Source organism: Salvelinus alpinus, chromosome 36 (assembly GCF_045679555.1).
Source record: "Salvelinus alpinus chromosome 36, SLU_Salpinus.1, whole genome shotgun sequence".
Lineage (NCBI taxonomy): Eukaryota > Metazoa > Chordata > Actinopteri > Salmoniformes > Salmonidae > Salvelinus > Salvelinus alpinus.
Window position 1 is genome coordinate 9434616 of NC_092121.1, and position 144179 is coordinate 9578794.

Here is a 144179-nt window from a genome sequence, read left to right on the forward strand (position 1 = left end):
AGATGATAACAACAGAGTAGCAGCGGTGTAAAGGGGGGGCAATGCAAATAGTCTGGGTAGCCATTTGATTAGATGTTCAGGAGTCTTATGACTTGGGGGTAGAAGCTGTTTAGAAGCCTCTTGGACCTAGATTTGGTGCTCCGGTACCGCTTTCCATGTGGTAGCAGAGAGAACGGTCTATGACTAGGGTGGCTGGAGTCTTTGACAAATTTTAGGGCCTTCCTGGTATAGAGGTCCTGGATGGCAGGAAGCTTGGCCCCAGCGATATACTGGGCCGACCTTGCGGTCGGAGGCCGAGCAGTTGCCATACCAGGCAGTGATGCAACCAGTGAGGATGCTGTCGATGGTGCAGCTGTAGAACCTTTTGAGAATCTGAGGACCCATGCCAAGTCTTTTCAGTCTCCTGAGGTGGAATAGGTTTTGTTGTGCCCTCTTCATGACTGTCTTGGTGTGCTTGGACCATGTTAGTTTGTTGGGGATGTGGACACCAAGGAACTTGAAGCGCTCAACCTGCTCCCCTACAGCCCCGTCGATGCAAATGTGGGCGTGCTCGGGTCCTCTTTTTCCTGTAGTTCACAATCATCTCCTTTGTCTTGATCACGTTGAGGGAGAAGTGGTTGTCCTGGCACCACACGGCCAGCTCTCTGACCTCCTCCCTATAGGCTGTCTCGTCGTTGTCGGTGATCAGGCCTACCACTGTTGTGTCATCGCCAAACTTAATGATGGTGTTGGAGTTGTGCCTGGCTGTGCAGTCGTCAGTGAAGAGGGAGTACAGGAGGGGACTGAGCGTGGCAGATGTGTTATTACCTACCCTTACCACCTGGGGACGGCCCGTCACGAAGTCCAGGATCCAGTTGCAGAGGGAGATGTTTAGTCTCAGGGTCCTTAGCTTATTGATGAGCTTTGAGGGCACTATGTTGTTGAATGCTGAGCTGTAGTCAATGAATAGCATTCTCACATAGGTGTTCCTTTTGTCCCGGTGGGAAAGAGCAGTGTGGAGTGCAATAGAGATTGCATCATCTGTGGATCTGTTAGGGAGGTATGCAAATTGGAGTCGTTCTAGGGTTTCTGGGATAATATTGTTGATGTGAGCCATGGCCAGCCTTTCAAAGCACTTCTTGGCTACAGACGTGAGTGCTACGGGTCGGTAGTCATTTAGGCAGGTTACCTTAGTGTTCTTGGGCACAGGGACTATGGTGGTCTGCTTAAAACATGTTGGTATTACAGACTCGGACAGGGAGAGGTTGAAAATGTCAGTGAAGACACTTGCCAGTTGGTCAGCGCATGCTCGCAGTACACGTCCTGGTAATCCGTCTGGCCCTGCGGCCTTGTAAATGTTGACCTGTTTAAAGGTCTTACTCATATCGGCTGTGGAGAGTGTGATCACACAGTCTTCCAGAACAGCTGGTGCTTTCATGCATGTTTCAGTGTTATTTGCCTCGAAGCGAGCATAGAAGTAGTTTAGCTCGTCTGGTAAGCTCGTGTCACTTGGCTGTGCTTCCCTTTGTAGTCTGTAATGGGTTGCAAGCCCTACCACATCCGATGAGTGTCAGAGCCGGTGTAGTGCGATCTTAGTCCTGTACTGACCCTTTGGCTGTTTGATGGTTCATCGGAGGGCATAGCGGGATTTCTTATAAGCTTCCAGGTTAGAGTCCCGCTCCTTGAAAGCGGCAGCTCTACCCTTTAGCTCAGTGCGGATGTTGCCTGTAATGGCTTCTGGTTGGGGTATGTACGTACGGTCACTGTGGGGACGACATCATCGATGCACTTGTTGATGAAGCCAATGACTGATGTGCTGTACTCCTCAATGCCATTGGAGGAATCCCAGAACATATTCCAGTCTGTGCTAGCAAAACAGTCCTGTAGCTTAGCATTTGCTTCATCTGACCACCTTTTTATTGATCGAGTCACTGGTGCTTCCTGCTTTAATTTTTGCTTATAAGTAGGAATCAGGAGGATAGAATTATGGTCAGATTTGCCCATGTGTACATGTCTCTGTGTGTGGAGTAAAGGTGGTCCAGAGTTTTTTCCCTCTGGTTGCACATTTAACATGCTAATAGAAATTTGGTAAGACGGATTTAACTTTTCCTGCATTAAAGTCCCCGGCCACTAGGAGCGCCGCCTCTGGGTGAGCGTTTTCCTGTTCGCTTATGGCGGAATACAGCTCATTCAGTGCAGTCTTAGTGCCAGCATCAGTCTGTGCTGGTATGTAGACAGCTACTGTACGGAAAATACAGATGAAAACTCTCTAGGTACATAGTGTGGACTACAGCTTATCATGAGATACTCTACCTCAGGCGAGCAAAATCTCGAGACTTCCTTAGATATTGTACACCAGCTGTTATTTACAAAAATACAAAGTCCGCTGCCCCTTGTCTTACCAGAAGCCCCTCTTCTATCCTGCCGATACAGCGTATAACCAGCCAGCTGTATGTTGATACATACATCGTCGTTCAGCCATGACTCCGTGAAACATAAGATATTACAGTTTTAAATGTCCCGTTGGTAGTTTAATCTTCTGCGTAGGTCATCAATTTTATTTTCCAAAGATTGCACGTTTGCCAGCAGAATGGAAGGAAGTGGGGGTTTATTCGATCGCCTACGAATTCTCAGAAGGCAGCCCGCCTTCTGGCCCCTTTTTCTCCGCCTTCTCTTCACGCAATGGAAAAAAAGGATTCTGCCAGTCCGTGGTGAATAAAAGGATTCTGCCAGTCCGTGGTGAATAATCGCAGTTCTGATGTCCATAAGTTATTTTCGGTCATAAGAGACGGTAGCAGCAACATTAAATACAAAATAAGTTACAAACAACGCAAAGAAACAACCAAAAATACACAATTGGTTATGAATTCGTAAATCGTCCGCCTTGTTCTCCGGCACCATCTTGTACCAAGATATTAGCACAATACTTAGGTGTTGATACGTCATGTATTGCGATTTTCACGGTTCTATATGTATTGCAATTCGATACTGTGATTTTATTGCAATTTGTTGTTCCAAACATATTGTTCACCATATGTCTGCTGTAGAGGAACAAGCGAGAGCCATGAGAAAACAATTTTTGATATCAGATATGGAAATAAAAGTGCTGAAAATGGCCCCCTATTTAAAAATAATATGCAGAACAAGCTATGAAGGACAAATACTGGTGTTTTGATGCATGTACAGCCAACTAGCACAAAAATAATACTGTGAAATTGTCAAAACGATACCATATACAGTATATATCGTCCCAAAAATAATATCCCGATATGTAACTGTCTATTTTTTCCCCCCCATCACTAGTGCACAGCAGCCTTTCTAATGGCATCTTGATAAAAGGCATTCATCAATGGGTTTAATCAGATGCGTATCTACACTAAATAGAAATCAGGAGGCTATGGGACCTAAGCTATGAGTCTGAGCTCTCTGAAATATATATCTTATACCATGTGTGGTTTGATCTAACATGAAAAATGAAGCCCCACCCCCCTCTCAGAAGTGTGAAATGCTGTAAACTATATTATGTTATTTACCTCATTTGTCATCGTCATCTCATAACATTCTGTATCTATATGTGTGGAAGCTGATCTTAAGCGGAGATGGTGAATTACTGGGAATTAAAGGAGGTCTATTCCAATTTCATATAATAAAGAGAAACAAAACAGACTATGCATGCACTGCTCCACATTCGGAATCCCCTCCACCCCGGCCTCTTCAGGGCTTCGAGAATGTCTCAGAGTATTCAATTAAAAACCAATAGTCATTAAAAATGTAGCCACCTTGAGAATGTTGAGTAGTGAACTGCTTTGGATTCACTGGGTGTTTCAGTGTACACCCAGGGCTGCAGATAACACTTGAATTGTCTACATTTGAAATTAAGATTTAGAGGTGCCATAAAACAAAACAATTCTGTGTGAATATTACGCTGAGGAAAATTGAGGAGAGAGATCAAAATGCTGGAGACACTGCCAAAGAAACAACGACACAATTGCCTTCAAACAGCTGCATATGGGTCAATGCTGACAACTGAAAGGACTGAAAGGGCAACATGAATCTAGTGAAAGTACATTATATAATTGTTGTGGTGAGTTGAGAAATATTATATTCCCTTGGTAAAGGTTCCATTTTGATAAACATTCCACCTAGCATAATCGTCTATTTTCATAAAACTGTATTGTTTTTTTACAGTAAAACCACTTAAAAGTGGCAAGATTGGAAGAAATTATGTTGTGTTTTTAATATTGCTGGAGTCAAATTTACCTTGCAATAATGCATCATATGATAAATGTGCATACTTAAAAACAGGTATACTTGTACTTGACTGCTTAGTACGCAAAACAATAGCGAAGCTGTCCATCTTTGTAAATCATTTAAACAGGTTATTAATGAATCAATAATGAACTATATAGAAGCTTTGCAGGTAACTGAATGTCTGATATTAATTGCTGTGAATAGTCCATGATATTTCAATGTATCAACTAAAGCATTAATAATGCCTTGGAGCAATTTGCATTTAATGAGGTGCTGCATCATAAACCAGAAAGACACTCAACGGCACAAACTAATAAAGTTATTCATATTAATCAGGTATTACAGATATCTCCAAGAGTTTAAACAATACCAAAGGGCATACTACTTTGGTGTAATTTACATACATATGTCAAGAGGTATTTGAAATACATTACAGTTAATGAACTCATCAACCAAATTTATTCAACTATTTAGGTCCTGTCATAGTAACTAATTAATTTCTCCTTACTGCGATGGAACTGACATTGATGGCATCTCATGGTAACTGTGTTTTCATAATTGCACAGGCTCTCACCCTGCAAAGCAAATAGAGGCAGCAGTTAACCAAGATAAGAGGAAGCGGAGGCCTGTTACGATGATAAACTAGGAGACACACAAGGTTGCAAACCCAGCTCTAATGCACAATGTGAGCATTATGGAAATGGTCACAATATGTTCTGTAACAAGGAAATGGGCCTATGTGTACAATGATCCATTGAATAAATAGTAGCCTTGAAATATAACTAGTAGCCCCGAAATATAAGCAAGTCAAAATAATGTGTGGAGCGAGGCTTGGTAATAGGGGTATTTCTCTTAGTCCAAATCAAGATGATGAGGGGTGTCATTACCAGCAGACAGTGCACCGAGGTGCACACACCTCGATAACTGGGTAACTAATGGGCCTAGACATCTGCATGGTGATCCACAGCAAATGGGGGCAAGACATTATTGCCCAGGAATACCGTGTGCAAGTCAAATACAGAATGTTAACCATTCAAATACAGAATGTTAACCATTCAAATACAGATTGTTAATCATTCTCATTTTCATGGTAACAGCATTGAAGAACATACTGTAAGTGCCTAGGGGATTGTAATTGCATAACACCACACCAGGCAACCTGGTGGGCTGCACCGAAATGGAAAATATTTTATTCTCCATCCAAGCTGCAACCATTTACATACAGTATACCTGTACTTGTGAGAATGTACAGTCTACCGCATGTCAACAGAAATTAATTTAGTTAAAAGAAAACAAAATGACTTCATGTTTTGCCACCACTTAGCTCCTAAAGGGAAATAGATTATATTCCGGTACTGTCAGTAGTTAACATGTTCATTTGCCGAATCCCCTGGAATTTAACATTCTCTCTCCTTTTGCGCTGAAGATGTATGGTCTGCAGTGAAACAACCTTGTATGTGCATTTTTGTGGGAAGAAGCACATTATTTAAAAAGAAAACGGGACAGGCTAACCATCTGAGAGGGAGAGAGAGACAGCCTGCTCTCCTCTCCATCCTCTCTCCTCTCCTCCCCTCTCCTCCTTTCCTCTTTCGCTCTCCTCTCCTCTTCTCCCTTTCTTAGTCAGCCCCTCCTCGGTGGGTCCACACAGCAACAGCAGAGAGAGACTGGCCAAACCCATGGCTGATTCACAAACCTCAGTTTAATTACTCGGTGAACGATAGAGCTCTATACACCAGAGAGTTTAGGGCTGACACTGACACTGACACTCGTTTTCCTTCATCACAAGTACAGTTCAACAAAGATTTGTGTTTTTGCAAATTGCGCATCAATTGTGGTGAAGCAGATTCATTCAAATATTACTATCCCTGACACCAAAACACCAGCCACAATTAGAATAAAAGTACTCAGTACCATGGCTCAGAATAACCACAACAAATAAATAATGGGGAATTACATTTTACCCACTCTTAACCTACTGTATATTGATGAAGGTAATCCCAGTCCCTGCTCAGTAGACCAGGTAATAGTGCTGTAAATAAGGCTAGTATATGTACTAACCTGTGCTGAGAGGCTTATACAAACCAATGTACATGACAGAGGGCAGCCAATTAAAAAGAAGCCCATGCATTCCACAGCAAAGTCCTCAAGAGTTTTGCTTTCAGCTATCATCCAGTCTGGTGTGAAAAACACCATGCTCCAACCAACTGAGCTATTGGAATCATGTCTAAATGTATTTTTGTGTGAATTATTTGGAAACCCAGAATACCAGGTTTCATAGAATACAGACCATAGTCATTGAGTTTGGTCTGTTGTTAAGATAGACAAGTAGCCTCAGTTCTATCAGCAATACAGCACAGCACTCTAGTGGTCACAAGGAGAATGTGTGTGTGTGTGTGTGTGTGTGTGTGTGTGTGTGTGTGTGTGTGTGTGTGTGTGTGTGTGTGTGTGTGTGTGTGTGTGTGTGTGTGTGTGTGTGTGTGTGTGTGTGTGTGTGTGTGTGTGAGAGATTTATTCTATTGCTGTGTTTTTAAATACTGTGACGTGAAGGTACAATCCATTTCCACCCCATACATTTCCATGAATTAATCTTTGACGTTAGACTCCAGATGTTAGGACAGCAATTTCAATTAAACATATTGTTAAGCACCATATTACATTTTGAATCTGTGTTTTACAGATAATAGTAAATGAATCACACATCACATAATATTCAGGCAGGTGTCATTCAAAGATATGCAAAGAAAGAACACATAATATCCATTCATACAGTATCGAAGAGACTTGATGAGGCTATACATAGAAGAAACACAGTTGAATACATTTGAAATGCAGTGTAGTGATGGGAGGGAAGGAAGTGACTTCTGCAATTAGGAGATAATTACTCACAGTTAAGATGACATTTTGACACTACAAGCTTTCATCTGCATATGAGTGTGTGTGTGTGTGTAAGAGAGAGAGAGAGAGAGAGAGAGCCCTGTGTGTCCCTGAGCTCTACTGTATGTGTGGGTAGAAGGGTGTTTGTAATCTCAATCTCTATGTAATCTGTGAGGTAGGTGACCCATCAAGGCTTCTATTAACCCGAACAGAGCTCATTTTGCACCATGCCAAAACAAGGATGCCATGACCCCTCCATAGCCTTTGCTTATTGAATGAAAGAGTTACATCAGAGGGCCAAGTCACTTTTCTTAGTTACTGGGACAACTATTAGGTTTAAGGCTGTGCTTATTTAGCCAGCAGCCTGCATTAAAGTGAGAAAGATTATTGTGCACTAGGGCACTAGCCAAATGATGAGGTGACAACCAGGTTTTAGCAATAGGGTGCTTTTCAGGTTCTCTATTAATATAATGGCAACAAACAACTTCCAGTTAATGTGAACATTTGATATGTATTGTTTACCATCAATATACAGAACTTCATTAAATTGACGGGGAGGAGAGAAAGGACCTCATGATGTACTTAGATTGCACCAACAAAAATGTCTGCCGGAAGAACTTCAACGCTGGCTGACGGCTGAATTAATACTAGCAAAAAGTAACTTGCATTAGTGAGCAGTCCATGTTATGCAGTAGGCCTATCAAAACATGTCAGCTAAATAAAGGAAATAGAACTCTGTTAAATATTTCATGACTTTTTATGAGTGCAGTAAAATGAATAGCCAACTCCTCTCTTCAATTAAATGATTCCTGACTCTGTCAGTAGGCCTAGTACAGTACATTATTGAATGTGAATAGCTGCTAAAAATGTCCAGCTATAGCAATTAAGAAAGACAATCACACTTTAATTACCCTGGTCTTAAGTATCCTCGCTATTAAAATGGAGTCATTCAATGGATTTAATACGTCAATCATGGCTATATAATCCCTGTCTCATTAGAAACCAGCTTTAAAATAAAATGAATATGAGAAAATGCAGTTGAGAATGGGAACAAAAGAGGGCTAGGTATGTGCTGAAATGTAGGAGTTAACACTGGGGATGAAATGTACTTTTAATTAAATCCTGCCAGAGTCAGACAATCACGCTTATCTCCCCTATGTGGGGGCGCATAAAGAGACAAAACTCCATACACAGTTTTACAAGAACATAAAACAGATATTAAAATGGTAGTGCTTTACCTCCAGAGGTATTCATGAACAATGCATGAGCTTGTTCTTTCTTTTTAATTTGCATGATCGGCCACTCCCATGCTTTTCTCTCGCTGTCTTTCTGGCACAAAACTAAAATCTATAATGTCCTAATTGGAAAGGTTATGTACAGTGTCTGTGCAGTATGCAATGATTAATCATTTTTTTTCAGCAAGTCTACTGCATGAGGGCATGAATACAAATGGCTTTGCATTTTGTTAGAATAAACATTTGGACTTAAAGGTAGACTCAGCGATATGACATAGACGAAGAAAGTAAACAGCAAAGTGGATTAATTTCCGCAACAACTAAGAATGTTGAAACGCGAGGCTCAACTTCTCCGTTGTTTTTGTCCCGTGGCTACCACGCTGTAACAGCGTGAAGCAAACCCGTGCACAATCAGATACTGTGTGTGACCGTACGAGAGCAAAGTCATACGTCTCATCATCTGTGGCGCTGTTCATGGCAACCCCATTTCGCCGAGTCTACCTTTAAAAAGCCTGTAATGTCAGTTTCACTGCATCTGCTTCATTTGCCATTCAGTACCATTCATTCAGTGTTACATATGAATCAGCCTGGACTCATAGATTAGACGTAACATGGTAAATAAGGTGACAGCTGCTCCTTCAGTCAGGAAGAGATGAGTGAAGTAAATGTGGATCCAGACTCTCAAATTATTAGGATATGTTAGGTTTGGTTACATAAGACAAAAGGTTACTTAAGGCAAAAACGAAAGGAGGTTGGTTGGTTGGTTGGTCGGGGTTGATGGGTGGGCGTATAACACGAACGTCTAGCAACCCAAAGGTTTCGTATTTAAATCTCATCACGGACAATTTTAGATAGTTAGCAACTTTCTACTTTTTAGCTACTTTGCAACTACTTAGCATGTTAGCTAACCCTCCCCCTAACTCTAACCCTAACCTTAACCCTTTTAGCTAACCCTAACCTTAACACTTTTAGCTAACGCTAAGCCTTTAACCTAACTTCTAACCTTAACCCTAACTCCTAGCCCAGCAAACGTTAGCGTTAGCCATCTAGTTAATGTTAGCAACAATAACTCTCGGTCAATTGTATACTCCCTCTCGGTCAATTGAGGTCACCAGGCTGCTCATTATTACACACACCTGTCACCATCGTTACGCGCACCAACGCCTCATCAGACTCACCTGGACTCCATCACCTGCCTGATTACCTTCCCTATATATGTCACTCTTTGGTTCTTTCCCTAGGTGTTATTGTTCCAGTGTTCATGTCTGTACGCTACCTGTGTTTCTGCTTTTGTTCTATGTTCATTTAGTTATTAAATACACTCCCTGAACTTGCTTCCTGACTCCCAGCGTACACGTTACAAATATGAAATGTAACATACAGTATCATATTCCAAATGAAGTGTGTCGGATTTATATACAGAATAATATGAAATGCTGTGAGAGGGGGTTGTGTGAATCTACATCACACCTTGGATTGGAGATTCAAACAAAGCAGGGCTAGACTCACAGCAGACTAAACATCTTAATTGTTGAGGGGATTTAAAAAAATGTCACTGTCATGTAGCAACAGCTAATCATTAATATGCATCAACAGCAAGCAGAGCTACTACGCCCCCAATATTTGCCACATCCATATGGTCTACAAGGTGACAGCTGCTCCTTCAGTCAGGAAGAGATGAGTGAAGAGAGGGGCCTGCCTATGTTAGTCAAATGAAAGGGAACGTAGCCCTGGTGACAAAAATGCAAGCTTTGCAATTTTTTTCAGGTGGATGCGATACAGCGAGACTCCCCTGAAGTCTGCCAGTACAGCGCCAGAATGATGCACAAAGAGTCATCTCTGTGAACATGACACAAAATGTCAAATAGACCAGGCTCAGCGGAATTGTTATGCGCTCTCCTGAGGGACGCTCAGACTGAGGACGAAGATAACATGAAAGGAGAGTTCTTCGTGGAGGTTTCACCTTATCAAGCACCCCTCAGTCGAGTGTCCTTGAGTCCCGCTACCTGGGGTTTCACATTCAGATAGCAGGCCTTTGCAGAAAAAAACACCTTGTTGTTTGAAAGGGAAAGGGTCCAACTCTGATGTAAATAAATGAAAACATAGGGTACAAAGGTGTATGGTGTGAGATTATCAGCATGGCTACCAAATTCTCCAAGTAGAAATATTTCATCAAAGTTCACTAAGAATAAGAAATCAGAAAGGTCACACACAGACAGGGTTGGTTGTTAGCCTACAATTTCCATTTCAGGTTTATCTTTCTTTTTGTCTGTTTAAGACAGTCTTAGAAAGTTAGCTGGATAACTTTATATGCTATGTTGTCATATTTGATGACAGACCTTGACAAAAGGGATGGTTCCCTCCCTTGTGTTCTGTAGCCTACACAACTGCACGAATGTGCAAGGTGCACAAGACCTAGATTAAACACTATATATGCAAACATATGTGGACACCCTTTCAAATTAGTGGATTCAACTTTTTCAGCCACACCCATTGATGACAGGTGTATAAGCAATCTCCATAGACAAACATTGGCTGTAGAATGTCCTTACTGAAGTGCTCAGTGACTTTCAACGTGGCACCGTCATAGGATGCCACCTTTCCAACAAGTCAGCTCATCACATTTCTGCCTTGCTAGAGCTGCCCTTGTCAAGAACAAGCTCACAGAACTGGAGCGGGACCACCGAGTATGCGCGTAAAAATGATATGTCCTCGGTGGCAACACTGACGACCGAGTTCCAAACTGCCTCTGGAAGCAAGATCAGCACAAGAGCTGTTCGTGAAATGGGTTTCCATGGCAGAGCAGCCGCACACAAGCCCAAGATCAACATGCGCAATGCCAAGTATCTGGAATAATGAATCATGATTCATCATCTGGCAGTCTGATGGACGAATCTTGTTTTGTCGGATGGCAGGAGAATGCTACCTGCTCCAATCCATAGTGCCAAATGTAAAGTTGGATGGAGAAGGAATAATGGTCTTGGGCTGTTTTTCATGGTTCAGGCTGTGCTGCTGGATACTCCTAATATCCATCCAAGTCCGACGCATTCTGAAAACTGAATGCAAGTAGGTCTATGTCCGGCTTATTTTATGAAACATTTATAACAATGGCCACATCACAACGGTACAAAAGATTTTGATATCAACTCAATGAATCAAATCAGACTCACCTAAATTAAAAACTCAGTTTTAGTTTCTTCTCCTTTATTTTGCAGTGAGGTAGGCCTAGGATGCGGTCCAAACACTTAAAAGACACACCCTCGTCCACTTAACCTCCCTCGCCTTAAGCTCTTGGGGGAATCCCTGTCGCCATCGTGAAGGGCGGTCCAAATTATTAGCCAAACAAGGGAAGGTTGCAACGTAAGTGTCACGGCCGTTGAATGAGAACCAAAGCGCAAAGAACCAAAGCGAAAGAGAACCAAAGCGCAGCGTGGCGAGCGTACATATTCCTTGTAACGGCTGTTGGAAGGAGAAGGAGAAGAGGACCAAGGTGCAGCGTGGTAAGTATTCATAATACTTTTAATAAATACGAACACTTGAACAAAACAACAAAACGACAAACGAACAGTTCTGCAAGGTGCAATACACAAAACAGAAAACAACTACCCACAAACACAGGTGGGAACAGGCTACCTAAGTATGGTTCTCAATCAGAGACAACGATTGACAGCTGCCTCTGATTGGGAACCATACCAGGCCAAACATCTAGAAATACAAAACATAGAACAAAACATAGAATGCCCACCCCAACTCACGCCCTGACCAAACCAAAATAGAGACATAGACAAGGAACCGCAAAACCTGAACCTATAGTGGAGGGTCTGGGTGGGCATTTCACCGCGGTGGCGGCTCTGGTGCGGGACGTAGACCCCGCTCCACCTCTGGCTTGGCCCACTTAGGTGGCGCCTCAAGAGCGGGGACCCTCGCCAACGACCCCGGACTGGGGACCCTAGCAGCGGGCCCCAGACAGGAGGGCAACTCTGGCAGCTCCGGACAGGAGGGCGACTCTGGCAGCTCCGGACAGGAGGGCGACTCTGGTAGCTCCGGACAGGAGGGAGACTCTGGCTGCTCCGGACAGGAGGGAGACTCTGGCTGCTCCGGACAGGAGGGAGACTCTGGCTGCTCCGGACAGGAGGGAGATTCTGGCTGCTCCGGACAGGAGGGAGACTCTGGCTGCTCCGGACTAGAGAGCGTCGCTGGAGGCTCCGGACTAGAGGGCGTCGCTGGAGGCTCCGGACTAGAGGGTGACACTGGAGGCTCCGGACTGAAAGGCGTCGCTGGAGGCTCCGGACTAGAGGGCGAAGCTGGAGGCTCCGGACTAGAGGGTGACGCTGGAGGCTCCGGACTAGAGGGCGACGCTGGAGGCTCCGGACTAGAGAGTGTCGCTAGAGGCTCCGGACTGAAGGGCGTCGCTGGAGTGGAGAGACACACAGGAGGCTTCGTGCCATGGATCATCACTGGAGGCTTCTTGCCATGGATCATCACTGGAGGCTTCTTGCCATGGATCATCACTGGAGGCTTCTTGCCATGGATCATCACTGGAGGCTTCGTGCCATGGATCATCACTGGAGGCTTCGTGCCATGGATCATCACTGGAGGCTTCGTGCCATGGATCATCACTGGAGGCTTCGTGCCATGGATCATCACTGGAGGCTTCGTGCCATGGATCATCACTGGAGGCTTCGTGCCATGGATCATCACTGGAGGCTTCGTGCCATGGATCATCACTGGAGGCTTCGTGCCATGGATCATCACTGGAGGCTTCGTGCCATGGATCATCACTGGAGGCTTCGTGCCATGGATCATCACTGGAGGCTTCGTGCCATGGATCATCACTGGAGGCTTCGTGCCATGGATCATCACTGGAGGCTTCGTGCCATAGATCATCACTGGAGGCTTCGTGCCATGGATCATCACTGGAGGCTTCTTGCCATGCATCATCACTGGAGGCTTCTTGTCATGGATCATGACTGGAGTGAGGAGACGTATGGGCAGTCTTGTACGTGGAGCTGCCACAGGGCTCACCAGGCTGGGGAGACATACAGGAGGCCTGGTTCTGGCAGCAGGCACAGGACTCACCAGGCTGGGGAGACATACAGGAGGCTTTGTCCTTGGCAGAGGCACCGGATACACTGGGCCGTGTAGGCGCACTGGAGGTCTCGAGCTTAGAGCCTGCACAACCCGTCCTGGCTGGATGGTTATCTTCGCCCTGCAAATGCGGGGCGCTGGCACAGAACGCACTGGGCTATGCAGACGTACCGGAGACACTGTGCGTAGAGCCGGCGCAGGATATACTCGGCCGAGGAGGCTCAATGGAGGTCTGGAGAGCAGGGCTGGCACAACCCGTCCTGGCTGGATGGTTATCTTCGCCCTGCAAATGCGGGGCGCTGGCACAGAACGCACTGGGCTATGCAGACGTACCGGAGACACTGTGCGTAGAGCCGGCGCAGGATATACTCGGCCGAGGAGGCTCAATGGAGGTCTGGAGAGCAGGGCTGGCACAACCTGTCCTGGCTGGATGCTCACCCTAGCCCGGCAGATGCGGGGAGCTGGGATGTAACACACCGGGCTGTGAACGCGCACTGGAGACACCGTGCGCTCCACCGCGTAACAAGGTGCCTGACCAGGATGACGCTCGCCACGGTAAGCACGAGGAGTTGGCTCAGGTCTCCAACCTGACTCAGCCAATCTCCTCGTGTGCCCCGCCTCTCGGGCTTCCTGCTAACCGTGTACGTCTCGCTGACTCCATTCTCCGGTATCCCTCTTCGCACTACTCAATTGAATCCCAGGCGGGCTCTGGTACTCTCCCTGGGTCGACCGACCACCTCTTTACCTCCTCCCAGGTTGTCTCATACTCCTGGCCACGCTGCTTGGTCCATTGGTGGTGGGAAGTTCTGTCACGGCCGTCGAATGAAGAGGACCAAAGCGCAGCGTGGTCAGCGTACATATTCCTTTTATTTAGAAATGACGCCGACAAAAACAATATACAATACAAAACAACCGTGACGCTTAAGGGCTATGTGCCATTTGAAAATCATTCCTTCCTCCATCCCCCTTGCCCTGCAAGTGTATACTCGTCAGACGTCATGATACGTCATCAGAAGTGTCCACTTAATTTGAGAGCTGAGGGAATAGGGTGTCTTTTAAGTGTTTGGACCACACCCTAGGCTACTTTTCCTTTCCCCACCACAAGAGGAGCATTCGAGATTACCTTCTAAACATTGTGGCAGAGTGTAGTGCGGCCTAAACCGAAAACAATATGCTATGCTGGTTTAATATAGATATGCCTACTTTAACACACAAAATTAACTATTTTTCAAACTTTCAGTGGGAAAACAGGTAAACCCACAGTTGCACCTGCTTCTCTATAGTATTTCCCACCCTTTGAATTCAGGTAATTATCATTGTTTCCACTCCTTGTACTCTGTGTCATTTGCCAAAGAGACTGGCCTTTCAGTAATTTCAACTTTCAATATGCAGTTTGACAATGTGGAAACAGACTGATACCCAGACTAGAGTTCATACTCCGAAGATGGAATATGCCATTGCCATACCTTTAGTTTAGACACATCCAAAATCAGTTTTTATCACAATCATGATTGTGTTCACAAATGTAAAAACCAATGCACACAGGCTCAATATGGTTGATCGCAGATCTGCCCTTAGAAGCGACAGGACCTGCCGCGTCATTTCATTTTTCAGTGGCAGTGCGCATGTGCGAAATTTCGAGAGGGACGCTTGAGAAACTGAAACTGCAGACGATATCTATGCTTATAATTAACAGCCTTCAGTAAAGGTTAGATTGAAGTTCACGGCAAACGGATCCCAACGGGCACACGGTGTGAAATATTTCACCACTATTTAGAAAATCTATAGGTATCTGACTTTTTTTTTTACGAACAACGGTAGCTGTAGCAGAATCCTGTCGATGTTTTAGTGCGGCCTCGGCATATCCTAGGTCTGCTTGCCGATATGAAATGCCACAGCAGCGGGGCGAAACTTTGGCTCTTCAGCCTGCATTAGCTTAATAGAAGGTTATCTAACCCAAAACATGTCTGAGATTCTGGTTGTTGTAATAGAGAGCTTGGTCAAAATTGTCGAATTAAAGCTTGGTCAAAATGTTCTTGCACTTTCATTGTGCTGTGTTTTGACTTCATGCTAGCGATATGTGCTTGAGAATACTCTTTGAAAATGATGTTTATTTTGTAATAGAATAATCATGTGGCGAAATGTTTACTTTTCTCAATGTGTTGCTTACATGTCTTTTTTTTTGTTTCAGGACAGAAAGAAAACCATGTCAACTCAGCCTCTCATCAGATCAAAGCAGACCGAGAAATCAATCAATGGAATATCCACACAGGTTGTTTGCACAGAATTCAGTAACTACATATTTATAGTTCTCACACAGTATGGAAAGATTGGCTCTTTAGTATCAATCACACCTGACTCCAGATCAGGTGATATCAGCACTGCCATGTTCACCACCAAAGTGTTGCTGGGAAAAGAAGAGGTAAGCAGCTAGACACCACTGGAATTTTTCATAATATTAGTAGCATTATATTACTGTAATTGACTACTATGAGTATGTATGTGGCTGGCTACACTGTTCCTCACACACGGTTTTGTTTTATTTCTCTCTGCAGGCTTTGACACACGTCTGTGCCAAAAACTTGGCAACATTTGTGTCACAAGAGGCAGGCAACAGGCCTGTTCTACTGGGGTTGGCACTCAAGGACAGTTCCATAGAAGCAATAAAGGCCATGAAAGATGTAATCAAAAGTTGTCAAGTCTGGTAACTACTGGTACAGGGGACGAGCAACAGAATAGCCTACCTGGAAAGACAATTTAAGAAAAGGCTTCATACACTTAACACATTTTTCCCTCAATGTTTTTCCATCCTTTAAAAATGTATTTTGTTATCTGTTGTTACTTCTAAGCATGATGTGGTAATAAATGGGAAGTTTATGCTTTATAAATGCCTATGGAATTTTGGGGATTGAGTGGGAGCCAATGGCCACAAACTGATTCTGTTTGAGACAACCATCTCGATTTTAAAGCCACACTCTGAATACTGTTAGTGCACAACTAACACAAATATAAATAAAGGAGCAAATGCATCTCATTCCCATGAAATTCACATGCAAAATAGCATTTGATTGATTGCTATGATATAAAAGTTTGGGGTCACTTAGAAATGTCCTTGTTTTTGAAAGAAGAAAAAAGGTGTTCATTAAAATAACATAAAATTGATCAGAAATACAGTATAGACATTGTTAATGTTGTAAATTACTATTGTAGCTGGAAACGGCAGATTTTTTATGGCGTACAGAGGCCTGTTATCAGCCACCATCACTCCTGTGTTCCAATGGCATGTTGTGTTAGCTAATCCAAGTTTATCCTTTTAAAAGGATAATTGATCATTAGAAAACCGTTTTGCAATTATGTTAGCACAGCTGAAAACTGTTGTGCTTATCAAACACGCAATAAAGCTGACCTTTAGATTAGTTGAGTATCTGGAGCATCAGCATTTGTGGGTTTGATTACAGGCTCAAAATGGCCAGAAACAAATAACTTTCTTCTGAAACTCATCAGTCTATTCTTGTTCTGAGAAATGAAGGCTATTCCATGTGAGAAATTGCCAAGAAACTGCAGATCTGCTACAACGCTGTGTACTACTCCCTTCACAGAACAGCGCAAACTGGCTCTAACCAGAATAGAAAGAGGAGTGGGAGGTGCACAACTGAGCAAGAGGACAAGTACATTAGAGTGTCTAGTTTGAGAAACACACTCTAATGTGTCATTGTGGGAAGCTCAGTTAAGAATAAATTATTTTTCACAATGACAGCCAAACCCGGGCTACGCAGGGCCAATTGTGCGCCACCCTATGGGACTCCCAATCACGGCTGGATGTGATGCAACCTGGATTCGAACCAGCCGTGATTGTGAGTCCCATAGGGTGGCGCACAATTGGCCCAGCGTAGCCTGGGTTTGGCTGTCATTGTAAAACATAATTTATTCCTAACTGACGTGCCTAATTAAATAAAGATTAAATTTAAAAAACACTATTTTTCTTTACAGTGCCTTTGGAAAGTATTCAGACCCCTTGACTTTTTCCACATTTTGTTAGGTTACAGCCTTATTCTAAAATGGATTAAATAAATACAAATCCTCAGCGATCTACACACAATACCCCATAATGACAAATCAAAAACAGTTTAGAAATGCAAGTGTTGCCTCTTGCACTGAGATGTGGTGCCTTAGACCCCTGTACCACTCGGGAGGCTCATTTACACTGATGTCCCCAATTCTGATATTTTGCCCAATTATTGGCAAAATAACAATAATTGTTGCAAAGATCAGAATTGGGCTGACTGAACACAACCTAGCTGTAAGGAGTTCACACTGGACTTGATTCTACAATGAAGGCTAATGCAACACTAGAATAAACACTATGCACATAATAAATAAATATATAACAAAAATATCAACACAACATTCAACAATTTCAAAGATTTTACTGAATTACAGTTCATAGAAGGAAATCAGTCAATTGAAAGAAATTCATTAGGCCCTAATCTATGGATTTCACATGACTGGGCAGGGATGCAGCCATGGGCCCACCCACTTGGGAGCCTGGCCCAGACAATAAAAATGAGTTTTTCCCCACAAAAGGCTTTAATGCAGACATAAATAGTCATCAGCAACTCCCCCACCCCTCAGACGATCCTGCAGGTGAAGAAGCTGAATGTGAAGGTCCTGGGCTGGCATGGTTACACGTGGTCTGCGGTTGTGAGCCCGGTTGGACATACTGCCAAATTCTCTAAAATTACGTTGGAGGCAGCTTATAGTAGAGAAATTAACATTCAATTCTCTGGCAACATCTCTGGTGGACATTCCTGCTGTCAACATGGCAATTGCACACTCCCTCAACTTGAGACATCTGTTGCATTGTGTTGTGTGCACATTTTAAAGAGGCCTTTGATTGTCCTCAGCACAAGGTGCACCTGTGTAATTATCATATTGTTCAATCAGCTTCTTGATTTGTCACACTTTGGCAAAGAAGGAATGCTCAATAACAGGGTTGTGCCCAAAATTTAAGAGAAATAAGCTTTTTGTGGGTAGGGAGCATTTCTGGGATTTCTTTTTTCAGCTCCTTAAACATGGTACCAACACTTTACATGTTGTGTTTATATATTTTTTCAGTGTAAAGTGTTGTTTCTTGAGCTGAAATATAAAAAAATCCCTGAGAATTCTGTATGTCCAACTGGCCTCAAAACCACAGACCACGTGTAACCACATAGTTCTCACTTATTACATACACACACGACTAGATGGAAATGCAAAGCGTGTATATGCCACTAGGTCTGTGGTTATGTCACATGTCCATGTTCTCACTGAATGTTTACCTGGGGTGTATTCATTAGTCTGGCAACGGAAACCGTTTACCGTTTAAGAACCAAACGGAAGCAAACAGAGCGAACGGAACGAAACTGGGAGGGACCTATCTGAATTTGTCCAATTGAAACTTGTTTTCGTTTGCAAAACCTTTTCCTTTGGCTTAAAACGGTTTCTGTTGCGACGAAACGTTTTGAAACAGAAACAGCGCAATGAATAAATCCCTGATGTTGCAGTTTATTGAGAAGGGACAACAGTCCAAAGAGGATATATTCGGTATAATCTGTGTCGCTTTTATTAGAACATTAATTAAAACATAGGCCCATATCCTCCTTTATTCGAATAACCTACACTGACTGAGTCACCGGCTCTGTGGACGTCGAACTCGCATTACACCTGTCTTCACAACAAGGAAGTATTGAATCCTTCGTTCGTACCTTTTGAAAGGAAGCCATTTCTCATAGCAAGCTCACTGGTAATGGTATTCGATAACATCGGCTAAATCGTCTTTATTTCTATTAATTGTTCCAGTCCAAATTTATTTTTGAGAAACGGCACGATTTTCACCAACCCCGTTCCATTTGAAGTCTATTTCGCTCAATGTGGATATACCAGTAACGTTAGGTCAAGGCCATCGAGTGTACAGACCGCTAAGGTAAACCTCAGTATTTTACCTATGTAGCCTACATATAACTAAGTAATTACAAATATTTGTTTGGACAAAATGTGTGTAGGCTATGACTTGCCCATGCAACAGGTTTCTCAGACAGATTATTAAGGCTGTGGATGTTTTTTTCTTGATAATTCACATAGGCCCATCACAGGGATCATCAACTACTGTAGATTCAGCCGCGGGACGATTTTTTTCTTGAGCGGGTGGTCATGGGCGGGTGTTGTGCCTAAAATCTCCCCTCTGCCAGAACACCGGAACATAATTACAAATCATTTGTAGATAGCAAATTGACCGCAAGAAGACTAAAACATAATCATTTCAACCCTTGCCCACATTTGTATACGATTCAATATATATCTCTATTATGCGTGGGAATATTTTGGAACAGAGTTCCCAAATTAAAATCACATGGAGCTTATCTACAAGTGTTTTCATGGTATTTTAAACTGTAGTTGTGATCTTATAGTTTTTGTTTTGTTATTAAGAAGTTCGCAGCTCATAGAACCTGTGCTTTTTCATAAACCAGCAGCCCTGATTCAGTCATGCAAATGTTAAGGAAATGTAAAATGTTTTCCTATATGTATGTAGCCTAGACAGTGGTGTAAAAATACGTTTAAAGTACAATTTAAGTAGTGTTTTGGGGGGTACCTTCTGGTTTGTTTAATAGAAGAAATTTGAAATTATTTATACTTTTACTCAAGTAGTATTTTACTGGGTGACTTTTACTTGAGTCATTTTCTATTGAGGTATATTTACTTTAACTCAAGTATGATAATCACATACTTTTCCCACAACTTTTCCTAGACCAGGGTTCCCCAACTGGTGACCTGCTGGCCAAATTATTTATTTTCTTTCCTTAATGCTTTTGAGCCAATCAGTTGTGTTGTGACAAGGTAGGGGTGGTATACAGAAGATAGCCCTATTTGGTAAAAGACCAAGTCCATATTATGGCAAGAACAGCTCCAATAAGCAAAGAGAAACGACAGTCCATCATTACTTTAAGACATGAAGGTCAGTCAATCTGGAAAATCTAAAAAAATGTCTTCAAGTGCTGTCGCAAAAACCATAAAGCGATATGATGAAACTGGCTCTCATGAGGACCACCACAGGAAAGGAAGACCGAGTTACATCTGCTGCAGAGGATAAGTTCATTAGTTACCAGCCTCAGAAATTGCAGCCCAAATAAATGCTTCCCAGAGTTCAAGTAACAGACACATCTCAACATCAACTGTTCAGAGGAGGCTGCGTGAATCAGGCCTCTGTGGTCGAATTCCTGCAAGGAAAGCACTACTAATGGACACCAATAATAAGAAAAGACTTGCTTGGCCAAGTAACACGAGCAATGGACATTAGACCGTTGGAAATCTGTCCTTTGGTCTGATAAGTCCAAATTTGAGATTTTTGGTTCCAACCGCCGTGTCTTTGTGAGACGCAGAGTAGGTGAACGAATAATTTCCACATGTGTAGTTCCCACCGTGAAGCATGGAGGAGGTGGTGTGAGGGTGCTTTGCTGGTGACACTGTCTGTGATTTATTTAGAATTTAAGGCACACTTAACCAGCATGGCTACCACAGCATTGTGCAGTGGTACGCCATGCCATCTGGTTTTGGCTTAGTAGGACTATCATCTGTTTTTCAACAGGACAATGACCCAACACACCTCCAGGCTGTGTAAGGGCTATTTGACCAAGAAGGACAGTGATGGAGTGCTGCATCAGATGACCTGGCCTCCTCAAGCACCTGACCTCAACCCAATTGAGATGGTTTGGGATGAGTTGGACCTCAGAGTGAATGAAAAGCAGCCAACAAGTGCTCAGCATATGTGGGAACTCCTTTAGGACTGTTGGAAAAGCATTCCAGGTGAAGCTGTTTGAGAGAATGCAAAGAGTGTGCAAAGTTGTCATCAAGGCAAAGGGTGGCTATTTGAAGAATCTCAAATATAAAATATATTTTTATTTGTTTAACACTTTTTTTTGGTTACTACATGATTCCATATGTGTTATTTCATAGTTTTATTGTCTTCACAATATATATATATATATACACAGACATACAGTACATTCGGAAAGTATTCAGACCCCTTGACCTTTTCCAAAAAAAATTATGTTACAGCCTTATTCTAAAATGTATTAGTTTTTTTTTCTCATCAATCTACACAATATACCCCATAATGACAAAGCATTAGAAAACACATTTACATAAGTATTCAGACTGTTTTCTCAGTGCTTTGTTTAAGCAGTTTTGGCAGCAATTACAGCAAGTCTTCTTGGGTATGACACTACAAGCTTAGCACACCTGTATTTGGGGAGTTACACCCATTCTTCTCTGCAAATGCTCTCAAGCTCTGTCAGGTTGGATGGGGATTGTCGCTGCACAGCTATTTTCAGGTCTCTCCAGAGATGTTAGATTGGGTTCAAGTCCGGGCTCTGGCTGGGCCACTCAAGGACATTCAAAGACTTGTCCCGAAGCCACTCCTGTGTTGTATTGGCTGTGTACTTAGGGTTGTTGTCTTGTTGGAAGGTAAACCTTTACCCCAGCCTGAGGTGCTGAGCGCTCTGGAGCAGGTTTTCATCAAGGATCTCACTGTAATTTGCTCTGTTCATCTTTCCCTCGATCCTGGTGCCAGGTTTCCTCCAGAAGTGACGCTTGGCATTCAGGCCAAAGAGTTCAATCTCGGTTTCATCAAACCAGAGAAACTTGTTTCTCATGGTATGAGAGTCTTTAGGTCCCTTTTGGCAAACTCCAAGCGGGCTGTCATGTGCCTTTTTACTGAGGAGTGGCTTCCGTCTGGCTACTCTACCATAAAGGCCTGATTGGTGGAGTGCTGCAGAGATGGTTGTCCTTCTGGAAGGTTCTCCCATCTCCACGGAGGAACTCTGGAGCTCTGTCAGAGTGACCATTGGGTTCTTGGTCACCTCCCTGAGCAAGACCTTTCTCCCCTGATTGCTCAGTTTGGCCGGCGGCCAGCTCTTCTTCTATTTAAGAATGATGGAGGCCACTGCGTTCTTAGGGACCTTCAATGCTGCAGAGCTATTTTGGTACCCTTCCCCAGATCTATGCCTCAACACATCCTGTCTCGGTACTCTACGGAACATTCCTTCGACCTCATGGGTTGGTTTTTGCTCTGACATGCACTGTCAACTGTGGAACCTTATATAGATAGGTGTGTGCCTTTTTCCCAAATCATGTCCAATCAATTGAATTTACCACAGGTTGACTCCAGTCAAGTTGTAGAAACATTTCAAGGATGATCAATGGAATCAGGATGCACTTGAGTTAAATTTCTAGTCTCATAGGAAAGAATAGTGAATACTCACTTAAATAAGGTAATTCAGTTTTACATTTTTAATACATTTGCAAACATAAAAAAAATACGTTTTCGCTTTGTCCTTGTTGTCCTTATTGGGTTTTGTGTGTAGATTGATGATTTATTTATTTGAATCCATTTTAGAATACGGCTGTAACGTAACAATATGTGGAAGAAGGAGAGGTTCTGAATAATTTCTCTGTGTGTGTGTGTATATTTAGTTAGTTAGTTATATATATGTTATTTATTTTTTGGGACATAAGACTATAAAAACACCCCGCAAATCAGATCCAAGTGATATACAGTTGAAGTCGGAAGTTTACATACACCTTAGCCAACTACATTTAAACTCAGTTTTTCACAATTCCTGACATTTAATCTAAGTGAAAATTCCCTGTCGTAGGTCAGTTAGGATCACCACTTTATTTTAAGAATGTGAAATGTCAGAATAATAGTAGAGAGAATGATTTTATTTTATTTCAGCTTTAATTTCTTTCATCACATTCTCAGTGGGTCAGAAGTTTACATACACTCAATTGGTATTTGGTAGCATTGCCGTTAAATTGTTTAACTTGGGTCAAACGTTTCAGGTAGCCTTCCACAAGCTTCCCACAATGACTTGGGTGAATTTGGGCTCATTCCTCCTGACAGAACTGGTGTAACTGAGTCAGGTTTGTAGGCCTCCTTGCTCGCACACACTTTTTCAGTTCTGCCAACAAATTATCTGTAGGATTGAGGTCAGGGCTTTGTGATGGCCACTCCAATACCTTGGCTTTGTTGTCCTTAAGCCATTTTGCCACCACTTTGGAAGTATGCTTGGGGTCATTGTCCATTTGGAAGACCCATTTGTGACCAAGCTTTAACTTCCTGACTGATGTCTTGAGATGTTGCTTCAATATATCCACATACTTTTCCCTGCCTCATGATGCCATCTATTTTGTGAAGTGCACCAGTCCCTCCTGCAGCAAAGTACCCCACAACATGATGCTGCCACCCCCGTGCTTCACGGTTGGGATGGTGTTCTTCAGATGGTGTTCTTGCAAGCATCCCCCTTTTTCCTCCAAAACATAACGATGGTCATTATGGCCAAACAGTTATATTTTTGTTTCATCAGACCAGAGGACATTTCTCCAAAAAGTACTATCTTTGTCCCCATGTGCAGTTGCAAACCGTAGTCTGGCTTTTTTATGGTGGTTTTGGAGCAGTGGCTTCTTCCTTGCTGAGCGGCCTTTCAGGTTATGTCAATATAGGACTCGTTTTACTGTGGATATAGATACTTTTGTACCCGTTTCCTCCAGCATCTTCACATGGTCCATTGCTATTGTTCTGGGATTGATTTGCACTTTTCGCACCAACGTACGTTCATCTCTCGGAGACAGAACGCTTCTCCTTCCTGAGCGGTATGACGGCTGCGTGGTCCCATGGTGTTTATACTTGCATACTATTGCTTGTATAGATGAACGTGGTTCTTTCAGGCATTTGGAAATTGCTCCCAAGGATGAACCAGACTTGTGGAGGTCTACAATATTTTTTCTGAGGTTGTGGCTGATTTCTTTTGATTTTCCCATGATGTCAAGCAAAAAAGCACTGAGTTTGAAGGTAGGCCTTGAAATACATCCACAGGTACACCTCCAATTGACTCAGGCTACTTTGCATAATTTATCAGAAGCTTCTAAAGCCATGACATCAGGCACAGTCAACTTAGTGTATGTAAACTTCTGACCCACCGGAATTGTGTTACTCTGAATTATAAGTGAAATAATCTGTCTGTAAACAATTGTTGTACAAATTACTTGTGTCATGGACAAAGTAGATGTACTAACCAACTTGCCAAAACTATAGTTTGTTAACAAGAAATTTGTGGAGTGGTTGAAAAACGAGTTTTAATGACTCCAACATAAGTGTATGTAAACTTCTGACTTCAACTGTATGTGATCATTTTCAAATGTTAGCAAGGTTTGAAATGATTTATGTTTTAATCAAGTATTGTGTCTGTTTGGGCTTCTTGTGGTCAATTTGAAGTCTAGAAATGATTTGTCATTATATTCCGGCCCGCTGACTATCCACTCAAGAAAAAAACTGCCCGCTAGTTGTCGATCCCTGGCCTAAAGCTCTTTTACCCAAACAACACTTTTTATTGTTTCAGATGAACAGCTCAGCAGAGGAGATGGCGATGGACTTGGAAGTCCCCCAAAATGAGTCTCTGATACGTTTCGCATCTCCAGTTTTTAACAAGTCAGACATATCCAACATGACAATAATTCAAACGGGGAATGGGACTATTGTGGCACACGATATCTTCTTGAATACGACCGCTGCTCAAGCTCTGTCGGGGATCTTCGTCTGGTCAGCGCTGCTCCTCACTTGCCATCAGGTAGGTTACATTATATCAGTTGTCTGCCTCTGTACTTGTTTTGATGTGAATCTAGAAAACAAAAAGCATGGCTCTAGGCGTTGTCAGTAGCACTCAGCTTTGCAAACAAATGCAAATATGTAATGGGAGCTAGGAAGGTGTTGTGGGTTGTCTACACCCTTACCAGAGGGCAAAGGCCAGACAATACATTTAGTTTTTTGTTTTTCAATACATTTGATCCAGTATCTGTTGTTGACCAGACCTACTTTCTCCATCATCGAGAGGCACGACTGAGTGTGATAGTTAATTGGCTCCTATCTGTAAAGTGACGGTCTGTTCATAGTGTGTCATTGTTTCTTAATTGTTACCGTTGACCGTGACTACCACTGATAACGACACAATGCAAACAGAGCCGTCATCGATCAAATGGCTGGGCAGAGCAGTTGTATAACTTTAGCCAAGCATAATAAGGGCTAACCATGATTATATTCACATTCAGTATAGGCTTACTGAAGTGTGTTTTTTCTTCAGTTATTGCTATTTACTCGTGTCTCTTGCTGTAATCCTACAGTAGAGACAATGGTGATCCTTATCATCAGACTGGGGTTTCATCAACTCCAGAGAGGGTGTACATTTGAATGGCATGCATTATCAGCAGAGATGTGCAGGTGTTGTCGAGGTCACATTTCCAGCGTCGCAATAAAAGGAGAGGATCACGTTTCGCGAAGGGCAATCAGCAGAGGCCCCATGTGTTTTATGCTGCTCAGCATTGGGGAGTGAGAGCCGTCTCTTCTCATATTGTGCTGATGAACCGATAAACCTGAGCGCTGCTGAGAATGGGTCCATCCAACCTTTAGCGGCTGTATAGACAGGAAGCCCCCAGGGAGTCCCACTGTGTTGGCTTTGGTTGGAGATTTAGATGATCATGATATTTCGAGATAGGAATATGATGGTGTTATTGTCCCCAGGGTTTATGTGCTGACCTTTTCTATACGCTGGTTGCAACATTTCTGATACGTTTCACATTATCATCAGCTCGTACTTTATTACTGAAAATACATCGAGCAGAAGTAGGCATACCTCTGGTATAGCAAGAAAACCTTTTTTTACTAGATTTAACATGTCTTTATAAAATTGAAATTGCTCAGAAAAGGAGTTATACCATTTTTTAAATTAGATTCGTTTTTTTCACTACACACAAAAAAAAAATGTAAATTTGTCATTCTATGGCGTCTCCCGTTCCGTCCATCTGTTTAGTTCTGGAGTACTTTGTTTTCCCATCCACTCCCCATCGAAGCAGGCCAGACATTAACATATGTGGCCCGTGAGATAGTTGCAGGGTTGCATGAGGCAAGCATGCAGGGAGATTAAAAACAGCCTCCCCGACAGGATTGGTTTTATTTAGTATTCTGGTGTATCATCAGATTTTCCTCCATAAGACTGTCTCTGGAGAATTCTCCTCCTCTCCCAATCTGCATACTAACACTGTATGCTGGCCGATGCTGACCTTAGATGTCCCAGTCTGCTCACTGTGGTCCAAAGCACCAGGTGTTACAGTGCTATGGAGTGTTACTGATGTTCTCTGACACACTACACTGTTCAGACCTCCCACTTCCCGGGGCAGCTTGTCAGGGAGAGAGGAGGGTCATAATATCACACTATAGTCAGTGTGATGTGTGGTCTTCTCATTCTGTCTGGGTGTTCTGTATAGAACTGTCGTGCTCAGTGCGCGCCCCTCTCACTTTCTCACGGACACTGCTGGGTATGAACGCGAGACACTCCACACACTTTCTCATTCCAACATGGACGTTTGGTGTGTCACAGCTGTCAGTGCCAGGGGCGGGCTGGGGAGTGTTATGAGGTGGAGTTATACGCCTTTCACAGACCAACTGAAATTAGCTGGGGGATGGACTTGGGCTACTGCTCAACTAAGACAGAAGGGTATTGAGTCTGAGTCAGGCTAGAGCAGAGTCATTACCCAGGGCACAGCTCTGTCTGTCTGCCTGTCAGCTCAGCATTATGGAGCCTGGAGGACCACAGTCTTTCCACCAGCCATTCAGGGGAAATGGAGGACATCAGTCTGCAGCCTGCTTCACTTCACTTCTCAGGAGAGCCACATGCATCACGCCCTGGCACTGGCCAGCCTCTAATGTGCCACCTCTAATGGCCATTTAATCATGTTGCATGAGTCTGTGTGAGTTGGACCAGAAGTCAAGAAATGCCAGGGTGCACCACTTGAAATGGATCAAACTGCAATACTCAACTCTGACCATTGCTGGTGTACTGTACACGATGGATCACTAGGTTATGAGCTTTTAGTTTCCTTTGGCATTTGCCCCTGAAAATATGTAGTTGATTATGTGCTTCACAAACGTAATTATGTAATGGATGCTCTGAACTTTCCTTCACCCCATGGCCTTGACTCCAATTCTGAAAAATGTTGGTTCCTAGAATTGGGAATCATGCCACACCATCTAGCATTCACATTCCGCATTATGTTTTAAAATTATTCAGTGAAGTTGAAGAGTTCAATCAAATTCAACAGTCCGAGACACAAGTTTTGAAGCAGTGCACCCCTCTCTTCTTTCTGTTCTCCCTCCCAAGTGTAAAAACGTCTGTGTAACACATCTCTAGGAGAGTTGATCCTATAACTCAGACATTCACTTTTCAGTCAAGCTTTTGTCTTGATCAGCAGAAATTCATCCCGCTCACCTTGCTACCCCAATTATGCAGTGTTATCTTTCTGGGTTTTCATTTTTACCCTCCTTTATCTTTTTTCTTACCTTTCGACCCCAAATCTACAGACACTGTCCTTTTTTATATGTATTTTAGTCAATGCTGTAATGCTGTCCTTCTAAAGCACGTTGGGCCCTGTGTGATAGCCAAATCGTGCCTGGAGAGGGTTCCAAGGAAGTGCCGTTTATTCATAAGAACCCATCTCTTTGAAGCACTGGCCCCCTAATACTGCTCGTCAGGTTCAGCTCAATTATTCATCGTGGTTGGTCTAGGGGCTGAAACTGGGATTTGAATACCTCCAATGCATTTTTGCCTAGTAAGTAATCTTGTTTATTTTAATAACTATTTTTGTTTTGATTCTGTGTTTTCCAGATCTACACACACCTGAGGTCCTACACAGTCCCTAACGAGCAGCGCTACATCATTCGCATTCTTTTCATCGTGCCAATCTATGCGTTCGACTCCTGGCTCAGCCTGCTCTTCATCAGCAACGACCAGTACTATGTCTACTTTGACTCCGTCCGAGACTGTTATGAAGGTACGGTAAACAAACCACCCCACCCGTCTCCTCCCATTCGCTGTTGCCTCATATCTCAGCCGGCGCCCCGACGGCGGTTTACTCTATAAGCACCTGTACCAGGCGGCAGTAGTCCGACACCGGGCAGGTTCTGTCTGGCCAGTAATGACATTTAGACTGACGGTAGACCTATTATGAGTTCTGAAAAAACATTTGATGGCTATAAGGATTGAAGCTAAAAACGGACTGGCCCAACCTGTTTTTCCTCACCTGTCAGTTCTTCCCTATGGGCAGAGATGCCCTATTGTTCATGTTGTTCTGTTTCCAGGGCGTGTAGACTTTCAGACCTGTCTTTTTTCCTCTTAGGCTTTGTGGTTTTTGTATTCTATTCTTTGCAAAAGGGGGAAAAGGGATGTACTTTAGTTGAGATCATTCTAATCCAAACTAGTTAAGAGTTGTTTTTTACTTCAAACACAAAGGAAATGTTCATCTTACTCATAGCTATTCTTCACATTAAATTATTAATGTCTCATAAATTGTACTCTCAAAACCTTTTCTTTAATAGTCCTTATGTACCGAAGCAATGAGAAAAGACTGTAGTACTTTAACAATGGCAGAGGTGAATCGCATGCAGAATTGTTTAAGTGTAATTTGATATATGGACAAAACTATTAGTATTTCACATACATTATTGACCAGATTAATTTAGTGTTTGAGACAAGTTTATGATTGGTGGTGGAGATTGCTCTTTAAAAACTGCATCTGAAAGCAGGTTAACTATTGCATTGAGTCAGCATGGCAGGGGTAAAGCACTGTGTGAAACTCTGTGCCCCTGATACTTGAGTGTAACCTGCATTCGCTTTTTTTTTTAAACCCCTCCTGAAATAGCATCCAAGGCTTAGGAAGGATTTGGAGGACAGAGAACCATCCTAAACCTCTTAGCGGTGGGGAGAAAACATTGATTGGTGAAAAATACAATTATTGTAAAGCGAAACCCTCTCACAAAAGTATAATTTCAGTTTCCACAGCTTCTAAATTAGGATGTAAGATCTCTACAGTGCTATCATCACAATCTGTCCCACAATATTACCTGCAGCACAGAATGCTCACAGATTGACACGTTATCTTTAAAGTCCATGTTTATAATGAATGATTTATATAGACAGAACATGAATATTTACTGAGATTAGCTGGAAACGGTAGCCTTTACACTCGTACCTGTATACGGGTTGAAATGGCAGATTTGGGCACCAATAAACGGCTAAATTGGAAGGCATTGGCTGTACAGTAACATGCTATACATGCACTTCAGTGCTGCATGGGTTCTGACTGACATCCGTGCTGAACTTGAGCACCGCGCGTGGCAAGATGTCTCTCCCATCCCTCCCCCTAATTGGATGACTTAAGCAATTTTTGTTGTCTGAGTGAGGGAAGTGCTGTAAATTAAGAGAACTCTTATGTATTTTGAAAGATGAGAAGTTGAGGATTATAATAAATACCTTCTTTGATGTCGTACAAGCCAGCCACACACCTGTGAGTCCAAATGTGCACTTCACATTTCCATATCATAAAACTCATGTCATATACAGTGTCAACGTTTATGATCCCTATGTTGGCTGTACAGTTACAAGGTGACATGGCGTCATACCCTGGGTTGTTTTGGACAGAACGAGCCTATGTTTGTCTACTGTGAAGAAACCCCCCTGTGGCACACGCACCTGAATGCAGTCAGGACTCCTTTCTATGTGCACCAAAATGATGATCTGTTTCCCTGTATTGCATTGTGAACGCCTGAAACTGTAAGATCGTATTTTATAACTTAGCCAGTCATGTTGGCAATAGAACAAGCTTTCAAATGATGCCCACCTGACCCAGATTGTGATTTGTAATGGTCTGTTTTTGAATTGCGTACACGACTTCAGTAATTGAGTGATGGCAGGGTTGTGTTCCAAACAAAACAACTAAAAGTATGCTTGCTCTAATTCCTCAACGGAACAGCTAGGAGAGCGAAAAGCACCTTACAGTGGAAGACTCCTCTTTGAGTCATAAAAATGCAGTGAAATGACTTGTGCACACTTTGGAGAGGTGTGTAGCCACTTGGACCTCTCACTCAAACCCTTGTCATTTTTTTGCTTATTATGTTGCGCCTACACTACATTTTCCAGGAATATTCTCATCGTGTTACTGAATATATCAAGAGTATTTTCAGATTTCGTAATCAACAGATGCGGTGAAAAGTACAGTAAATGTAAAATGCCCATAAAATCAACAGTGTAATGTTTTGGATTCAGTGTTGTCAGGTGAACTGTTGTGTCCTCACCTTTTTGGTGTAATAATTTCCCCTTTATCTCTAAACAGTTCCCTTTCAGTTGCTACCATGGTTATGCATTTCATATTTCTTCTGAAAGAAATGTAGCCCTATCCATGTAGGCTAATTCCCACCAGTGTAGAGAGTTAATGGTGAAACAGCCACACCCGTGTGTGATATTACAACATCATTGAACGCGCGGTAGAGCACAATATCTACTTCAAACATGTTTTACCATGCTGCACGACGCTCCTCAGCTCAGCAACAAAAACAATAACCGTGGTGGTTGGGGCGGCCAGTGGTCCTGTTTCCTCCTACTACGGATTCCATCTTCAAACGGACTGACCCGTGACGTCGAATTGTTGTTTTTGAAAATGACCCCCACTTGCAAAACCTAGTATCAGTGTTGTAAACAACATTCCATCATAATGTACAGGAATGTATGTGGGTGACTTTGTCCCTTCTCTCCATGACAGCATTTGTGATTTACAACTTCCTGAGCCTGTCCTTTGAGTACCTCGGGGGAGAGAGTGCCATCATGTCCGAGATCCGAGGGAAGTCCATTGAGTGAGTGCTCCCAGTCCCATCCCCCATACCATGGTCTCATACTACACGCTATACAAGTAGCTTTCAAAAAACCCACCCAGAAGGTTGGGGATTTTCAGTTTGTCTTGCAGTCACCCAGGGTCTGGCTGTAATTTCCTTGAATTAACGTCTTGATCTGGTTTTAAGGAAGTCAGACTACAAGGATAATGCTGTTTTGTATTTTGGACACTAGAATGATGTCTTTTAAATCTCGTACACATTCAAAGGATACATTTGTGACCAGATATTTTCTATCATTCCCAGGTCGAGCTGTATGTATGGTACCTGCTGCTTAGGTGGAACAAGCTACTCTATTGGCTTTTTAAGATTCTGTAAACAGGTGAGTTTCCATCTCCCTCCCCGCTTGGGGGATGAAAGCACTCTGGAAATAGAAAATAGTGATTTGTTATTTTAATGTCCTCTCGTTAAACTTTTTTAATCAAGATCGCTTTTCTATTGTGAAATGACAGCCATTATAATTGGCTGTCCACTTTTTAGAGGATAAGGTTGACTGGTTAAAACAAAAAATGAAAGCAAAAAATGAAAGCAAAAAATGAAAGCAATCTGAGAACAGGTGAAAGCAGCTTTGTAATAAGCACAGAGAAATAACATGAGCTGTCAGCTTGAGACTGTCCCCATAGTGTCTTGGGGATGCAGTCTGTGCTCTGAGTCTTACGCTGATGGCAATTGGATCTGAAAGGTATGTCCTCAGAACAGTGAATAGACGTCCAGAAAAGAGAGCTGATTAACACTCGGCATGTTCTGGCTGGACTCCCATGTTGGCTGGTTTCAAAGCACAACCTTGCTGTTCTCTTCCCTCCGGTAGCAGAGTTGAAAGGGATAGAAATATATCTGCTCTGGCTCTGTGAGACGACAAGTTGGAGGGAATGGGATCAATAACTGCATTTAGAGATTACTCCGGGTTTCAAGAGGAGCATCTCTAATCCAAAAGCACCGGCCTGTCCTAAAGTTGCTATATCATTTCACATTTAAAGGTCTGCAGGTAGCCCCAGTAAGGAAAACTACTGACCCTTGAAATTCAATAACATGTCCCTTAGTGTACTTTAACATTACTTCAGACAGTACATTGTTTTGGCCTAATGTCAATATATGCATATTTTCAAGATTTTTAACATAGTATATCATACATTGCAAATTGATAGGCACACAATTTCCACAAAATGTTCATTCGTTTCATAGATGACTCAGTGTTTGAAGACGTACAGTTGGCTACCTTTCAAACCCAATAACCAGCATGTAGTAGTTGTCACCTGCATTGTTCCTTGTTTTGTGTCTGTGTTCAATGCATGTCCCATCCTGTATTGATGTCATGCAGGCCACTCTTCAGTTCTGTGTTGTCAAACCCATCATGGCCGTCATCACCATCCTCCTGCAGGCCTTTGGCAAATATCATGATGGAGATTTTAAGTGAGCACAACCTTTCATTCCATTTCACCCACTCAACTTCCCCTTCGCCATGCTCGCACTCCTCATTGTGTGTTTTTGCTTTTTACATTTCACATGAAAGTATTAGACATTGATATTTACAATACGAGTATTGAGTAATACATACATTTGGATGGAAATTCAGAAAGTGAATGTACATAGATCCCCACTAACATGTCTGTGTTGATCCTGTTCCCTTCTGCAGTGTGAATGGAGGATACCTCTACATCACCATCATCTACAACATCTCTGTCAGCCTGGCCCTGTACGCTCTCTTCCTCTTCTTCTTCGCTACCAGTGACCTGCTGAGGCCTTATGAACCCGTGCTCAAATTCCTCACCATCAAATCTGTCATCTTCCTGTCCTTCTGGCAGGGTGCGTTGGTCCCTTACCTTGACTTAATATCAACAGTTTCAAACCCTGATGGGGTTGGAAAAGTCTACAAAATACATTGTAATTGATACATTAGACTGGAGTAGCACATGAAGGTGTTGTCTTTTGTTGTTTAGGTATGGTGCTGGCCATCCTGGAGCGCTGTGGGGTCATCCCTAACGCTCTGTTTATCGACGGCCAGGAGGTGGGGGCCGGCACAGTGGCAGCAGGCTGGCAGAACTTCATCACCTGCATCGAGATGTTCTTCGCTGCTATCGCCCTGCGCTACGCCTTCACCTGCACTGTGTACCAGGAGAAGAAGAACGAACTACCAGGGACACACGGTAACTGCACTTCTACATGTCCATATCTCCATGTGTAACTCTGTGTTGTTGTATGTGTCGAACTGCTTTGCTTTATCTTGGCCAGGTCGCAATTGTAAATGAGAACTTGTTCTCAACTTGCCTACCTGGTTAAATAAAGGTGAAATAAATAAATAAAAAGAGAGGGGAGGTACAGTTGAAGTCGGAAGTTTACATGCACTTAGGTTTCAACCACTCCACAAATTTCTTGTTAACAAACTATAGTTTTGGCAAAAGTCGGTTAGGACATCTACTTTGTGCATGACACAAGTAATTTTTCCAACAATTGTTTACAGACAGATTATTTCATTTATAATTCACTGTATCACAATTCCAGTGGGTCAGAAGTTTACATACCCTAAGTTGACTGTGCCTTTAAACAGCTTGGGAAATTCCAGAAAATGATGTCATGGCTTTAGAAGCTTCTGATAGGCTAATTGACATAATTTGAGTCAATTGGAGGTGTACCTGTGGATGTATTTCAAGGCCTACCTTCAAACTCAGTGCCTCTTTGCATGACATCATGGGAAAATCAAAAGAAATCAGCCAAGACATCAGGAAAAAAATGTGTAGACCTCCACAAGTCTGGTTCTCCCGGGTGGCGCAGTGGTCTAGGGCACTGCATCGCAGTGCTAGCTGCGCCACCAGAGTCTCTGGGTTCACGCCCAGGCTGGGCTGGGTTCGCAGGCTGGGCTGGGTTCGCGCCCAGGCTCTGTCGCAGCCGGCCGCAACCGGGAGATCCGTGGGGCGACGCACAATTGGCATAGCGTCGTCCGGGTTAGGGAGGGTTTGGCCGGTAGGGAGGGAATTTCCCTTAAGTGTTCAATTTGGGTTGTGATATAGTGACCCCACACACTTTAAAACCCTTTACGCTCCTTTGAGACCCCTTTTTCAAAGTCACCGAGCCATGGTAGACAAAATAATGGGATGTTAATTTATAAATTATCTCAGGAACCACACCTGTGTGGAAGCAACTGCTTTCAATATGCTTTGTATCCCTCATTTACTCAAGTGATTCCTTTATTTTGGAAGTTACCTGTAGGTGACAATGCAATTTTCAGTCCCATTCCCTGGCTGTAGACAGGGAATGGGAAACACATCAGAGAGAGATGGCCAGAGGGAACAGTGTGAACCAGGCAGGCCTGAGGTCAGCAGAGGAACGGTCTTCAGGGTGTTCATCATTACTCACGGCTCACAGGAAAGTTACTAGCCCAGCACCACTATAGAAAGAGCATTTCATAGCCTCGCTACGCTTAATCGCAGGAACTAGCGGAACCACTCTGACGTCAATACCTTTCACATGAGCAGAAGACAAATGGAGACCGAGGGAAAAGCCTTCTGCGGCGATACCAATCATCTCAGCTTGTTCCCTCCTGCAACAGCTCCTGCTGAGGCCTTGGGCTATAGCAGACAGACGTGCAGAAAGAAACGGAATCGCTAAATGCTGATTAAGTGTGAAATGTTTCCATGTCCATTTCATTTGACCGGTAGAAGTGTTTTCTTCATCTTGCCGAGTGATCAAAATGAATTGAGGATTTCTCCCATGTTCGGCATTCATGCTCGTGCACAAAATGTATTATTCATTTGCTCTAGTTGATATTCATTTAAAACTAATGATAACATAGCTGCGGAAAGTTAAGCAGCAAATTAGATTTTTATTGTGGTCTAAACGTGTAAATTAAATGCAGCTGAAGCCAGGCTATTCACTGAGTAGTTTCCAAAAGTATGGTTTTGAAAGTAAATTTTCCCTCTCAAAGGGATGCATGGTGTTGGGGCTACATTTTTTATATGCCCCACGGAATTGTTCTTTCTTACCAAAGCACCAATTCAAAGGTCATAATTCAGTGCTATAGTATGTAACTGGACTGCATAAACATTACCTGAACCAGAAGGATTCCCATTAAGACTAGTTTAGCCTTTTGATATAGCTGCTGAGAGTTGTAGAGTCACAGCCCCATCCAACCCTCACTGGGCTGGGAAGTGTCAGAAGGTCATCCATTTGTGAAGGTGTTTTCAGTGTCTGTGGAGGTTTGGGAGGCTTATATACCTCCAGGCTGTCCTCCTCCAACCCTGACTGAGGCCAGCCCTTGTTGCAAAACAGGCCAGCTGTGATGGAAAAGCTCAGGAGAGCATGCCTAACCACGACTCTGACCCTGAAGCACAGCGGAACCCTCCGCCGGGCCGCCTTCCCTCCAGAGACCTGGCCTAGACTGCACTGTCGCTGACCCTGAGACAGAAGGCTGCGTTGGTTCTGTCTGTACCGGACCGCTCCCGGGACGATGGATGAGACCCTGGTATTATAGGGTCAAGTATCAGCCTGGCCCACAGCTGGAGGAGCTCAGTCGGGGAAGTGACTGGGAAGGTAGACAGAGGAGAGGAAGCACCTTCCTCACTCCCACTGAATTGCTGCAGACTCCCTGTCATCTCTCTCTGCTCTCATCCATCAACACTGATAATAGAGGAACACTAACAAGAGGTCCTCATGTGGTGGAACACTGGGCACAAGGACTGAGCACAGGCTTAAAACGAATGAATTTGTGTTAGTGAGATTCGTATCAACTGTGATTCTGGACTAGGGAGTTTTTCCTAATGAGTCTGTTAGCACCTTGTCTTCAAAAATGGATTAATTTAGTTGTCATAAGCGTAAATACTCTTGAATTTCTCACGTTGTATCTTGTATTTTCTGCGGTTTGATATTCAGATCAAAGTTATGTCCGATAAACAAGTTAAATGACCATGTCAAAATGTGTCTGTGTTCTTCTAGACAACATCGCCCCCATGCAGAGCATCTCCAGTGGTCTGAAGGAGACGATGAACCCTGGGGACATGGTCCAGGATGCCATCCACAACTTCTCCCCAGCCTACCAGCAGTACACCCAGCAGTCCACCCAGGAGGTGGTACAGCCCAGCCAGAACAACGGCAAGGCAGGCACAGGCGGCAGCAGCAAGAGCTCCAAGAAATCTGACAAAGTCCTGCTGATTATCTCTGATGACGAATTCTAAAGGAGTCGCCCACCACCACGAGTATCCATGTCTTTGTTTCCTCACCACACCCAGGACAACACTGGCACCGCATATCTCACTGTCAGACCTGGCCGTGTGGTTCCTTTTCATCTTCTTTCGTTTCATTTTTTAAGATGAACTCTTTACTTTAGTCCTGGTTTTAAAGTAACTGTCCAGTGTTTCCAGATTTCTATGAAATATGATCTATATATAATTAATTACAACATTTGTGAAAGTTTTCCTTCCAAAATTTTTTTAAGTATGCAGTTTTTCTGTGTTGGAATGGTGTCGGCGTACCCCAACAATAGAATGGTGAGGTAAAAATATTAATGCGAGTAGATAGCTGATTGGCCAGCTGAGGAGGATGACATCATCCTCTATGAGGAAATGGCAAGCATGTTTTAAGCGGTCTGTTTGAAATACAAGTTTGAGGTGAGGTTTTTGAAGTGTTTTTCTCCAATTGATGCTTTCACCAGAACATTATTTGGGTACGAGTTAACAGATTATGAACTTTTAAAAGTGAGATTTTCACTGGACAGTTAATTGAATGAATAATTCTTGCAGGGAAGATCAAGAAGGGGACAGAATGAAGATTTTAATGACCTAATGAGTTGATTTTTGTTTCTGCCTTGCTAGTCATGATACGATGGGAAAATAGCCTGTCTGCTGAACCGTTTCAGACAAGGCAGGTAGTGATGCAATTTTTATTTTGGTAATTTCCCTGATCCTGATTCGGTCTCTATCGTAGCAGTGACTGAGCTCTTCTCTGGCCGCTGAAGTATGTTCTCCGCTCTCTCTGATTCATGTGAGTTTCAAATAGGAGCTGATTAATGTACGACTTCAGGAGGGAACCCGGGAATCGTGCCCGTCGTGGCTGGCTCTGACACTTCAAGGACCATCTCTTGCATTTGCGTGCGTGTTTGAAGTATTTGCTCAGCAGTCCTCTGTTGGGTCTCCCGACAAACTGAATAATTTTTTTCAAAGACACAACTGACTTTGGAGCAGGAACTTCAAACTCTAGACTTTGGCGCTTTGAAATCCTTTGTATCTGACATGCCACAGACAAATTGGAGGATAAGGCCGACTCCCACCAACTTGGAGGGTTGTGGTATTCTCATTCATTTTCTCAGCATGGATTAGAGTGTATAATTCAGCAGAGCTCAACAATGTTAACCCTAAAAAAACATTTGCAGTATTGTAAATAGTTTGAGTAGAACCTTTTTATCGTTTCTGAGGTTCGTATTATTGTTCCTTTCAACTCACTGAAGATAACATTAGTACAGCAATTGTTTGATTGGTTTAAATGTTGAATTATGTAGTGTAATTTGGTCTCAATGTTCTAAATGTTAAGACATGTCTGCTGTTATGTTTAGCTTAATGACAAAGTTTGATAAATTGCTATATTGTAAATAAGCTATGTAGTATTAACAATGTGTTTTTCAGTGATTTCTGCAGATCAGTTTGATATTTCATGATATTTAAGTTGGTTTCATGTCATTGTATAATATATTTTGTTTCTGTTTGTGACAAATTGTGATAGAGGGACACCATCTACCCTATCATTTTGAACTGCATTTAAGTCAGGGAAATTAAGTGCAGTGTAATCACTTTTTCCATACCTTCATGTGCCAATTATTGCTGCCTTACTGGGAAAGCAGAAACAGATGTAGAGCTGGGTATAATGTGATCACTGAGATGTAGTGTAACTATAGTGTCTATTACTGAATCCTGGTTTATTTGGTTGCTTGTCACATTTTGCACTCATGTAAAATAAACGATTAAAGAGATGTTTCGGAACTTTGGCCACTACGTAAGTATTTTTTTAAACCCCCCGTTTTGGGCTGGATGTGTCGATGTGTAGTTCATATATGCAAGAAAAAAAGGAATGTCTGCAACTCGGGTCAATCTGACGAAGATCCAACTCTGATTGAAACGTTGTCTTTATTGTGCATCTGATTAAATCACCATGGGAGCATACCAGAGTTGCGCACATTCCTTTTGTCTTGTTCTTCTGTCCTGCACCTGATAAGTTGGATGTGCATATATTTTTTTCTTCTATAGTTTATATACAGTTGAAGTCGGAAGTTGACACACTTAGGTTGGAGTCATTACAACTCGTTTTTCAACCACTCCACAAATTTCTTGTTAACAAACTAGTTTTTGCAAGTTGGTTAGAACATCTACTTTGTGCATGACACAAGTAATTTTTCCAACAATTGTTTACAGACCGATTATTTCACTTATAATTCACTGTATCACAATTCCAGTGGGTCAGAAATGTACATACACTAAGTTGACTGCCTTTTAACAGCTTAGACAATTCCAGAAAATTATGTCATGGCTTTAGAAGCTTCTGATAGGCTAATTGACCTCATTTGAGTCAATTGGAGGGGTACCTATGGATGTATTTCAAGGCCTACCTTCAAACTCAGTGCCTCTTTGCTTGACATCATAGGAAAATCAAAAGAAATCAGCCAAGACCTCAGAAATAAAATTGTAGACCTCCACAAGTCTGGTTCATCCTTGGGAGCAATTTCCGAACGCCTGAAGGTACCACGTTCATCTGTACAAACAATAATACGCAAGTATAAACACTATCGGATCATGCAGCCGTCATACCGCTCAGGAAGGAGACGCGTTCTGTCTCCAAGAGATGAACGAACTTTGGTGCGAAAAGTACAAATCAATCCCAGAACAACAGCAAAGGACCTTGTGAAGATGCTGGAGGAAACAATTACAAAAGTATCTATATCCACAGTAAAACGAGTCCTATATTGACATAACCTGAATGGCCGCTCAGCAAAGAAGAAGCCACTGCTCCAAAACCGCCATAAAAAGACCCAGACTACAGTTTGCAACTGCACATGGGGACAAAGATCGTACTTTTTGGAGAAATGTCCTCTGGTCTGATGAAACAAAAATGGCCATAATTGCCATAAAGACCATCGTTATGTTTTGGAGGAAAAGGGGGGAGGCTTGCAAGCTGAAGAACACCATCCCAACCATGAAGCACGGGGGTGGCAGCATCATGTTATGGGGGTGCTTTGCTGCAGGAGGGACTGGTGCACTTCACTTCCGCTAACTAGCTAGCCATTTCACATCGGTTACACTTAGGGTTGTTGTCCTGATGGAAGGAGAACCTTTGCCCCAGTCTGAGGTCCTGAGTGCTTTTCCCGAGTCTGAGGTCCGGAACAGGTTTTCATCAAGGATCGCTCTGTACTTTGCACAATTCAGCTTTCCCTCGATCTTAACTGGTATCTCAGTCCCTGCCACTGAAAAACATCTCCACAGCATGGTGCTGCCACCACCATGCTTCACCGTAGGGATGGTGCCAGGTTTCCTCCAGATGTGATGCTTGGCATTCATGCCAAAGAGTTCAATCTTAGTTTCATCAGACCAGAGAATTTTGTTTTTCATGGTCTGAGAGTCCTTTAGGTGGCTTTTGGCAAACACTAAGCGGGCTGTCATGTGCCTTTTACTGAGGAGTAGGTCCATCTGGCCACTCTACCATAAAGGCCTGATTGGTACCATTCCCCAGATCTTTGCCTCAAAACAATCCTGTTCCAACAATTCCTTCGACCTCATGGCTTGGTTTTTGCTCTGACATGTGGGACCTTGAATAGACAGGTGTGTGCCTTTCCAAATCATATCTAATCAATTGAATTTACCACAGGTGGACTCCAATCAAGTTGTAGAAACATCTCAAGGATGATCAATGGAAACAGGATGCACCTGAGCTCAATTTCAAGTCTCATAGCAAAGGGTCTGAATACTCACGTAAATTATGTATTTCAGTTTTTCGTTTTTTTTTATACATTTGCAAACATTTCAACACAACTTTTTCGCTTTGTCATTACGGGGTATTTTGAGTAGATTGATGTTTTTAAAAAAAATCCATTTTAGAATAAGGCTGTAATGTAACAAAATGTGGAAAAGGTCAGAGGTCTGAATACTTTCCAAATGCACTGTTTTTGTTGAGTATGAGCAGAATTACTGTCTTACCTTAATTAGGTAACACCTCCAAAAAAAAGGTAATGTGGTTTGGTAAGAAGAATGACCCTCTCCCCACAGCTGTGATTACAACCTCTGAGGGTTTAAAGCTTAAGGTAGTCACCTCATACAAGTACTTGGGAGAATGGCTAGACGGTACACTGTCCTTCTCTCAGCACCTCACTGTAGACTAAAGGGTGATTTCTAATTTATCCATTAAATTTAAATTTTAAAATCAGGAAATCTAATCTAATAGTATGGTCCTTTGGGGGAAGGATTGTTGACATTTATTTGACATTTGTATCTAAAAGCGTAATTGAGAAATAATACCAACTCCATAAAGCAAATATGTGTCATATGAAGCTTTACTGCTTACTCTGAAATATGGGTAGTATTTAGATTTTTCTTACATTATTTTATTAATATTGAAAAATAGAAATATGAATATAGAAAACATGCAAATATTTCTATAAATCGTTGAGCATAATATACTTTATGGGCATATCAATTTTCCAGAGTGAGATCTCTGCTAGTTTTAAAGTTATGGCCCTTTTTCTACAGAGAAATTGGTACAGTAGGCAATGTAACCAATCACAGCCCTCCTCACAGCCCTCCTGTATCATTGCACATCCTGAAAATCACCAACAGAAGGTGACCATTTTTTGTCCATTTTCACATTCACTCAGTTGGTAACGCTTACAACACTTACTGAAATTGAGCGAAACGTGTTGAATATTTGTAACCAGGATTTGACAGTGACTTCTACATTGGACACTGATATTATTGACATTTTGTGAAATTACAATGAAAAAATTCTAAAAAACTAAAATCCTGTGTGTAGCACCTTTAAAGGAGGCCTGGGTAAGGCCAAATTGCTATTAATATGCCAACATTGATTCAATATTTCTCTATTACGCTTTGATACAAAAATCAATATTTGTCAACAATCCTTCCCACACAGGACCTTTCTATGGATTAAAGTTAGTGAAAATCCCCCCAAATCTGGGCCTTTTTTGTCCTGGTTTCATGAGGAATCACCCTATAGTGTTTGAAATCATTCAAGGAGTTAAACAGACCCAAAAAATGAGAAAAAAAGCTTTATTTAAAAGTACAAAAACAGACGTCTATTTACAAGAATAATTTACCTCCTTGTTTTCAATCGAAACAGAAACAAAAAGTATTGTATTTGTACAGGAGGGTATTTCATTAAATGCAAAGAGTAAATAAATGAATGTAAATAAAATAATTTAGATGTTGAAAATACAATTCAGGGAAAATCAATCAAATAAATATTGAAGTTCAAATAAAATACAAACTAGTAGCAGAGTAATGAAAGGTCACGAATGGTACGGTTTCTCTTCAAAGTGCTGCCTCATTATTATTTTATTTACACTCACCATCAGCTAGAAAGCGGTATAATAGAACTATCATCATGCCTCATTAACTACCACAAACTAGACAAATTAGCATATAATCTAGTGTCGTTGTGGCTGTGCATTAAAACTTGAGATCCCATTCATTGTGAAAGTCCACACGATAACTTTTTTTTTTTTTATAGTTAACATACAATTGTGTGATACAAGGTGGAAGATGGTGAGTGAAAGTATAACATCCATTGTATTACAACTGTTATTCTTTCACCCGCCACCACCTTGTTTACTCATTTGAATGTTGACGTATACAAAGTACTAATTTGGAGCAGCATACTTTATATGTCATGGAACTGTTTTACAAATGTATAAGTACATCTGCTGAACATAGGACATTTAACATGTATGCTCTGTGTGCATTTATGGCAAATAGCTTGTAGTACTGACAGAGCAAATATAGGAAAGATGTGTAGGCCTACACAAAACATACTGTAGATATAATCAGGTGAAGAATATACAATCATTTAACCGCGGCAGCCTAAAAGGCAACATATAGCAAAACGTACAAGATAAACATTTAAAAGTGCCCACTTGGTTTCTGAACCATCTATCCAATTTCCTTACCGTTGCATTATAATGGCTCATATCAGAAAAGATGCAATCAACCATGGCAGAAATACATCTTATCTACATTGCCCTCTAGTTGCTAGCAGTTTCATTCATTACAGTGCCCTGTGCATATGAATTTGCCGTAGTCAATGTTCAATCCAACTCTAGGAGCAAAGTTATTTTTCTTTCTAGATCGAGGGTACTGAGGGATAACACAGCCACCTGCTGTGCAGGAAGAGCATAACTACTAGTGCTTCCATACTCCATCTTCAGCTGGGAGAGCTATGTGTAGATGTGTATGAACCTTTAGTGAGTTTCAATACAACTAGGGAGGAAAATGCAGCTTGGAGTACATAGAAATTCATCTACTTTGTTAGATGTTTATTTTGACACAAAAGTATATGTTTTGCACTCAAATTTGAGTCAGACAGTATGGTGGCTTTGTTTAGAACAGAATTGAATGAAATTTAAAGCAATAACTAACGGATAAAAGTCTTATAAATTGATATGCAATCGGACTACAAAAGTCTCCAAAACAATTTGATCAAAAAGAATGTGCTTATTCACAGCATTTATAAAGACTACCAGCAGAGGTCAGTGTAAAGCTCAGAAAAGGGTGCTAAATAATTAAAGTGTTTTCACTTCAACTGTAATTTCATAACTTGCATTCTGCTGTATATTCTCCTCCAAATTGTAATACTTGTATCGGTTTCATAGCTGTCACAAAAGCATCAACTCAAACTTCAAAAGTCTTGGAGTTTAGCAATGTGATACAAACGTAACTTCCTTATAATAGCATGTGGGCATATGGCAATTAGCTACCAAAGTAAGCCTTTCCTATCAAAATATACCCAATCCACCTACTCTAAAACAATCGTGACTGTAAACACAGACAGCCTAATTTGCAGACTAGCCGAGGGTAGTTTGCAGGTAATAATTATGAACTGACCTTAAAAGACACAAATACAGCTATGAAGTCAGCAGAATAGATTCCTTATGATTTAATTGATCCTATAGATCATAATTGAACTATCCTGCTGAGATAGGCCAGAAAATAAGAATAATTTTACGTCAGGGGACGATTTCAAGATCACACCACTCCCAGGTATTTAATATCCCTATAATAAAGCAACAATTATAGAAAAATACACACATATATAAAGACATGGGAATTAAAGTGTAATAACAAATATACCAAATGAAAACACAAGATGAGAATGATAAGAGCACAGCAATGGCCCTGCCTGAAATAGCAGAGGGTCATGCAGCAGCAAAGTCCCTCTTAGTGCTCTTTACAGCTAAGAAACAGGGGAAGAGGAAAAGTCATGTCCACTGGGGTAAGAGAAAACCTTGACAAGAGCCAACTCTAGACTTCACTCGTGACTAACTTTGATAAGTGCTGAAATGCAAAAACTATAGATTCTAGATAATTATCTAGAACTGAAACTTATACCCTTCATAAAAGCATACTCAACCTGTGCTTGTTTAAGGGTAACATTTGAAGCTAACGTGCCATTGGATTTGGTCATGACACCATTCCTAGAGTTTTTTTTCTTGAGTTTCATGCCGGGATTCCTCTTACCCAAGAGTCTGTATCGAAAGCATTTATGTTCAATGTCTACTGTTTCAGAGAGTTACCAACACCGGCAGCAGCACTTTCAGACGACCCAACAGTAGGAATGATTTCTAAGAGGACGGAGTTCTCAATGCAAAGTGACAGGAGGCAGTTGAGAGCTTCAATTGTCCTTCTCTGGCATTGAAACAAATAGAGGCTCTAGCTTAAGTCTGTAATATACAGGAATCCATTGAATTGCATTTCATTTGTCAAGGCAGCTCCCATTATCACTACATCCAATATGGATTACCTACCATGAAATATGGCATAGCATGGAGAGGAAAGCTCAGAGGCAAAAGATCATAGGTAAGTGCTTGTCTTATTATCATAAAATAAATATGCCACCCGTGGCAATAGTTATAAACTAGCTGCAACTTTAGCAATTCTGGGATAGACCACAAACTATGATCAGCATCATACAATCTCCCATTGCTAAAGTAATACCAGAATGGACTGCGGTATTTCCCAAAAAGATGCTTCAGGTATCCTATGATTTTAGATGTAAATTTGCAGCTATATGATTTAACATTTGCGAACCAAGTGATTTTGGTACTTTTACACCGTGACCTAACAGTTTCATAGTAAGTGCCGTTCAATGATCTGTCATTTGTCTGATGTAGCCTAATTTGTATTTTACTTGTACTGTAGATTTAGTTCCTCACAGCTGTAAGGAGGATAACCCATGATTATGTTTGTATTCTTTTATGTAGGCTATGCTATAATGCTATATACCTGCAAGTCTAATCTACAGTCTAAACCAGATAAAAGTTTTCCAATGTCAAAAGGGCCAGGTTCATCCAGCTAAACATGCTTGGTCAGTTATCAATTTTTTTTTTTTACGGTTTTCAAGCTGCCCTTGAAATTGGAAATATTAAAGCTTAAAATATTGAACATACTGTATAAGAGTGACAAAAAAATGGAATATTACTGAGAGATCAATCCGAGATCAGTTTAAGGCAAAAGCTTCAATGCCTCAATTTTCATTACGACATTAGTATATGCTTTCATATAAAGAAGAAAGAAGGCTTTTAGGCTTAGATCAGCATTTTTTTGTTTGTTATTTTAAATATTTATAATGTATTAATACGGTAATTATTACAATAATATATTACTTTATACTCTGTAAATGCAAGATACCACAGGCATCAGAGCTGTCTCAGACCAGTGCTGCCATCGCGATGTATAATATCAAGTATCCACTCACACTGTAGTATGAGCTAATCTCTGCCATCAGTCAAGGAGAGAGGGTCAGAGAGGCCCAATGCCCTGCCGGTGCTGGGGAGGGTGTAGCACAGTGCACAGACAATGTAGATTATGTACAGTATGCGAGAGAAAGAGAAAGAGAGTAGAGAATGAATGCAGCATCATGTTGTTATCATCACACAGAGCTAGTGGCCACCCCACCCCCTTCCCTCAGTCTAATTACTGAGCTTCCTCTCAGCATGGGTCAGGTGCCATTGGTTTCAGGCTGGATCGGATCGGAACCGGTAAGGACCAGGCAGGACGGGGAGACAAGAGCTCAGTCCTGTCACAACTAGGAGGGAGCTGAGAAGGAGGTTGGGCTGGAGTTGTGGTTGTTTGTAGACTTGATGATGGTGATGACGCTGGTGGTGGCCACCTTGCCTGGTGAGAGAGGCCCGCAGGTGACAGTCCGGGTGAAGCACTGCAGGGCCTCATACTTGGCTCGCAGGGCGTCCAGCTCCAGCCTCATGCTGGCGTTCTCCCGGGCCAGCTTGTCTACCTCGTGCTGCAGATCCTGCTTCTGCCTCTCCAGCTCCTCCTTCTGGGTGACCCGCTTGATGCGGCAGCTGGCGGCATAGCCGCGGTTCTTCAGGGTCCTCCGCCGCTGCTTCAGCCGCACCACGTCCTCCTTGGTCAGCCCGCGCAGGTGTGTGTTGAGCTCGCGAACCGACATGGCCACCAGCTTGTCATCACAGAGGGCCGGAGCATTCTCACCCACCTCCTTCTTAACCTGCAACAGAGACAGCCATTGATGAGATTCTGGACCTTTCCTGAACTCATCATTCACATTAAAAGATACAGTGTACGAATACAAAATTACCTTTAAAGTCTTGTTTCCTTTAAACTGAGTCGTCATACCCTGCATGCATAAACTGGCCAGAATCCCACAGACGTCACACTGCAAAACAAAGGGGAAATTGTGATTGGAATAAAATAAAATAAATGTATTCAAATATATTTGTATGCATAATGTAGTGTATTCGTTGTGAAATTAAAGTGTTATGAGTGTAGCCAAGTTCAGATAAAGCCATCCTAAGAAGCCACTCCCCTTTCCTAAGAAATATATTGAAGAGATCCCACAACAACATTCCTGAGTTAGTTACGTCATCTGTAACCAGCTCAGTAGATTTTCTAGTAACAGAGACTGCCAGCAGAGGTCAGCATCACACTGAAAGATGACAATGAATACACAGACTGTTGGGCAAACCTGTTTACTTGCTGCTGTAGGGAGGGCCCTCACAATGTAGTTCACTAGACCGTAGCAAGACCGCAAGAATAGAAACAGGTCAGCTCTCACCACACGGCTTGTCTGAGCCCTCTGCTTAGAAACTGGGCATGGCCTATTTTGATCAAAATTGCTTTTAGAAAAAGACCTATCTGAACACTACAGTGAAACGCATGCCTTTGTGACTACTGCCATGGCCAAAGAGAGAGAGAGAGAGAGAGAAAGAGAGAGAGAGAGAGAGCTGCTGTGTGCCTGACTGAATAAAGGCCCACATTCTCCCAGGGCTCCATTTCAGCACCCTGACTTGCTCCCTCTGCGATGGCTGCCATGGAAACGCCCTGAAAATGGGTTTGGGAGTATAGTCACATGGTCAGCCAAAGGGTAAACAAGTCTCACTCATAACCCTGTCATACACATGGTAGACATTACAAGGGCAGGTCAGTTTGAAGAACTTTAAGTGAGGATCACCAATAGTTTAGGGAGTGTGTACAATAACAGTCTCATAAACTCTGAACATTGGCTCCTATTTTTCACTTCCCTCAGACCTGATGCATAGTCTCTTTTAAGATACAGTACTATTCAACCTAACATGGCCTACATTGACCCGTATGAGTCTCCTCTTTATAACACAGAACAAATGCCTATGTCAACAGTAAAACTACCCAACAGTAAAACTACCCAACAAACACAAGCTTACATTTATGGTCATACTGAACTTTACAGTCCTGTAGATATGTGGGGAATTCCTGAAGATCGTGTGTCACAGAGGAATAGTTTCCCTTACAGTCATGGGTTTATTTTTGTAGTGAGACAATGTACTATTTGGTTTAGGACTTGTCTGCTTGTCTGGCTCGTATTACACTGGGCTTTCCTGAGCTGCTACATGCCCTTATTTAACGCTGCTGGATATATTTAGCTCACTGTGCTGCTGACGCAAAATTCTGCCAGCTAAACAATTTAGGTGAACATGTGATACCTCATTAAGAGGCCAAATATTCCATCCGGCGCTTTGAGCTGCACTTTCTCGAACAAGATACAACAACCCAAAGGGTGAGGTTTTAATGACTATTCCTTTAGGGAAGTTCATCTCATGCCCCTGGAAATAAATATAGATCGCTGATCACAGCAGTTTCTGACAGCTGTTGCTGGGTTGACCTTGTGTTGAAGAGCTGAAGTGGTTGCACTGTATCTACAATAGAAACACTGTTCTTGCATCGAAAGTCTTAGTCAGAGCTCCTAAGTGGAAAGGGGCAGAATGCCAAATGATTGGTCTGATGATAATGGAAAGTTCACTGGCTTTGGCACTGAAGCAGAACAGATCACTAATAAGTTCTTAGTCAGCCATCTGTTTTGCCTTTTGTAAAACCACACCGGAGGTACAGCCTATGCCTGGCCGCATGTTTCTGTAATGAAGGGATACATGAATGTGGAGAGAGGACACACACAATCCTAACTTGGAAAATGAACCAATAGATTCTTCTGTTTTGTGTGGATTTAAGAACCACATGACAACATGTTTGGTGAACCATCACATCTGATACTTGTTTTGGCCATCCCCTTTGAACCTTATTTGAAATTCACTTGGGTTTTCTACTTAACTAAAGGAAACAGAGTAGAGAAAAGCATACAGCATTGCCTTATTTTGGCACATGTATGCAACTTTGAATCCAGCACTACACGACCAGCCAAAAATGTAAGACAACGTTCCAGCAAGTTGGCTGAAAGAGCCTGTTTTGAACCGTTGCATCAGGGGGGAGACCCTGGGTAATATTCCGTGAGACTTGAATATCATGAAATGGGATGGAAAAAGGCCTCCCTCTCCATACACGGGGTGCTCAAGCGTCACAGCTCAGAGGCCACGTTGTTACCTTTAAATTCCTTCTGCATGTGCTCCTCTCTGTTTTTGCAAATGGCACTATGTCGAGCTCTTAAGGTCCCACTTTGCAGCTTTCCTTCTTCCAGAGAGGAAAAGAGAAGTAATGTCCGAAGACCAAATCCCTGTTTTGATGATCTTTCAGGACGAGCAACGGGCACATTTTACAATTCAGTACCGCTTTTGACTGTGCACATTTGACGGTCCTCCAGAAAACTATTTCCCTTTTCACCTTTTTGAGTGCTTCAACTCGTGTCGGAGAAGACCTCAAAGTAAAGCCATAGAAGGTGGCTGAAGTGTGGATAACACAACCACATTCCTGACTGAGCACAAACACAAAGGAAAGAGGCCCCAAGTTTCAATTGGGAGGATAAATATATTCAGAATACATCCTGTGTAATGCACCCATCTCTGAGAGAAGGGCTTAGTCTACTCAGATGAAAAGACGTCGCTGTAAAATCTTATAAATGTCTGGAATTCAGATGCGTCTCATATCTAAGTCTAACAACAGACAGAATGAATCAAGTGTTGACAACTAACAGGGATACAGAGTAGGACTATCCCTAATTTGCATCCTGTAGCACAAACTCCAAAAAGTTCTGGGACACTAAATTCAATGGAGAATAAGAACACCTCCTCCCAGTTGCCCACTGCACTGAGGCTAGGAAACACCGTCACCACTGATAAATCCACGATAATTGAGAATTTCAATAAGCATTTTTCTATGGCTGGCCATGCTTTCCACCTGGCTACCCTTACCCCAGCCAACAGCCCTGCACCCCCCACAGCAACTTGCCCAAACCTCCCCCATTTCTCCTTCACCCAAATCCAGATAGCTGATGTTCTGAAAGAGTTGCAAAACCTGGACCCCTACAAATCAGCTGGGCTAGACAATCTGGACACCCTCTTTCCAAAATTATCCACCGCAATTGTTGCAACCCCTATTACTAGCCTGTTCAACCTCTCTTTCGTATCGTCTGAGATCCACAAAGATCGGAAAGCTGCCGCGGTCATTCCCCTCTTCAAAAGGGGGAGACACTCTAGACCCAAACTGCTACAGACCTATATCTATCCCACCCTGCCTTTCTAAGGTCTTTGAAAGCCAAGTTAACAAACAGATCACCAACCATTTCAAATCCCAATCTGGGAATCCCGAATCTCCGCTATGCAATCTGGTTTCCGAGCGGGTCATGGGTGCACCTCGGCCACGCTCAAGGTCCTAAACGATAACATAACCACCATCGATAAAAGACAATACTGTGCAGCCGTATTCATCGACCTGGCTAAGGCTTTCGACTCTGTCAATCACCACATTCTTATCGCCAGACTCAACAGCCTTGGTTTCTCAAATGACTGCCTCGCCTGGTTCACCAACTACTTCTCAGACAGAGGTCAGTGTGTCAAAATCACAGGGCCTGTTGTCCGGACCTCTGGCAGTCTATGGGGGTGCCACAGGGTTCAATTCTCGGGCCAACTCTTTTCTCTGTATATATCAATGATGTCGCTCTTGCTGCTGGTGATTTTCTGATCCACCTCTACGCAGACGACACCATTCTGTATACTTCTGGCCCTTCTTTGGACACTGTTAACTAACCTCCAGACGAGCTTCAATGCCATACAACTCTCCTTCCGTGGCTTCCAACTGCTCTTAAATGCAAGTAAAACTATATGTATGCTCTTCAACCGATCGCTGCCCGCACCTGCCCGCCCGTCCAGCATCACTACTCTGGATGGTTCAGACTTAGAATATGTGGACAATTACAAATACCTAGGTGTCTGGTTAGACTGTAAACTCTCCTTCCAGACTCACATTAAGCATCTCCAATCCAAAATTAAATCTAGAATCGGCTTCCTATTTTGCAACAAAGCATTCTTCACTCATGCTGCCAAACATACCCTCATAAAACTGACCATCCTACCAATCCTTGACTTCGGCAATGTCATTTACAAAATAGCCTCCAACTCTCTACTCAACAAATTGGATGCAGTCTATCACAGTGCCATCCGTTTTGTCACCAAAGCCCCATATACTACCCACCACTGCGACCTGTATGCTCTCTTTGGCTGGCCCTCGCTTCATATTCGTCACCAAACCCACTGGCTCCAGGTCATCTCTAAGTCTTTGCTAGGTCAAGCCCTGCCATATTTCAGCTCACTGGTCACCGTAGCAGCACGCATTCCAGCAGGTATATTTCACTGGTCACCCCCAAAGCCTATTCCTCCTTTGGCCGCCTTTCCTTCCAGTTCTCTGCTGCCAATGACTGGAAAAAAATTGCTAAAATCCCTGAAGCCTCATATCTCCCTCACTAACTTTAAACATCAACTGTCAGAGCAACTCACAGAGCATTGTACCTGTACATAGACCATCCAACTACCTCATCCCCATATTGTTATTTATTCTTTTGCTCCTTTGCACCCCAGTATCTCTACTTGCACATTCATCTTCTGCACATCTATCACTCCAGTGTTTAATTGCTAAATTGTAATTACTTCGCCACCATGGCCTATTTATTGCCTTACCTCCCTAATCTTACCTCATTTGCACACACTGTATATAGATGTTTTCTATTGTGTTATTGACTGTATGTTTGTTTATTCCATGTGTAACTCTGTGTTGTTGTTTGTGTCGCACTGCTTTGCTTTATCTTGGCCAGGTCGCAGTTGTAAATGAGAACTTGTTCTCAACTGGCCTACCTGATTAAATAAAGGTGAAATAATAGAAATAATACAAATAAATAACTTAGTTAGACAACACTTAAGTTTCCCTGATGAGAGAGGGAGCATTTACATACAAAGTGGTGGCTAAACAGATGGAAAATATAAACTATTTTCTGGCCACAGGAAAGGCCTGATGATTTCAGCACCATATTTCATCAGCTCACGTAGTCCAGATCATGAGGAAATTACTCATCGTATCAAAGCACACAAGTCCAACTGACAACATTACAGTAGGCTACGGATGCAGCCCAACTGCTAATAATCACTGTTCTCTGCCCAATTGAACTCGGTTGCAAAAAGTGAACATAAACTTTGTCATAGTTTGTTGTTTAGTCATTCAGTGTAATTGACATTAATGACTTACTCAAAGCTTGAGCCAAGAACTAGGGCTATAGCTTTGCTAAAATACTTGAGAATGAGTTTTACTATGGTGCATATTAAATCAGCACCACAGTATCAGCCCAGGCAGTAACCATTAATAATGGACAAATAACTGCCTTTTAAGCACTGATCGTGACCTGGCTAGATAAACAAACTAATAAGCTGCAGGCCTGTTATGGTATTAGTCCAGAGACAATGTGTGAAACGTGACTCCATTTAGTTTTTGTCATTCAGACATCAGCTCAAATTCAAATCTGTGTGCTTGGTTTATGACAGGTACTGCTCTGAGGCCTGACGTTTCGCTAAAAATAAACAGCACATCAAAGAGCTGAGTGCTCAGGTCCTAGTGATAGATGAAGTGTTGGCTTGTCTTGGCTGCTTTTTTTCCTTCTCTTTTCTATTAGTTTTGGAGTTTGGGTTCGGTGGAAAACAGACGCGCTAAGTTACTCTGAGAGCAGAGAGAGCTTGATGGAGCTCCCCCCTGTTCAGAATGTCTCCTCTGTTTTCTCAGGGAGTTGGGGAGGAGAGCCTTCTCCAGACTATGCTGTGGTGGTGCACTCTGCTCTGCACTCCAGCGCAGCACATTTGGAGGGATGTTATGTAAAGGAAATGGAGAGCATAGCCGAGCCATGAGTCATGCTGTTTACTGGTAAGAACTAGGACGACCGGCAGGGAATCACACCGTCCCATACTAACGTTTTCTGGAAAATCACGTTGTTTCGCAGGGCAGAAGGAAAAGTGCAGGAAACAGCTGGCATAACCGCCGGAACTTTTTTGCAGAAAAGGGAGGAGAGGTAGATATCTGAGTGAAGTGACTTTCCAGCTGGGGACATAGGGATTCAAAAGAATGCCAAGTACGCACACAGCAAGGACAAAATCTGTCCAGTTATTACCTAACTAAAGCCATTCCATAGTACACATTGAATAACAATGAAGATCAATGAGAAAACAAATTACTATTACATTTTCCAACTTCAAATAACAAAGGAGTTCAGTACTTGTTAAACAAGAGACTTGAGATTACATCAGCAGGAGAAAAACGACAGTCATTAATCCAATCCCAGCTCTCCATTAAGTTGTTAATATTCTTATTCAGTCTGCATACCCAAGTTCTCAGATGTAAAAGTGAGAAAGTTTCAGACATTTCTCCTTGTTTACCACCTAATACCATAATTACAAAAACAAGGCACTTTACTCGAGACGATCCCTCCACACAGTGTGGCGAGAGCATTGGTCTGAGATCCAGGGAGTCATTCAGAGAAGCAGGAATGGGCTGGGTGCAGATCCTGGTGGTTGGTACAACACAGGCACCTAAGGGGCACTTGTGGAGAGATGCCAATGTATATCTCTCCATGTTTCAGTGTAAACTTGTTAAGAGGACTGTTAATCTGTACATGTAATACAGTACTGTAAATATTTGTCATCTGTCATGTCTGTGTAATTCTTATGACATGGTCTTTGCCTCTAGAAATAAATGATTAGAACACATAGTAAGGAAATGAAGTTACACGTTTCACAGTTAAAAAGGAAGTTTACACATAAAAATATCTGACTTGGGTTTCCTTTTGAGTCATACCTTTTCACTAACCACAGTAATTTCACTTTCACAACACACTGCAAAACCCACAATGAGTACAGGGGGTGGAAGAGAACCCTCAATACTATGAAAACTGTGGGCAACATTAACCATTATGAGTATGTATACATCATATTGTCATGCTGAAATGTTGGGTATGGAAGTGAGAGAGCAGAAGATGATAAACCCTCTCTCTCCTCCAGACATCACATTGGGAACCAAGCCACATGTTAACCTCATGACAGAGCATAGATATGATGCACTTGGTGTGGGAGGTCACCACCACCACCACATATACCTCATCAACAGTGACTCAGGACATAGGCAGCCTCTTAGACGAGGTTTCAAGACCCTCATACACTGTGGAAAGTTTTGGATGAGAACGGACTCCTCTCATATTTTCCATATAAATCACAATGACAGTAAAGGTCAAATGTCCAAGAATATGATCCCAGTCTGGAGACATGCAGTCAGCACCAAAATATGAAATTGATAAGGATTTATCTTTGTTTATTCTATAAAGCTGGGCCACGGGACAGAGGCAGAGACAACAGTCAGCGTAGCAACAAGCTTTTTGTGTGTGTGTGTCATCTAAAAATGATTGCTTTGACAGCAGGCCCATAGATTCAATTTCATATTGGCCTGTGACACTGTGGCTTCCAAACGAGATTCTGCTGAACCACTGACTATGGCACTCTCTCTACTGTCAAACCAGGGTATAGGATAAAGAACGAAATCACTGATACAGCACTAACAATGTGTCTTTGGGAATGTCTACAGTAGTATTCAATAGGACACAGCACCACACTAGACACTAGCCTTCAGAAAGTATTCATACCCCTTGACTTATTCCACAAATATTGTTGTCTTACAGCCCGAGTTCAAAATGGATTAGATTTTTCTCAACCATTTACACACAATAGCCCACAATGGCATGGTGAAAACATGTTTAGACATTTTTGCTAATTAATTGAAAATTAAATATCTCATATACATACAGTACCAGTCAAAAGTTGGGACACACCTACTCATTCAAGGGTTTTTATTCCTTGAATGAGTAGGTGTGTCCCAACTTTTGACTGGCACTAAGTATTCACACCCCTGAGTAAATACTTTGTCAAATCACCTTAGGCAGCGATTACAGCTGTGTCTTTCTGGGTAAGTCTCTAAAGCCTTGTTCACACTGCAGGCTTTAAGGCTCAAATCAGTTGTGTTCAGACAGAAGTCATTTGCTGACATGGCTACGCTTGTTGTCATACTCCCGACGGGTGTGTGCATGGTGGTGTAGGCTGATTGATGGTGGCGCTCGTGCTTCCCATCACTCTGAAGTTATGTAGTAAGCTAAGGTGAAAATGCCTGCCATGGATGTTTCCCAGTTGCTTGAATGTTAAAAATCAGTGTAAGAACACTTAAATCCTCAAAGGATAGGATGACCCATCTTTCAAAAGAAGTCCTTTTTGGCTATCCATGGCAGTCAACTAGCTAGCTAGGTAGCTGTTTAGCACATTCACTAATTCGTTTGTAAACAATTAACAAGCTAATTAGCTACCACGTGTTCTTGTCAAACTGTCAACAGAGTAGCTCGCAAGCAACATGATATGACCATTCAGACAAGTCACACGGCCACCAATCAGATTTGTATCGGACTTCAAACCAGCTACGAAGGTGGCTTGAAATATCCGACTCCATGTGGAGTTCAGACTGCAGGAAAAATAACAGATTTGAATCAGATATGCAAATAAATAGGATTTGAGACTTCAAACTGCCAATGTGAACACGGCTTAAGAGCTTTCCACACTTGAATTGTGCAACATTTTCCCATTATTATTTTCAAAATTATTCAAGCTCTGTCAATTTGGTTGTTGATCATTGCTAGATAACCATTTTCAGGTCTTGCCATAGATTTTCAAGTAGATTCAAGTCAAACTGTAACTCTGCCACTCAGGAACATTCACTGTCTTCTTGGTAAGCAACTCCAGTGTAGATTTGGCCCTGTGTTTTAGCGGCGTTAGGAAGGACATCTGTATCTTTGTAGTGACTGGGTATATTGATACACCATCAAACGTGTATTTAATAACTTCGCTATGCTCAAAGTTATTTTCAACATCTACTTTTTTATTTTTTACCCATCTACAAATAGGTGCCCTACAAATTGGAAAACCTCCCTGGTCTTGTATGTGTGGGTTGTAGCGATTAAGTAGCCATTCAAAAATCATGTTAAACACTATAGAGTACCGCAGCATGAGTCATAATATCCATAAAGGCTAACGGTCAAACAGGGAAATGGTTCCAATCCTTTTTCCACCATACATTTTTCCCATTGGGGATTTTAGAAACACTTAAAATAAGGGCTGTGTTTCATTTAGGCTTGCCCTGGCGTGACATTTTAATAACCATGTAAATCTCTCTAGGACATATTTACCCACCAAAAATGAAATGGTAATTCCAGTCTCAGCATGACAATGACCCCGTGCACAAAGCGAGGGCCATACAGAAATGGTTTGTTGAGATCAGTGTGGAATAACTTGACTGGCCTGCACAGAGCCCTGACCTCAACCCCACCGAACACCTTTGGGATGAATTGAAATGCTGACTGCGAGCCAGGCCTAATCGCCCAACATCAGTTCCCCACCTCACGAATGCTCTTGTGGCTGTATTTAAGCAAGCCTTCCCAGAAGAGTGGAGACGGTTATAGCAGCAAAAGGGGGACCAACTCCATATTAATGCCCATGATTTTGGAATGAGATGTTCGAAGAGCAAATGTCCACATACTTTTGGTCATGTAGTGTATTTAGGCATGCCATAACAAGACAATTCAGCTTTTCATTTTTTACTTAACTTGTAAACATTTTTTTTTTAAATAATACAATGTACCCCTTTTACCAAAGAGTACCATCTGTCTTTGCTATTCTGTCTACCAAAATATACTATTGCTTACCTTAGCAGCGCAAACATAATTCCACTTTGACATTAAGGGGCATTGTGTAGTAGACCAGTGAAATCTCAATTAAATTCATTTTAAATTCAGGATGTAACAACAAAATGTGGAAAAAGTCAAGGGTGTGAATACTTTCTGAAGGCACTGTACATTGCAGATTCCATATAATTAACTGAACATAAATCTAACTTCTACAATATATACTACATTTAAGGAAAATAAACACTGCCATACTTGCTGATAATTACAGTAGCCCACACACTTAAGGGCCTTGATATAGGAAAACAAGCAAATTGTATTATTACTCATGTCTGAATCAGGGGCAACGTTTTATAACTCGGCTCCGTCTTCATTATTTTTATCCGCTTTACTATCCTCCTGGTGGTCTATCCCCACACTTTGACTCAGAATTCTAAAACCCAAACCACGTGTTGTTTCCTTCAGTCGTAAATATAAAAGTAGGCTACCGTACGCTATGTGGACAACGATATGGATACAGTAATAGATCTCTGAAAATATTACACATTTTCAAGTTATTAAGAGGCAGAAGTAAAACATTATCATTCAAAATATTACGATGGTTAAATAGATGGAATAAAAAATAAAAACAATTCAGAAAAACACGATTTGTTAAATTGTTACATTTTAACAACTTCAAGAGTGAATAAAGTTAATTTCTGGCGTTACGCTACTCCAACACGTGTCCATACAGCAGAAAAATATTTGTAATGTTTGTAATATTTGTAAATAACCATAAAAGTTTTAACTGAAGTTTAAACTGTTTAAAAGTGTTAAGATGGGCCTAAATAAAATGTACCAAGTACATTGATAACATGTAAATTAAATGTTTGGATAAACCTGATCTTACTTGTTGATACATGCGTAAAATCGAATCTGTCACCGTGATAGGATCAGCAATTTTAGAGAGGAATGTCAAAACATCTCCCAGAAAAGCGCTCGTACCCTCACCTTATGAAAGCGGATATTCTCCGTCGGGAAAGCGTAAAGCTTGTGAAGTTTCCGTCCTATACGGGTTGAAGTTACTTGTCGCAATTCTGAAAGGCGTCCAGCAGTCGAACAGAAATGTATCCCCGTACTAAATTAACTACAAAACAACAACAATGTATCAACATTCCACTCCGTGCTTCCGCAAGCATTCTCGTCACCAATTTCTCGTGACCGCCCCCTCCATTCATGAAAATAACTTTCTGCTGACGTGAACGAGGCGGGAAACTAGGGGAAGCTGGAAATAGACGGGAGACGCAGTTTGCGAATACTTCAGGGAAAATTTGCGAGATAATGTGTAGATTAAATCATTATTATACTAATGATGGCTATCCAACTATAAATAGGCTGTTAATACTTCACAAACAATGTCAGCACATGTTTTAGCTTTTTATATGCCGATTCAGTAATTCCATGCGCACCTGATTGCACAATGTTCGTTTTTCTGGTGACAAAATAACTATTAGAGAATCCCTATCCCATATACTTTCCCATAATTTTACATTAGAGAATTATCATTTTTTGAGGTAATCTGACCCTAAAATTACTGCCTCACTGGTTAATAGAAGAAACAGCGCCATCTGTCTACCAATGTCCTGTCCTTTCAACATTTCTTTTGAGTTTTGGATTTATTATAGGCTGCATAATGTTGAAGGCTCTGAGCCCAACTATAAGCTTGCTTATTCCGCCTTCTTACTAACCACTTACGTTACTGCCCCAAGACCATTCTCATGCAAGACAATATATAGTCGGAGAAGGGTGACAGACATTCTCTTAGGTGAAATGCTTTAGAAAAAAACATGACACATCTCCAAAAATAAACTAGTAGTATCCCCCAACTAAGGACTCCCACAACGTGCTTCTCAGTTGTTCTTGTTGTAAGTCTACAAGAACAAGTCTGGTCATACACTGCATTTTTTTTTTTTAAACAGACAGATCAAATATTCTTCCAAAAATGATTTACTAATTTTAATACTGCATGTTTAAAATGTGTATGTACATGATACACATTAACAGCCTAACTCTAGGGCTCATCTCATTGAACATCCTCAAACTGAGCACAGAGTTGATAAGCAATGCTGACACACCTCAAGGCTGTCAAAAGACCATTTAGTGGCAAAAGATCAGAATTGGGCTGCCTGTGTAAACGCAACCATAGACTGCGCTGCAGAAGTTTGAGATTGGAAAAGGTCAAATTTAAATGGAAGGGTTGTAAATTACTAAATTATATTCATATAATAATCAACTTGCTCCTTACAATATGCCTTAATACATTGGTTCAAATCAGGATGTCTTTAGTGAGGACCTCTCCATTACACTGTAAACAATAAGAAAAAAGATTCCCACTAATTTCCTAGCAAAGGAACTGACTAACTCCCATGGAGTTCACCCACTGTAGCTGGGCCTAGAGCCAGGAGGTTGGTGTATGGTTGTATTTCTGTGGAAGACCATTGCCATGGGTGATTCAACACATGAGCGTTTTCCTCAGTAGAGGCATATGGACTAAATTGTACATTGATGTGCTGGGATCTCTCATGCAGAGTACATTTAAAGTTGATAGCAAATGCAGCTTATGAGATGAGTAATTACTCAAGTTTGTGTTATCGGTGGTTCTCATTCTAAAGCAATGCCCAAACCTGCTTTATTAGAGCACATCTTGTCAACAGAATTAACATCAGGTTATGTTCGCAATAGTTTATATGCGTCTGTAATCCCCCCCTAAGCATTCTTGTAATTAAAAATATAATTGAATGTGCACTGTGGCATGGGATTGTTTGGCTTGGTGTATAGTTGGGCTGTCGGCAATTCATTATTTTATTGATCATGTGGTCGATTTATTAGAAAAATGTGTCCCCTATGTTCCACTCCAGCAGTGTCGAAGCCTTTACCTGAGGCAGGACTTGTCTGTTCATGTCTTTGTTTTGACTAAATCAATATTACACAGTAGTGTACTGGGATATGAAACAATAAAGATCAGAGGAGGTGTTCGCTTTTATGCCCACGATATCCCACCGATGATGTAGGATGCTGAGCTCGGATAAAATGATCTGAGACAAAGAGCCCCCCGACTGTTTACAGAAGGTTGGAAAATGAACCTCCAGTACCCCAACAGACTGTTGATGATTAACATATAAATGATGACTTCACTAACTTCTTCAGTCTAGTTATTAGCAGGGTTGGGGAGTAACTGTTTACATGTAAACTGATTACAAAAAAAGAACTAATCAGTTACGTTATCAGCAATTTTATTTTGTTGAAAAACTAGATGATTACTTCTTAAATTACTTTTAAATTCAGAAAGGATGTTTTCTCAATGACATTCAATTCCTCTTTGTCGTCTTCTAATGCCTCTTAAAGAGAAGGTAATCCAAACATAACTGAAAGTCATCAGATTAGGTTACTGAGTTTGGGTAATACAAAAGTTAGGTTACTGATTACAATTTTGGACAGGTAACTAGTAACTAACAGATTACATTTAGAAAGTAACCTACTCAACCCTGGGTACTAAGTAAAACAAATTAAAAGGTTTGCGATTGTCACAGCAATATGACTACAACATTGACTTTCGCTTCCTGAGGTGCATACAAAATGGGAGATTCTGTTTTAGGTGGATTTCTCCTTAAAAACATTGACTCATAGTTGCCCATGAGTTGTTTCTGAAGAAACAGACTACTCACAAACTGTTTTTTCAGGTTTGTGGACTTCCCATGTGACACAGGATTTACATTTGGAACATGACTAACCATTCCACTGATTTATCCAAAATATGTTTAATATGAAAAACACTTTATGTAACACACTGTCAGGTTACAGGGCTATGGAAACATGTGGTGAAGCAGTGTCACTTGGTGTTAGTAGTCTGCTATGAAAGACTGGTATTCAGCAATATTGTCTCTGAATAAGATGTAGGCTAGTTTGTTGCTATTAGAGAAAGTGTCAAACATGTCTGATGTAATAGCATGGAGAATACTGTAACAGTGTCGAAAGTAGGATAAATGGCTCATCTTATGGTTTGGGAATAGTACGGCTATGTTATGCACTGTAATGATGTCATCAGATAAATGGAATGTGTATCATGAAAGGAGAGCACAATTGACATGCCGTTTTTCATAAGTAGTAACTGTAACCAGATACAAGAACTAAAGCATTTTCACTAACAAGGCTTGATTACAAGCACATGTTTTTTTTTCAATGTGTGCTTGGTGTGCCTTTCTAGGTGACAGTTCTGTTTTCTTTTGTCTGGCACGAGCATTAATGTATGTTTCCATGCCTGAAATCATTGTGAGGATTATTGGAAACCTTATTCCTTTTCCAAAGCTTTTAGGCAAATAGTGCCACCCATAACAACACCCACTGCCAGACATTATTACACTTGGCCTAGGCCTACTTGTGAAACTGGAGAAATTACATTATAGGATAAATACAATTACAATGGGAACATTAGTCATACATTATTTTCATGAAAAATATCTAAATACATTTTTATTAATAACAAAATGCAGATGTTTCTATCCTTAATAGCCTATAGTCTAATCTTCATTTAGTTTGTGATCTGCACAGCACGAGCACATTTTTTATGTTCTTCAACGCTCACCCTTTCACGGGCGGGACTTCCGTTCGAGACGCGGGAACTTCCGTTCGGGAAAACAATATGGAAGTGAGAACGAGTCTATTTCTTTTTGATATTCAATAGTTTGCAATTGCAACAGTCAGTCACAAGTTCCATGCATATTGGAAACGAACTAACACTTAGTTGTTCATCTTACTAGCTTTTTTTCCCGATGTAATTGCTTGTAGCTAGCTACTAGCTAGCTCACGTACCTGTAAACGTAGGTAGCCGCTTTCTATAATGCTTCACAATAACATTATATAGCTAACGTTAGCTAGTAGCTACTACTTAGCCCTGTCAGTTTGACAAATGCCAAATGTTTTAGGCACTTTTCGAGGATAAATCCGTTATCGTGATGTGAAAATGCTTTACAAATAGGCTGCCTCGATAATTATTTACCGACCAGTTTCCAGGTAGTTATGCTAACTAGCTATCTGTGTGTCTCATGTTGAAATCTCTGCACCCACACAGTACATGATCGGGCAGTGAGTGTACATGATGAATCGTCCCAAGCCTACAACGATTAGGCGGCCTAGTGCTGTGAAACCCTCCGGTATGTACAGTGTCTAGCTATGTGCACCCACTTTATCTAACTTTTGTCAAACATACAATAATATTACAAGTGTTTCTCTTCCAAATGTTGCCAATAGGTCACCCTCCTCCAGGAGATTTCATAGCATTGGGGTCAAAGAGTGGCGGAGAGTCCAAAGCACCTGCAGTTCTCCTTAAGCCAGTGTCCACCTTACCCACTGATCGTAAACGAGAGACTTCCTCGTCACTTCCATCCTCCTCTGGCCTGTCCGGCCTAGTGAAGCGCCCCAAGATCTCCTCTACCCCTCCTGTCAGCGCCCTAGGACGACTGGCTGATGTGGCAGCAGTGGACAAAAGGGCTATATCGCCTTCGATCAAGGAGCCCTCAGTGGTGCCCATAGAAGGTAGGAAACAGTATCAATTCAAATATTTTTTCAGAGGAATAGGTAGTGGTGAATCCTGATTCTGTGGTGTGCTGTGTGTGACTGTGCATATTACTAACACAATGGTTCTCTTGCAGTCCCCCCAGCAGTGCTCCTGGATGAGATTGAGAATGCAGAGCAGGATGGAAATGATGATCGCATTGAAGGGTTGCTTTGTGGAGCTGTCAAACAACTGAAGATGAACCGGGCCAAACCTGACATAACACTATACCTCAGCCTCATGTTTCTGGCCAAGATTAAGCCCAATCTCTTTGCCACTGAAGGAATTATTGAGGTGAGATTTGAAACCCAACATTTTACAATCAGTTCCATACAATTGTTATATACAGATTTGTTCATGAATTTTTCTATCTGTGCGTGGACAGGCCTTGTGCAGTCTCCTTCGCCGGGATGCCTCCATCAACTTCAAAGCAAAGGGCAACAGTCTGGTGTCTGTGCTAGCCTGCAACCTGCTGATGGCAGCCTATGAGGAGGATGAGAACTGGCCAGAGATCTTTGTCAAAGTGAGAACCACTCATCATTCCTGTTGGATTTCTGTTTGTATTCTAGCTGCGTTGTTACCACTGTTGTGCGCTCTTTAACACGGTCATGTTCTTTTCAGGTGTACATTGAGGACTCTTTGGGGGAGCGAATTTGGGTAGACAGTTCCCATTGTAAGAATTTTGTGGACAATATCCAGACTGCCTTCAGTACCAAAATGCCCCCAAAGAGTATGCTGCTGCAGTTGCAGCCTGACACTGGCCGCTCCGGTGGAGATATCAGTGCAGGTATAGTACTGTATGTATGTACCTACCGGTTTGTTCAGGTGTGAATCCAGGGACATTGGATTTGACTCTTAATCATTACTACGTCATTTAACATTTGGCGGTAGCCTAGCGGTTAAGAGCGTTGGGACAGTAACCGAAAGATCGCTGGTTCGAATCCCCAAGCCGACTAGGTGAAAGTCTGTCTGTGCCCTTGAGCAAGGCACTTAACCTTAATTGCTCTTCTGAGTCGCTCTGGCTATGAGCGTCTGCTAAATGACTAAAATGTCAACTTTCCAGGGAGCAGTCCTCACCCCTCCACCCCAGATGAGGATGACAGCCAGACTGAATTGCTAATTGCTGAGGAGAAACTTAGCCCTGAAGATGATGGACAAGTTATGCCAAGGTATTTAGGCATAGGCTACTACATATACTCTAGCAGTAATATATTGAATGCCTGTCTGTATTGTCTGTCTGCTTCTACTTAGACCGATCAGTTTATTGGACAGTTTGTGTTCATTCACTCTTCATCTCATCGTAGGTACGAGGAGCTGTCTGAGAGTGTGGAGGACTATGTTCTAGATGTCCTGAAGGACCAGTTGAACCGCAGGCAGCCCATGGACAATGTGTCCCGTAACCTGCTGCGTCTGCTCACTGCCACCTGTGGCTACAAGGAGGTGCGGCTTATGGCTGTGCAGAGGCTGGAGATGTGGCTGCAGAATCCAAAGGTGAGAGGAGGAGTAACACTCAGCTACCCACATCACCTTCACTAGTTAACAGGAATCATCATTTCATTGGCAATCATGGTCTAAAGTGGACATTAGAGCCATCTCCTTCCAGCCTCAAATCCAGCATGTAAATGCATCTGTTTGCATGAAATTAAATCTGATAGTGAACTAGTGTTCTGTTCTGTATAATGAAGCCTTTTGTCTCTGCAGCTGACCCGTCCAGCTCAGGACCTTCTCATGTCTCTCTGTATGAACTGCAACTCCCATGGAGCGGACGACATGGAGGTGACCTCCAACCTCATCAAGATCCGCCTGAAACCTAAAGTCATCCTCAATCACTACATGCTCTGTGTCAGGTCTGCAGGTCCTCTCTTATGGCCATATGATTGTTTAGTTTGGATAGTCCCCTACAGATGGTTTATAGATGTTCAACTAAGTACCCAGGGGCCTCAACCATAAATCCTTACCCTAACCCTATCTTCATGTCCTCATCCTGGTTCAACCCAAACCTCAACCCTAACAAGTTGTTGCATATCAACATAGTTGATGTGTTCAATGTAGTTAGTTTGAACATCCTACAGAGGACCATTTATATTTCAAAAAGTCTTGGTGCAGAACGCTTTATTCATACACTTAACTGTGCTGTCTGGCCTTTGTTAACCAGGGAGCTACTGAATGCACACAAAGACAACCTGGGAACTATGGTGAAGCTGGTGATCTTTAACGAGTTGTCCAATGCCAGGAACCCCAACAACATGCAAGTCCTTCACACACTGCTCCAGCACAGCCCAGAGCAGGCCCCTAAGGTGAGGGAGTATTCCATGCTGACAAGACAGCTGGGGGAAATAAAAAATGTGTTACTGTGGGGAAAGTAAATATATGTGGCTCACGGTGCTCGAAATTAAGGCTTGTCCGTGGCAAATAATAAAAATAAATAAAAAATGAATGTCGGACAACCAGAATATAGATTTTAGTTGTCCGAATGGACAAGTAAAAAAATCACTATCAAACAATTGACATACTGAGTAAATTGCCTATTTCAATCAATATGTTATATTTACACAAAGCAAGAGAACACTGTAGACAGGGCTAACGCCTCGATCACACCAACAGCGTCATTGTGCAAAATGGTACGCTGCAGCATCTGGATATGTGTGCAACAAAAGTTAAACATTCACCTTCTGCTACCATTTCTGTTAAGCCCTCTACGCATACACTTTGTTGCATATGTTCGATAAATCCAACGTATGCACCACACAGAACACACCGCAACTGCCCCTACAACGCAATGCTGCAAGGCAAACGCAGCGGTCCATTGGAAAGGAATGTACTTCTGGTGTACCAAAATGCAATGACGCTGTCGGTGTGATCGAGGTGTAAGAGTCTGACTAAAGCAGCACAAAATATCCAGTCAGAATATATATATTCTCTCTCTCGAATGTCGGATGATCTGGGCCAATAGCCAAAGTCTATTTATATACAGGACACTCCGGTGTCTTATTGTTATAGAAGCCCACATTTTCATTTGATATTAATATGACTTGGCCTATTAAGCCACTCTCAGTTTAATGCATGCTAGATTTCTCCTGCTGTGCTATTTCATGATCTCAAAGTTTAAGTTGCTTTTAAATAACTCCAAAACAGGGGAGGCCTAAGGTAATAATGAGAGAGAAACAATAGCAAGATATAAAGATCAAATGAGAAATTTGAACAAACCTTACAGTTGAGCAAAGAGTTATAAGACAGAAATGATGCATGCATGTGAGGTTGAAAACTAACTTGAAATATCATAAAGCATTAAGTCCAATTAAAGATTGAAGACTGTTTTCCAAACTATTCTAATAAACTATTTAAATGTCCTAAAGTTGCAGATTTTAAATGGGAATAATAATAAAAGCCGGAGTCTTTGCTATTCTCAAACACAGATTTATTTTAGGCCACAGGGTGAAATTGAGCAAACAATACCAAGATCATGAGTCAAAAGAGAACTTACACTACAGCTGATGAAAGCTTCTGAAAGAAAGGATGCAGTGTGTGCAACCTACCTACAATGAATATGGTAGCCTAGGCCTAATAAGAGAGGAAGATGAGGGAATATATGCGAATCAGTTTGTAATCATTTAGTTCTGAGGTAAGCAGAGTTGCTCTGGAGCCCATGATGATCACATGAGCCCATCACATGGCGCAACAAGAGCACAGCCAGCATGGCTCGTTGCCTGTGTGTCACTCGCTCCATCTGCCCGCTCACAGACACACAGATGGCCAGATAGGCCTAGGCCTCTACACATTTCTTTCGTGCCACAGCTCCACCTGAGTGGAATAGGCTATTCGAAAAAGATTTGTCTCCCTAAATATCTTTTGTCTTATGTCACGATTTTGCTCGTCCCTCCTGTAGCATGCGATCCAAATGCTTAGCAGTCTTCAAACCAGTATTGACCGTGCTACACACGGCTGTACCTGTCCTCTAATACAGGACTAGTGAAGGCCCAGTACACTACATTCTGATTTTTCACAGGGTGCTGCAGCATCCTCAGCACCGTTTACTTGCCGTTGTAATGCCCTTTTGGCCCATGGTGTTACAGACCTTTTTTTGGGGGGGGGGGGGGCATGTTGACAAGTGACTTCAGCTTTCGGACAATTAAAACATTTAACGTCAAGCCCGGGTTCAGAAATGGACCTGTATAAGCTTTATTGGCTTTGGATGGAAGTACACGTTTTTATTTTTCTCTGATTGATCGCACTTTTACTTTATTTTGAATAACTGAAACACAAGAAGGAGATGTTGTTTGGAAACCGCTTAAAGCTGTCCTCTCCCTTCTGATCCTGTACTTAGTTCCTGGCCATGGTGTTCCAGGACCTGCTGACCAATAAGGATGATTACCTGCGTGCCTCTCGAGCGTTGCTGAGAGAGATCATCAAACAGACCAAGCACGAGATCAACTTCCAGTCCTTCTGCCTGGGTCTGATGCAGGAAAGGAAGGAGGCCACCTACGTCGACATGGAGTTCAAAGTGAAGTCACGATCTTTATATTACTCCCACCTTGTCTCAGTCTCCTGTACCATTAAATAACTCACCCCCTACCTAGTTATATGCCCTTCTGTGCCTCTTCATGAATAACTTATATGTGTTCCCTGTGGATTTGAGCTCATGCTCTCTGTCTGTTTTCCACAGGAACGCTTTGTGATCCAGGTCACAGACCTGCTCACGTGCTCCATGATGCTGGGCATCACAGCTCAGGTCAAAGAGGCTGGCGTTGCATGGGACAAAGGAGAGAAGAAGAGTAAGTTCTTGTAGTTCTCTGGTTGTTGTCGATGTGGGCATTTTGAACATCCCTTTTGTCTGTTTCAGATCTGGATGGTCTGAGATCCTTTCAGAATAATATCGCTGCCATTCAGAGGGATGCTGTGTGGTGGCTTCACTCTGTTGTTCCCACTATTGCCAAAGTGCCATCCAAGGACTATATACACTGGTATGTGTTTGGGAGTTTTCGTGCCACTTTGATTGTTCAAAAAGATAAACATAGGGGGAGCTAATAAACATCCTACAGTAGTTACTTAAGATTATTTTCATTACATGGGTAGAATAATTTACTTGTGTTTCTTTTCCACAGTCTTCACAAGGTGCTTTTCACAGAGCAACCAGAAACCTACTACAAGTGGGATAACTGGCCGCCTGAGAGCGACAGAAAGTGAGCATCTCTTCCCAACCTTTGTTTTCGATTTGTTTTATTCATGTCTGTCTGTCCCTTCTGTCTCTTCCTGCTCCGTTGACATCACTTAAATGTTTTGCCTCCGCCAGTTTCTTCCTGCGGCTGTGCTCTGAAGTGCCTCTGCTGGAGGACACTCTGATGCGCATCCTGGTCATCGGACTGTCCCGTGACCTGCCTCTGGGCCCGGCCGACGCCATGGAGCTGGCGGACCACCTGGTGAAGAGGGCGGCCGGGGTCCAGTCCGATGGTACAACATCTGCAACAGCAATGGGTAAGTGGAGTTTACTTACAGTAGTTAACATTTTCATGAAAAGAGATGACGTTGAGGGAACTTTTTTTATTTGGCTTCACATCAAGAGGGATATTTCGCTTGTTTCCTGGTTTTGCTTTTGTAGATCTGGATGTGTTGAGAGTGGAGCGGATCCAGCTGATTGACGCAGTGCTGAACCTGTGCACCTACCACCACCCAGAGAACATTCAGCTGCCTGCTGGGTACGCTGCTCTCTCTTAGTTTAATTAATCAACTTGCCAGCCTGCTTTGAGTCGATGTTCATGTCGTTTTCTGTAAATAACACGTTTGATATTTTTCAAGCTATACTCCTCCGAACCTGGCGATAGCCACACTTTACTGGAAAGCGTGGCTCCTACTACTTGTGGTGGCCGCTTTCAATCCACAGAAAATAGGTATGAGTCTCAATCATGTTTCCCTACAAGTCATCAGTGTATGTATTAGAACCTTAGCCACAGGTTTTATCTCTTTGTTACAATCAACCATGTATTTCTCTCCAGGCTTGGCTGCCTGGGATGGCTATCCCACACTGAAAATGCTCATGGAGATGGTTATGACAAAGTAAGTCACAAGTATGAAACGTTTATCAGTTTAAACCCAACACATACCAGACTAACTACTCAACAAACCTTATCTTTCTCTTCCCCCTTTTTCCTGCTTGGCAGTAACTACTCCTACCCTCCATGCACGGTGGCCGATGAGGAGACCAAGACCGAGATGATCAACAGAGAGCTGCAGGTGTCCCAGAGAGAGAAGCAGGAGATCCTGGCCTTCGAGAGCCACCTGGCAGCTGCCTCCACTAAGCAGACCATCACAGAGAGCAACAGCCTGCTGCTGTCTCAGCTCACCAGTCTGGACCCACAGTAAGACTCCTGCTTCATACCTGCACCTTGTAGACTACTTTTAGGGACTGTTCCTAGACGCAGATTGTCAAAATGCATACTAAATGGAGAATCTACATTGAATGGGCTTTTTTAGGCCATGACTAGGCTTAATCTGGGTCTGGGAAACCGACCCATTTTGTTCATTTGTTTCTTTTTTCTAGGGGGCCCCCTCGCAAACCCCCACCCGCAGTCCAGGAGCAGGTGAAGAGCCTTAACCAGTCCCTTCGCCTGGGTCACCTCCTCTGTCGCTCTCGCAACCCTGACTTCCTGCTCAACATCATCCAGAGACAGGTAAACAAGAGCACATCCTCTCTCGCCAATAGAAAGTATTCTCTCTGGAAGGAACTCTACAACTGTGTTCTATGTTTTCCCCAGGCCTCCTCTCAGTCAATGCCCTGGCTGGCTGACCTGGTGCAGTCCAGTGAGGGGTCCTTGGATGTGCTGCCCGTGCAGTGCCTGTGTGAATTCCTGCTTCACGATGCTGCAGATGACAACTTGCCCATCGAGGATGACGAGGAAGGAGAGAGCAAAGAGCAGAGAGCCAAGAAAAGACAAGTATGCTGCCGTTTCTCAACAGCGATCATATTTTTGTTTGTTTTGAATGGCTTTTGTGGCTAGAGAAATCACTGACTCCAGCATCTCAAAGGATACGCTTGTCACGTTTTATTTCATCCACACAAACCAACAAATGCCATTTTTTTCTGTTGTCTCTCTCGCTACACCAGAGGCAACAAAAGCAGAGGCAGCTCCTTGGACGGCTGCAGGATCTGCTGTTGGGTCCTAAAGCTGACGAACAGACCACGTGTGAGGTGTTGGACTACTTCCTGCGCCGCCTCAGCTCTTCTCAAGTGGCATCAAGAGTCCTGGCTATGAAGGTGCATTATAAGAGACAGGACACACACTAATATGACTGTTTCATTGATTTACTGAGATGTATTCATCTACTTTGGCTGTTCTGCCGTTGTTCAGGGTCTGTCTCTGGTGCTGACTGAGGGGGGTCTGAAGGATGGAGAGGAGAGGGACCAGCCCATGGAGGAGGACTCCAGAGATGCTGAGCTCCTGCCAGGGTACCAGTGGCTCCTGCAGGACCTCCCCAAGCTTCCCCTGTTCGACAGCGTCCGGGGCATGACCTCCACCGCTCTGCAGCAGGTCAGTGGGGAACTGGTCTAGATCGTTCGTACCAATGTGAACTGTATTTGGCCTCATTGTCAGGTTGTAGATGACACAGAGTTATTTTCCGCTGAAGGGATGTGGTAAGAATGTGTGTTGTGTTTCTGTTCTTCCCCAGGCCATCCACATGGAGACAGACCCACAGACCATCAGCGCCTACCTCATCTACCTGTCCCAGCATGCACCAGTGGAGGAGCAGGCGTCTCACAATGACCTCGCTCTGGTAGCCCTGACACCTCTTTTCCTCAGTCATACCTCCTATTATATACCTGGGCTGTGTGTTCAGTCGAGCACCCCGTAGCAAAACGTTTTGCACTGAGAACTAAAGTCTGTGTTCTTATTGAACAAGTTCAGGTAGTTTCAAAACGTTTTCTTCCCCACTGAACACGACCCTGTATTGCCTTAATAGTTAGATACTGAGATGGGTTTGATTTGTGGTCCTCTAGGATGTGGCCCGTCTGATTGTCGAGCGCTCCACCATCATGAACAGCCTGTTCTCCAAGTACTCCTGCCGGCCCGAGTCAGACGCTGTGCTCTCGGCCCTCATCTCCATCTTCTCCAGCTACATCAGGAGGATGAGGAAGACCAAAGAGGGAGAGGACCTCTACAGCTGGGTGAGGTTTGGATCTTTACTGGGAGGGGGTGGGGGCTAACCTTACGTTTTCTACATCTAAATGGAACGTGGTTTCAGACTGATGGTTGCATATTGGTAGACCCTTAGCGATCATTTCAACTAGAGGTGCTTGCTGTCAATACAGTTGTCACTGAAATTACATTACTCCTTTGACCTTTGACTATTGAACTCTATAGTCAGAATCTCAGGACCAGGTGTTTCTGCGTTGGACCACAGGGGAGACGGCCACCATGCACATCCTGGTGGTCCATGCCATGGTCATTCTCCTGACACTCGGGCCACCCAAAGGTATGTATCTCTGAATACCACACTTGTTGTTACAAACATGGCCTGTCTACTGTACCTCAGTGTCTGTTTTCAGTGTATAGTATGATTCATGTGTCTCTGTTCTCAGAGGAGAGTGATTTCTTCAACCTCCTGGACATCTGGTTCCCCGACAAGAAACCCCTCCCCACCGCCTTCCTGGTGGACACCTCCGAGGAGGCCCTGCTGCTACCTGATTGGTTGAAGCTGAGGATGATCCGGTCAGAGGTCGCACGATTGGTGGATGCAGGTACGAGTCCAAACGCATTTTAAATACATGTAGGGAGAAGTGTACATGGTGTAGGCCTAACAGAGTAAAATACGACCGTATATAAAAATATACAATTCTGGTATTTGTGATACAATGTCTGTCCTCTGCAGCGCTGCAGGATCTGGAGCCCCAGCAGCTGCTGCTGTTTGTCCAGTCGTTTGGCATCCCCGTGTCCAGTATGAGTAAACTGCTGCAGTACCTGGACCAGGCCGTATCCCACGACTCACAGACACTGGAACAGAACATCATGGACAAGAGTGAGAGAGCTTGACCACAAACTATCCTACTACACTATATCTATTCCACGTGGATAATGTTTGCCTCAGTTATGTAGCTAGTGCTCATATAATTTATTCCTGAAGATTCTGTGCATAAATCTGACTATTTAGTGCTGACGGTATATTGTCTATTCCTGATGATTCTGTTTGTCCTGTGCTACAGACTACATGGCTCATCTGGTGGAGGTGCAGCATGAGCGAGGCGCCACAGGGGGGCACACTTTCCACGGGTTGCTCAGCTCCTCTCTTCCTCCTCGCAGAGGTCAGTCAGGGAAAGGGGGATACCTAGTCAGTGGTACAACTGAATGGTTTCAACTGAAATGTGTCTTCCGCATTTAACCCAATCAGAGAGGTGCGAGGGGCTGCCTTAATCGACATCCACGTCTTCAGCGCCCAGGGAACAGTGGGTTAACTGCCTTGGTCAGGGGTAGAACGATAGATTTGTACTTTGTCAGCTCGGGATTCGATCCAGCAACCTTTCGGTTACTGGCCCAACGCTCCTACCCGCAAGGCTACCTGCCACTCCATACAGTCTCATACTACTACTACGTGATTACATTTGTTTATGCCTCTCTAAGTTACATTTCTTATAAAGGTTTTGGAACAGCCCAGTAAAAACACAGTTTTGGTATTTTGGGTCCATACCTGTCAATAACCCGAAGACTATGATGTTTAACCTTACAGATAGTACTGAGGTGAACAGAGCCAAAGTTACCGTGGAAACTCCTAGTGGCTCCTTGAAGATGAGAGCCAATCAGATCCCAGTGATTGGGCCTGAGGATGACCTCACCGGCATGTTGCTTCAGGTAGGAATATATCTCTGCCTGGAGATGGATGACACATTAATACCTGTCTGAAGTCATTTTTGAAGTTTATGGAGCAAATAATTTTTTCTCTCTGATTTCATCAAGCATTTTCTTGTAGTTTGTCTGATTAAAACAGACACCGAGGCTTTTTAAAACATACATCCACAAGTAGCCTACAGTGAAGTGATTGATTATCCTAGCTGACAGAGTTGTTTGGTTAGTACTGTAGTCAGATCTACCACCTGTTTTCAGAGTGCTGACTGAGGATCTAATACTTTTGGCTTTGTCTCCACAGATGTTCCCTCTGAAGGTGGACCTCCGCAGGCCCATCCCCCCTCCCCGTCCCCTCTCCCTGGCCCTGCAGCAGGCTCTGGCACAAGAGCTGGTGCGTGCCAGACAGGGGGGGCACCCCCAGCAGGGTGGGGTGGCAGTGCGTCTCCTACAGGCCCTGGCTGCCCTGCTCAGCACTGCCCATGCTGGGTCGCTCGTCATGGCCATGAACCGCAGCCACGCCCTGTCCTGCCCCATGCTGCGCCAGCTGCACCTCTACCAGGCATGATTGATTTACTCTGCTGTCCTTCGCAACAGTGCTGCATCTGTCTCTCTCTGTAGCCTATATATGTATGTGTTTCATCAGTCACCACTACGACAGAATACATGCATGTCTGTCATTACACCAAACAGATGTGAATGTATTGGGTTGTATTTTTAACGTGTTTTTCTCCTTCTCTCGGTCTTCCTCCATCTCTTCTACTCAGCGGCTGGTGTCGCAGGATGTGGCCTTCTCATCTCTCTTCTTCAAGGCTGTCATGGAGATGATGACATGGTTGGAGAACCCGGCCGTGGAGGCGGGGCCGCTGCGGGCCCTGCTCAAGTCCTTTGCTGGACAGTATTCCCAGAAGCACCGGCTCACTGATGGTGAATGCTCTTTATCATGTCCTTGGCTGTGTACAAAATGATACCCCATTGCACATATATATATTTATAATACAGACACGCGTACTTGGGCCTAGTCACAGATAGTCAAGTAATCCACTGTTAACGGTGTGATAACTGACTATGCCTATCCTCTGCAGTTCGTACAGGCTTCCTCCACCTGGCTGAGGCCCTGGCTTATCGGAGGGACTCCGAGGTGGCCGTGAGGGCTATAATCGCCACACTGAAGGCAGGGGAGAGATGTAACGCAGAGCCGGAACTGATAGGCAAAGGTATGGTACTTTAGTGCGTCGTTGACTCTCTCTCAGGCTAGAACATCAACTATCCTCACTATTTCTGCCCCAGTTTGGATGTGGTGGCTGACGTTACGCAATTTCCCCAGATCTGTTTGTTTCATTGCCGCCTCTGAGTCTCTGTTTTTCCTTTTGGTGACCTGTTCCTTCATGAGTTTATAAGCTCTTCTCTGAAACCAAACCAGACCAGCGGCTTCCAGTTTGTTTATGTCCAATATGGGCTCAGGTCTCCATCAAGCCCAGATGAAGGATTCTTTTGACTTTAAACTGGTTGCGGCCAAGCTGGTGATCTAGGTTACGCAGAAATGCGATAATGGTAGTTGGTAGTTCATAGTTTTGGTGTGTGGTTTTGGCTTGCCCCTACAATGTTTTATTTTTCCTCTGAATCACAAGATTTTTCCTGAGCTCAGCATCATGGCCAGGTTTGTTTTTGTTTTTTAACTTCTGAATGTTCCGCCATAGCTGATGGAATGGCACAACCATCATATCACATGACAGCTCGTAACACTCAGTACTGTTTGTTGTTTCCAGTGTTACAGGGGCTAGTGGAGGGGAAGTCTCCATATTTGGAGGAACTTCTGGCCTTGCTAATGACTATTGGAACAGAGACGGGGACCGGCTCTACCACCGCAGACCCTGTTGCCATGGTGATAGCGCTGCTTCTCCAGGAGACTGAAGAGCAAGCTGTGAAAATGGAGGTGGATACAAACAAGTAAGCATGTAAATTCTATCACGCCTAAAATCATTCAAAACATGTATTTTTGCCCTTACTCAAACAACAACATACACATCTGGTTAACTGTGGCATTGATCTCATAGAGAACATTTTGTTTGTCTGTTTATGGCTTTGTGTTTTGTAATGCCTTAGAAATATTACTATTGTATGTTTAATAATCAGCACTTTGTTTGACTAAGGGATTGTATAGATTCATCATTCATGGAGCCCGACCTTGAGCCTGTCAATCTATTCACTTCCCTTTCAGCAGCAGCTCTGAGGTGACAAAGACCGGGTCCAGCTCAGGGCTGCTTGTTGATTGGCTGGGACTTCTTGACCCTGAGGTCACATCTGTGTGTCCCGACCTTCAGCGGAAGCTGCTCTTTGCTCTCAACAAGGTAATCTGAGCAAATATCTGTGTGTGTGTGTGTGTGTGTGTGTGTGTGTGTGTGTGTGTGTGTGTGTGTGTGTGTACGTACTTCACCACCTTACTTCATGTGGTTTATTCCAGGGTAAAGGAACTCCCTCCTACAGACCATACCTTCTGGCATTGCTGACCCATCAGTCCAACTGGACAACTCTTCATCAGTGCATCAGTGCTCTTCTCAGCAAGCAGCAAGACCAACGGTCAGTCAATATATCAATCCCAAATCATTACCTTCAGCAGTAGTAGTCACACTGACAGTGTTTCCCAAATAGTGAAAGTTGTATTGTAATATTCTGTAATGGTGTTGTGTATGCTGTTCTCCAGACTGGACCCATCTTCTGCTCTGGACTTCCTGTGGGCCTGCAGTCACATCCCTCGTATCTGGCAGGGCCGGGACCAGAAGACCCCACAGGTAGCACAGTACTCCAGTCTAGCCCTCAAATAATGACTTCAATTAATCCATTTACATGACACAAAGCAGTGAACATTGTTCCCCCTCAGCCTGACTGCTTCCAACACTTCTCTCTTGTGCTCGCTCCCTCTCTCTCCAGAAACAGACAGATACGTTTGTCCTGCGGTTGAACCCGGAGGAGCTTATCAGTCTGGTGGACCTCATCATGTCAGAGTCTGAGCTCAACAGCCGCGGCGACTCCTCCCCCCCTGCCAACACCCCCGGCAACGCCAAGAGCACCCTGGACCACACCTCCTGCTCCCTCATCCAGTCACGGCTGCCCCTGCTCCACAGCTGTTGCCATGGCGACCTGGAGAGAGTGAAGAAAGTCTCGGAATACCTCATCAACTGCACAAAGAAATGGGGAGACAGGTATGGGTGTGGTGTTGGCTCTCGGACTGACAAACTTAGTCATGCTTGCCCAATGGGAATTTAATACTATTTACAGGGTGATCTGTTGCTATGTGATCTACTTTAGACAGAGACACTCTCTCTCTCACTCACTCACTCACTCGCTCACTCACTCACTACCCCATCTGTTCCTTCAGCAACAGCAGAAATGACAATCCATAATATTTTGGTCTCATAAGGTTCAATAAAGTGCCCACAGTTAATTTAGTTAGACATATTTTTCACCTTCCCTAATTAGCCCCAGTATTGAATTTGGTCTTTGGCCTCTTTAAACCGAGCTGATAAACTTGGGGCCACATCACTAGATATACCACCGGACGGAACAGTTGAAATTCACAGACTGAATATTCTGTCAGACACAACGCTGTGTGGACCAGGGGACAGGCGATAATTAGGTCTATTGGTGTGAAATTAAAACGACCAGAAGTCGTGTGTTCTGTGATCTCTTTAAAGGCTCAGTGTATTATAATAAAGCCAAGAGGATTAGGGCTGCAGCTCTACACGTGCTGCCTGTGTTGTGGATTCCCGCTCCGACTTAGCTGCCTGTCAGAGATCAGGGTGCAACTTCTCTTTGTGGAAGCCAAACCTTCTTTCATGAGTCTGCCTCTGGTTATTAAACCAATTGTAATGGGGAAACTCTGGCCAAGGTCAAGCAGCAAAATTATCTATCCAATTACAATATTTTTAAGCACAGCTAAGCTGTCTTGTACATATAGTTGCGACCTGAAAACATGGGTTGCTTAAAACTGTCTTACAAAGCAGACTGTGTTTGGCCTTGTGTGGGATAAACATTTCCCTGTGTGATAGGCATTCTCCTCACAGCCTCTTCTTTTAAGGCTCATCGCTAGATTAGCTGGTGTTTATCCCAATTTACATGATGGTTGTTGAGGAGACAGTGGAATCTGACTCTTGGTCAAGGTTGTTGCTGTTTATGGAAAACACCGCCAGTGATGACCAGCGAACACACATCCTGTTGATTCGTAGACGGTCTGACGTGTATGAGCCAACTAACGAGGCCTCCATCAGACGAGAGCATTGTAGTAGGAGACCATTGTGACTGTCTGCTGTGTGGAAACTGTCGTCTGATGTTTGCTAGCCGACTCCATTGTGTGTTCCTTAGTGTGATGAGTAAGCGGTGCCAGAACCTCCTGCTCCAGCTCTACCTGCACTTCCCAGAGGTCATCCAGCACGTGACCTTACCTGACGCCACCCTGAGCAGCGAGGGGGCCGCCGACGGCACCACATGCAAGGTAGACTAGACCTTCAGCTGGCTCAGTCGCCTAACTGTTTCTCAAAGCCATTGGCTGGCACAGAAGCCGTCATGGAGGTCTTAAGGACTGATGTGTGATCCCTCCCTCTCAGCACGACGTCCTGGTTCACCGTCTGGTCACGTTGCTAGGCGATACGGGAGACACAAAGTCGGCTGAGAACCGGATGTCAGACGCTAACCTGGCCTGCAGGAAGCTGGCTGTGTCCCACCCTGTCCTCCTCCTCAGGTGAACACCATGCTCATTACAAACGTAGTGTTGGACATATGAATTCAATGCACCTCTTATGGTAGATTGTAGCTCCATGGCGACGTTCACTGACGTGATTTTAGAATCACCCTGTGAATGTTTTTGTTCTCACCTTTGCTGTGGTAAGGTGGAAACGTCTGGAGAATGATCACAGCTTACCCTTCTTAACTTTCCAGACACTTGCCGATGATCGGAGCGCTTCTCCACGGACGCATCCACCTCAACTTCCAGGAGTTCCGGAGCCAGAACCACCTGACATTCTTCAGCAACGTGCTGGCCATCCTGGAGCTGCTGCAGCCGTTAGTGTTCCACGGTGAACACCAGAGGGCGCTGCAGGACTGCCTGCTCTCCTTCATGAAGATCCTGCAGGTGAGGGAATGAACACGGAGCACACTCACAGATCAGCCTCAGGGTGTTACAGTTGGTTTGGTGACATTTGCTTGTGTTTTTCTTTTTAGGGTTTCAGAGTTATTTGACTTCTCATAAGTGGGGAAAGAATAGATTGTTGCCACTATTACAGCTGTGGTTGGCTGGATATCTTGACTAGATCTAATGTGTTTTCACAGAACAGTAGTATTTCCACAAGGTGAACTGCTTTGTGCATTAAAATAACTATCTTATTGATCATGGAGTTAATAATGTTGTGGTCCATATTCCCGGCAGAACCTCAGGAGACCTCGTATGCATCCGTTGGCCGTCTTCAGTAAATATGTGCAGTTCATTCAGAAGTACATTACCCACGATGCAGCATCAGCCATTCCCTATCTACAGAAGCATTCCGATATCCTACAGTAAGTCATTGAGCTGGGTTTTTAAAAAGTGATTATTGAGACATTAGGATTGGCAACACCATTGCAGTAATGTTAGTTGTTATTTCACATTGTGTGGAGCAGCGAAGGAGTGACTTGTTTTTCTCTGTCCCATTAGGGGGCTCTCGTCAGAGCACCCTGACCTGCTGCTCAAGTCCCTGCTGGCTGGCCTCACCCTGCCTGTGAAGACTGGCTCCTCTGACAGCTCTGCTGAGGACAGAGATGGTAAGCTTATCCGCTCGTGAAAACTTTGCCTTGAATGAAAAAACAAGTGAATCAGAACACATCAACAATTTGGCAAATGAAAAAATATACAATATATTAATTACACATTTTGACTGCGTACAGATACATACGAATCAACCATCTCGCTAAATGTGGTGTTTTTGACACGTCTCTGGGTTTCCTCCGATCAGATGAGTCGTCCTCTGGTTCCCTGCCCATGGTCAGTATCTCAGCCTCCGTTCCACTGACTGCAGCTGACATGACCAAGTACCTGAAGAAGATCTCCAGGGGAGAAGCCATCGAAGGTCATTAACGTATAATACACTCTCAGGTCAGTTTAACACGTAACTTCAAGGATTTTGCTGAACTTCACCAACATTTTGCTCCCCTCTGTGTTTCAGACGTGCTGGAAGTTCTGACCGAGGTGGAGGACAAGTCCAAGAGGAATCCTGAGATCATCCAGTACTTCACTGTAAGTTCGCCTTCTAATAACACACCTTTATTATGAACAAGTAATCCCCCAACACACACTCTGCTTGGCACCACTCTGTACAGTATAAGTGAACAGGTTTTCATTGCCTTCCCTGCCCTCAGAATGACCTGCGGAGACTGATGAGTTCTACTGAGGAGTTGTGCCGTAACATGGCCTTCAGCCTGGCCCTGCGCTGCATCCAGAACAACCCGTGGTAAGATCAGAATGCTGACACCTCTAGTATTTCTCTGCTTATTTTTATAGGAATCTAGAGAGAGAGCGCTCCAGTTGTCTGACTGGATATTAATTTGATGATGCATTGTCTAGGAATGTTTGGCTGCAAATGTTGCTGTAGTGGTAACTGTAAGGTGTTGTCTCAGTTGTCTTTCATCTCAAATAATGTTATGTGTCCTAAGTAAGATGTGTGTTTTTTCGCTGCTCTTGCAGCACTGCAGCAGACTTCCTGCCCACCTTCATGTACTGTATGGGCAGCGGGAACTTTGACGTGGTGCAGACAGCGCTTAGGAACCTGCCAGAATACGTGCTGCTCTGTCAAGGTATGATTGTCCCATCTTCTCAGCACTACACAGCTTCTGTGCTTGGTCTTTATTATGGATCTAAACTCGCAAGTTGGAAAGTAAACTGTTCTGTGTTTTCAAGATGTATAAGGATTCATGCTCAAAGAAAAAATATGTTTTTTTTGTTTTGTTTCGTTGTGCTTTTCTCCTCAGAGCATGCAGACATCTTACTCCACAGGGCCTTCTTGGTGGGGATCTATGGGCAGATTGACACCAGCTCTATGATCTCTGAGTCCATGAAGGTCCTGCACATGGAGGCAACAACATGAGGACCCGGAGGTACAAGTCCTTCTCCTCTGACGGGAGGCAGTGTCACCATAACGTTTTTGTACAGTAGATTTAGACTCGTGTCATACACAACTGCTCTGTTCTTTTTATCCATTTGGTCAACTCATCAGGATTTATTGATTGATACGAACTGATTCTTTGATTCGAAGGTAATATCGAAGTATTCAAAAGATGGTGAAATATGATTATTGTAAAAAAAGAAATAAAAATGTCACTCATGCTTGTTTTGCAGTGGTAGTGCTTCTATTATTTTAGAAATAATGAATACTGGCTATCTAACAACCAATGTCAGAAATTGTATTTTTTTTAATTAAAAGAACTTTTGAAATGTTGGATTTGTGTCTCTGAAATATAATAGAAATAACATCACATAAAACCAGGGTGCCATATGATGTCTTTTCTGTTGTTTCTAACCTCAGAGTTCATACTATAATGGTGTCTGTGCTGCATGTTTAAACATTTAACAGAGAAGTCTGTTACCAGCATAAATTGTGTAGCATAATCTTTGGAATTTCAGCAGAACTAATTATTGCTTTTGGGTATCAACATTTCACCACCTCAAACAAGAGAACTGGAGCAACAGTTAATGGAGCAAGACCCTGGTGCCTTCATATTCCATGCATTCTCTGAGCCAGATCATGTTTGAAATGGCTGTCATAGTTATGCACTCTTTTCACTGGGGTGTAGAAGACAAATTAAAGGCATGCGATGGAAACCAATTTGCCATGAAAGTGTGAATTGTTTTGCCCAGTGCCACTGACTTCATCAGGAAACCCTCTCGAGGGTGTCAAAGGGGTAGACGAAACAACGTGCATGGCATGCAGGTAACCCAGCTAAGTGTTCCTTCCTCACCCATTTATGGGAAATTAACCAAGGCAGTAATTGTTCAATCACACAGACCAAAGCGCTGTTTTGAAGGCTGCATGTGGGCAGGCTGTTTTGGCCAGCACTGAAATGTACTTTGCTGGTGTTGGATTGCATGGTGGGACATGGGGAGGAAGCAGTTGGTTAGTGATGGGAGAATCCTATGTCAAGGTGGAACATGCCCACACTGGTGGGTCAGGGGACGCTGTTGTCCGTTGGGACTGACAGCCACTCTACATACTGCGCACATGGGGCTGATGAAAGCAGCCTCCTTCAATGAGGTCAACACATGTCCAATGATCTGCTCCCCGCTACCCTTTTAACATGTCATAATTGATGGGAAGCTAGGGGTGGAAATGTCTTCAAATGTTCAAGTGATTCTGCCATCATTATGGTTTTCACCGTTATTCGTGCTGCTGTGCATAATCAATTGGATACAAATTGGAATGAAATAGACTCTTGGATGGGTTGACTAAATGTCCAAATATGTTTCTTATTGCTTGTAGTGCAAACAATTGTGCTACAATTTGTTCACAAAAAAGCCTCTTGTATTATTTAGTTTGTATTTGAAAACATGTTACCTCACATTTTGTTTTGAGTGTATTTTTATCTCTATACTTTTCCAATTTTGTTAGAGTTAAAAAGCAATAGATTTCTATGTACTGCAATGATTCTACTTGTCTGTGCTCTCCTCCCACTGTTTGTTTTTTGTTTAATGAGTTAATTGCACCTGTAAGGTGTTCTATAGTACACACTGAGTCTGGAGTTGAAAGTGTTTGTGGTTATCCATCAGCTAGCAACAGATGCCATAGCTGCCTGGGCTCTTGGTGAGGCGCCAGCATCCCATTGGCTTGGTGGCAGTGAGGCGGAACAGAGATGACTGACAGCCAGTGAGGAGGAGGAGATGGAAAGAGAGGGCTGTCATTAACTAGCCTGATGGGCCACTGACATGCTAATAACCTCTGCGTTGATTCATCATCACATCAGACTAGCGTTTGATGCCCTCAGAAGCACCTGGTACTGTGGTCTGTACTAAAACCGTCTCAATGTGCCATGCTCCAAGTTAAGCTTCATGAACTACCTTATATCAATAATTTTTACTGCTGCACATGAGGTATTTTGTAACAGCCCTATCATGGCTTTATGAAAAGTCACAGATTGCAAACTCATAAGGATGAGTTTAAAGAGTTGTTTTAATGTTTAATTTGTTGATTTGCTAGTTCATGTGAAAGTGGACAGTGCAGGAAGGTGGGGGTGAGTCCTTGTCTCTCAACTCTGGGAGGGGCCCCGATGTGCCTCTACCTGCCCAGCACACCTGTCTTCCTCTCCTTAGATCATCTCGTCTTCCTCCACGCATGAGTTGCACTTGGCCGACGTGGAAGAAATGTGGACCGGCTCTCGCCTCTCTTTTCCCCTGGCACTTTGAAGCCTAAAGTGTGATTGCTCTTGGATCGTGGCCGCTTTCCCTTGAACGTTTTGTCATGAAAAGCAGGTTGGGCTCTCAGCTTTATCCCATAGCCAGTGATCCAGGACTAAACCAATCAGCCTGCTCTCTGCAGGATACTCTTAGCAACCAGAGAGAGTGAGGCATCGAGCAGATAGGGGCTTCCTCTGCTCTAAAACACATGTCCCTTTGTCTTCCCTGGATGTGACAAACACATCGATCACAATAATTTAATAACAGTCGGGAATTCAATTGTACTGCCATGCTTTGATTTAAAGTTGGTCAATAAGAGTAAGTGCAACCACAAGCAACTGATGATGAGATAACCTTGCTGCGATTTTATATGGCTTTTTTTGTTGACAATTTGCAATTAATCAGAATTCTTGGGGGAGAGTTAAGTTAGACCCTGTCTGAAAAATCTGCCTGACAATCTGAAAAGTCATTAGCAGCAGAGACAGTTAAGTGACAACCCTTAAGCTTCACTTATGCTCTCATTAAAAGTTTGTAACGGCTTTCTTCCTGGGATGAAGGAGAGGACCAAAATGCAGCGCAGTTAGTGTTCAACATGTTTAATCAGATGAATAAACGGTAACACTAATACAAATAACAAAAGTGAAAACCGAGACAGTCCTATCTGGTGCAGACCACAAACACAGAGACAGGAAACAACCACCCACAATCCCCAACACAAAACAAGCAACCTATATATGATTCTCAATCAGGGACAACGATTGACAGCTGCCTCTGATTGAGAACCATATTAGGCTGGACACAGAAACAGACGAACTAGACACACAACATAGAATTCCCACCCAGCTCACGTCCTGACCAACACTAAACAAGCAAAACACATAAGAACTCTGGTCAGGATGTTACAGTACCCCCCTCCTGAGGTGCGGACTCCGAACGCACCCCTAAAACTCAAGAGGAGGGTCTGGGTGGGCATCTGTCCGCGGTGGCGGCTCCGGCGCTGTCTTTGTCCCCATCCTTAGCGTCCTTTGAGTGGCGACCCTCGCCCCCGACCTTGGCCTAGGAATCCTCCCCAAGGCCCCCACATGATTTAGGAGACAGCTCAGGACAGAGAGGTAGCTCAGGACAGAGAGGTAGCTCAGGACAGAGGGGCAACTCCGGACAGAGAGGTAGCTCAGGACAGAGGGGCAACTCCGGACTGAAGGGCAGCTCTGGACTGAGGGGCAGCTCCGGACTGAAGGGCAGCTCTGGACTGAGGGGCAGCTCCGGACTAATGGCAGCTCCGGGCAGACGGACGGCTCAGATGGCGCTGGGCAGACGGACGGCTCAGATGGCGCTGGGCAGACGGATGGCTCAGATGGCGCTGGGCAGACGGATGGCTCAGATGGCGCTGGGCAGGCAGGCGGCTCAGACGGCGCTGGGCAGGCAGGCCGCTCAGACGGCGCTGGGCATGCAGGCCGCTCAGACGGCGCTGGGCAGACGGATGGCTCAGACGGCGCTGGGCAGGCAGGCAGCTCAGACGGCGCTGGGCAGGCAGGCCGCTCAGACGGCGCTGGGCAGGCAGGCCGCTCAGACGGCGCTGGGCAGACGGATGGCTCAGACGGCGCTGGGCAGGCAGGCAGCTCAGACGGTGCTGGGCAGACGAGCATAAGAACTCTGGTCAGGACGTTACAAAGTTGATATTATCAGTGTTCATTGCTGCTATTACAGACTGCAAATTACACCAGCCATATGCACAGTCCCGTGACACCAACGAACATCATCCATCTTCACAAGACATTTGGCAGAACTTTAGTCGGATGTTTTGAAGTGTCACTCTAATGGATGAGTATTAATGATATTGTGCGTTGTTCCCAATCTCTGTCATCTAAGGTCCTGTACTAACACATCCACAGTTAAATCTGATAGTTGAGCCAGTTCAAATGTCCTTTAATTAAAACCCTGTCCCGTTAGGCTAGGCTATGCTAGTCAGCTTTTTTGATGAGGATGCTCCCGGATCCGGGATGGGTATCACTGAAAGGTTAAAAAGAACATTGAAGGCTTTTGTTATGTATGGTACATGTATTGCCTAACACTGCACTAACCTAAATAGCTGCTCTTTATGTTGGTCTTATACTGCGGAGTATTGGCATTTCTCATTCCAACATTCCTTGCATTGCTTCTCTTGTCCTCTTTGGAACTATCCCTTTACATTTACATTTGTAAGCCGTAAATACGAGCTCAAACAAGCCCATTTCAAACTAAAGTCAGTAATGGGAAAAGAGGCACAACAACGTTGGTGGGTTTTTTAAATCCATGGAGATTGTTCATTTCGCCCCCCAATGTTGAAGGCCCACTAATGATGCTGTGATTTTTATTTAAGCCTGCTGTGGGTTTTACAGGCTGCCATGTGATCCAGGGACCTGGGAATACCTGAGAGACCAGTGAAGACTGGTGTGAGCCACTGCCATTGTTGTCCTAATGCCTCCTTCAATTATCCACAAGCAGCTCATTTGTACACGAGCCCCTTACTGATGGCTAAACCACCCCTGCTGGTTTTCCACCAATTTCTCCCCTGATTAGCTGGATCAATGGGCATTAGAGGAACCCGGGACAGACCAAACACAGCAGGAAGGGGGGGGATCTACTTTCAGACATCCCAGAAATCCCTCTGTCTACCTGTGTGCCAAGGACAAATGGAACGGAGATGGCCATTCAGTATTCAGTGCTAACCCAAACACAATGTTTATTTACCCACCCTTCAAACTAGACACTTTTAATCTATTTTCCTTTTTGCTTTAGAAAAGGCAAAGCCAATAAATGACTGGGGGCTGCTGGAGCAGAGTGAACGTTGATGCCTCACTGTCGCACGCACACACACGCACCAATAAACATGCTCACAGGTTCATCTTAACATAGAGATTGTCCAGGTATTTCTGATGTTTGTCTATTGACCTCTATAACTGTGCGTAGGCTTTATTTAGTGTTTGAACAGGTGTGGATGAAAGCCCCACTGGAGAGGAGAGAGAGGTGCTGTCCTCTGACTAGACAGTGATTCACCTTCCCCTGGTGTTGGGAGCATGGCTTTGGCCAGATGTCTCCTGCTGATGTTCTGGAACTGATCAAAGGTATGCAGCTCAAACCGCCAGTCTGTGGTGACAACCATGACAGTGGCGTGTTCTAGCCGCCGTCTGATCCGATAAGCAGTTAGCGGGGTGTGTTAGGTGATGCGTATCTCCGGATTAATTGACACACCTGTGTTTCATTCACATCATAGACAGTCAGTCCTCATCATGATCAACTCATCAGAGATCCTTCAACACCAGGGCCACAGCTGGGCTGCTTGGGAAAGGTGTGGATGATCTTTAAGAGTATGCACAGCAACGTGAGTTGACTATGTGAGAGAAAGAGTGTGTGTCTGACTGTCCGTGTGTGTGTGTGTGTGTGTGTGTGTGTGTGTGTGTGTGTGTGTGTGTGTGTGTGTGTGTGTGTGTGTGTGTGTGTGTGTGTGTGTGTGTGTGTGTGTGTGTGTGTGTGTGTGTGTGTGTGTGTGTGTGTGTGTGTGTGTGTGTGTGAGAGAGTGTGTGTGAAGGTGTGAGACCTAATTATTGTCTATAAGTTTTGTAGTGGATACGTGTAGCTCTTATGTGAGAGAATGCTCTCTCTCTGTCACGGTCTGTTGGAGTACAGTGCTGTATTACCTTCCTTCCAGCATGTGTGGAAATTTACTTTGAGGCCCCGTACTAAGCTGTGATTTGGGACAGTTTACCTGATGACATGAAATAGGGATTGAGTAACACTTTAACTTATTACATAGTAACAAAACCTGCTTGCATCTGTGTATAACACTGGTAATACCTGTTTATAGGTTTATTAGATTTTATTTAAATGTATTTAAACTTGGAAAATCCCATTGAACCCCCAAGGCCAATTTTACAAGGGAGCCCTGCACACAATCATACAAATTCACAATATTTACAATTCCAACGCTTGCGGTGATCATTATTCCCATTAAATCCCTATCGATTGGAATCTCTATGTCAATGTAATCTTTATGTTAGGATTGTGTATATTACTTGGAGAGAAAGAGGAGACGTTTTAATAAAAATAAAAATCTGGGTGACATGAAATCGGTGCAAATTCCAGTTGAAGCTTAGCTGTGAAAGTTATCTGTTTTCAAAGGCCAAGGAGCCCTGACCCACAGCCATTGTCAGTGAACTCTGTCTTCAGCCGAAGACCAAACAAAACCTTCTATTTGAACAGGTGATCCTATTTTAGATAGAAGACTAGTAGAGACTAGATGGGACCACTTTAGTCATTTAATGACAGCATTTCCATTGTTTTTGTTGAACGTTTCATTTGAAAGATTAGACCTAGCTATTAGGAAAGCATTTATTTTTCATTGTATAAACTTTTGGGGTGTATAATGACTGCATTTAGTGTATCTAACATCCAAAATGAACATCAGATCAGGAAATAAGTGTTAGGTAAACATTTTTGATCCAGCTAATTGTCGTCATTCAACTTCATGTCAACTAGGTGGTGTAATTAGCGTGAACTTGTTTACCTTGGCAACAGTGGCTCTGTGTTTGGCACCTCTGAGCTTGTTTTGATAATCTGTGAAGGACTGTACAAGTTTGTCATCGGAATCGTTTCTTCTTCTTCTGCTTGACAACTATTAATTGAAAGACGAGCGATATTCTCAAATATTTGTGGTGTACGTGTTCAACTGAACGTTCAAGCTTTTTGTTTTTTAATGTCATTTCCACACCTTGACGTCTGATCCATCACTTTGATTGAAATTTCCGAAGCTAAAAGATGTCTTAACTTGTTCAAAGTAAACCTCAGACACCAAATCCATGCAGAGTGCAACATGAAATGGAGGGTGGAAGCTGCTGCTATAATGTAAGTTGAATGCAAAACCTTGTATGGGATTGGTGTGTTGAAGAGGATAAAGTGTACATTGTGGTTTTAAATGGACTTTGATTGAATGATACCATGGTGTGAAAATCTACCTGGAGATTGATCATGGGTCAGATTCACATTCCTGTCTCCATTTCTCTGAAGCCCAGCCCTCTCTCTCACACCCAGGAGTCAGTCTGGGCCCACTGTGAGTCATGTCACTGCTGAGGAAGGAGGGGGGAATAGCAGGATAGGAGAGAGAACTTCGCCAGACTAAGGTGAGACCCCCTTACCTGCTGAGTGCAGTCCTCTCTCGCCTCCCCACCCATCACCTGCATCTCACCTGAGCTCCTCCTGAGTCTCCATGTCAACCTTCATCTTAGGTATCCTTCTGGATCGAGAGTCAATGTATGGCTGATGACTGCAATTCATCCCTCAGAATTGATGGTGGAAGATTCTGTGACTTCTTTCATTCTGGATCTGGTGATGTACTTCATTAACAGCCCTATTTGATTTCACTGTGGTAAAGAAGCCTCAAGACTTGACCTCTGCTCCATCTTGTGCCAACCTCAACAAGAATGTTTACTCTGATGTTGTGAAGTGCTCCTGAGATACGTCCCATTGTTTTGGTATCAGACTGTCCCCTTTATACCAGTGGATTGACACTTAAGACTCTGGACTCCTCTAAGAGCTTTTGGATAATGTTTGGCCCTGGGCAGTTGGTCTCCACTCTTCTACCTGCGGTCTTCCACTCCTCCGCAGCTCACTTCTTCCCTGCGTTCCCCACCAGACTGGGCTCCCCTCCACAGATCCTGATCCCTGGGCCCCTGATCAGCTATGAGTCCCTGCGGAGTTACTTGCAACCAGAGCCCTGCAAAGAGGCTCTGTTCCTGGCCACACAGGCAGCTGGGATGGGGCAGTTCACGGCCAGCATGGGTGAGTTTCTGCCTTAGAATGTCAGAATTACTGTAACTTTGGAGAACACATGGATATTTACATTCATGTGTGACAATTTATTACAGATACGTGTTGGCTTATTAGTTGGTGGAATGTGTTTTCTCATAGAGACTCATTGAGCACTATCTAATGGCAGTGTAAATGTTTACAAAAGATTTTCCTAACAGCTCCTAACTAACAATCAATTATCAAGCACGGTTAAAGAGGGCCTAATGAACGGCGGCGCTAATTATCCAATCTAGAGCCATTAGTTCCTTGTCAACCGTTGGCGATTGTGTAATTGGTGGTTGTGCTGTGCTTTCCAGATGAACAGAGGCCAGTGAAGCAGCGTCGTGCGCGGGCCAACTACAGCAGCTGGCAGCTGGAGGAGCTGGAGAAGACCTTTGAGACCACCCACTACCCTGACGTCTTCATGAGGGAAGCCCTGGCCCTCAGACTGGACCTCATCGAGGCCAGAGTGCAGGTACGGTCCCAACACCCTCTTCCTTACAAACCATTTTCACTAATGCATGAACTCTGATTTCTAGAAGCCATCTTTGTTTCTATCAGCTTTCATGCCACAATGTTACTGTATTTTATATATATACAAATATTATTTGTTTATGACTACATCAAAAAAACAGTTCAATCTAGTGGATACTGAATTTCTTTTTGAAATTAATGTTTTGCATTGTAAGAGATTTCACTCTCTCATATTCTACATATTACATTGGTTCTATTTTCACCAGGTGTGGTTTCAGAACCGCCGGGCTAAGATGCGGAGGCAGCTGAAGTTGCAGGGCCAGCTAGGAGAGCCATTTCCCAGGAAGAACAATGCTGAGGACACAACAGACAAACCCAACAAGAGCTTACCGGAGCTAGAGAACTCTGACGGCGAGCACTGGGTGAGGAGGCAGGAGAAAGGAAGCTATCCCTGGACTAAAGTACCTCGTTCTGCTGTGGTGACCACCCCCATACAGGGTATGATTCAGGGGCCAGCAGGGGAATGGGAGGGGATGGAGGGGCCCAGTCCAGAAGAGTTCCGCTGCTGTAGCATTGCCAAGCTGAGGGCCAAGGCCAGGGAGCACGAGGCTGAGATCCACAGCACTGTGGCCAGGTCAGGAGGAGGAGAGACATCAGCACTGCAGACACAAACACAGAACACTGACGACAGAGAGAGCAACTGATATGGCTCTTTCTCTCTGCATGGCTTTGCAAACAGGTCCCTAAGACCTCATTATGGTTGAGGCAACTTGCCTAAATACCCCATCCTTGGTTTTATTCATTCTGTTATTCAATGAGGATATGAACTAACATTTACAAAAGGTGCTGATTTTTTGTTTAATATTATATGAATGTATTGTGTTTTGAAATACCATTATTTTTCTGTACTGGACAACTTTTTCTATCAACAATCACGTGTATTTTAAATGCTCAGACTAGGAAGAGGTGAATGCTTTCCAAAATATATAGTATATCCATAATAACATCTTATAAATATATAGTATATCCACAGCAACATCTTATAAATATGTAGTATATCCACAGTAACATCTTATAAATATATAGTATATCCATAGTAACATCTTATAAATATATAGTATATCCATAGTAACATCTTATATATAGTATATCCATAGTAACATCTTATAAATATATAGTATATCCATAGTAACATCTTATAAATATATAGCATATCCATAGTAACATCTTGAAATATTATCCTTAATGTTTCTTTACACTTTGGCTGAACAATTTCAGTTTCTATCATGAACTATCTTGAACTCTTGAACACATGAAACAAAGATAACATTGTTATCGTTTCACATTCCCCACTGAGGTGGTTCATTTTATTTAACCTTTATTTATCCAGGTGAGTCAATTCAGAATAAATTCTTTATTTAATAAATTCATGATTTTTCACACCTAAATAAATCTGTACATAATAGATGTAAAACTCTGATATACAGTCCTGACCTTCATCCATCACCTCAGGGTCTTTAGATATTCTGCTGTATTACTGGTGACTAAATGTTCTTACATTAGCCATCAGATTAGGGTCAAAATCAAAAGAGGAAACGCTCTGATGACTTCTCAATGATCTCATCGATGACAAGCCCAACCCTGGCCGGGGCTATCCTGTTACCTTCACTGCAGACCGAGAGGCAGGATGTCTGCGTGCTGCCACAGGCCCTCGCAGGAAACAATGGAAGTGGCTGAAAAATGACTGCCCCCAATGACAGGAACGCCTTCTGAAGATTACGAGGCAAAAACATGTTGTTTTTTTGCTGAGAAAGATAAACTTTTTACAACAGTGCTGTCATTTAAATACATCAGAGAGGCTATCACTGTTTGTATATTTTATCAGTATTGTCGAAATGTATATCAAGATGACTCACATATTGTATCGTCTTGAGCTATACTGTATATCGATGTTTTAAAAAAGTACAGTCGGCTAAAACATATTTACATGATGGGACTATAAGAATAGCCTGTATCAGGCTGTGCTTCTACACCTGCATTGCTTGCTGTTTGGGGTTTTAGGCTGGGTTTCTGTACAGCACTTCGAGATATTAGCTGATGTACGAAGGGCTATATAAAATAAACTTGATTTGATTTGATATCATCATTAACACTACTTTTCCAGAGTTGGCACTATTTGTCCTACTAAACCGTATTATGTTGATTTTCAGACCATGGAAAGAGCAGCTGTTCCAAGTCTAATGGATTTTCAGCCTCACAGTCAGAGCACTTCCTTCGGGCTTAGACGTTGGCCTTTTTTGTATAGCCAATCTCCTGTATGACATGAACAGCCTTTAGTTCTGTGGAAGAAACATGGGATATGACACCACTTGGCCAAGGTCACTGCAAATTCCAATGCAGAATCTGGGGATATGAATAGGGAGTTGGAAGGATTGTAATGAAAGGAGAATGTAAATCTTGAGTACAGGGCCGGCCCTATCCTTTTGGGGGCCCTTTTGACAGCGGAGAGAAACATTTTAAGTTTTTAAGTTAATTTCCTGCAATTCTACACATTTTGCCATGGGGCGGAGAGGAAAATGTGCAGTTTTACAAATCATTTACTGAAATTCTACATATTTTGCCATGACTTATAGCATGTTAATATGATATCTGATTGAGAGTGACTAACAAAATCAAAGGGGGGCCCCTGGAGGTAAGGGCCCCTGCACACATGCCCTTTGTGCCCGGTTGGTAATTAATTTGCCCATGACTACAAGTTTAGATAGCTGGGTAGACTAACTTACCAATCTAAAAAATGCTAGCTGACGAGCTAATTGAGTGACTGACATAGCAAGAGGAAAACTGCTAATGCACAACGCATGACATTGCATCTTGTGTATTCTACTATTCTAAAGCTCAACATTAAGATGAGTCCTCGACTCATTTTTTTTTAGTTGGGGGCCCCATAAAGGCCGGGGGTCGAGAGCCTATGTCACTTATGCCCAGGGCCGGCTCTGCTTGAGTGTTAGTTTGAGTCTTCTGTATGTTTTCAGAAGTCTCTCTGTAGTCTAACAGTGCCCCCCTCTGGTAATGAAATCTCTTCTCCTTTCATGGGCCTTTTATCAGTTAGATTTGCTCACCTCCTCCGTCCTCTCTTGCCTCCTTTGTAAAGGGAAAAAGTTAATCGAGGACAGTCGGCGAGGAGGGTGAACGTGGATGGAAATGCGCTTACTTGAAATGATACGGTCCTTCTCCACTGACTCGTCATTAGGAAAATTACGTTTACTGGGGTGGATCCCAAAATAAGTGTAAAGTGATCAAAACAAGTTAAGTTGGATTTTATAGATAAAACAAACAACGAGTAGAACATTGTTTTTAAACATGTGCATGTTTTTCTCCTCTGACAAATCAAAACGCTGATTCAAAGGGGGTGTGGAAGATTTCAAAACCCTTCCGCAGTAAGATACACATGAATATCCTTGATGAAAATTGGCTATCGAGAAGGGGAGGACACTTTTTCGTTTGCCTACTAATGACTTGACACACTCTTGACCAGTTATAGGTTTCCTGGTCATGGAGGAGAGAGGACAGAGGACGGTCTTTTGCCCAAATGAGAAAACCCCATAGGTATTATTATAACTGTCCTTCCTTTATTCAATCATTATTGTATATTCATTGTCAGCAGGATATTTATTGCCAGTGTGCATTTGCTTCAGTAATAATTAAACTATCCATATCTTTATATTCTGTAGATCAAGGTCTGGTAACACATATTTTGCTATTATGTTAAAACAATGAATATAAAAAAACATGTTAATACAACGTTTTAGTGTAATTACAGTGTTACTACACACGTTTTTCCCAATGTATTTTGTTTTCTTTTTTTGGTATGTTGTTCCTACTTTGCATTAGGCTACTTGTATTATCTACACCAAGTAAATGTTTTTTTTTGCTGTTTGTAAATATATCAATGTCCATCTAATCTCTTTGTAGACTATGCATCTAGTTGAGGTTGTCGAGATCTTGGTGGCTCAGTTTCTCCTATGTTGGGTCATACTCAAATTTCAAAAAAGTTGTTCTTGATTGTTGTCCAATCTCAATTAGAGAGTATCCCCCAGTCACTCCATCTTCATTTGGGCCCATCTCATTTGGGTCAAATTTGAAACCACCATTGGTGACCCAAAATGGGTCAGTGGGTCTGGATTCTGGGTTAATTCGTTTCATGGAGACTTTAAGCCTCTTCCGAGTTTGCAACATGTCACTTAAAATATGTATCATTGGTTTCTTGAATGAAAATGCCCCATATGCAAATGAGCAAACAAGGGCTCAGCCGAATCCTTTGTATTCATAGCCTAATTGAGTTGCTCATTAAGGCTTCAACACTAATGTCTGCTCATTAGTGCGTTAATGTAGGCCTATAGCCTATTTTGTCCATGAAAATTATAATGATATTAAAACCACACAGACTTCAACAATAGTGTAAACATTGATTATATATATATATATATATATATATTTCTATACCAATGATTACCTCTCTGAAATAGACTATTCAGGACATAATGCAAAATGAATATTTGATAACCGGACAGACACTTAAAAGGACCGATTAATTGCCAACACTGTGATTATTAAAAAGTGCAATTATGTCACGGTGTAAAATGATAATTAACAGCGTTAATTAGGCTAGTGAACCAAAGCCTCGCCCCCTTGCGTCACGCCAATATACTTTTTCATGAGGTATGCAATGGTAGCATATCAGTCGCGAGCATCAGCTGATGATTGAGCACTGAATAGTTTGAACGGGCTTTACTTTCTTGGTAATCGGTATCTTGCTTTCTACTACCTGTACATCACCTGAAATAAGACATCACACCCACTGGTTGCATACTTCTCGTTTGTATAGATATTTTTTTGGAAGTCAATTATTTGACAGGACGCGCTCCGGGAAGGATGGCTGCCATCAAGGCGCTTCAACAGTGGTGCAAACTTCAGTGCGATGGGTACCGCGATGTGGCTATCCTCAACATGACAACTTCTTTTAGGGACGGGTTGGCGTTCTGTGCGCTTATCCATAAGTACAGACCGGACCTAATGTAAGCATTATAATGACTTAAAATACAGATTTGGGTGAAGAATTGATGTATAACGTAATGGTTAATCAGGTGCAACAGATCATTAGCAGCTGCAAACAATCAATACTTACAAACACTTCGATGGGCATTCGCTGTTAAAGTTAAAGTTAGTTAAAACTTGTAATATTTTTAATCATATTATGAATAACCGACCTCGGTGTTTCCAAAACTCGGTGCACGTTTTTATTTTTGCCATAACACTACACAGCTAATTTCAAATGATCAAAACTTGATTAGTTGACTTGAATCAGCTGAGTAATGTTAGGGCAAAAACCAAAACGTGTAACGTTACCGAGTTTGGGAAACCTTAGCCTACTGTCGCCGTACCTTATCATAACCAAACAACATTTAATGTTTTTGTCATAGTCTTCTACTTTGCAAACACATTTTGTAGCTTAGACTATAGCTTCAAATCATGATTTAGAAAAGTAATGTTCTCATGTAACGTTAGGCCTAATGTAATCCCTTGAACACTACATACAATAGAAACGAAGCGCTATTTGCTATCATGTTCTATTTATTTTGAAGGAACGTATTCCCAGTGGCTTCCTGTCTCAATGGTGTCGGAAATCCCTCTAGAGTCCCTTTAGCCAGAGGATTGACAACATTTTGGTTGCAATTTTTAATTTTTAATTTAATCTATTTTTATCTAGGTATGTTCATAAATTAGGCTAGATTAGAATGTTCGTGTTTTTTTTTTTTTTACAATAGTTTCATGTAGGTATGCATGTGATCCTCTATTTTTAATCAATACATTGCATAATGTCACATGAATGGAAATAAAATGTGCCCTAGTCAAATTTTTTACAGAGTTTCCAGGTTGGGTCAAACATCATTCTTGTTTAACAAGAGAACACATTTGATTTTATGTACTAAATGTCTGAAACAGAAAGAAGCCTCACAGCATAACCTTTCCCACAAGATTTCTTGCTGTACTAGTGGACTAGAATATTATCTTTGATGTATCCCAGAAACCTTGTTATTTTCCTTGAACAGGGCAGTTAGTCACCCAAATTCACAGAGAATAACCTTTGATCAACCTCCACAATGTGAATTATTCATTTCCCTGTGTTCTATATTCAGAGACTACGATGCCTTGAATAAAGAGGATGTTTTTGACAACAACAACTTGGTAAGATTTACTGTGTATTTATGCATGTAACATCATTACAGTTAAAGGGTGTACATTGACATGACCAAACTGGACTGTTTGGCCATCTTATCAGGAAGTCAGTTGGTTTGTGTTTGAGGTGATTGCATTGTTACAAATGCATCAAGCCCTTTGTAACATTCAGGCCTATTTTTATTTGCGAAGTCTCCAAAGGACTAGAATTGTGCACAAGTCAATTCATAGTTATTTTTGATATATACCTCAGAAGTGTTTCTATTGAACTGGGCCAAACACATTTTGCTCTGAAGGGTGATGTTGAATGCAACTCATGAAAATAATGTGATTGCTCACCATAAACGTGACCTATTGCTTGTAGCATGCATAGTATGTAAACGCAGTGGCCAAAAGCAGAACGTCTTTCCCAGTTGATAACTGGACAATATGTGTTCCTAGGATTTCATGTCCCAGGCAAGGTTATTCAAATACCAACCGTAGTTTGGTAAACCATCTCTGCTTGGGGTGCTATACAAGGTCTGTCCCATGTTGCTGTTTTATTGTGAGAAGAATGTCATCTGCGAGTTGTACGGAGCGTGTCAAGTCAGTGTGTGTTACACTGCCTAACAATTCACTTGGTAGTGACTTTGGCTTGTTACACTCATTTCTATTGATACTTCGACAGATGCCGGCTTAACTATTAACACCTGAAGAACATTAGATACTATGTTTGACTTGGTTGTTTTTAACTTGTTGTTAACTCTTTGGAATTATTTGACCAATTGTTTTGCCCCCCCCCCCCCCCCCTCCTCCTTCATAGCAGGAAGTGTGTTAGGACTGTTTGGATAAGAATGAGTCAAACAGCAGCACAGCTGGGACTTGTCCATAATTTAGTCATTCTCTCAGTGCTGGTTTCCTCAGATTTAGAGGATTACAGACCTCATAGTGTTCTATGCTCTCCAGGATCTGTTGCAAAACACTAGCTGCTAGTCGTGCCGATCCCCCACAGCGTCTGTTAAGAACCTGAGTACCAGAAGAGGCTCCCTGGGTTATTCATTATGAATGAGGCTTACTGTTATCCGTGGGCCACTCGATCCGCACGATAAAGGTCCATTTACAAATGTTAGACAGTATGGTGAGACCACACTGCTTGGGGGGTTGCATAAGAAGAACATGTTTTAAGCCACAAAGAAGAGGTTAGTTTTTTTTCTTTCGTTTTAGTAACGCTAGTCTATTTGACCAACCAACTAGGAAGGAATTCCCCCATGGTGGAGTACAAACACCAATGTTGTGTAGCTACTTCTTTTTAGTCTGAGGTAATCCCATACACATTGACAGTAGTCCTCTTTATTTCATGACAAGGAGGTCCCAGTCCTTCATGTGTGTCAGGTTTCTCTCAGTGGTGGGTATCTGTCACTACAGACTCAAATATGCATTTGTTTTGTCCAGACTCTGTTTTGTTACAGTACAGCAACAATGGGCAGTTCCGTTTCTGTTATACAGAGAATCTGGCCTTTCTCCTCCTGCTCCAACACGAACGGATATGCCATTCTGCAAGGCTGTACTTTAACATTTTAATGAGCACATCCAGGTTGATCCCAAACAATGCCCCGTTGTCCTTCTCCCTCCTTGTTCCCAGGGCTGAGTGTGCACAGGAAATGTGCTATTCATTATTCACCCCCTGTCCAGACCTCCACGGCATGGGGCCACAAACAGCTGCTGGCTGGACTTCACTATTTTCTATTTCTGAAGACACCATTTTGTCTGGCTTATGTTTACAGTTAAATTAAGTAGCTGCTTTGTATATTAAGAAACCCTCAAGAACATTGGGAAAGTGTTATTCAAATGATGTTAGATTTTTCCTTATCACCTCTGCTTTGTAAATGTTCAAAAAAGGTTAACGTTGTACATTTTTACAAACGTATGTGTTCTGCTTGCTAGGGGGTACTCCAATACACCTGACCCCTCTTGTTGTCTCTGGCTTTAGGGTTGATTAATAAAACAAGTGTTTATTTCTAACTTCAGGCTTTCCGGGTTGCGGAGGACAAGCTGGGGATTGCTGCTCTGCTGGATGCAGAGGACATGGTGGCCCTGAGGATCCCAGACCGACTGAGCGTCCTGACCTACGTCTCCCAGTACTACAACTACTTCCACGGACGCAACCCTAGTAAGACTGTCTGACTTGAGGCAGCTTTGTTACATTGTAGCACTAGCCTATATGTTGCACTATAAGTGTTGTTTCCTAGTGAGGTGTTCCTTAAGGTGATTGTGGGAAATAAACAGATGTGTTAAATCGGGTGAAAACGTTGCTTCAAACCCGTTTAGTGTAATGTGCCTGTCCTTACAATCAGTAGTACATTTAAAACTTGTCAAATGTTTTTGTTTTTCAAATATTTTATGGTTATTGGTTTATAAGATATTGTATATCCAAACTATTTCAGTTTCACATGCACAAAGAATCTCTACTGAGCTACTGGTTCAGGTATTGTAGACTAGAGTATTGTGGCTCAACCCTCTGATTTCTGATGGCCAATGTTGTTTTTTCCAGTTGGGGGGGTGGGTGCTGTGAAAAGACCAGCAGAGGGCTCCAAGGAGGAGCCGTGTGGAAAGAAGAATCTCCCGGTGGTGGCCAAAACCATAGTGTCTAAAATGGCCATAGAGAATCGCCCACCTCCCTCCTCTCTCATGGTGAAAACCTCCCCCAAAGCAACCAGAGCTGCTGTTCAGGTTAGGAGTACAAATGGTTCTTTAATGTCTATTTAAAAAATATGTATTTATATTTATCAGATGTTTGACAGGCATACATTTAGGTGAACTACTGAATGTACACTATATATACAAAAGTATGTGGACACCCCTTCAAATTAGTGGATTCGGCTATTTCAGCCACACCCGTTGCTGACAGGTGTATAAATTCAAGCACACAGCCATGCAATCTTCGTAGACAAACATTGGTAGTGGAATGGCCTTACTGCAGAGCTCAGTGACTTTCAATGTGGCACTGACATAAGATGCCACCTTTCCAACAAGTCAGTTTGTAAAATGTCTGCCCTGCTAGAGCTGCCCCAGTCAACTGTAAGTGCTGTTATTGTGAAGTGGAAACGTCAAGGAGCAACAATGGCTCAGCTGCGATGTGGTCAGTCACACAAGCTCACAGAACAGGACTGTCGAGTGCTGTAGTGTGTAAAAATCGTCTGTCCTCGGTTGCAACACTCACTACAGAGTTCCAAACTGTCTCTGGATGCAACGTCAGCACAAGAACTGTTCATAGGGAGCTTCATGAAATGGGTTTCCATGGCTAAGCAGCCACACACAAGCTTAAGATCACAATGCCAGCGGTGGCTAGAGTGGTGTAATGTTCGCCACCATTAGACTCTGGAGCAGTGGATATGCTTTCTCTGGAGTGACGAATCAGGCTTCACCATTTGGCAGTCCGACGGATGAATCTGAGTTTGGCCAGGAACGCTACCTGCCCCAATGCGTAGTACCAACTGTAAAGTTTGGAGAAATAATGGTCTGGGGCTGTTTTTCATGGTTTGGGCTAGGCCCCTTAGTTCCACTGAAGGGAAATCTTAATGCTGGTTTGTCAAGCTCTGTGTGGAAAAACCTGACTGGCCTGCACAGACCCCTGACCTTAACCCCATCGAACACCTTTGGGATGAATTGGACCGCCGACTGCGAGCCAGGCCTCATCACCCAACATCAGTGCCCGAACTCACTTATGCTTTTGTGGCTGAATGGAAGCAAGTTCCTGCAGCAATGTTCCAACATGTAGTGGAAAGCCTTCCCAGAAAGGTGGAGGCTGTTATAGTAGTAAAGGGGGACCAACTCCATATTAATGCCCATGATTTTGGAATGAGATGTTTGACGAGCAGGTGTCCAAACCTTTGGTCATGTGTATCTAAACTCAGCAAAAAATGAAACGTCCATTTTTCAGGACACTGTCTTTCAAAGATAAGTTGTAAAAATCCAAATAACTTCACAGATCTTCATTGTAAAGGGTTTAAACACTGTTTCCATGCTTGTTCAATGAACCATAAACAATTAATGAACATGCACCTGTGGAATGGACGTTAAGACAATAACAGCTTACAGACGGTGGGCAATTAAGTTATGAAAACTTATGACACTAAAGAGGCCTTTCTACTGACTCTGAAAAAAACAAAAAGAAAGATTCCTAGGGTCCCTGCTCATCTGTGTGAATGTGCCTTAGGCATTCTGCAAGGAGGCATGATGACTGCACATGTGGCCAGGGCAATAAATTGCAATGTCCATACTGTGAGGTTCCTAAGACAGGGAGATAGGATGGACAGCCCATCGTCCTCGCAGTGGCAGACCACGTGTAACAACACCTGCACAGGATCGGTGCATCCCAACATCACACCAGCGGGACAGGTACAGGATGGCAACAACTGCCTGAGTTACACCAGAAATGCACAATCCCTCCATCAGTGCTTTGGCTGAGAGAGGCTGGAGAGAGCCCCCCCCCCCCCCCCCCCCCCACCACAGAAATGTCTGGGAACTTGCAGGTGCCTTGGTGGAAGAGTGGGGTAGCATCTCACAGCAAATCTGGTGCAGTCCATGAGGAGGAGATACAAAGCAGTACTTAATGCAGCTGGTTGCCACACCAGATACTGACTTACTTTTGATTCTGACCCCCCCCCCCCCCTTGTTCAGGGACACATTATTCCATTTCTGTTAGTCACATGTCTGTGGAACTTGTTCAGTTTGTCTCAGCTGTTGAATGTTATGTTCATACAAATATTTACACATGTTAATTTTGCTGAAAATAAATGCATTTGGCAGTGAGGACGGTTTCTTTTTTTGCTGAGATTACATGACAAAAACACTACTTTTTTTTCTTCTCTCCTCCACAGAAGACTGAAGTTTTGGTGGAGAGCTCCAATAAGACAGGCACTCTCAGCAGTAAATGTGTTGTGTGCAAATGCCACGTTCATCTGGTCCAACGGCACTTTATCGAGGGGAAGCTTTACCACAGGAGCTGCTTCAAGTAAATGTCCACTTTAAACATAGAAAGCAGCTCCATCATTATGGTTAAAACGTGTTGACACCTTTATGTTGCACCTTTCACTAGGTGCAGTGAATGCTCCATCATCCTCCTGGCTGGGGCCTATAAACCAGGGAAGGAGCCAGGTATCTTCATCTGTAATGATGACCAGAACACTAAGAATGGCTGCAACGAGCCTCCCTCTGGGGTTGTCATCCAAACCGGATGCCCAAGCGCCAATGTTGAATCCAAAAGTGACACCAGCAGAGTCCAGTCTGTCTCCCGCTCCACCTCTGTGCCTTCGACCCCCATCAAGGGGGTCTTGAAGCCTGTGGAGACCACCACCCCAGCTCCCCAACCCTGGACCAGCTCGGCCCAGAGAACCCAGGCAGCACGGCAGAGGTTCTTCCAGTCATCTACCTCAGCCCCAGAGGGCCCCTCCAGCAGCCAGAAGCCCCCAGCCCCCTCAGGACTGCCGAGGGTACCCCTGAGTCCTGAGGAAGAGAAGAACCGAGCCAGGGCTGTCATTACCCAGAAACTAGTTGAAGCGAACTGCAACAACAATAACACCAGATACTTTGTTATCCGACCAGCAGAAAGAAGGTGAGAAAAGGCCTATGGGTTTACCTACAGGCTTTTAGTCTTGTTTAAGTGTGCACAGCCACAGTTCATATCATTTTGTGGATGTCAGCTAATACTAAATGTACACTTCCAAACCTAATGGTGATAGTATTGCTTCCCAGGTTTGGAGACGTGCTAAGCTCAGCTGACCTCCCCAGCTGGAAGCAGGCTAAATGTGGGCCAGGCACAGCAGGACAACTCTTCACCAGCCCCACCAGCAATAAGGAATTGCTTATCACCGTCAACAAAGCCAGCGCCAGACCAACAACTGTATCCTTCACCACCAAAGGCAAGCTTTTTCAATTCCAGTTCATTTTCAGAACTTTTTCTATCACGATCATGTTTTTACAATGGGTCAAAGGGGAAACTTCAAATGCTGGAACGCTTTCGATTACTTTGTTAATACAAGGGAGTAGCCGCGAACAGCATTTCCTTACAGTTTAACAAAAGTCTGTTTTAAGTGCATGAAAATAAGATGAGCTGCATGTGCATTAGCAGTCTTCACTAACAAGCATTTTTAATTTGGTCATCCCAGCTTGTTTAGCCCTTTTTTAATAGATTTTTTTACATAGAATTGTTAAATTTGATAATGAGCTTGAATCATCCACTCTCCTTTCAAAGTGTATTTCTCTTTGGCAGTAAGTGCAGAGGCTCCTGTTAACTGGCGATCAAAGCTCAAGCCTGTTAAAAATGGACCAGGACTGAAGTAAGTCTGGACTGCTCATCAGTTATCTGTTAATCAACCACTTTCTCTTTCTAATCCTGTACATCCACACAAAGGGAAGGCAGGTATTGTCACCTGGGTGAGAGATTAAATTATATATCTGATCTGGAGAGCTAACCAGTTGGGAATCTCATGTATCCACTCCTCCAGCCTCCGGATTCATCCTGCCTCGCCCTGCTCTGTTATGGCTGATTGGCTCAAATTGCAGCCACTCTCCTCCCCCATCCTCACAAGTCCCAAGGAGTGCTATGCCTGAAATGAACCCTAGTGCAACACTAACTAGTTTCCCAGAGTTCCCTCTGATGACCCCTCCACTGTTTTCTCACCTCCATTATTTCTAAATATTTAAGGTGAGGTTGAATGTTCTGTTTGTACTTACTGTATGTTCAATCCAAAATGGTTGTTTTTCAGGGGGAAGTCCAATATTTTCCTGCTCCTTACATGCACCCTCTTTCTCCAGGACCTCTGACTCTGAGGACCAAGCGATCATTGTTGAGCAACCCAAACCTGAAGCCATCTCGAAGTCTTTCGCTACTAGTATCATCGTCAACATCAGCTCTACCTCTCCTCCGATTCCCCCAGCAGCCTTCACCCCTCCTCCACCTGGCCCGGTGTCTCACAGAGCTCCGTCTCCCAAGCAGCCCCGTTGCGGCTCTGGAGGCTTGGGTACATGTTTTTTATTATCCTCTATAGTTGGCAGAGTAGTGATTAGTGTCTCGTAAATGATTGAGTAAACATTTTCGATGACTTGTTGGGATGTTAAATTATCGCGCTTCACCTTCTAGGTACTAAAAATGGGAATTATTCTACTCCTCTGTTGTCCACTCCTCCCCTGGTTCCTGTCTGGCACAGGGTTCCCACTCCCAATAAGCCTCACCACAGCTCTGCGGGATCGGGTAAAGACAAGAACTCGGTTCAGTGATTGCATCGCAACAATGTATTTGGAGTCTATATTGCAGTTTAATAATCGGTTACATTTGTTTTGTTTTTTAGGCTCAACGGATGGCAATTATTCTCCCCCTATGTCTCCTAAACAGCCTCGCCAGGGTTCCACAGGTTAGACTGGGCCTTCACTTTCTATTACCAGACATTGTCTCAACCATTGATGTTTTTGTTATGTCTTAGCCTGTTTATTTTCAGAAGTTAAGTCTTATGTGACAATGGCTCCCTGAGTGTCAGCCTTCAAATATGTAATAATCCTATTTTATCTACCTCTTAGGCTACAACAATGGAAAGTATTTGTCACCCACCAACACCTCCCAGTCTGAAACAAGGTGCCCCTCAGTAAGTTGTCAGTTATGTCTCGTACATAAATAGTGGCATGTTACTAGAGCTTATCAGAGGCAATAACTATCCTATGTGAAAATATGTAATGTTCTTATGAAATTCAGGTCATAGTTAAATAATTACACAGGATTAGCAATTGGTGGTGACACAATGGGTTTTTCTTTGTTTTGTTCAATGTAAGTCCCATCACATCCCTATGGACCAGATGGTGAAGGAGCTGCGTGAGATTGAAGACAGCCTGGGTGACTTGGAGAGAAAGGGGGTGGAGATGGAGAAGAGGCTTCGCAGCTGTGAGGAAGGTACTTTCCAAGGGACTGCCCTTTACTCCCAGTGTCACTCCTTCCTTTGTTGATGTTGACTAATAGCTTTTGTTCATTTGCCAAAGCAAGTGGGAGAAAGGTCCTCTGCATACACTTTCTCCCTTTGACATTTTAGTGAAGTTATTGGTTTCGGCACTGGTCTGGCTTTTGAAGGACTTAACTGTGTGCAGAATCGCTTGTCGTTTATGTTAAAGAAGACGGACCATGTTTCAACCCTAACTGGGTATTTTTTTCAGCACAGGATTTTGAAGGACACCATGGGAGAATCTCAATTGCTTACTCCTCACCTCAACCCATTGGATGAGAAAGCCAGAAGCCCCTCCCATTTACATTTACATTTAAGTCATTTAGCAGACGCTCTTATCCAGAGCGACTTACAAATTGGTGCATTCACCTTATGATATCCAGTGGAACAACCACTTTACAATAGTGCATCTCAGTCTTTTAAGAGGGAGGGGGGGGTTAGAAGGATTACTTTATCCTATCCTAGGTATTCCTTAAAGAGGTGGGGTTTCAGGTGTCTCCGGAAGGTGGTGATTGACTCCGCTGACCTGGCGTCGTGAGGGAGTTTGTTCCACCATTGGGGTGCCAGAGCAGCGAACAGTTTTGACTGGGCTGAGCGGGAACTGTACTTCCTCAGAGGTAGGGAGGCGAGCAGGCCAGAGGTGGATGAACGCAGTGCCCTTGTTTGGGTGTAGGGCCTGATCAGAGCCTGAAGGTACGGAGGTGCCGTTCCCCTCACAGCTCCGTAGGCAAGCACCATGGTCTTGTAGCGGATGCGAGCTTCAACTGGAAGCCAGTGGAGAGAGCGGAGGAGCGGGGTGACGTGAGAGAACTTGGGAAGGTTGAACACCAGACGGGCTGCGGCGTTCTGGATGAGTTGTAGGGGTTTAATGGCACAGGCAGGGAGCCCAGCCAACAGCGAGTTGCAGTAATCCAGACGGGAGATGACAAGTGCCTGGATTAGGACCTGTGCCGCTTCCTGTGTGAGGCAGGGTCGTACTCTGCGGATGTTGTAGAGCATGAACCTACAGGAACGGGTCACCGCCTTGATGTTAGTTGAGAACGACAGGGTGTTGTCCAGGATCACGCCAAGGTTCTTAGCACTCTGGGAGGAGGACACAATGGAGTTGTCAACCGTGATGGCGAGATCATGGAACGGGCAGTCCTTCCCCGGGAGGAAGAGCAGCTCCGTCTTGCCGAGGTTCAGCTTGAGGTGGTGATCCGTCATCCACACTGATATGTCTGCATAGCAATGCAGAGATGCGATTCGCCACCTGGTTATCAGAGGGGGGAAAGGAGAAGATTAATTGTGTGTCTGCATAGCAATGATAGGAGAGACCATGTGAGGATATGACAGAGCCAAGTGACTTGGTGTATAGCGAGAATAGGAGAGGGCCTAGAACAGAGCCCTGGGGGACACCAGTGGTGAGAGCACGTGGTGCGGAGACAGATTCTCGCCACGCCACCTGGTAGGAGCGACCTGTCAGGTAGGACGCAATCCAAGCGTGGGCCGCGCCGGAGATGCCCAGCTCGGAGAGGGTGGAGAGGAGGATCTGATGGTTCACAGTATCAAAGGCAGCCGATAGGTCTAGAAGGATGAGAGCAGAGGAGAGAGAGTTAGCTTTAGCAGTGCTCCCCTCTGACCTTCTCCTCCAATGGGTTTTGAGAAGGGGAGAGGATGCGAGGAGTATGCAATTGAGATTCTCCCACTCTATCAAAGTTTATTTCCAAGTTAACTTCCAAATAGACCAGCCTTTATGATTAGATATTTATTAATGTACTTCAATTGAAATGGCCCAGTCCCTCCACTTCTCAGTTTTGAGTTGTGCTCTGATGGTGAGCATGTTATCCCTGCTAGCCCACCTGGGACTTTACACAGGAATCCAAACCCACACAGCCTGGAGGGGAGAGGTGTGACTGCTGAACAGGTTCCATTTCCCTCCACGGCCCAATGAGGCGGGCACAGCCCACATGGGGGCACCTTCTCCCCCTCTGATACTATCCATCCCCCTTGAGTGATAGAGAGGTGGTAGTGAAGAGCTGACCAGCCCCAGAGACTGGCTGCAGACGGAGCAGTAGAAGGCCTGATTGCTCTGCTCAAGGTCACCATCTGGGCACGGTTATATTAATATTATTATCCGGTTCACTGCTTTACTCCCTCACTACTTACATGCTCCTGGCTGTCCTGCTGATAGGAGGCAGGGGGAGTTAATGGGACTCTTCTCTCTGTCCCAGGCCAGTTTGTACTATTGGTTGTGGCTGGTGTGTTTGTATACACACAGCCCTTAGGCACTGACAAAGGCTCAATGTGCATGTTGTACTGGAACAATGTGATTTCATTTTGTTCATAAGTCTTGCACAAATAAATGTCATTTATTTTATGTATTGCCAATGAACTTCCTTGACACTGGCGTTTTGCAGAGGGCGAGGGGGACATTTTGATGGACCCTCTGATGGTTGACTGGTTCAACCTGATCCGAAAGAAGCAGACGTACATTAGGAGGGAGTCTGAGCTTGTGTACATGTGAGTACTTGTCAAGTTAAATGTTACCCAAATGTATATGCACTATTTTGGATTTACAATGGCTTAAACATCACTTATTGCATTTGTCAGAGCTAAGACTCAAGACCTGGAGGAGCAGCAGCCTGGCGTGGAGGGTGAGCTGCGCAGACTGTTGGAGAAACCAGGTAGGAGGCACAATGTTCACACAGCACCTCAACTGTTCACTTTACATCCCCCTAACAGATCAGCAGCTACCGTGTTGTAGTGCTCCTATGTCTAACACAGGTCTTCTTATCCCTGGTGTCACAGATCATCTGAAGTCTACAGAGGAGCGTCGGCGAGAGAGCAGGCTGATGGAGAGGTTGATGGAGATTGTGAACGGTAGAAACGCCATTGTAGAAGGACTGGATGAAGACAGGCTCAGGTAGGGAAATGTTGCAACGTTATTGCTTGTACAATTTGCTGTGAGTTGTGATTCATTTTCTTTTTTAAATATGAGGAGCACTTCAATATCTGCAAGAGTCTCAAGCGGTGACTGGAATGCCACCGAGGTCAAGCTGGATGTGTAACTTGAAAAACCTAAACATGTTCTCCATTTTTAGGGAAGACAAAGAGGATCAGCAGTTGAATGAAATGATGCAGACTCTTGGTGAGTATTTAAAGTGGTTGATTTAAAATGCCCCTGTCTTTAAACCCTGGGATGTTCCTTGCTTAATGTCATTTCCACTCTTTGTTCTGGTGGACAGGACTTAAACAATCCAAAATCAAGAGGAAGTCTTCCTTCAAAATGCTGTTCAGACAAAAAAGTAGTAAAAAGGTCACTGTGAGGGATCCTGGGACTGCGTTTTGATTGTTCTGCTCTGGGGGGGGGTGAGGTATGCGTTTTACCATGTCTGGATTGTTTTTAATTGGGTTTATATTTTCAAGTGATACGGCGTGTGTACACCAACTTGTGTTCATGGCGTTATTGGAGCTCAGCTAATAAGTGACAAGATTGTATGTTGCTGAGCCTGAAAGATCTTGACGGTCCAAGACCAACTTTTCTTCAGCTACATATCACATCAAGTTGGTGTTTCGTCAACAAGTTTTGTTTAGAAAAATGTTTTTGTTTGAGGAGACTCTAGGCTTTCACTCTTCATTTAGTGTTGTTCTTGAGATGGGTCTCATGACACTTGACTGATCATAATGTGATGTTTTGTTCCTTTGCGTTACGGTGTCTAAGATCACAGTTTAGCTCATGGTTTGCTTAACTTTAGTATTTATTTTCACACGTCTAGGTTGGGATTGTTGTGAAGAGGTGTTCAAGAATCACTGTTAGAATGAGTCCAATGCAAAATAATGTAACCGGTATTGTTGCACCGGATAATGGTGAAGGAGAATCCATATCACTTAAGTTGTTAGTATCAAAAGAGGAGCTTGCCTTTATGAGTGATGTTTTTAGCTCCAGTATGTCTAATTTAATACCAATGTCTTTTATGCTTCCAAAAAGTATGTTATTACAAACATCGAGTAACATTTTGAGTGGAATCAGTCTGTAGACCAGTGAAGTGGTGAGCAGTGTTCTACGCTACCTCATTTGAAAGGCTGTATTTCTTCTGTCGTGCTGTAGGTGGCACCATGGTTTTACCGTACACAAACCGGGCAGGAACCTGAATCCAATTCACCACAGTACAGACAGTTAATTTCTTTGCTAATTTTATACATGCTGCAAAAAGTTCCAACTCTGCTGATGCAATAACATTGTGAAAGCTTACGTAGAACAGTAGCTTATAAACTAATGGTTGTATTGAGCTTTTAATCTTAAACCTGGTTTAATTAAACATTCTATACTAATATCTACTGAAGCATTGTTTATGCCTGGTCCATTTTATTGCAGTGTTTTAAGTAAACATTGTTGGCTTTTGGAGTCATCTGTGAAAATGCTGTTTGAGTTATGCACAGGTCCCAATGTCTCGTGACTTTTTAGAATTTGGAAGGAATGTTAAATGATTGTGTACATAATGTGTATTTATATTTTTAATTGAATTGAGTATGCTGTCCAATAAATAATTTGAACATCCTTGGTTTTGAAAGCACTCATATCTAACTTTTTAATGTCTTGTAGAATTTAACTGTTGGCCTTTTTTTACTTTAAGCAATTCTCGGCCATGATATTTTATAGTTTCAATTAACATGTTCCTTGATAAACTGTAGGGGATGTATTTTCAATATGATTTGATTTCTTCACATGTGAGACTGTTCAGATCCTAATGAAAAATCTAAACCGATCCTTGAGTTCTCTCTTAGAAGCACAAAGTTATGGCCTGATTTTTACCGTACAGACCACAGTTCTCATCCAACATGTTTTGGTTCTGGACCAGCTATGCCGGGACCCTACTTAAGTATCAAAGCTCAGAATTGATCATTCAGAGCGATGTACTTTCTGGATTTAATATAGATTTTAGGGAAGGCATCAAGATTTGTTCACGTCAATATATTTGCAGCTACTTATAAATGACATATCCCCAATTGAAGATGCATGAAATTGTGATCACAAACTTGGAACGCATCTTTCTAGCTGAGAGGAACTGGGGATGATATTGGTGCAGTACACCATGTGTGATGTAGGTGACAGTCAAGACAGAATACGTGTGATCGAGTTAATTAAAGCTTTGCGCCCCATCTACTGCAAATGCTTGCGCTTCTGCAATTAAGAATCAAAGGCGAGGGCTTAGTGTCAGGGGGGTGTCTAATACATGGTTTTAACAGGAATGGGACCTGATTTGCCAGGCTCCTAGCGACAAGCATTAACAACGGCCTCAAATTAGAGGGCCATTAATATTCATAAGTAAAACAATTCGTCCTGTGAATGTGCTGAAACACAATCCTCTGAGGTGAGCTCTTGTGTCCACACTGTCCATCAAAATATGCCATCACTGATGGAGTGGTTCATCTTTATGAAAGGGTGGCAATAATATGTTGTACTGGCTCTGATTAAAATACACGTTATATTGACTTATTCAGGGTTTTACATTCAATTCATTTAAATTATTTGTTACAAGGACTTTTTCTGTACTCTACATTGTATTGCATCCTTATGTATGTTTTACAATCAAATCCACTACCCATCTAGTGTAATTTATATTTGATTGTTTTAGCCGTAATTGCTATAGTAACAAGGCACCAGTAAGCATTTGAGGGCCTATGGGTTAAAAACCCCTCTGTATAAAATGTGTGTGTGTGTGCACGCGCGTTGTACTCATTCAGAGTGCCAGAGTCTATGCCACTAGCCTGTAATTATGATCCTCGAGGTAATTTTATCAGGCTCATTAGCTCTGATGAGTAAACGAGAAGCGTGCCTCTAATTTATTGGCCATCCAGGCTGGAGACTTAATTCTCATCAGAGAGATCATAATATTTGTACAGAGAGACAGACATGTTCTATGAGTTGCTAGGCTGTAAGAGCAACACTAAGTGAAAGGGAAAGACTTTATCACTTATCATACAGTAGTTGCAACACATTTAGTGGACTGATACACTATACACAATTGAGCATGTGCTAAAAGTTGTCATTAGATGCGCTAAAACCAGGGTCTAACCCACATCACATTCATTTAATCTTAAAGCATTATTTCAAATGAAAGTTTTTTTGCATGTGTAAAATTAGATTCTCAATATGGCAAACCGAATCGCATTGTTTTGTTCACAGCTTTACGTCAATGAAGAATAAAACATTTTAGCGACGATACTTTTTCTGTGTCAGAATGTTTTGAGAGAGCCGAGGTAAATATGCTCACAATTTCAGTGTGTAGAAATTTGCATTGAGGAGAAATTATGTATGCTGGCTAGTGGAAATTAAATATATAAAGTACATGACTGGTAGATTTGACAAGTGCAGCTTTCTTCCATCTCAAATGAATAATTTTCACTTCCCTTAAACATCCCTAATCCAACCATGTTATCAGTGGGCATGCAGGATTCTGCCTGACTTTCTGCTCAATGCCACAGCAACTTTTAACTTAACAGCGATTCTGCAATGCAGTTGCTTCACCACAGGGTCTTATAACTCTCACACTTATCCTTTTCCTGCTGGTTTTGTGGATCAGTAAAATTCCCCTCACAACACAATATACATAACGTAAGTCTTAATAGATGCCAGAATGTCTCACTCTCCTCAGACTATGTGCTGGCTCGGTGGATGACGGACTTCACTGTATTTTACCTGTGATTCACATTGGGCTGAAAACCCAGAGAGGATGGTCTCCAAAGAAACCTAGGAACAGAATTTGCCCTTTGGTCCTTTTTGATATCTGAAAGGGTGCTAATCATAAGTGAGATGCCGCTGTGGACATATTTGGCATTTCAGATGTTCAGTAAAGGGATGTATTAAGTGATTTAATGTTGAATTCCAGTCTGCTATGCAAGAACAGTTTGGTTGGTGTAATGTTTCAGTAATACCCCCATATGAAGACAGTGACGTCTTCTCCACAATATTTCATTTCTTTGAATTATGCCGGTGTATTCCACTATCTAAAGACTATGATAAACAATTCAATGAGTAATTGCTGTTTACACTGCATAAGTCCTGTTTGATACCCTCTAATATGAAGGGTTAGGGTGCCGTCTACCTTTTCACAGAACCCCTCAGTTTGCGATAAGAATATTAACCTCATCAATTTCAGGTAACTTTCAACGCTTTAACATCTTGTCTTAAAGACCTACATGTTAGCAGGAGTCTCAGCCCTGGCATTTAGTGACATTTTAAGCCTTTTAACAGAATCCAGACAGGGATTTGCAGTTTCCTCCAAAGGAAAATAATTTTCTACCCTTTATTCTTTTCAGAAATTGTGGGCAGGGCGATTTAGTAAAACAAACGTGTAGTAGAAATAGAAGTCTTGTAAATGATTTTAATAAATATTTGTATTATGTTGCTACAGTAATTATTGCTGTCAGGCAATTACTTAATTTGGTAATAGTTATTTTCCACTGCCTTTTCCATCAAGCATTCCTTTCATGTCCATGCCTCTAAGGTCAGAGGTCAATGCAACATCGACAGTGTTTCTGTGTAACTGAGCACTCTTTACAGTATGGTACAATATGTCCCCTCAGACTCCTGGATGGGTTCTGGAAAGTGCTCCAATTGTGTACAGTGCAATGCGGGAAGTTCACCTTGCTTTCAAACAAAAAACACACTTCTCACTCAATACTGTTCAAAACATAACGGATATTTAGTTGTTAGTTTCTCAGACAGCCTATGAGTGACACAGTTTAGGACACAAGCTCCTTCTGAGTTTCGCATACGTCTGTGGAGTGTCTCTGCTTGGGTGTGTGAAGGCTGCTGTGTAGTGGAGAGGCTGGGCTCTGTTCTCTCTCTCTCTGTGGGCAGACTGCTTTGATGCAATGCCTGTCTTATCTCTCGCCTGGCAAGGTTAATGAAGTGGTGGCGTTTTCGGAAGGAAGTCGGAATGGGATGAGTAACAAAGACCAGAGGAAGCTCCGAGATGAAACGTACGACTCTGAGCGGCTATAAGTGGCAATTCTGGTGAATTACTTAGACAATAAGAGGGAGGTTGTCATCCTCTTAAACACAACGGAAGTGGGTATCAGCGAATGGTCGATTGGATCTCTTTAAGCCCAGTTCATGTGAAATTACATTAGCATTTAGGCTCTGGTTGTAATATGATCTGTCGCATCTCCCATATAAGCCCATGTTGGTGTTGCCATGTGTCGTTTTAGTAAAGGTAGTTGTATTCAACTTGCACTGTAGTACTAAGCAAGTGTAACAGAGTTGCTTTGAGACACTACGTTTGACTGCCCCCCTGAAAAGAAACCTTTGCTACATATTAAGACAGGCTTTGGACCCGTTTCCACATGACATTGTCTCGGCTTAGGTACATTTGAAACCTCATTATGGTTTGTCAGGTGCACCAGGTCCCACTTAACTAAAGGGATGGCTCATTTTATTTACGAAACCTCACTTGGAGCCTGGCTCTTGGGTGCAGCTTAAACAAAGGCCAACAATGGCACCCTAATACGACTATAATAACAGGTGATGTACTGCTAATGCTTTGTAGCCCTCAGCTTTTTGGTTTTTAATATTCCAATTTCCTTTTGCATCTATAACAGCTAATAGGTAAACAGGAATGAATCAGAGAAATGAAGCAGGTCTACATGCCAATGAATTAGCATATAGATGAGTTCATCTTATACAAATAGTGCTCTTTTACCCAGGCCTCCCTGTGCTGTGCAAGAGATCATACAATATATGTAAAGTATGTGAGGAGAAAATGTAAATTAATCCATTTCAACCTAATAAGAAAATTATTTTTATGTTTAACCCTCATGCTCCATTGTCCAGAATTATTGCGAGTGCAGTGAAATCATTCCCAGATTCAACTTAATTGTTTCAACGGGAACACACCGACACTGACGCATAGCGGACGTAAAGTAGCTGTGCATATCAAGTAGTCTGAGCATTATAATCATGAATATGTGATGGACTGGAAATGTTTTACATGAACACATGTTATTTTACAGAACTTTCATGAAAGGAGCATTATTGACCATAACGTTTTGTATTTCACCCTCATAATTGTAAACCCCATAAATAAACCCAGTCGTCATGAATCACAGCAATGTGTTACGTAGCTCTTGTTAATATGCTAAAAGAAGCTTATCGAATTGGGTCAGCTAATTAAGCAATTAGCTTATTGCAGATCTGTGGTGACACTGTACTAATCTTTGATATTGTGAGCACAGATATGCCCAAAACTGAGAGGAAGACATGGCTCTCTCTCTGTCGGGCTTGGCTCTCTTCTCCTTTCCTCTCACTCACAGGATAATGTTTGAAGTCAGTCTTCTTCTGAAAGTAGATATTGAGGATGTCTGTGTTCACTAATACTCCCATTTCTCATGCAAATCCCTGGAATTGAATAGGTTGTTTATTGTCTGGTTGTTTAATATATCGAGACATTTATGCACTGTTGTCGAAGTGTTTGCTCTCTGCGTTTGTAGCTGTGTTAACACACATGAAATCCCCGACAGATTAGACTTTGATAGGGTAAAAGCCATGATGAATGTCTGTGACTTTAGTTGAGCCTCTTACCAGCCGTCTGATGCTGGTACACTTTTGCATGACTTTGGAGCATTAAACCCAAACTATGTTTAGTGGTTATTGTACGCTTTCATTTATCTAACATGTTGAGGATATGCATGAAAGAAAGCCTGCTTTGGGCCCATTAGGAAATAGCTGTTGACTCTCCCTCACACTACAACACTGCATTATGCGCTGTAAGGTTGAGTGCAGTGCAGTGCAGTCTTAGCCCCGGGCTATACTTAACCTAGGGCAGTAATTAGCCCAGGGCTAACATGTTTCATGTCAGCTCTTATTAAAGGAACTTGCGACAGCAGTTCCACTTTAAATAATGTACAACTTAATTCTGACTTAGTTATTTGGAATGCTGGTCCTCTTACACCGGTTTAAGCTAGAAACTCCATTCAAACTTTAAAACGTGCAGACTGGTCTGGAATAGGTTTCTCGTAAAATACGATTTGTAGCCTCCTAAAAATACTTCCTCCACTTTAATTGGATTTCTTCAACATTCTAAAGCTCCCATTGTTAACTCCCATGACTTCCAACCCTTTATTTACTGTTAACAATGTCACTTTTGACACAAATCAGCTCTGACCACTTCCCCAACAACTCAGTCAAAAACTTAGTTTACTTCTCTGCTAGTCAAATCTGAAATCAGAACAGCTATCTTCTACCAATCAAATTATACCGCTGATTTAGTAACCAAATCAACTGCATTTTCTCTAAACTTAGACAAACTTAGAGGGTATGAAATCTTGGTCTGATTCCATGCTATTCAAATGTGAAATCAGAACAGAAATAACCAATCATCTACCAATCAAGAGGTACAGCTGTTTTAATAACTGCATCAGCTACTTTCATTAAGCTAACTTCCCACTGTTAAATTAACTACAATGGGCCTTTCAATTTTTTTAATAATTATAGCACTGGGGGAACACATTCCAAGACAGATTATGCCCCACAGCTCACTCCAACCCACTAAATTAACCCACTCTAACAACCTAACACAGGAAGGCGGTGTCAGAGGATGGCCTGAAAAATTGCCAGAGACTCCAGCCACCCCAGTTATGGACTTTTCCCTCTGCCACCCTCCGGCAGGCGATCGGGTCTCAAACCAACACTCTCCGAGACAGCTTCTATCCCAAGCAATAAGACTCTTGAAATGCTGACAATGACTGCCCACCCTCATCCACAGACTATCTGCACTGACTCTATGCACACACTCTGGTCTCTACCCACACGTCACACTCACCTACATTGACACTCTTGCGCGCACACTCTTTCACCATGCACACACACTCACATCACCATTCACACACCCATCAATCACTAACACTGCTGCTATGTTAATGACTGAGCTGATGCAACCCTATTATATTTGTTGCTGTTTATTATTATTCCGGGTTCTCCCCCCCTCCAAGGAAAATAACATGCCAATTCCTGTGAGATGGTAAGGCCTAGGACAACCCAACTTGACATGATGGTAAAGGCCCATGGGCCACACCCTCTCATGCCATGCAAAATGGTGGCACTATAACAAGTGATTGAAAATGCTAACTTTGAAAGGCCACACCACTCACCCTGTTTGCACTAGAGTCCTGAAATGTGGTATGCAGGTCCCTCTCCTCACAAGAAACAAATTTGCCTCAAGGACCCATAAAGTCTGCCGTGATAGATTTTCCGGCATTTAGGATTTTATTGAAAAACAACGCTACTCTTCTGGCAGGGAATGACCGATCTGCACTAAACTTGATATCTGGCCTCTATGGACCAAGGTATGTCAAACAGCATGGCCGCTACTGACCAATAAACATTCACTTGGGCGTGGTCTGGCACATAAGTCAGTCACGGATATTTGTATTTTAACACATCTTGGTACACGCGTTGCAAACACTGTGAAGACTCAACATATGCAAGTACTTTCATATCAACTACACAGTGACGCTCTTGATCTGCTTGACTCAGTTATGAAATTTGGCGCACATGCTCAAGGATATGAGTCTAGCTAACCTGTACAGTATGGTTGACTTTGGCCACATTGTGGCGCTGTTGGACAGGAAAAACCATTCATGCAAGCCATCGGCTCATAGCGGCCATATTGTTTTAGCTAGGGTTTTAGAATATATTTGAGGATGTGCATCCATAGATGCTGTATACCAAATTAGGTGCTGATCGGTCCAGCGGTTCTGGAGAAGACGTTTAAAGTAGTCAACATCATTACAAATGGTAAAATACATCAAAGCATATTATATTGCATGAGCGGTTTGATTTTGAGTCTGATTTGGCAAGCATGGTAAACATTACAGAAGTAGCTCATCCTAGGGCAATGTGCACAATGGTGGCACAGTGGGAACACATCTGAACCCCGGCAATGATGCTTCCTGATGGGCAGCCCCCAGGTGGTGAGGTTAGGCAAAAACACATCCGCCATGCTGACCCTCAACACGGGGCCCCTCAGGGGTGCTTGCTTAATTCCCTCCTGTACTCCCTGCGCACGACTCCAACACCTTCATAAAGTTTGCTGACAACACAGCGGTGTTAGGCCTGATCACCGAGGACGATGAGACTGCCTAGAGGGAGGAGGTCCGAGACCTGGCAGTGTGGTGCCAGGACAACAACCTCTCCCTCAACGTCAGCAAGACAAAGGAGCTGATTGTGAACTACAGGAACCGGAGGGCTGAGCACGCCCCCATCCACATCAACGGGGCTGTAGTGGAGCGTGTTGAGAGCTTCAATCTCTCGGTGTCCACATCATTAAGGAATTATCATGGTCCACACACACCAACACAGTCGTGAAGAGGGAACGACAACGCCTCTTCCCTTTCAGGAGGCTGAAAAGATTCGCCATATTCCCTCAGATCCTCAAAGTTCTACAGCTGCACCATTGAGAGCATCTTGACTGGCTGCATCGCCGTTTGGTATGGCAACTGCTTGGCATCCGACCGCAAGGTGCTACAGAGGGTAGTACGCACGGCCCAGTACATTTCTGGGGCCGAGCTCCCTGCCATCCATGACCTCTATACCAGTCAGTGTCAGATGAATGCCCTAAAAATGGTCAAAGACTTCAGCCACCCAAGTCATAGACTGTTCTCTCTGATACCTCATGGCAAGTCTGGAACCAACAGGACCCTGAACAGCTTCTAACTCCAAGCCGTAAAAATGCTAAATAGTTAGTCAGGGTAGGTATTGGTTAACTATTTAACTATCTGCATTGGCACTCTTGACTCATCACATACGCTGTTACGGTTTGTCTGTCCTGTTGACATATAGGTATCCCTACCTATATGTACATACTGTATCTACCTCAATTACATCGCTCCCCTGCACATCGACGCGGTACTACCCCATGTATATAGCCAAGCTATCATTGCTCATTGTGTATTTATTCCTCGTGTTATCTTTTTCTATAATTATTTGATATATTTTTTATTATATTCTGTATTGTTGGGAAATAACTTGCAAGTATTAATTTCACTGTATTATTTTACACCTGCTGTATCCTGTGCACGTGACAAACTTTGAAACTAGAAACTCACTAAACACAACAATAGCTACCCTACTTAGCATAGCTAAACCTACCAATCTACATCTATTACTATTAGGCTACTTTTACACAGTCAATGTACTACTACTACAACTACCAAGGTTATTATAATTTTGTGTTTTTATGATAGTTTTTATTTCTATTAGTTTAAAGAATTGTATTTGAAATTCAGTTTAGCTTCAGTAAGTTTTCAGATCTGATTTACTCATTTTTATTTACTTTAAGTTTCATAAACAAAATCTATTTCGTTTTTATATTATTTAGTTTCAGTTTTAGTGTTATGGACATAAAGTCGCCTATGCGTGGAAGGTTAGGAGCCATTTATGTGTTGTGTAGTTTTAGTATTTTTTGGGGATGTCACTTCTTGGCACTGTGTGGCAGTAATCTATAAGGAGAGGTCATACAGTATGTTAGGTTTGGTCAGGTTTTAAAGGTAGACTCAGTAAGATGACGTAGAAGCACCAAGATAACAGTAGCAGTGGGTCAATTTCCTCAACAACCCAGGAGCGTTGAAGCGCGAGGCTAAACCTCTCTACTGTTTTGGTCCTGTAGCTACCACGTTGTAGCAGTGTGAAGCGCAACCGTGCACATGCACAGGTACTCTGTGTGACTGTGTGAGAGCAAAGTCTTGCATCGCTCTCATCTCAATGGGCATGTTCCTCTGCTCAAACATTGCAGACACCTGCCAGATCTTACAACACCTGGACAGGTATTTTACCTGTCAGCTAACCACATCATGGTCGCACTCCCCTGCTCAGACGTTGCATGGCTCAACCAATGGTTTAATGTCACCTCATCGACTATGCAGTCAGGCATAATACTGCTATACTATATGTGGTTAGCTGATACGTATAATACCTATCTACTCAAGTGTTTCCTTTATTTAGGCAGTTACCTGCATGTTTATGCTGACATTCAAGGTGCTGTATTTCACTCCAGATTTCATTGGTAAGGCCTTTTGTGCCCATCAGTTTGCGTTATTAAAGACGCATTTCACCATGCAATCTCCGATGTATGGGACTTGTGGCTCTGAACTCTGTTTCAGAATGCTTTCAGAATTCATATCTGCATCGCATTTCTTCACATCATGGAGTCAAATGTTGGGAATGTGAGGGTTGAGAAATGCCAAAGATTTCTTGGAGTGTCTATACATCTCAGTGAAGCCCCATTATCAAATATACTTATCTAGATATCTATTAGGTGACATTTTTTGTGTACACAACACAAAAAGGCTTGATGCTCAACGTTTACTATATTACCCGATGCTAACGTTTCTTCTATGCATTGTTCATTTAAGCTGGAGCCCATATTTGGCTCAAGGGCATGGTCTCAGACCTGGAGATGGTGACCAGCATTGAGTGGTGGTAGCAGAGTAAAGCCACTGGCTCCTGAGGAACGCTATACATAATGTAGGTCATTGCTCTTAGGTGACATTGCTCACTCGCTGTGCCATAATCTCCTATTTGAATATGAGAACGCCTTTGCCACACAAGCATGGCAATGCCTAAAGTATGATCCACTTACTCCTAAATGCAGAACCGAGTGAAATATGACTGACTTCTCCACGACTCGAAAGCATTGATTTGACATGGCAAAGCACCCCAGGCTCTGTGGATACAGCATACTTAAACACATGACTTAAAAGACTTTTGGCTTGGGTGGAAAATCAGCTCTATAGCATTTCAGACATAGGAGTCAGAGGTATGGTTGTTACAAGCATGATAATAGGCCTGGAGCTTTTCCTGTCGTCTTTTTATGCATTCTGTGGGGTTTTTTTATTAAGAAGAAGAATCCCAGTCTGTCTGGCAGCGCATTGACATCATTTGAAAACAAACGTGATCCAGATTTGAACCATTTAAATGTGATATTTATTGTTTATTGTGTAGGAGATAGCTACAATTGTTCGATATCCATGCTTTCCTTCCATGTTCAGCTGAATGGTCCAAATTGCTGAAGTAAGGAAATTATACTTTGCAATTTATGAAGGGAATCAGGATATCATTTCTGGAAATTGACTTCCTGAAAGTATGCCAGATTATTTCCCTGCAGGGAACCATTGGTACTTGTGGGACGGTGCTCTACAAGTCTCAAATAATGTCGCTAGAGGAATATTGAAAAAGATTACTACTTTGCTACACTTAACCCCTACACGAAGCTAGTGCACAGATGGTCACGGGACTTCCCAAAATAGCCTACATGTTGAAGTTGGTCTATTTAATAATCCATTTGCCAAGTAAGATGTGCGGAGGTGCTCAGGTCTATTAAAGGTTAATAAGCCTCAGCTGCAGTGTGGTTATCCTGGGTAAATGTCACTTAGATGCGGGCCACCACGGGTCAAGATCTCCCCCCAGATCTAAATGTAATCACATGGCCGTCGTCTGTCCCCAGCCTCACCCTCATTAGTGCTTGGCTTGTGCTGGAGTGTGATCTGCTTCAGCCCTGACACTCCCCTTTACCCCTGCCTCTCCCCTGCCCCAGGCACGTGACCAGCCAGCAACTAAATAGCTGGAAAGTCATTCTCGAAGCTGCCCAGAAATGAGGCCTTGTTTGAACTAAGGTTTTCACTGTAACTGTAGGGGGTTGTACCAGGGGGAACCACAGTGAGCTGACTGCTATCATGTGATCTGATCTGCTGCGCAGGCTGTGAGCTGTCACCTGACAGAGTGCTGTGCCACCTGCCAGGCCCGTCCCCCAAATAATGGCAGACTGACCAGTGATCCACACAGTCGTCTCATCTTAATTATCTCCTCTGTGTTTAATTAACTACCCGCTTCTAGCAGCCAACAATGCTGCTTTAGATTAGTCCAAATCATAAGCAACTCAAGCAGAATGTGTCATTGTCAGACTACTTAATCTCATATCGTGGGTTGGCTCCTCTGACATTTAAGTAGAGTGAATGGATCGTTGGCCCAATAGAATTATTGTTTAGTAGTCTAAGGCAATTAAAATGTATGACCTATATCATAATCACTCCAGGCTGTGCAGTTGCATGTGATTCCAGTTTTTGCATGGCCATATTGTTTGTAAGAACACTTAAGGGAGAATGTTTGACACATGCATTATGTCTGTGTGTTGCCACTTATTCTACTCTGCTGAAGAGATGCTATGGTGCACAGGGTCCATATGGACCCAGAATACAGAATTATTTCATTCTGAATATTAATATGAATTATACACAAAATGGGTAATAATTTTCCTGCCCTACAGAAATGATTAACATAATTCTGATAAATAACCAGATGGCAGAATGTGTGAATTGAGTTAGATTTATCTTAATTAATATCTTGAACCTACTTGGAGAAAGGTAAATGGCTCCACCGGGGCCAGGGATGTGTCTCTGTCTCTCTCTGTGTGTGTGTGTGTGTGTGTATGTGTGTGTGTGTGTGTGTGTGTGTGTGTGTGTGTGTGTGTGTGTGTGTGTGTGTGTGTGTGTGTGTGTGTGTGTGTGTGTGTGTGTGTGTGTGTGTGTGTGTGTGTGTGTGTGTGTGTGTGTGTGTGTATATATATATATATATATATATATATATATATATATATATATATCTTTCTTTCTCCTGGCCTGCCATGTAGTGGCAGCCCGAGGATATTAAGCTGCTCTCCAGGTATGCATCAAACCTAGGCAGCCTGCTGATAACACACATACACACAGACAGGCACACAGAAGCACTCACACTAACATGCATACGCACAAGCACACTTTTCCCATTTCCAATCCAACATAGTTTGTACCTACTTTGTAGGATCACATGTGTATTTTGTAGAATGTATGCATGATGTTTATAACAGATGACAATCAATTGACTGAGTTTCTTTCTTTTTCCACATTTTACCTCAAACTGAGGAGATCTATTTGTGGCCATGACAACTTTCTCCTCCGTTTTACAGTGAACACATCTCAGCTCTAATTTCCCAGCTTTATTGCTAATTAAAAATAAAGTATACATTTATTTTACGCTGTCACAAATGAAGCCAATTAAAATGTTAATCATGACAAGTAGAAAAGGGACAAAGGAATTCAAATAAATTGATGTATTGACGTTTCTTTAATTAATTCATCCGGGGTCCTACTGTGTTGCATAATTATGCTTAAGTGTTTAATTACATATTTTGATGGGATCCTCAATTACTCTGACTTAATAAAATATCATTAGCCTGTCTCTCAGGTTCTAAGCTGTAGAGACATTTATTAGCCTATCTATTTAAATAAAATATTAGATTACCGACTGGCTAGGATATTTGGCAGGTATCCAGGCCTCAATCTACAGTAAATCTCAACCTGGAAGCCGCTCCCTCCTCACATCAAAGTTTGACATAGCAGCTAACAAACAATGTGAAATTTACATATTAATTAGTGTCAGGGAATCAGAAGCAGTGATGAATTCAAATGACTACTGGCCCCTCTCTCCGGTGTCTCCCCAGCCCGTCCCCTACCAGTCTGCAGTCGCACTGCCGCCATGCGGAGAATAGAGTCCTCATAACAATGGGAAATGCCAAGACCCAAAGGGTACCTAGACCTCCATCACAGACTGGATCTCTTTAATTACCTGGTGAGTGCAAATATCCTATACCCTTTCACCATCCTGTATCTGTACAAAGCGCTTTGCAGTGTTGTGACACCTACAATATGCAAAAAAACGAAACTAGTCTGCACAGATAGTCTGACAAAAATTAATTTAATTTGCCAATTTTGACTTATACCGGAAAACCATGAGTGAGCCACCATACTGTAGCCATTACACAATGCAATTATTAGCATGTGAGAAATCACTAAAGGTTATCATTCCTCTGAAGCTGAAGTGTCAGGCTCTCACAGCAGCTTTTCACACAGCGTGAGTCCATATACACACACACACTCACAATGTGTTTAAGCTCTGTCTTCTTCAGGCCGTTCGTTGCCACGTCTCCGTGTATCTGAACATGTTTCACATCTTCCACCACAGGAACGAGAATCCTTGGCAATGGCTCTGAGGCGTACGCCTATAATTAGAAGGCAGCTCAATTGGGTAGCAGGTAATTTACCTTTAGGGGGAGACGACTAATTATTGTCTTTGAAAACCTAATTTAGCGTCAAACACTTCAGGTGTCTTTCCCCCTCTCTTTAGCAAAGGGAAAGGTATCCTGGAGCAGTCTTGGGTTGGGGCGGAGGATCCATCCCCCGTGTCTCCTGTCTCTGGTGTTATAATGTTAACATGGATGATTTCTAAAGAGAAACTAAGAGCCCGTGTCGCTGTGCAGAAACAGTGCAAAACAGAACAGAGTGTTTTTGTTGTCCTCTTTTTGTCTGTCTCTGCAGGTTCTAGTGGAGGAAGGCATCACTCTCTGCAGGTATATGGGGTTTCTTCTAGAGTGGAAGGCACCACTCTTAGGCCCTCTGTTAAATGTTCCTAGCAGGTGAACCTGTTCCTGGCAGATGGTGTTTGTGTGACTGACGCCCGTTCCCAGCAGAGGCAGGCCCAGGGAAACGATCACGGAGCACAGTCTCTGCAGAGAAGCCCCATCCAACCTGATGGCATATGCTCTGCTGTGGCCTACACCTGCTGAAGGATGGCATTTACACCACCATCCCTGGGCTCCACCGCCAAGTGGGGTGTTAATCACAGCTCACTGCTCACTCTGCTCACACACACTTCTTAAAACCAGTAAATAACTGAATACACAACTGCAGGGGCTCCGTCACTATGGACGTAATGTTATAATTTCCCCTGTAAGGCATTGGAACCTCTTTTGTTGAGCTATGTCTATCGTAGCACAATGTCGGCTAATGTGTGTAGTTTGAAACGGAAGACCAATTAAAACTAATTCCACTCGATTATAAACGTGACAAAGTCATCACAAATGGACAGTTGAGAGTACAGGTCTGTGTTCTATTTAAATCTATGACCTATACAACCTCTTAGCAAACAAAAACATGACAATTATATCAAGTTACTCCAAGCACAACAGTCAAGCGGAGCCATATTCAAGCAATTTTATGGCTCATCCATACCAACTATCACAGGTGTATGAAATGATTCACTGGCTGATGCTACTCATCACTAGAGCTATAGAAAATATCACTTTATGAGAGTGTTTTCCCAGGCCTTTTGACTAACCAGTGATAACTGGAGTAGAGCAGTGTCCAGTGTCATTGTCGGACTAGATTGGAGGTCAGTAACAGGTCCACTGTTGAAATATGTAGACAGTTAATAGCCTGGAACTGCCCCGTCCAACTGGAAACCAGTGAGCTGCTTACACTAAAACTGGGGATTAGGACACAGTCGCCCAAGTCACTGCCAATTCAGATGGCTCGGAGACCCTGGGCAAAGCAGTTTGATCTGGCGAGCTGTCATCGATTCACACAGCTTCCAGCTGGAGCACAGGAACCCCATTGAAGCACGGAATGGAACCCTCTCCATCTTGGCACATCTTGGCTGGCTCAATCCCCCGCAGGCCATTAGGGACAAAATATGTTTTGTTTTCTATTTTCTTTTTTTTCTCCTCCCGAAGAAAAATACAGTCTGTCTTCATGCTATAACAGCCATTACTTAATTGTGCCGGATTTTCCGAGCAGAGTGTTGCTTTAATTAAGCAGCTAATTGCAATGTAGCTCTTGATTAGCTTTGGGGGATGGGAATGTTCAGACAGGCTGATATGTTGTGCACACTTCAGAATCATTTACAGAAATTGAAGCTAATTTCACTCTCTGTGTCTATTGCTGCATTAATTTAATTTGGGTTGCTTTTAGCTCATTAACACTTCTAATTAATACGTTGACATCACTATTAAGATGTCTCTTTGAAATTGGCGTCTCCTGATAATCAGGACGGAAGAGGCTGACGGATCGAGTGAGAAGCAGACTATAGTGAGACAGAGACGGAGAGAGAGAACTCCTCCAGACTGAAGGAGAGGAAGATAGTGGCCTCGTTTCATAAACCACAGCTAGTTTATCATAGTGGACACTAATAGGGTTTTGTGGGTAAATTGGAAATGAAAGGAATGTTGATTGTTTTAAATTGGATAGAGGTTACAGTTAATGTGCGTGTGCATGTGTAGTACGTGTGCGTGTGTGTGTGTGTGTGTGTTGCTCTTGAAGAGGGGTGGGGGTGGTGGCGAGGGCTGGGACGTCAGGGCCAGATGCCGTACACAGCTGAAGATCACGCCTGACTAACTATGTGTTTGGGTTTGTCACTTTAATGAGGAGGATTTAGTGACTATGGGTTAGTAATCCTCAGTGTGAAGCCTCATCACACCACCGTCAGTTTAGCCAACTTTCACCACCACACACTGCCATCTCCTAGAGCTGGCTGGAGGATTTTACTGATAGGATCTTCTTTATTAAACATAAACCAATCATGTTATTTACATTTCTTATGTATTTCAGTCAACCTGTTAAATATCTTTGCACATGTCTGTTATTTGGATTTCTGAAATATTCATTGTACTTTAATTTCCTAACTTTACAATGGGTGGCAAGCAGGATTATACTTTCTTATAAAATATTGAATTGAAATGACAAAATATTACCTGTATCCTTCTACAAAGCATTTATTAAATGTGTGGCAATTGGATAATGACTGAAAGAGGAAATTATCTAATAGAGGAGCAGTCAAGATGCTGGTTCCAAACCAAGATTCTCTCTCATTGGTCAAGTTTCAGAGTCAAAATAATGGCTCTCCAATTGACTTTCTCTCACTTTGTCTTTCATTAGGGCATACAAGTCGAGAAATCAGCATTGATGCAAAAATGATTGTTATTTGGCAGGCAAATCAATGGTAAACCTTATTTTTTTCAGTGAAGTGCTTTGTTTGCTGGTAGTATTCTCCCACTGAAGGGAAAGCCTTCTGTTTAGTACTTCATTAAAAGTCTCTCTAATAGGAGCCACTAGGGAGCGGATCCCTGCGTCACATGTAGAAGCTATCAACATCTGCATCAATTAACCCCTTCCTCCTCAGGGACCCATTAGAACGAGGAACACCCTTTAATATTGTGTATGGTTCAGATTAGGCTCTGCAATGGTGAGTGGGAGCGATAGTATGGGCTTTTTTGTTTTACTTATAGATTTGTCTATGTGAGACATCTCAAATGTCTTGGCTTTGTTTAGAAGCTTTGCATCTGTGCTCTTGCAATACACTCGGGTTAACAGCCCTGGTACAAAGCCGTCAGCAGCTAATGTATAGTTAACCTTGTTTGATATAAGGTATTGAAAAGAACATGGACATGATACAGTATATTATGTACTGAAAATAACATACATATTGTGAAATAAACAATTAGAGATATAAAATAGTTGTCAATACATCAAAATATGTGAAGTAGTTTCTCATCTTTTAATATTTATATTGTTTTTAATTTACAGACTATTGTCTAGTGTTGTTCCATGGAGTCCTGTTGGCTCTAGGCGAGATGTGAAATCTTGAGAGATCTTGCATAGGATTAATGGATCCCGTTTACAGATCCTCTGTTTTCATCCTCACTAGGGGGAATCAAAGATGGGCTCAATTAAAGAATCTTTTCAGGCAGCAGCAACAGTAGGGAGCGCAGTAATCAGTATTGGCAAGAGGCAAGAGAAACACTTGTGTTTAAGACCTATTACCAGCCAAACACTGTGCCCAAACAATCTGAAGGGATGTTATTAAGATTGTAAATACCGCTAGGTTATATCTTAGATCCTTAGGGACCAAGAATTTACACTTTTATATAGCTACGGCTCTCCTTCCTTGAGGCATGAAAGCAACATGTAGTACTGACTCTAGTTCAATAGTGCTTTAGTTAGACCATTTACGGGAATATACGATATTTAGCATCATTTCCAAGAAATAAAGGAGACCATGTGAGGCCTTTCACATGACAAGAATAAATATAAATCAGGCCATTACATGGAAAGCATTCATTTTGTTCATTTGTAATGCTGTAATTTAATCAGATTGAATATTTGAGACATAATGTAATTAACACGAAGCCATTTTCATTTAATGGCCTCAGAAGTGATTATGTTAGCTTACAATTTGAATTATGAGAATTATTATTTCTGTTGAAAGTGATTTTGTGTGAGGAGAATCCACTTAATTAGATGCACATTTATGCATTTTAAGTACAGTCTTCATAATATACATTTTGAACTCTAAGTTTTCCTTCTCAGTCAAGTTACTTTCAATGAAAATAACATCAAGTAAGGTAATACACCCTAGGACATGTCATACTTTAGTCAGTACATGGTTAACAAGCATCGTCTGCTAACAGTGTGGTGAATTTCAATATCAATCTGGAAATGTAATTTGTGAGCAGTGTGATGTTTATGGTTGAATTGGGACACAGCTTTAAAAATATGAAACAAGATAAGCTGCAAAGCAGAGCCCCGCTGCAGCATGACATGAGCCAGCACTGTTTATCCTTCAATAAGCAATGACAACTGAGCTCTGATGCATTTAACAAACCCCTAACCAAATCAAGAGTAATAAAATCATTCATTTTGGTTAATGAGGATATTAACAGCAGCAGTAGTGTTTGAGCACAAACAAGAACAACAACATTAATAATTGCAACTCTCTGGCGCTTGGCTGATGTAAGCTTTTAATAATTAACAAGTCTTTGTCTCATCCCCTGGAGGGTACACTCCTATTATCCAACTAAGTTACAGACGGGTAATCACGTTGCCACTGGATGGTCAAAACAGTCGCCTCCGAACATCTCCGGGCCCAAACTTTAAGACCCAATTTCAATCAATCCAGCTTACATATGACATCCGCCTCAGTTAAAGGGAAGACATGGCATTTCCTCTTATTTATTTAAAAAAGGTTCTCTTCTCATTAGAGGATTACTCCTCTTACCTCCTGTGTTTACATATTAGTGCTAATCCAATTGAGTCAACAAGGGCACTTAGTACTGGCTAAGAACTGAGTCTGGGGGACTTAACATGGGAGGGAGTGGTTATTCATTTACTTCTTCCGATTTTTAGGCTTGAAGGGGGAAATAGTTTTTGGAACATCTGTTATGACAAATCAAGCATTGAGAGCATTTGGTCTTGTCTAAGATTGAGCTCAGCTGCAGTGAGTGAGGGCACTGTTGTGAGGTGAGCACAGTTCCAGAACCTTACTACAGAGGGAGCTCCTGGTTCTAAGTCTGTCCAGGAGGACCAACTTGTCCTGCTATACAAGACGCATGTCCAGGAACATGAGAGAGGTGGTGGATGACAAACAAACATCCAAAACAGTCTCTTCGAACATAATATCTACAAGCGATTATAATAGGAACTATAAGCACAAAGATATTTAGTCGGGGTGTTGACGAGCAGCGGTTGCCACGGTAATGAGAGAGGTTGAACCCTTGGCTCTTCCCTGACCCTTTCTCCTCTTCATCATCCCCATGACATCAGTCAGGATCTTTGACCTGAGGGGCACGCCCTGTCAGCTGAAACTAATTAGGGTTTGATCACTTGTGACTGTTACAACAACCAATAAAGCAATAGTCACACAGGAGAGGCAGTTTTAATAAGCCTATGGTTGTAAATTGGCATAAAAAAGCAAATAATTAGGTAAGAAAATGAAGACAAAACATACACTAAAGTTTTATTTTATCTTTAAGTCTATAATTATGCTACACATTGCACACAAATCTAACGCTGTACATTTCCCCTAAGAAATTCTATCAAAACATGCTCTTTGATGATCAATTTCCCTCATCATACTGTAGTACACTTTAACAAGGCCTGAAATACCTCTAGATATCCCTCCTAAAGCTCTCCTGAAATCCTCCAATACGGGATAAATATATATGATACTCTATTGGCTCATCAGAGGGTCAGTATGTGTGTAGTTGGACCGTTTATCTTCCCCTAATTAGTTATAGATCAATAAAGCAATTGATTTTGCAATTCACCCAGAGCTTTAGCCGAGGTGTCAAAACAAAAAATGCTATGCAATTCAACCATTAGACACAAAGAGAGACAGGGCTCTTCAAATTTCCCCATAGACTTCGGACACTCTTTTCCTTGGCTGACACCGCCATTAGCATATCTGCTCTGAATTTGGCTTTAGCATACAGGGGGAACCATATGGTTTAGGAAAGCAAACAAACAGTATCACATAGCTCCTATTGTGTTGAACCAACAGAGCTTGATAAACAAATCGGAGCTTAAATCAGGGTTTGATCTCATACATAATCGACGTGGCTTTAAAGGAGGAGATAATACATCCATAGTTCACTCTGGAGCACACCCGGTGACATGTTGTGTTTTGTCAGAGGTTCTTTCCAAGCAGCTTTATCATTAATCATTTGTCCCTCCTCTCCTCTCCTCTCCTCTCCTCTCCTCTCCTCTCCTCTCCTCTCCTCTCCTCTCCTCTCCTCTCCTCTCCTCTCCTCTCCTCTCCTCTCCTCTCCTCTCCTCTCCTCTCCTCTCCCTGCCTGTCCTTACCTCTCCTCCGGGGCTGGTCTGATGGTTTCTAATTAAGTAGTGGCTGGTGTCAGGGATGCTGAGAGACAAGTTATCATAACCAGGGTACCATGGACACAGACATACTGCATTAGGCACCAGAATAAAATCTCACCATCTTTTCCTTGACAGGGATACATCCCAACAATACACATGATACGCCTTTCCAAAGTCATTATCAAGTGATGTTTGGGTAGGGAATGAAGCAGAAAAAGGGTTCAAACCGCAGGAACCACAATGTAAAATATGGAATGGTTTGGCCTTGTTCCTGATAAACCAGTGGCCCACTCGGGGTAAAAGGATTTGCCACATGAGCGATGTATTCCATCTTAGAGGAGAAAAGATTTCAGTTGAGTATCATGACATCCAAATGAATGTGCAATCTTATCTTAATAAGTTAAAAATGATGATGTTTTTGCATTTCATTTGGGCATTAGTGGAGTGGTCATAAACTGTAATTGGTTATTCTTGCAGAGGCAGAAAAAAATGGGGATTGTGAACGAGAGGTGCTTTGTGTGAGGTAGAGACATCCCAGTAAAGTAACACCCATTAAAACCTAATTTGCACCTTTAGGCAGTTCATTAATACATTGAATGGTAGAATCACACCAATATAGCTTCTGCTCACCTCAGGGCATGTGCAGAACCAGGCTCTATTCACCAAAACACTCACCATAAAACCTCATTTTCACTATAGCATTAGTTACCAGCAGTGATGACATGTGCTAGCGCGAGATAAGAGGACACATGAGTACTATTGTACTGTGAACTGACTGTAGATCATATATACTAGTGTCAAAAGCCATACACTGACTATACAAAACATTAAGAACAACTGCTCGTTCCATGAAAAAGACTGACCAGGTGAATCCAGGTGAAAGATATGATCCCTTATTGATGTCACTTGTTAAATCCACTTCAATCAGTGTAGATGAAGGAGAGGATGTTTAACCCTTGAGACAATTGAGACTTGGATTGTGTGTGTGTGCCATTCAGAGGGTGATTGGGCAAGACAAAAGATTTAAGTGCCTTTGAAAGGGGTATGGTAGTAGGTGCCAGGCGCACCAGTTTGAGTGTGTCAAGAACTGCAGCGCTGCTGGGTTTTTCACGCTCACCTGTTTCCCATGTGTACCAAGAATGGTCCACCATCCAAAGGATATTCAGCCAACTTGACACAACTGTGGGAAGCATTGGAGTCAACATGGGCCAGCATCCCTGTGGAATGCTTTCGACACCTTGTAGAGTCCATGCCCCAACAAATTGAGGCTGTTCTGAGGGCAAAGTATTGGGAAGGTGTTCCTAATGTTTGGTATACTCAGTGTATATGGTAGTAATTCTAGAGCAGTATACATCTCAGTGCACCTCAGTGAATGGGGACAGTGACACACAAAGGGGTAAAAGACCGCCCTGCTTCTTCTTCCTAGGCCTACAGTGGTCCAATCACCCCCTCTGGCCTGGCTGTGGCTGCAGTTCTGCCCCCTGCCAGCAGGTGACCGATCCTCTCTGTCCCCAATGGGCCGTTGTGTCTGGGGTGACTCTGTGAATTTCCCTTTCTTTTCATCATCACTCTCTGATGTCCAGCTGGTCCTGTCAACACCTTCTTACAGCAGGCAATTCATCGCAACACACTGGCAGCTGAGACCCCCGTGATGAACTTCAATCTGCCGTTCGCAGAGGGGGCTGCACCCTGAGTTGGGCTAATCAAGGGAAACACCCCTTGAAAGGGGGAGGGCGCCCACAGACAGATTGAGCCCAAGTTACCCTATAATTATCCTCCCACTGCCCCCTCTGCCGCAAGCTGCTGCATCTGAACACGGTACGCAGAGTAACAGACACTCGCGTGATTACTTTCCGATCTGTTTAACCTTAAACAACAACAACACACCGTCCGTTTCTATTACACCCGTAAACAATTAAGTTTTGGAGCAAGCATCAGATCAAGAAGCATTTTCTATGCTCTCACACGATAATAGTGCAAATGTCTGTTGCCGCAGGTTTCGATTATTTCCAAGTTGGTAGAGAAGTCCCTGGGGGTAAGTTCTCGGGGCTTCTGAATTTGATTAAAGCATCTGTACAGCTGATTACTTGGAGTGAGGCGCACAGGTTGGCGCATTTTGGGACTGGAGTGGAGACCTGACAGGGTCATGTTTAACATGTCCACAGGCAATCAATTCACCTTAACCCCTCCTGGTACTCCAGCCCTCTCCACCTAAGCTGTCCTTAATAACCAGGCAATGGTGAATTACTGATAAGGCGTGGACGTCTCTGACCTATATATCCTCCCCTCTATATATTGGAAAAATCCATCCCCAGAAAGAAATGTACCTTTTTCTAATGCATATAAATAGTGAAATTAAACAATCCGACACATTGAAAGCCTGTGAAATTCAATTTTAAGTCTCACAGTCACCTAAATGTGTGTTTGCTATCCGATTTTAAAACAAATGCATGCACCTATTTGGTCAATTTATTTTCTTAATATAGGTTATAGATGTTTGTGTATAACCCCAGTATCTGAATTCAATTGCAATTTTGGATATCATTGCATCCACTACTTTGTTGTATTATTGAAATTAAGCAAATACAGTACAAACCTGCTTCAGTATTGTTTTATATCAATACTAGCAAGAATATTTAATTAGATTTCATTTATTTTTTATCTGACATTATACCTTGGAAAATGTTATGTAGCTACGTGGTTACATTGCATTTTTCTTAATGTCAGTGACCTCTATGTAGGTTTTTACTTAACAAGCATGCAGAGGGTTCTACATATGCCCCCATTTGACAGTGACTAATTGCCCTAAGGACGCGAGCTGCTTGTTAGGCCAAAGGAAGATTCACTGGCTCCTCACCCTAGCTAAATTCATTATTTCTCCCTTTCTTTTCACCGCACCTTCTCCTAGGAAGGTTAGAATACCAGATTAAAAGATATTAGGAAACAGGCTATTTTGTTCATGCACTTATGTTTCTTATTTGTGTAATTATTTAAAAGACCTTATTGACATTTTATATTTTACATATACTTTGTGAATGATGAAAAGATTGCAGTGCTTTACTGTTGGACTTGTTGTCCTCTATTTGGCTTTGCCACATCTCAAACTTGTTGTTTTCAGCTGTTTGTTTCTTTTTTCAGTGAGTCCTCTCTGAATGGAGCTCTTTGACTGAGGTACCTGTGCAGCTGTCAGGGTCATGGCTGTTTAGACAATTAGAAGTGTGAAACAGGATGGGTTAGATAATCACTAGGAACATCAATCTGTCCCAGAAGTTGTGCTCTCACATTACCAGCCTGCTGTTTTGGTATTTATGCCCATTGTTTACCCAGAGCACACAGTGGGGTCCAGCAATCAATCCCGACAGGACTACATTAGATTTGTTGATACTGGTGGTGTGATGTGGTACATTTGTAGTGTAGTTAGGTATCCACTTTTTAAAATCAAAGTTGAAGTATCCACAAAAACAGATAGCAAAAGTGATTGGACCTAGGATGCACCCTTGTGGTACAACTACTTAAACCTGACCTGTATATGTGTATTTTGAAGGAAAATGTGAGCCTCCCATTCTCTCCTCCCCTCCCCCTTTTAATCTGCCTCCTTGGCTGCCTTACTACATTGTCAACTTTACCTCGATCCACCTTCCCACAACCAGCCGTCCAGCCAGCCCCTGTGCTGTAGCTGTCCCTGGACAGGTTTCAGCGTTTAAATTTGAAAATGATTTGTCCTGCCCTCTTAATAATAGATGAGAGAGCAGAGTCAGAGTCCCTTCAATAAACTCCCTCCTCGCTTTAATTAGTGAACAAAAAACCCCAGCCTGCTGAGGACTCGGGCTTTGGCTCCGTGTTGGTAATTAAAACTGAAACCACCAAAAGGAGAGGAGGAGAGGAGGAGAGAGGGAGGAGATGGAGGAGAGGAGGAGAGAAGGCTCTATTTTTAACGGGCCGGCTGTTTGGTGCTGAGTGCCCGTATAAGGTTGTGCAATAAAGAGTGATAATGAAGGTGTGAGACCTCTGGGGGCCAGCTGGGCGCTTGCTACAAAGGCTGCTCTCACACCAGACTGAAATACAGGGAGCAATTAGAGGCGGCAGTGCATAGACTGGCCACCAGAGATTAGTTAACACCTCACCAGCTTTGCTTCAGCTTCAGCTTCAGGACAGGCAAATGCTTGTTTTCTCTCCACCGCCACCGCTTTTTAAATATAACAGACCAGTGCCTTAATTTGGAGATTTATTTCATTTAATTGTCATTTGAAGGTTGACAATGCGAAAAGGTTGTTTTGCCATAGGTGCTGTGCACCGACAGAGGTATTCTCATCATCTTTCTCCTTTTCAGGATTTTAAGCACATCCAATATGAATCTTTTTTTTTTATTATTATTTTCAAAGCTTTTTTCACATATGGGTTTAAAGTCCATGACAAGCAGTAGCTGAGCTGTAGAAGACCTTAAGCCCAAGAACCAATCAAGAGGACATTGTTAATGGAGGCCACATATAAGCCGTTAAGCCAGTATATGCATAATGTTATTTAATTGGAGTCATAAAAAGCCAATTAACCCCACCCTCTCTCTCTCTCTCTCTCTCTCTCTCTCGCTCGTGCTCTCTTCTCTCTCTCTCACTCACTCACGCACGCACGCACGCACGCACGCACGCACGCACGCACGCACGCACGCACGCACGCACGCACACACGCACACACACACACACACACACACACACACACACACACACACACACACACACACACACACACACACACACACACACAGTGTGTATATTCTGTCTGATGTTAATTGAGTAATTGAAGATATGTTGTTTAATTTGCCAACAGGTTTGTTTCATCATGCAACAAAGCCAATGATCATACAAAATCATTTTCAAATTCCCACACTATGGAGTTGATGAGAATCAATAACTCCTGATGTGAATCAGTCTATCTATAAATAGGGCCAGTAAAAAATACTGGTGCCTCCCATTGAGATCTGCAGAATAGAAGGAACCCCAGGAGAATGGACCCCCATGTGATCACCCTCTTTCTGACTCTTTATTCTCTGTGAATAAAGGGATTCTGACAATATATTTGCTCTCAGGAAAATAGCAACGGTGGACCGCAATATTGGATCTGTCAGATTCAGGCCATTTAAATTTCAATGCAAGTAAAGTGGGGGGAAGCAGACACTGTTAAATATGATGCTTGAATGAAAATCTAAACCCTCCAATACCTCTAAGCAATGTACCTCAATGAGATGAATTAACTGTAAATGGCTCATTCTCTGTGTGAGTGTCTTCCAATTTAAAATCTCATTATTCCTATAAGATCCTGAACAAGGTGACTCTTAGGATAGATCGAATAAGTGAAGATAATCTTACCGGACAGTTTTATGCAAATAGGAAATGTATTGAATCAACTAAAAGGAGAATGGGGAATCAAATAAGCTCAGAAAGCTGGGTGAGGTTGAAAAACACCATGAATGGTGTTTTCTCATCAGTATCTCAGCTCAGTGCTTCATAGCAGTGCATGAGAAGTTACAGTGTATTCATTCAAAGCACCCTGTCATTTAACTTGCTTTCCGTATATTCAAAGCACCAGGGGACTTCACTGTCTGAGTCTTTATCAGACAGGTAGAATATCTCAGTGCTTATTTCCAAATTACAAAGCGGCTACACCACCTTAGATAACATTGTAATCTATACCCTCATTGCAGATAATAGCCTCTATTATTAAGGTGGTTAGGTTAGTTAGGTTGTTTTAAGATGTTTCAAACCACCAGCGAGAGTGACAGAAGTAGCCACTAATGACTGTTTTGTTGGAGAGCTGCCACAGACAGGGATTGATTATCAGCCGATCCCCGTTCAGGACTGTGAAGTTCTCCTCAAGTTCATCAATAATTCATGACATAAATAATGTAACGTTCGTGACACACAAAAAAATATGAACTTTTGCCATGGTTTGCGTTGCCGACGGACGAATAAAAAACGAACACGGTGAGTGCTGTAATTTGTTCTCGACCCCAAGGGTGAGCGCAAATGACAAATGCAATCATACAATTAACGTGCCCACCTTAATAGACAAAGCTTGCAGATAGAGGAACTTCCAACAAGGCCCCGCATGTTATTAAGATGGGGAAATGTTGTATTTATTAACCCAAGAGATTACCTTGTCTAGTAACCATACTCTATGTATCTAATGTGTTTACTTATTGACATTTTTTAACCAAATGTCAAGATCTTTAAACAGTTGATGTGTTCAGTAGGTCATTGGAAATGTAATTGAATAGCCTTTCGTTCATACATGTGAGTCTAATCATTCATTTCATGTTTCCTACCATTCAATGGTAAAGGTACAGAGCCTTTTCACTGTAACTTCAGTTGTTCAGAGCCGACGTAATTTACCACACAAAGAATTCTCAAGAGAGGTTTTTTTTGTAGAGTGGATTTGCCAAGACTTACAGCAAAGACAGCTGTGTGTCAAGCGCTCTGAGCTACTGTAGGCCCCCCATCACTCCATATTAGGACTCCTTTGAACATAAGTATTCTTCATTCTGAGTTGGTGACATGCCGTGTGAATCGGTGGATGTGAAATTATACACATTTAGGCACAACCGCTTGGAATTAGTGGATGAGAGATGAGACGGGAGGAGAAACTATAAAGAAGATGGCTAAGAATCACGGAGCTGTATGTTTTATGACTTGAACAAATTTCCCAGACAAAACTGCCATCCATTTTCATGTGTGCTGACTAGAAGTGTCAACGCCGTGTCTGACGAAGTGTCTGCGACTTCCTAATTGTTAATGCATATGGTGGAGGGATCCACAGAGTACTTCTTCAGCATCTAAAATAATCTGATTACACTTTCAATCCCAAACAATTCTTCACTGACTCAATACATGTGACAACAACTGCGCAAAAAAAGTTAGGGGAATTTAACAAACAGTGAAAAACCTTATCAGAGGATAGTGCATTCTTGGTGGAAGGGCAAAAAGCGAAACAATTGATTATCCAGGGCTGTCAGAAAGGTGGCAGAGAGGGGAAGCAAATATGTGGCTGTGAAGAATCTCTCCTTCCTACTTCCTCTCCTCTGTCTTCCCAGGTAGAGCTGATAGGCTGGATCAAAGCTGGACATGCTGGATCAGTGACACTGTGACCTCTCGCCATACATCTCTGAACAGTCAGGAAGAAACTCATCTCTCAACACAGACAGAATGTTAGGTTTGTGAGAGTGTCTAATCATCTGTTTACCACAATACCCATTTTGATTGAATATGCAGATGTTGTTGACCTTGACATAGCTATACACGGGGGTTATGTTGAACTTATTTTATTCCTACAGGTAATGTGATTGAGGAACTGAGAAGCTGTTGAGTTCAAAGAGCTGAGATTGAGGTTGATACCTGGCCTTAGTATAATAGTATGTGCAATTTGACGTGAAAAGGTAGTCTCGGCACTGTGTGTTTATGGCACAACACCACTCCAGACTTACCATCCTGTTTGATTTGACGGTATATTAATCATTTCTGTCAATAAAAAGGCGTGATGAATGGAAATATCCGGGCCGGCCATCAATAAGCAACCATGAAAGCAGCACAAATGAACCTCTAAATGTCATGGGAAAGCTCAATACCATATCCATTATCCACTTAGAGGTAGAACATTTTCATAACACAATGCTTGGGCAACAAATAGTTCAAATCTCTGCTATACTTTTGTCTGGAGCATGACAAAAGCCATATAGGCCACTTAAAGATAAAAAAAACATTGTACATTAATTCCATACAGACATGTAAACAGTATATTTTAAATGCTTACCAAAAATCTCTGTTTCTAGTGTATTTTTCCCACATTCATTGTAATATTCTACTTAGGCAAATCATTTGAATTATGAATTCATGGCCTGTGACCTTGTGCTCTAATTATTGCCTAGCATTCATGGAAATACCTCTGCCTCTACACAGAAGTGTGTACTTTTCAGAGAATACCAGAAATCCATTAGAGTAAAAGGTGCACGCTAATTTTTCTCTGCCTGATTTTAATGCAACATAGCATTTTATTATTAACCTCCGCTGTCATTTTATGGTAAACAACGGCCGAGTTATTCTACTACGGGTGCCCTAATAATGGTTCTAAAAAGAACTCAACTCCCTTTCACAATGTCAATGGTATGACCACCACATAGACATACTGACCCAGTGACCCTACGTCCATTAGATTTAGTACTTGTTTTAATGCTTATTATTTTTACAGTGGTGCTTTACCACTGAGAGTGTGTTTGTAGCTAACGTTGTTCCAGCAGTATGGCCTGGTCACAAACAACTGAAACGACCGAGAAAACAGCTCTGAAATGTGATCTGTGTCGGCCATGACAGGTCGTTCCTTCTACCTATTGAAATGTTGACGATAAGTGCCGTAAAGCAGCACACTAACACAGAAGAGAGTACGTCTATGTCATTGCTATCACTTCCAGTGTCAATATCACAGAGATGTCAACAGTGAAGAGCTGCCAGCACCTTGTGTCAGATAGTCAGAGGAAGTAGTAGGGCTTATTATGTTTATATATCTCAACTTCTCCCTGGCAGAGTATCAAGTGTGGCCATATATTGGTGATAGGTAGCTATGCTGTATTTTCGTCATAACTTTATCAGTCTCAAAACAAATGTAGCTGCAGAGAGGACATATATAATGATTGAGCGGAGGTTCACATTGCTAAATCTGATATTCTGATGCACAGTGCCAAAACAAATTTCCTAAAGATATTTATTCCGTTGTTTACTTCACCATGACATTTAACAACAACCCATTGTATCCTTTCTGAATGTTAATACCCATGAATCAGTTCATGACGTGACATGACTGCCGGATATGTTGCTCTTTGGAATTTGTTTTCGGTTGAGAATTATGAGAAATAGTCATTCGTTCACAGAGGAGCAATATTGCATTTCTTTGAATACATTTCTGTATGCAATAGTTCAAAAGTTTTTCTCAATATAATATTCATAGTGGAGTGTGTGTGTGTGTGTGTGTGTGTGTGTGTGTGTGTGTGTGTGTGTGTGTGTGTGTGTGTGTGTGTGTGTGTGTGTGTGTGTGTGTGTGTGTGTGTGTGTGTGTGTGTGTGTGTGTGTGTGTGTGTGTGTGTGTGTGTGTGTGTGTGTGTGTGTCTGTCTCGCTGTCTCTCTGTCTGTCAGTACAGTACACTGATATTTCCAAAGGGATGCCTATTTATTATGTAGCTAAGTCATTTGCAGTAGGTTCGTAGATACAGTATTTCCATGTTGCCTCAATATCAGAACAGCAGCATATGGTATTAGATGAAAGCCATTAATACTGGAGAATATAGACATTGCAGCTCTTGGTTATGTATTGTGTGGCTTTGTCAGAGAATTCCTATTGTTTTACATACTGTACAGTTCTCGCTTTGCAAAGCACTGTTGTTGTACAATGTAATACATGCTGACATTTCAAAACACAATTTGAAATGACAAAGAAAAGGTTATTCCATTTCATCTCTGTGCTCAGCTCACAGATCTACACTGACGCCTCATCCAAGCAAATGATGTATCACACGTGTTCTCTAATCCTATTTCTTATTTCACACATTTTGGTGAAAAACAGGTATTCACACTGTACTGTTGTTTGGACATGCAATGGAGCATCTATTGTCTCTGAATATGTTTTCTTCACATTTGCTGACTTTATCTTCCTAGACCCCTCTCATGTAAGCCCTGGAATCTTTAGGAATCTTTGAAGTATACTTGATTGGTCTACTTTACAGAGAGGGGAGACATAAAAAAGGCGTTTTAAAATAATGTTATTCGATCACTTCCTGTGACAGTCATATCCTTTCATCTGATTGGTGCTGTGTGTAGTCAGGTGTCTGTGTTGCTAGTACAGTGTTGTGTCTAGACCATAGAATTAGCATTACCGTTCTACTCCTATGGTATACACCTCACCTGAGATAGTGATGGAACGCCTGCTCAGAGTGAGTTTCTCCTGATTGTCATATGTCACAAGCACAGAGGCTTGAGACGACTGCACACAGCCAACGACAGGCTGATACTGCACAAATCAGCCTGCTAAAACACCCTTGTTAACATTTTAAACCTACAGAATCATAAAAGGTGATGCCAGGGAATTTCGCACTCGCATTCCCCCTTAAATCATACACACTTGATTTGCTATTCCAAATCTAGAACATAAATAGGGCTTCACGGCTGCAGCATGAAACTCAACTAAAAAAAGCTTGAATAGATTTTGAATTTTAAAAGCAAGATCAAATGAAAATCACACAAAAGAACGGGGAAGTGGAATTGAAAGTATGATACAGAGGAGGGGGGTGAGGATGGAAACAGGATTAGGCTCCACAGGCCTGGTTCCCACAGATTGCTTGAAATGGGGAAGAGATTTAAAGCAGGTACTGTGTGTTGACAGGTTGGGTTTTGCACAGGCACTTCCCTTCCCTTTTTTCAGCATGTCGTACACATTTAACCAGACCCATGTCAAAACCTGTTTACATGTAATCAAAAGGAGCGGAACATGTTCAAATCGGGTAAGCCACTGACAGAGAAACTCGGATGATTTGACAGTTTGAGTCTTTGTCTCGCTTTTGACATCACACTGTGAGTTTATGGAATGCTGAAACGTGATCTTTACTGTCAACCGTAATTCATCATCTTGACTCTAGACAGCTGCATTTTATATGCTGCTACTGATGAGGATATTCATGATTATGATTATATCGTTTTTATAGAGGTAATAACCCATGGGCTTTCCGTTGTTGTAGGCTATTGCTAGTTGCAGTTGCTGTATATTTTTCAGAGGGAACATTTTTGGCTTGATGTTTTTAACAAACACACGTTTGAGTATTTCCCAGTGTGTCAGCAGGTTTTGCAGATTAAACTGTTTCATGTTTAATGGGATAAAGAGGAACATGAGCTTCTATCCAATCCTGGGCCAATTTAGTATTTTTAATGCAATTTGTAGACTCCCTGAGCTAGTGGGATTTGTTCCATACTGTTAGATGGAGAGTCAATTACACAGTACCTCTGAAGTGTATTTTGGTTGAGGAATTGCTCATCTGGCAATATATCTACTTAGTAAGTATTTAAAGTATGTTAGGGTGGACTGATGGAAATACACTGACAAACTGGTTTCCAATTCCATCCATAAATCCTGAGAAAAAAAATGAAATTAGATATGAAGTGGTAAACTCTATCTAGATATCCAAACACATGATAACTTGCTGTTGGGCCAATACACATTTAAAAAGGGTTGGACGTTCAAATGATATGTCGTATACAGTACCAAAGGGATACATATTCAAATCATAGTAATTATTGTACGGACCTCAGTAACGGTACTCTTTGTCCAACTAACTGTTAACCCAAAGCCATAATTCCAGTACTGTATATAGTCTATAGTACCTATATGGTCTTTGGTGGTCCTTTGTAGCTCAGTTGGCAGAGCATGGCACTTGTAATGCCAAGGTAGTACGTTTGATTCCCGGGACCACCCGTACGTAAAATGTATGCGCACATGACTGTAAGTCGCATTGGATAAAAGTGTCTGCTAAATAGCAAAAAATATGCATATATTATATATATTATGATTCAAAACATCCCCTATGATTAATTATGGACTTGACGCATTACAAATTACTTACCAGATAATGTTAACAAATATTCTCCCTCAAGGGCTAATTATTAATAATTTAATATTCTTTCCAAATATTATTCTACCCACCTACCGGGAGAGAATCTTTTTTTTCTCTCTTTTCGTTTTGTGATCATACATAATTTAGTCCCTGGCCACATCTAATAAATGATGTTGACATATGCTCTAGGAGGGAGCACTGCCTGGAAGTGGTGGCTGATAAGCTTCTTTGCATTCTCACTGGATCCAATTTTGTCCTATCAGTACGTGTGTGGCTCTGCTCACATGGTCCACTAGGTTAGGACTTGAGATGTCCTGGGGCTTGTGATTAGTGAGAGCTATGTGGGGGAGAAAAAAAGAATCCTATAGCAACACCAATTTACTGCCATTGCTTTATTTGTCTGTCAGTGCTCTGTTTTAGATGTCAGTGGACCTTGTGCCAGGTGTCATTCAGGTTTTGTAAAAAATACTGTAATTGTTTCATTTCATATGCCCTCCATTGGTCCATTGCTAGCCTAGTTGGCTTGTTGGGTTCCCTGATGATGAGTCATAAAACAGAAAGAACCCAGAATCAGACATCATTCCTAGAACCTGAGATTATAGGCTACACTGATCCATCAATAACTCAATCACTAATAAACACTCCTTCCTAATGATAGAAAGTAATAGAACAATTATAATTTTACAGTAATACAGTAAAGGGAAATGAATAAATAAATACATTACTAAATGGTTTATCAAGCATGTTATTGTTTAGGCTGTGTTTAGACAGTGGTCCCTCTGATAAAAGGAGAAGGCCTTTCGCTAGACTGTTCAACGTCCGCCAGATGCTAAAGGAATTTGAATAGCTTCTAATATTGCGAGGGAAGAGAATCAATTCAATCAATTCCTCCCTATCAACTGTTTGTTCTTTTTTCTGCTGACCACACCTCAAGGATTAATATTTGATTAGCCTTTAGGAGAAGTGGAAAGTACTTATTAACCTTATTTGTCAATCTGTCAGTGCCACTGACTCTGTGGACTGGCTCTTGCTGCAGGGCGCCAGGGGGGAGGGGGTGACTTGAGGGAATCACATGTTCTCCCTTTGCCTGCTCTGGACACTTCATCATAATTAGACATTTGGGCCTCTGTGACACTTGACTCCCATTCGTTCACACTGAATAAAGCCTGTATATAGATGAGATGAGATGTTAGAGCTAAATCATTCTGATCTGTAATGCCTTGCTGAAAAGGGCCCAGTAACTAATCTCAATGAAGAAGCCATCTTGTGTCATATCCTCATGCCATTCACTGGAGGATACCTGGGCTTCTTATTCTTCTTACTTTATTTGTAAATACAATGGTCTTTATTGTTATTCAGGTCACTTTTCATTAACTTGCATGAAGATAAAGCATTTCCCCATTTGGAAATTGATAAGTAAACTTCTATACTGTAAGCAGCCCATTTTTCATTAGTCATTTTAATTAAGTCTTCTGCACAGGATTGAAATTGACTGTTTGTATAATTGTTCATTATACATCTTGTTTTCTACAATGGGGAAATTAAAAATGCCCTAAATGGATCAATTTGAGGCATGATTAGTCTTTTTCATCCCAAATGTATAATTGCTTACTGCTGGGGTAGAGCGTTACAGCAAACTGAAATTGACACTGCCTATATCAAAATGTTTATTCCTTTGGAAATATTAATTAGATGGGAAAGAATGAATTGCCATTTTGCTGTCACAATCGAGTGGAGAGAGTGTGAAATAGATTTTTTGATGAAATTTAGGGTCGTTTTGCGCTCAATTTCTTGGCAGGTTTTGAGATCATACTTTCATTGTTTGAATTCCCTTGAGATTAGTTGTGGTGTGACAATTGCAGAAAACAAATCAAACATCAAAACAGTCAATGTTTTGTGACTAGATGTACAATTTAAAGCCAATTCATGGCTTTAACCAATGGCCTTACTGAGAAACGAAGTGCTTTAAGTAATTAAGTCAGCATGAGTGAGTGCTATGATTATGCCTCTGCATTTCACTCATATCAACACAAAAATAATTACAATTCTGAATTATAAAACCATACAAATCCCAAAGTATGAAAGCCCACCAAAGGTAGTGACCGTTACCTTTGTCTAAATGCAACTATTGCATCATGGGAAATGTGTAAGACAATGAGACTAGCTTCTTTCTCTAATGTGTGTTTTGGTTAAAGCCTGGAGTGGGCTTGTTGTGTCTATAATGCTAAACCCTCTCGATGCTCATTGGAGGCCTCTCAGATCCATCTCCCCAGCTCAGCCTAGTGTTATCTGTGATCGTACACCCCCATGCTATCGAGCTCAGTCAAAGACCATCCCACGGTTAGCAGTGTTAATTACAGATCCTTTGATGTGATAGAACACAGCCCTGTAGAGATTGATTACTCTTTGAGCTAAGTTGTCTACCAATTACTTAGACAATTAGCCAACTAATTAAAATACTTACCCGGTGCATTGAAAAGGGAAGAGGAGCGGTGCTGTGAGAAGCTCCCTTGATATATGAGCTGCCAGGGATTTTCTAGAGTGTCTCAACTCACACAGTGAAAAGCTGAGGGAAAGTAGACATACGATGAAGTTCAGATACAGGATACCGTATGAGCTAACAGACTGTGATGATAATGTAACTGTCACCTATTTCACTTATGGGAGAGGGAAGTGCATCTGAGGGGCAGGGGGGTTTGACAGGGGGGGCACTCATGTTATTTTTCGGAGGTGGCCACAGAGCTCAGCAGCTCTACCCTGACAGCAGGCTGCTGAATGAGAAGGTTAAGTATCGATGATTATCTGAGGACAGTGGCAGGTGCTTCTGAAATGGATCAAATGTGTCCTCAATGGCCGTGTCTGGCGTCATGATACAGGCCTACATGCTCTCTCTGTGTTCTAGTTTGACTGTGCACACACCATTTGAATGGGGTGAGACGTTTTCTTGTAGCAGACAACTGACTGCGGCTTGTCACGCTCATTACTGTGTCCCTCTTCCACCAGCTGGGCGGCTCTATTATGCTGTGTCCTTTGTGATGGTAATAGTGTGTTATCTGTGCAAGTGACGAAGAAGCAAGGGACAATGGGGTGTAGACAGGCAGTAATTTATGCAGCCATGATTGTTTTTGATGATGTCGATAATAATGCCGTCTCCCCAGAGAGTTTGAGGTTTTGTGAAATTACAACAATCTTTGCATAGCCTCTGATCTTCTACTATTGGGTAAATCATTGGTGCTGTAAAGTTGATCAAAACTGTAATCATATGCTGAATGAAGATATAACATAGGGTTAAGGCTTATGAAGTGGTTTCTTTTGCCCCTCTCTTCTCTTTACGCTTCATACGCCTCCATGGTTTTGACAGGCTTCCACTGGCACAGGTATCCCATGTCTGATTGAAGTTGTCAGGGCAGGTTGGATCGAAAGGCCTCCTGCGATTAGGGGGGGGGGGGGTTGAGAATTCTAAACGATCAAACTCTCGGGCTTCATCCTCTAATCACAGCCGATATAAAACAATCTAAGCACCACTTAACCGGAGCAGACGCCCTGTTATGGCTCGCCAAGCCCTGTCTCCATTAATCAATCGGCTTCAGACCATCTCAAGAACTGGGATGCAAATGCATGTTAATGCTAAAGGTCTCGTTTCCCTGTGTTTTTCTGCTCTCCTGTGCCTCTTTCCGGTAACCTACTTGTATCGCTGAGGGCCTGATCAAATCAAGGGAAAATGTGTTGGTGAATTGACTACAGTACTTGACTCTTTAGCATGGGGTTAGAGAAATGGCTAACTATACATTTGAAAGATCCATGCTAAGCCTATCCCAATGCTATCATTAAATATTCTGTCTGTATGAACAGTCATCTGTCATTGTGACTGTACTGTGCGTGGCAAAATGAGCTTACAAAGTGATGATTTATGACGCCATTGTCATAAACTGTAATAAGTGGTCTGAACAGGTGTCATGTTTACGAAAGCATCATGCATACTTAATGAAACATTCACTGTATATACAAAAGTATGTGGACACCCCTTTCAAATTTGTGGATTTGGCTTTTTCAGCTACACCCGTTGCTGGCAGGTGTGTAAAATCGAGCACACCGCCATGCAATCTCCATAGACAAACATTGGCAGTAGAATGGTCTTACTGGAGAGCTCAGTGACTTTCAAAATGTCACTGTCATAGGGTGCCATCTTTCCAACAAGTCAGTTTGTCCATTTCTGCACTGCTTGAGTTGCCTCTGTAAACTGTAAGTGCTGTTATTGTGAAGTGGAAAAGTCTAGGAGCAAGTGGTAGGCCACACAAGCTTCTAGAAATGCTGAAGAGTATAAAAATCGCCTGTCCTTGCAACACTCACTACCGAGTTCCAAACTGCCTCTGGAATCAACGTCAGCACAAGAACTGTTCGTTGGGAGCTTCATGGAATAGGTTTCCATGGCCAAGCGTCGACTGGAGTGGTGTAAAGCTTGCCGCCATTGGAGCAGTGGAAATGCGTTCTCTGGAGTGATGAATCACGCTTCACCATCTGGCAGACGGACGAATCTGGGTTTGGCAAATGCCAGGATAACGCTACCTGCCCCAATGCATAGTGCCAACTGTAAAGTTTGGTGGAGGAGGAATAATGGTCTGGGGCTGTTTTTCGTGGTTCAGGCTAGGCCCCTTAGTTCCAGTGAAGGGAAATCTTAACACTACAGCATACAATGACATTCTAGACAATTCTGTGGTTCCAACTTTCTGCCAACAGTTTGGGAAAAGCCCTTTCCTGTTTCAGCATGACAATGCCATACAGAAATGGTTTGTCAAGATCGGTGTGTGGAAGAACTTGACTGGCCTGCACAGAGGCCTGACCTCAACCTCCTCGAACACCTTTGGGATGAATTGGAATGCCGACTGCGAGCCAGAAGAGTGGAGGCTGTTATAGCAGCAAAGGGAGGACCAACTCCATATTGATTTTGGAATGAGATGTTCGGCGGGTGTTCGGCAGGTGTCGACATACTTTTGGTCATATAGTGTAATTCATGATAACAGAAATTGACAAACTATTATAGTTGCTCCTTGTGTGATTTAACCTGAGACTTTTCAAGTTTGTTTGTGGTTTGCTGTCCTTTATCAGTAAATGGGTTATTTTCTAAATGGCTATGCAATGACCCTACACAGAGGCAGGTAGATGTGACCAAAAGAAAGTTAGTTCTTGTCATTGCTCCCAGAGTCTACTGACTCCCTCCTAGTGATCTTGGCCATGTAAGGTCCATCCTTATTGGTGGATGAAGTCCGGGAACTGCATTAAATGGGTGTTCACCTCCACTGAGGCTGACCAGCCTCCTTATGAGAGTAACATAAACTAAGACAAAACATCACATTGTTTCTGGTTGCTTAGTTCCACAGTTCTCCTCATTGGCAGGAGCCATTTTGACCTTATGAGGGGCGGAAGGGCTCCAGTGTCAGTAGGGTCTGATTAATGAGTTGGTATGACTCCCTCCTGCTGCAACGAGCACACACAGTCTAGACTAAGATTACCTCCAAAACCCTCTCTTGCCGTGGGAGACAGACATAGCCAAACATTCAGAACTTCAGTCCCAGTGACCTTTGTCTTCTTGAACTTGTTGAAACACCTTTGTTCCCTGACATAAAAAAACGAATTGGTTTTTAAGACAAGTGAAATCAAGGCACAGAATTAGGTTCAAACATTGAAAAGGGTAGAAGTCATTGAGAACTTTCAATTTAATTTAATCTGTCCCCTCGTGGTTTATCTCTTGAATTCCGTCGAAAACCCAAAGGAGTCTTTCATTGAAGACAAAAAAAAAAATGGTTGTTCATCGGTCTTAATTTCTTTCAGCGGAAGAATCAGGTCACAAATAGACGTTTGTCGTTTTAGATCTCTCTGCTGATCGGGGTTCATTTGCAGCCGTCGTCTAACAGTGGAGCTATAACCGGTGAACGACAGCACTTTGTGGCAGAGCAACACCAGCCCTGTGATTTATAGTGTGTAGAAAATCAGACGTGGCTGATTCACGATTGTCACTGACACCTCAACGAGTCCATCAAACCTGCTCTTATTTTGAGAACGAGACTCTTGAATAATGGAAACAGGGTGCCTTTAATAGAAAGTGCGTTACAAAACAGCAACACCATAATGAATACATTGGGTGTCTGGGATGTTTCTCAGGGAATCCTATTTCCTTTTCAGTAAGAGAGCCATGCTGAGAGCCACTATCTCACCTGACCTTTACTACAAACACTATTCTTATTTCCAATTCCCTGTGAGTGTTGGAAACAGCCAGGGCTCTGCTGGGGACTATAGGACTCAAATTATATAATTTGTCCAATTTGCTATTGTTTCATCCATGTCAGGATAATTTGCTTCGGGTTTCTCTGTAATGTCTGGGGTTTTGACAATGCCCCCTGAGAGGCCTGCAATACAGTGTGTGCCCTAGATAGCCTGTTTATCAAGTGCCCCTGCGTTCTGTCAAGTTGACTTTCCAACCAGGATACACCGATGAAACGTACAGCTTCATTTCAGCTGTTCTCTGGAGAAATAACCCAGTGACCACTTGTGGTTTTAATTGGGGCCGAGTTGGTGCAGCAGAGAAGGGTGGTTCAGACGATCAAGAGAGAGCAGCAGTCATTACTCAACAGCTAGAATGACACGCTCCTCTCCCTCAGCAGTCATCCTCCTACTGATTCATCTCCTCATCTTTCCTAACAGTTGTACGGTTAGCAGCCCAGCTTATTAAATTAGTGTCTTCCCTATATATTATATACTGTGAGAGGGTGACCTATTGTCCAATCATTGTGATCTCAGACAC

General features: G+C 42.6%; 6 protein-coding genes across 12 annotated transcripts; 5 read left to right on the top strand and 1 right to left on the bottom strand.

Annotated features, from left to right (window-relative positions):
• The first annotated feature begins 15019 nt into the window (after positions 1 to 15019).
• Positions 15020 to 16315, top strand: LOC139564923 (proteasome assembly chaperone 3-like). Of its 3 annotated transcripts, none has more exons than XM_071384835.1 (3): positions 15020 to 15135; positions 15619 to 15849; positions 15983 to 16315. In XM_071384835.1, the coding sequence occupies exons 2-3, from the start codon at positions 15634 to 15636 to the stop codon at positions 16133 to 16135; spliced, it is 369 nt and encodes a 122-aa protein (XP_071240936.1). In that variant the 5' UTR covers positions 15020 to 15135; positions 15619 to 15633; the 3' UTR covers positions 16136 to 16315. The 3 variants fall into 3 exon arrangements, with proteins under 3 accessions (XP_071240936.1, XP_071240935.1, XP_071240933.1); XM_071384834.1 differs by having other exon boundaries at positions 15033 to 15178; XM_071384832.1 differs by having other exon boundaries at positions 15042 to 15215.
• Positions 16316 to 18929: 2614 nt separating this feature from the next.
• LOC139564903 (transmembrane protein 184B-like) lies at positions 18930 to 38192 on the top strand. The gene is made up of 9 exons (XM_071384781.1): positions 18930 to 19389; positions 24860 to 25087; positions 28175 to 28340; positions 31104 to 31194; positions 31477 to 31552; positions 32549 to 32640; positions 32864 to 33033; positions 33168 to 33374; positions 36157 to 38192. Exons 2-9 carry the CDS (start codon positions 24860 to 24862, stop codon positions 36393 to 36395), a joined length of 1269 nt encoding a protein of 422 aa, XP_071240882.1. The 5' UTR covers positions 18930 to 19389; the 3' UTR covers positions 36396 to 38192.
• Positions 38193 to 43468: 5276 nt separating this feature from the next.
• On the bottom strand, positions 43469 to 57109 carry LOC139565013 (transcription factor MafK-like). Its single transcript, XM_071385009.1, has 3 exons — positions 56902 to 57109; positions 46042 to 46119; positions 43469 to 45951 (listed from the first exon to the last, which is right to left on the bottom strand). Exons 2-3 carry the CDS (start codon positions 46084 to 46086, stop codon positions 45514 to 45516), a joined length of 483 nt encoding a protein of 160 aa, XP_071241110.1. The 5' UTR covers positions 46087 to 46119; positions 56902 to 57109; the 3' UTR covers positions 43469 to 45513.
• Positions 57110 to 60509: 3400 nt separating this feature from the next.
• Positions 60510 to 78792, top strand: LOC139564794 (integrator complex subunit 1-like). 3 transcript variants are annotated; one of them, XM_071384614.1, is made up of 48 exons: positions 60510 to 60595; positions 61019 to 61100; positions 61198 to 61482; positions 61599 to 61795; positions 61887 to 62024; positions 62123 to 62288; positions 62565 to 62670; positions 62806 to 62992; positions 63203 to 63348; positions 63657 to 63798; positions 65826 to 66002; positions 66165 to 66273; positions 66342 to 66462; positions 66604 to 66681; positions 66792 to 66973; positions 67098 to 67194; positions 67295 to 67386; positions 67492 to 67552; positions 67657 to 67854; positions 68037 to 68166; positions 68251 to 68430; positions 68601 to 68750; positions 68845 to 69024; positions 69164 to 69268; positions 69492 to 69659; positions 69856 to 69967; positions 70074 to 70232; positions 70364 to 70510; positions 70695 to 70793; positions 71216 to 71337; positions 71633 to 71890; positions 72096 to 72255; positions 72414 to 72545; positions 73098 to 73278; positions 73550 to 73679; positions 73793 to 73908; positions 74033 to 74120; positions 74260 to 74531; positions 75691 to 75820; positions 75933 to 76066; positions 76264 to 76456; positions 76751 to 76878; positions 77015 to 77121; positions 77313 to 77426; positions 77523 to 77593; positions 77716 to 77807; positions 78041 to 78150; positions 78325 to 78792. In XM_071384614.1, exons 2-48 carry the CDS (start codon positions 61043 to 61045, stop codon positions 78438 to 78440), a joined length of 6624 nt encoding a protein of 2207 aa, XP_071240715.1. In that variant the 5' UTR covers positions 60510 to 60595; positions 61019 to 61042; the 3' UTR covers positions 78441 to 78792. The 3 variants fall into 3 exon arrangements, with proteins under 3 accessions (XP_071240715.1, XP_071240714.1, XP_071240716.1); XM_071384613.1 differs by lacking the exon at positions 60510 to 60595 and adding an exon at positions 60602 to 60767; XM_071384615.1 differs by lacking the exon at positions 60510 to 60595 and adding an exon at positions 60602 to 60767 and having other exon boundaries at positions 73553 to 73679.
• Positions 78793 to 85620: 6828 nt separating this feature from the next.
• LOC139565018 (retinal homeobox protein Rx1-like) lies at positions 85621 to 89189 on the top strand. Its single transcript, XM_071385024.1, has 3 exons — positions 85621 to 86554; positions 86881 to 87038; positions 87304 to 89189. The coding sequence occupies exons 1-3, from the start codon at positions 86320 to 86322 to the stop codon at positions 87739 to 87741; spliced, it is 831 nt and encodes a 276-aa protein (XP_071241125.1). The 5' UTR covers positions 85621 to 86319; the 3' UTR covers positions 87742 to 89189.
• A 1381-nt stretch (positions 89190 to 90570) lies between these two features.
• LOC139565065 (MICAL-like protein 2) lies at positions 90571 to 105781 on the top strand. Of its 3 annotated transcripts, none has more exons than XM_071385094.1 (18): positions 90571 to 90643; positions 93235 to 93283; positions 95282 to 95423; positions 95805 to 95983; positions 98134 to 98267; positions 98352 to 98867; positions 99008 to 99174; positions 99525 to 99591; positions 100070 to 100275; positions 100395 to 100505; positions 100603 to 100665; positions 100829 to 100893; positions 101078 to 101195; positions 103641 to 103743; positions 103834 to 103907; positions 104032 to 104146; positions 104325 to 104371; positions 104469 to 105781. In XM_071385094.1, exons 1-18 carry the CDS (start codon positions 90627 to 90629, stop codon positions 104570 to 104572), a joined length of 2277 nt encoding a protein of 758 aa, XP_071241195.1. In that variant the 5' UTR covers positions 90571 to 90626; the 3' UTR covers positions 104573 to 105781. The 3 variants fall into 3 exon arrangements, with proteins under 3 accessions (XP_071241195.1, XP_071241197.1, XP_071241194.1); XM_071385093.1 differs by lacking the exon at positions 90571 to 90643 and adding an exon at positions 91770 to 92112; XM_071385096.1 differs by lacking the exon at positions 93235 to 93283 and having other exon boundaries at positions 90586 to 90643.
• Positions 105782 to 144179: the final 38398 nt, after the last annotated feature.

Excerpts from the sequence above, each read along its gene's own strand:
- LOC139564923 (XM_071384835.1), top strand. The coding sequence starts at position 15,634 with ATGTCAACTCAGCCTCTCATCAGATCAAAGCAGACCGAGAAATCAATC. Across the intron at positions 15,850-15,982 it reads TGTTGCTGGGAAAAGAAGAG|GCTTTGACACACGTCTGTGC; the intron begins GTAAGCAGCTAG and ends TTCTCTCTGCAG.
- LOC139564903 (XM_071384781.1), top strand. The coding sequence starts at position 24,860 with ATGAACAGCTCAGCAGAGGAGATGGCGATGGACTTGGAAGTCCCCCAA. Across the intron at positions 25,088-28,174 it reads TGCTCCTCACTTGCCATCAG|ATCTACACACACCTGAGGTC; the intron begins GTAGGTTACATT and ends TGTGTTTTCCAG. Across the intron at positions 31,195-31,476 it reads ATCCGAGGGAAGTCCATTGA|GTCGAGCTGTATGTATGGTA; the intron begins GTGAGTGCTCCC and ends TATCATTCCCAG.
- LOC139565013 (XM_071385009.1), bottom strand. The coding sequence starts at position 46,086 with ATGCAGGGTATGACGACTCAGTTTAAAGGAAACAAGACTTTAAAG. Across the intron at positions 45,952-46,041 it reads AAGGAAACAAGACTTTAAAG|GTTAAGAAGGAGGTGGGTGA; the intron begins GTAATTTTGTAT and ends TCTCTGTTGCAG.
- LOC139564794 (XM_071384614.1), top strand. The coding sequence starts at position 61,043 with ATGATGAATCGTCCCAAGCCTACAACGATTAGGCGGCCTAGTGCTGTG. Across the intron at positions 74,121-74,259 it reads GGGACCAGAAGACCCCACAG|AAACAGACAGATACGTTTGT; the intron begins GTAGCACAGTAC and ends CTCTCTCTCCAG. Across the intron at positions 76,067-76,263 it reads CACCCTGTCCTCCTCCTCAG|ACACTTGCCGATGATCGGAG; the intron begins GTGAACACCATG and ends TTAACTTTCCAG.
- LOC139565018 (XM_071385024.1), top strand. The coding sequence starts at position 86,320 with ATGTTTGGCCCTGGGCAGTTGGTCTCCACTCTTCTACCTGCGGTCTTC. Across the intron at positions 86,555-86,880 it reads GCAGTTCACGGCCAGCATGG|ATGAACAGAGGCCAGTGAAG; the intron begins GTGAGTTTCTGC and ends TGTGCTTTCCAG. Across the intron at positions 87,039-87,303 it reads TCATCGAGGCCAGAGTGCAG|GTGTGGTTTCAGAACCGCCG; the intron begins GTACGGTCCCAA and ends TATTTTCACCAG.
- LOC139565065 (XM_071385093.1), top strand. The coding sequence starts at position 91,970 with ATGGCTGCCATCAAGGCGCTTCAACAGTGGTGCAAACTTCAGTGCGAT. Across the intron at positions 95,424-95,804 it reads CTTCCACGGACGCAACCCTA|TTGGGGGGGTGGGTGCTGTG; the intron begins GTAAGACTGTCT and ends TGTTTTTTCCAG. Across the intron at positions 103,744-103,833 it reads GAGTCTGAGCTTGTGTACAT|AGCTAAGACTCAAGACCTGG; the intron begins GTGAGTACTTGT and ends TGCATTTGTCAG.